The sequence below is a fragment of the Oryctolagus cuniculus genome, chromosome 1 (genome assembly GCF_964237555.1).
Source record: "Oryctolagus cuniculus chromosome 1, mOryCun1.1, whole genome shotgun sequence".
In the NCBI taxonomy this organism is placed as follows: domain Eukaryota; kingdom Metazoa; phylum Chordata; class Mammalia; order Lagomorpha; family Leporidae; genus Oryctolagus; species Oryctolagus cuniculus.
Genome location: NC_091432.1, coordinates 73869036 through 73990931, shown reverse-complemented (window position 1 = coordinate 73990931; position 121896 = coordinate 73869036). Strand labels below are relative to the sequence as shown.

General features: G+C 41.0%; 2 protein-coding genes and 1 long non-coding RNA gene across 5 annotated transcripts in view; 1 reads left to right on the top strand and 2 right to left on the bottom strand.

The window, feature by feature from the left end:
* Positions 1-8656: 8656 nt before the first annotated feature.
* DDIAS (DNA damage induced apoptosis suppressor) lies at positions 8657-36500 on the bottom strand. Of its 2 annotated transcripts, none has more exons than XM_008263336.4 (5): positions 36026-36500; positions 22215-22343; positions 14654-14815; positions 13335-13452; positions 8657-11463 (listed from the first exon to the last, which is right to left on the bottom strand). In XM_008263336.4, exons 2-5 carry the CDS (start codon positions 22325-22327, stop codon positions 8893-8895), a joined length of 2964 nt encoding a protein of 987 aa, XP_008261558.3. In that variant the 5' UTR covers positions 22328-22343; positions 36026-36500; the 3' UTR covers positions 8657-8892. The 2 variants fall into 2 exon arrangements, with proteins under 2 accessions (XP_008261558.3, XP_002708521.3); XM_002708475.5 differs by having other exon boundaries at positions 35865-36129.
* A 55-nt stretch (positions 36501-36555) lies between these two features.
* On the top strand, positions 36556-111513 carry PRCP (prolylcarboxypeptidase). 2 transcript variants are annotated; one of them, XM_017344368.3, is made up of 9 exons: positions 36556-36884; positions 80132-80272; positions 83291-83392; positions 88652-88833; positions 89021-89178; positions 89874-90043; positions 100569-100733; positions 101802-101989; positions 110799-111513. In XM_017344368.3, the coding sequence occupies exons 1-9, from the start codon at positions 36864-36866 to the stop codon at positions 111013-111015; spliced, it is 1344 nt and encodes a 447-aa protein (XP_017199857.1). In that variant the 5' UTR covers positions 36556-36863; the 3' UTR covers positions 111016-111513. The 2 variants fall into 2 exon arrangements, with proteins under 2 accessions (XP_017199857.1, XP_008261572.2); XM_008263350.4 differs by lacking the exon at positions 36556-36884 and adding an exon at positions 36995-37522.
* Positions 111514-120824: 9311 nt separating this feature from the next.
* LOC127492097 (uncharacterized) overlaps positions 120825-121896 on the bottom strand; it is an 11612-nt gene continuing 10540 nt past the window's right edge. Inside the window, exon 2 of the long non-coding RNA XR_007921134.2 lies at positions 120825-121896. This exon is cut by the window's right edge and continues 6628 nt beyond it. This is a non-coding gene — a long non-coding RNA (uncharacterized lncRNA).

Sequence of the window (121896 nt, the reverse complement as noted above, 5' to 3'; positions counted from 1 at the left end):
ACATACAACAAACTGTTTTCTCTGAGGTTTTTTTTTTTTTTTTTTTTTTTTTTTTTTTTTTTGACAGGCAAAGTGGACAGTGAGAGAGAGAGACAGAGAGAAAGGTCTTCCTTTGCCGTTGGTTCACCCTCCAATGGCCGCCGCGGCCGGTGCGCTGCGGCCGGCGCACCGCGCTGATCCGATGGCAGGAGCCAAGAGCCAGGTGCTTTTCCTGGTCTCCCATGGGGTGCAGGGTCCAAGCACCTGGGCCATCCTCCACTGCACTCCCTGGCCACAGCAGAGGGCTGGCCTGGAAGAGGGGCAACCGGGACAGAATCCGGCGCCCCAACCGGGACTAGAACCCGGTGTGCCGGCGCCGCTAGGCGGAGGATTAGCCTAGTGAGCCACAGCGCCGGCCGGTTTTTTTTTTTTTTCACTTAGCTGTTATACTTATCAATGGGTCATAAAATATAGAATTCCTTGGCTCTAGAAAATTGTGCAAGGCAAAATGTGGGTGGAATCCTGATGTATGTGGCATAACAGTTACAATTATTTGGACATATACCATATATGAATTTTTTAATGATTTATTTATTTGAAAGTCAGAGTTAGAGAGAGGCAGAGGCAGAGACAGAGAGAGGTCTTCCATCTGTTGATTCACTCCCCAAATGGCCACAATGGCCGGAGCTGTGCCCATCCAAAGCCAGGAGCCAGGAGCTTCCTCCGGGTCTCCCATATGGGTGCAGAGGCCCAAACACTTGGTCCATCTTCTACTGCTTTCCCATGCCATAGCAGAGAGCTGGATAAGAAGTGGAGCATCTGGGTCCTGAACCAGCGTCCTTATGGGATGCTGGCACTGCAGACGGCAGCTTTATCCACAACACCACAGTGCCAGCCCCACCGTATATGATTTTTTTTTTTTTTTTTGGACAGGCAGAGTGGACAGTGAGAGAGAGAGACAGAGAGAAAGGTCTTCCTTTGCCGTTGGTTCACCCTCCAATGGCCGTCTTGGCTGGTGCACTGTGGCTGGTGTACCGCGCTGATCCAAAGCCAGGAGCCAGGTGCTTCTCCTGGTCTCCCATGGGGTGCAGGGCCCAAGCACCTGGGCCATCCTCCACTGCACTCCCTGGCCACAGCAGAGAGCTGGCCTGGAAGAGGGGCAACCGGGACAGAATCTGGTGCCCCGACCGGGACTAGAACCCGGTGTGCCGGTGCCGCAAGCGGAGGATTAGCCTAGTGAGCCGCGGTGCTGGCCGTATATGATTTTAAGTTCCTTTTTCACATGTGAGGTGTAGAAGTTGGTAGCCTGGGGCTGGTCCTGCAGTTTCATGGGCTCTCATTTAGGTCTTTGTTTTTAAGATCATTTTAGGGTCCAAATGGCAGCTAGAGCTCTAGTCATCACGTCCCAGAGATAGCAGCAAGGAGGAAAGTCTTACTTCCTTCATTCTAAGGAGAATTCTTAGTAGTTCTGTGAAACATTTCCACTTATATTTCTCTGACCAGAACTTGGTCTGCAAGGATCTTTCAGCAAGGAGGGTTGCCACTCTGAATAATCAGGTTTTTTTTACAAAGAAGGAAGAGTGGATATTAGCAATCTCTGTATTGACACTGGTGGGAAGAGCTTGATTTTACAGACAACAGGCTATTTGAACTCTAGACAGCCATATACTAATTGTGACCCTGAGTAAGTTATTTTATTTCTGTGCCTCAGTTTGTCTCTAAAATTGTTAGGTCTACCTATGCAGTGTCATTCTGAGGATTCAATGCAATACAGGTAAAGCACCTTAGTGTTTGCCATAAAGTATGCACACAATAAATATTAATACTTCATTTATGAAATAAAATGTCAGTCATCTGAGGCTATTAAGATAGTGTTTGATTAATCAATCTATTAGATACTCAGAGATGTATGTTTAATATCAGAGTCATCATATCTACTTACCCTGTATTATATAAGGAAAAAATGCTCCAAGATCAAGGAGAGTTATAACATAGTGTCAATGACATTTATTCACACCAGTTAACTTAATAATGTTCATTTAGCTTGTTCAAATTAATATTTGTTCAAGTGTTTTCAGTCAATCTGTTGTCATCTGTTACCAGCCAATCTGAAAGCCCTGAGATAAGTAATTTGTTTAAGGCTTGATGAAATAGAACTGTTCTGCCAAACATACATACCTTAAGTTTAAATCATCAGACTGGTTACATGCTTCCCTAACTACTGCTGGATTTGAGGGCTGTTTAAACCATCTTGAATAATACCCACTTTCATCATGCTTTGGGTTGGTTGATTTTTCAATTTCTGAGATTATAGCCAATATATACAGAACCCAGATCTGATTACAAGTGCTAGTATATCTACCAACCCAGTGCTTAATTAACCCTTGCAGTTACTTAACACAAAATGGAGGCTGCTAGTAAGCCCTAGGTTTTGCCATGTTCTGACTTATCATTTCCTACGCAAGACAGGCAAAGGATAGACAAACACCAGACTCTTGGCAGAGCTGATGTCTCTAGTCAGCAGAAAATGCTTAAGCCTGTGTGAAGGAGCTGTGAAGATTGATAGGCCAGGTGGGCATGCCCATCATGACTTTAACTTGGCACCCAAAAAGAACTGAGGAAACAGACTGGATCTTATTAGATGAAAAAGGTAAGAATTTTACTGGTGAATTAATTTCTTCCCCTTTGGAAAATCTCTACTCACATCACAAATTACTCTCAGCTGAAAAACAAGTGATGGCTTAGAGAAAAGAACTCTACAATACCTAACCTTTACTTGACCTTAAGTTATTTAAGTATCTGAAGCCATTGGTCAACAAGAAGGAAAAAGATGTTTCAGAGAAAATGTCTAGCCTGAGAGATGGGGGCTCATGTAGCATTTCCCCTTAACCGCATGAGAGGCAATCAGTATACTGGATGTGACCCTGGACTTGAGTTACTAGACCTTTGTAAACTCACTATACATTTTACAGGAAAGATATTGTCCTTAATCCTCATATGTTATTCTAAGGAATAAATGACAAAGTAAAACACCTAAGAAATGGCTCAGAGATGTTCCACATGCCACTGCTTTTTGCTCCCCTCATTACAAGCCATCCTCAATCTTACATTGATACATGAATTTTAACTAAAATTGTTTATATATACAAGGGCCCTGTAAAAATACGAAGCCTTGACTAAGAAACAGAAACCAAGAGAATACAGAATGCATGGAAGTGGTATCTTAGAATTAAAAGAAGTTCAAAGAGATCAAATAAGAGGTAACAAATCCACAGGGTTTGAGTGAAAATCACTGATACCATAGCCACTAGGGTGGAGAGGAGCAACAGATTTTTTAAAAAGATTTATTTATTTATATTAATTCATTTTATTTATTTGAAAGACAGAGTTACAGAGAGAAGTACAGATAGAGAGAGGTCTTCCATCCTCTGGTTCACTCCCCACCTGACTGCAATAGTCAAAACTGGGCCTATCTGAAGCCAGGAGCCAGGAGCCAGGAGCTTCTTCCGGGTCTCCTACATGGGTGCAGGGGCCCAAGGACTTAGACCATCTTCTATGCTTTCCCAGGCCATAGTAGAGAGCTGGATCAGAAGTGGAGCAACCAGGTCTCGAACAGTGCCTATATGGGATGCTGGCACTGCAGGCAGCGGCTTTACCCGCTGTGACACAGCGCCGGCCTACAACAGATTTTAACAGGTTGAAAAATAGTATGAAAGTTGACTACTATTATTTATTTATTTATTTAAAAGGCAGACTTACAGAGCAAGGAGACAGAGATCTTCCATTCACTGGTCCACTCCCCAGATGGCTGCAACAGCCAGGATTGGGTCAGGCTGAAGCCAGGATCCAGGAGCTTCTTCCGGAGCCAGGAGCTTCATGTGGGTGCAGGGTCCCAAGCACTTGGGCCATCCTCCTCTGCTTGCCCAGGCACAGTAGCAATCTGAATCAGAGGTGGTGCAGCTGGGATTCAAACCAGTGGCCCTATGGGATGCTGGTGCGGCAGTCTGTGGCTTTAACCTGCTGAGCCACAGCGCTGTCCCCAATTTTTCAAAGGAGGTTGGCTATGCATAAGAAGTCAACTAACTGAGTAGTAAGAAGGAGTATTACATGGAGTACCAAAAGGAAAGAAAGGTACAAATGACTACAAATCATTTAAAAAGTAAAAATTGAATCCATAGTGACTTAAGTGGCAAGTGATTATAATTTTTTTAAAAATTGAGAGGTAGAAATAAAGAATTGCCATCTGTTGATTCACTTCCTAAATGCCTACAAAAGAGGCTGAAGCTGGGAGCTGGAAACTCAACCCAGGACTTTTATGTGGGTAGTTGGAATCCAACAACTTGAACCATCACCACTGCTTTCCTAGGGTTTGCATTAGCTGGAAGCTAGAATCAGGATCCAGAGCCAGGTACAAACCCAGTTACCCTGATATGGGATGCAAGCATCCTAACTGGTGGTTTTAATTGCTAGGGCACATACTTAGCACTTTTTACTGTTCAAAAGGAAAGAAAAGGGGCTGGCATTGTGGTGAGTGGGTAAAGCTACTGCCTGCAATGTTGGCATCCCATATGGACACAGGTTCAATTCCTGGCTGCTCTACTGCTCATCTAGCTCCCTGCTAAAATGCCTGGGAAAGCAATGGAAGATGGCCCAGGTGTTTAGGCTCTTGCACCCACATTGGAGATTCACAAGAAGCTGGCTTAGCCCAGACCTGGCTGTTGTGGACATTTGGGGAGTGTACCAGCACAAGAAAGGTCTGTCTCTTCCTTTCTCTCTATAACTTGTACTTTCAAATAAGTTAAAAAAAAATTAAAAAGTAATTGTACATGGGGCCAACGTTGTGGCACAATGGGTTAACGCCCTGGCCAGAAGCACCAGCACCTCATATGGGCGCCAGTTCGAGACCCAGCTGCTCCACTTCTGATCCAGCTATCTGCTATGGCCTGGGAAAGCAGTAGAAGATGGCCCAAGTCCTTGGGCCTCTGCACCTGCATGAGAGACCTGGAAGAAGCTCCTGGCTTCTGGCTTTGGATTGGAACAGCTATGGCCATTATGGGGCCATCTGGGGAGTGAACCAGCAGATAGAAGACCTCCCTCTCTCTTTGCCTCTCCTCTGTGTAACTTTTTTTTTTTAAAAGATTTATTTATTTATTTGAAATAGTTACACAGAGAAAGAGGAGAGGCAGAGAGAGAGAGAGAGAGAGAGAGAGAGAGAGAGAGATTTTCCATCCAATGGTTCACTCCCCAATTGGCTGTAATGACTGGAGCTGCGCCAATCTGAAGCCAGGAGCCAGGAGCTTCCTCTGGGTCTCCCACGCAGGTGCAGGGGCCCAAGCACTTGGGCCATCTTCCACTGCTTTCCCAGGCCATAGCAGAGAGCTGGATCGGAAGAGGAGCAGCCGGGACTAGAACTGGCGCCCATATGGGATGCCGGCACTTCAGGTCAGGGCGTTAACCCGCTGTACCACAGCGCCAGCCCCTCCTCTGTGTAACTTTTTCAAATAAATAATCTTAAAAAAAAAAAAAGTAAATGTACAATGGAAACGTGGTACATAACATGTTAGCCAAACAATCTAATCTAGTTTACAAACAGCAGGACAAATTGATATTTTGTCTCTAGTTTAATACATATGAAATATTACGGACAAAGGAACAAAATCCCGATATTTTAAGGCAACAAACATCAGAATGCAGCACTCTAGAAAATGGTTTGATTTTTTTCCACGAAATCAATGTTATGGAAAATAAGAGGTAAAGTTTTTGAAAGAAACAGAGGCAACAACCAACCACTTAGGATAAACCTTGATTAAGTCCTGGTTAAATAACAAATAATTATAACTTGAGGACAAATAGAAAAATTTAAATATGAACTGAATATTAAATGGCATTTCAGGGGCCAGCACTGTGATATAGAAGGCTAAGGCTCTGCCTGTGGTGCCAGCATCCTATATGGGTGCTGGTTCATGTCCCAACTGCTCCTCTTCTGATCTAGCTCTCTGCTTATGGCCTGGGAAAGCAGTGGAAGATGGCCATATTGCTTGTGCCCCTGCACTCGGGTGGGAGTCCCAGAAGTTCCTAGCTTTGGATCAGCCCAACTCCAGCTGTTGTGGCCATTTTGGAATGAACCAGCAGGTGGAAGTCTTTTCTCTCTCTCCCTGCCTGTAACTCTACCTCTCAAATAAATAAATAAAATCTTTAAAAAAAAATAGTATTTTTCTTTTTTTAAAAATACGGCTGGCTAATTCCTTTTTTTTTTTCCCTAAAGATTCATTTATTTACTTGAAAGGCAGAGTTACAGAGAGGCAGAGGCAGAGAGAGAGAACGAGGAGAGAGAGAGAGAGAGAGAGAGAGAGAGAGAGAGAGAGATTGAGAGTGTCTTCCATCCATTGGTTCTTTCCAGATGGCCACAATGGCTGAAGCTGTGCCAATCCGAAGCCAAGAGCCAGGAGCTTCTTCTTAGTCTCACACGTGGGTACAGGGGTGTGGTGGAATGAGAAGGCCGTGCCAAGACGGCGGCTGGCAAGCGAGAGTCAGTTACTCAGGAATGGCTTTGAAACCCACCTGGCAAACGGAGCCTGCCTGGCAATAGGCTGTGATTGGATGGCTTTGGAAACCGCCTGGCAACAGGCTGTGATTGGATGGCTTTGAATCCCACCTGGCAATGGAGCCTGCCTGACAACAGGCTGTGATTGGATGGCTTTGGAAACTGCCCAGCAACAGGCTGTGATTGGTTGGGGCATAGACTGCTCCTTGATTGGATTGGCTGGTCTTGGCTATATAAGCTGTTGTACTAACTGAAATAAACGAGTCTGCTAGCTGCTTGCCTCAAGCCCGCTTTCATCCGACTCCCAGGGTCTATGTGGTGACTCTGCGCCTCTTGCCCCCACCATGCTCCTCCTCTCAGAAATGAATCCACTGCAACATTGTTGAGAAATCAACTGCAACACAGGGGTCCAAGGACTTGGGCCATCTTCTACAGCTTCCCAGGTCATTGCAGAGAGCTGGATCGTAAGTGCAGCAGCCGGGACTCAAACCAGCACCCATATGGGATGCTGGCACTGCAGGCAGCATTGGCCCCCAAAATGAAATTTTAATACTGTTATTTTTCTTCAGTGTGCTAATGATATTGTGCCTATGCAGAAAATTCTTCTATGAAGATTCATATTGAAGTATTTAGGAGTGAAATGTTCTATCTGCAGCAACCTTTCAATGCTTCATGAGAAAGCAAAAATGTTTATATAGAAACAGAAAACAAGCATGTAGACAAAAGGTAAAATGTTGAGAATGAATGAATCTAATAGAATGTTCTATCGCTGTACCATTCTTTCAACCTTTGAGCATTTTGCAAATTCTCAAAATGTTAGGGAAGGGGAAAGATCCAGTAGAGCAGGAAGATGATGAGGAATATTGTTTATAATACCCCAAAGGTGGTGTATAATAGGTCAAAAAACAAAATAGAAGGACTAATGCTAAGGTGTGCATCATTTTCTGAGACCAGAGGAAAGAAACTGTGAGCCCAGTTACAGGAAAGGAAGTAGGTGTGGATGTGGGAAATTGAGGGGGAATACCGATGATTTCAATCAAACTCCATCAAGTAGAAGGCAAAGTGCAGCAGTGGGCTTGGTGGCATCAACAGAGTGAAGATCTGGAATAGCTGCTATGGGGAATAGCAAAGGAAGCTGATAAGGGATACATACAATATTTTACATGGTGCAGTTGTGACTTGATGTTTGAAAACTGCTCTGCATTTTTGCTCCTATCAACACTCCAAACTTAACTTTTTATAAACTTTAGCAGATTCACATTATCTGATTACCCAACTGAGTCTGGGGGAAGGGGATCTTAACTTTTGTCTTTGACTTTCCAGTACCAAGCATAATGCCTGGCACAGTAAGTAGTCAATGAATACTTTGACTTCTAAACAGTAACAGTGCTGGGTTAACTGCATCTGTTTCCATAGCAACACATGTGCCATATATATTATACACCTATACTGTTACATTTCTGCATATTTTTTTAAAAAAGATTTACTTATTTGAAAGACAGAGTGGCAGAGACAGACTCAGATATATCTTACACTGCTTTTCTAGGCAGGGAGCTGGATAGAAGTGCAGCAGCTGACTCAAACTGGTGCTGATATGGGATGCTGGTGTCACAAGTAGTGACTTAATCTGCTATGCTACAAACTGGACCCCTTTTGCATTGTCTTAAAATTGTTTATATCTGTTTTACCTGGCAGACTAAAATTTGAGATCAGCTTTGATTAAAAACTCAGTATAGGCCAGCGCTGTGGCTCACTCGCCTAGTCCTCTGCCTGTGGTGCCAGCACCCCGGGTTCTAGTCCCGGTTGCTCCTCTTCCAGTCCAGCTCTCTGCTGTGGGCTGGGAGGGCAGTGGAGGATGGCCCAAGTGCTTGGGTCCCTGCACCCGCATGGGAGACCGGGAGGAAACACCCGGCTCCTGGCTTTGGATCAGCACAGTGCCGGCAATGGCAGCCATTGCGGGAGTGAACCAACGGAATGAAGCCCTTTCTCTCTCTCTCCTTCACTGTCTATAACTCTCTCTCTAACTCTTCTTGTCAAAAAACAAACAAAACAACAACAAAAAAACAAAAAACTCAGTATAGTTGGCCTAATATACGGCAGGTATTTTCTGTTCTGAACTGATTAAGACTTCAATTTTGGTTTTCAAATGCTTTATTTCTAGATGTACATGTGATTTTAACAAATATGCTTATAAAGCAAAATTAACAATATTACTAAAGTACACTCAACAATATAAAATAAAGTGCTCAATCTCTAAATCATAGTGTTCTGGGGGAAAGAATGGCTTTACATTTTCAAAGACACCGGAGGAAAGTTTCCAGAAGATTTATGTTCATAAAAAAGTTCAGATATTGGGTTCAGGTGACCTTTTATGAAAATAATTCAGGTGACCAAGCACTTTTGGTTTCAGGTGCTGCAGAGGGGCAATTTTCTGAAAATGCAAAGTAATGTTTGACTTCTGAAAAAGAATCAAGTCCAAGATTTGACTCTCTGGAAATCCAGGCTGAACTTTTACAGCTACATTTAGGAGTTTTCTGTTTTGTAACTATTGCTGTAAGAGTATTCTTTAAATTGAACTTCTTCTTAATTAAACAGTCATCAGTTCTTTGTTTGGCATGTTTCGGTTTCTTCCTTGGTAATTCTTTTTGATCTGGGGAATTATGTGCAGCAAAGCATTTCCTTAGACTCATGACTTGGAATCCAAGCATATCAGAAACAAATACTTTTTTTGTGGTAGGGGGGACCCAATCATCACTATCAGTTTCAAGGCCCTCAGCAATATGACTGTGTTTGAAAACTTCTGGTTGTAAAATACTAGTTATAATAGGGCTTCTGGGTTTCTGGTTGGGTGTTTTTATATTTTCTGGACAGTTTGGGGTGGCTCCCAGTTTGTCATTTTTAGGAGAAATCCTTGTTTTTCTATTGTTAGCATCAACGTCTGAATAAGCTGTAATTTTTTGGAAAAGTTTGTTTATGCCATAAATTCTTGTTTTCTGGAACCCTGCAACTGGAGTTGACTGTGAACATGGAACAAAGTCTTGGCTATCTTCAAAGTCATCTTCTGAATCTGATTGAAAAAGAGGTGGAGGGGAGCATGCTCTTGGATGCGTACAGGCAGATATGTTTTGCATGGATAATTTCTGTGAAGGCTGACTGGAGTTTTCAGAAAGTGATTTCAATGAAAAATCAGCCTCTGCATGATGACTTTCTGCCAGAGATGTTCCCAAATGCAACAAAATATTCTGTGATTTTTTGGTAATTTCTGTTGCAACACCTGTTTCTTTACACACATCATCAAAGAGATCAGCAGAAGCATTGTAGCTACCTTCAAGGCCAGCAGAACAGCTCTGTGTTAACTTATCATTGATATGTCCATAAGGGATATCTTTCAGTGTATTTATACTTGTATTTGGACTACTACAAGAAATTTCTAAAGAGTATGTAAGTTTCCTACATATTGTAAAACCATCACCTTTGTTTTTTGGCCACCTGTAAGATTGTTTTTTTAATTTGCAAAGATCAGAAACATCATCATACTTCCTAGAACACAATGCTGTCAACTTCTCATTCATTTCTGAAAATGATTTTCCTCCACATTCATTAAAATATTTGATACTCAGACAAGAATGGTCACTCTCTGAAGTAATGGGCCTACATAAACTTTCATCCCCACAAGGTACATCTCTGATAGTCTTAAGTGTTGTTTCTGAATCTTTTGAAGAAGGAAAGGCAGCTGACAGAATAGTATTGTGTAGAAAAAATTGTGAAATATTTCTTCCAAGACTAGTTGTGCTATCTGGTTGTGACTCCTTTTGAACACTAGAACTTGAATTTGTTTCACAGTTGGAGAGGAAATTATCTTTGCTAGAGTCTGTGGCAACTGTTGCTTGTGATGATCTTAAAGCTACAGGTGGTGTGTGCAAGGCTTCAGCACTCGGAGGCATCGTTGACAACCTGCTATGGTCTGCATGGAATTCACTGCTGTTACCTGCATCATGTTTCCTGTGAGAGGCATCTCTCTGGGTTACAGCAATCTCACTTTCAACAACTGCCAGAAATTTATTCAGGCTTTCAGAAAATGGCAGATCATCCCAAATCTTGGAGTCACAATCCTGGGAACCACTAGTTATCTCTTCAAGTTTGAGGGGTGAAGGTGAATAATACAGAGATTTCTCTTGAAGGTGAGTGGGGGAATCTGCGTCCTGATGCTGGTTACATGGTAGCTCACATTGGGTATACCTATTTTTAATTTCCATTACATTGTGGAAGGATTTTGTGTTATTTGAGTCAAGAGGCTCTCGCTTGCTCAAAAGGAACAAATTAGAGTCAGTAAGTCCAACATCATGATAACTGCTGGGTAGTGTACTCAGCTGATTAGTTTGCAAGCCAATTTCTACATCCAATTTTTCTGCTGTACTGTTTTTATCCATATATGAAACAAGGCTCCATGAACCCTGAATGGGATCATGGCAGCTATTGGAGTCTGTGGCCTCTGCAAAGGAGAAATACTTTCTGTTCTGGTGAAAAGTACCAATAACCTTGTTTTGTTCTAAAGCTGAAAAATCATCATTATCTGTGTGTTGTGAACCAATGGAAGTGAGTTCAAGTGATGGCTGCCAGAATCTTGAAACTTTCTCTCTGTAACAGGACTCAAAAAAATAAGAAGTGCTGTCAGAGCCATATGTGCTGCTGAGATCACTATTTGAGTGATCTGAAGTAAGTAAGTGGCTATTAGGTGACTGGGAGGCACAGTGAGGTTTCCTGAAGTTGGCAGTCTGCAATAGCTGATGAAAGTAGTCAATGACAGTGAAGCCTGCAACACTTGGGTCTGGCAGAATAATTTGGCAAGCTACTAGTGCTTTGACTTCTCTTTTGTGATCGTAGCACTGCTGTAAGAAGTTACTGGAATCTGAACTTTGTCCACGTTGGGTTTCAAAATTCTGTGAAAGAAGTAAATGAAGTCAAGAAAGAATAAAACTTTTTCCTTGACTCATCTGAAACAGGGATTTAAAAGGTCAAAGCTGATATAATTACAAACCTCATATCCTCTAATTTCAATTCCTTTAGTGTTATAGGCAGAATAGCATACATAAGTGACCATAAACTTTGCAATCAAGAAACCTGTCTTTAAATCCTAGTTCCAGAATTTAGTAGTATTGCTGTGCTTTGGACACGTTATTTAATATCACTGAACTTAAAAAAAAATAAAAAGATTATATATATTTATTTGAAAGGCAGAGTGATAGAGAGAAAAGGAGAGGGAGAGGGAGTGTTCACCCACTGTTCACTCCCCAAGTGGCTGAAATAGCCAGGTCTGGACCAAGAGGAAGCCAGGAGTCAGGAACCACAGGCTGGTTTCCCACATGGGTTACAGGGGCCCAAGCACTTGTTGGCAGCCTCCTCTGCTTTCCTAGGTGTATTTGCAGTAAGCTAGAAGGGAAGCAGGGCAACCAGGGCCCAATCAGCATTCAGATATGGTATGCTCGTGTCACAGTGGCTTAATCTGTTGTGCCACAATGCCAGTCGCCTCTGAGCTTAGTATTTTATTTTATTTTTTATTTATTTATTTTTTTTACAGGCAGAGTGGACAGTGAGAGTGAGAGTGAGAGAGAGAGAGAGAGAGAGAGAGAGAGAGAGAAAGGTCTTCCTTTTGCCGTTGGTTCACCCTCCAATGGCCGCTGCGGCCAGCGCACTGCGCTGATCCGAAGGCAGGAGCCAGGTGCTTCTCCTGGTCTCCCATGGCGTGCAGGGCCCAAGCACTTGGGCCATCCTCCACTGCACTCCTGGGCCACAGCAGAGAGCTGGCCTGGAAGAGGGGCAACCGGGACAGAATCCGGCGCCCCGACCGGGACTAGAACCCGGTGTGCCAGTGCAGCAAGGCGGATGATTAGCCTAGTGAGCCGCGGCGCCGGCTCTGAGCTTAGTTTTATCATTTATAAAATAAGGATAAGAGTGTAAGATTATTGTTTAGCAGTAATATGGAAAACAGCAAAATACTCAGCAAATAGTAGTTGCTCAATAAATGGTAGCTACCACTGTAGTTTTCATTAGCTTCCATAAACTTTTGAGAGTTTAAAGAAATGTCTCCATTTGTTAAGGGAAGAGAGGCAGAAAGAGCAAGAGAGTAAGAGTGTGTGTGTGTGTGTGTGTGTGTGAGAGAGAGAGAGAGAGAGAGAGACAGAGACAGAGAAAGAAACTCTGTAGCTCTTGGTTTCATTTTCATTTTTGGTTTTTCTTACTTTTTAGTTGTGGAGTACTCTATTCCTCTTTTTTGAAACCCTGATTCCAATGTGGAAAAACTTCCATTTTTTTTTTCTTTAGTATAGATGAAACAGAAAAATTATTACAGCTTTAGAGTCAGTATATTCTTTTTATTTCCTCTACAGTCACTTTTATAATTATTTAAGACCATCTTTCTTAATCTATTCTTAATGTTCTTAACACTCAGATACTTTGTTTTCAATCTAGTTCCTTACATTTCCTTTTATAGATGACAGAAATGAACAAAATTTGGAAGGCTACATAAACACCAAATATCGAAATCAACTATCTAACACTTCTGAACTTAAAAGAAATTTACATTTTCAAAGCTCTAAAAGCATCCGAACTGGGCTACTTTGACTTTTGAAAGAGGAAGTTGCCACACATGGTGTTTTAACAGATTTCCTACGTGCTATTTTTACAATTTAAAGATGTAAGATTCTATAGATCTTCATGTTTATACAACTCCTGAAAATTATCTGGAAAATTAAAATCATTTTATTTACAATAGAAATAACAGAATACTAAAAAGAAAACTAGTCTCAATTACCGTGACTCCAAAAATAAAGCTTTGTCCAACAAAGCAAGTTTCAACTGCTTTAGTTAACAGGCCCTGAGTTGTATCGCTGTCCAGTATATCCAAAATTTTACAAGGATCCTGAATATACCTTTATTGGAAAGAAGATAAAAAATGTGAAGAGATAAAGTTTGAAATTTTACTTTGCCATGAAGCCAGAACATACAATTAGTTTGAATCTTTTGAGTTACATAAAGGGAGGGGGGAAAAATAACTTTATGAGTTACACAGTTTGTTCTCTCCAGTTTTCCAGAGCACAAGAAAAATCAAACAAACCAACCTGCCCCTGCCAACAAAAAAACAGAGGATCAGTGTAAATAAATTAGATGCCTGTCTAATCAACAGGTCCAGCAATCAAAAAAAAAAAAAAAAAAAAAAAAAAAAAGTGGCAGTGAAAGCAATGGTAGAAACTTTAGCCCTTCACCTCACTGAAGAGGGAAGTCTTTTTTCTTCCCTGGCAAGCTGGCTGCAGTCTCTTTTCTGTCTCTTCAAACCAGTTTGCTCTCAACTGTAAGGGCATGGACAAAAGACTTCTGCCAAGTGAGTAAGGGGTGGATTGAGAGGCGAAGAAAAGGTTCAATTGCTTACATAGATTCATAGATTCTGAAGGAAATCTGAACAGGTCACAAGATGCTGATGAAGTTGCAACACAAATGAAAAATGACAAAATTTCAACTTTTGATATGCAAACATTCCCTCAAATAGTTTATCCTGCTGGAGGGAAATTTAGCCACTTGAATGCTAACCTTAATTTAGATCATCCTTCAGTATGAAATGATTTTATTTTATTAGTTTAAATTTCTCTAATTGGATTAGAGTTTTGTGATTCAATATTCTAATTAGTTTAGTTGTCCTAAAAAAAAAAGAAAAAAAAAAGAGCCTTACATCATCACAATATGCATTCATGAAAAAGCATGTTTCTTATTAATGATCTTTCAAAAAATGTTTGTTTTATTTATTGGAGAGGAAGAGAGACAAAGTCAGTGAGCAAGCAAGTGGGTGGCAGAGACCCAACTACTTGAGTCATCATCTGCTGCCTACCAGGGTGCAAGTTAGTAGGAAGCTGGAATTGGGAGCAGAGCAGGCACTCTGTTATGGAAGGTATCCTAAGCAGCATCTCAACTGCTAGGACAAAGGCTGGCTGGTTCTTTGATTCCCTTTTAGACGAAACAATGACCTAAGGTCAATGATTCTTTTTACTAAATGCACATTATCATAAAAAACATGTATCTTCAAATGCTACTGGCATATTAAAGAAGCAGCCAAGGAAAATATGCTTTAAATATTCTTACCTGTGCAAACCAGTGGCAGTAAGTCCAAAAAATGTATCTAAGCAGCTTCCAAATACAGTAATGACAAACAATTTGTTTGATTCTGCAACTTTTAAGGAAAGTTTATATCTGTAGCTAGCATTTTCAGCTTCATCAGTAGAACCACATTTTGGACAACTGGACCTGGAAAAGTAGGGAAAAAAAAGTGTGGAGATATACATTAAAACTTTTTTTTCGGCCGGCGCCGCGGCTCACTAGGCTAATCCTCCGCCTAGCGGCGCTGGCACACCGGGTTCTAGTCCCGGTTGGGGCGCCGGATTCTGTCCCGGTTGCCCCTCTTCCAGGCCAGCTCTCTGCTGTGGCCAGGGAGTGCAGTGGAGGATGGCCCAGGTGCTTGGGCCCTGCACCCCATGGGAGACCAGGAGAAGCACCTGGCTCCTGGCTCCTGCCATCGGATCAGCGCGGTGCGCCGGCTGTGGCGGCCATTGGAGGGTGAACCAACGGCAAAGGAAGACCTTTCTCTCTGTCTCTCTCTCTCACTGTCCACTCTGCCTGTCAAAAAAAAAAAAAAAAAATAATAATAAAAAAAAAACAAAACTTTTTTTTCACATAAAACAAATCTATAAAAGTGGCCGGCGCTGCGGCTCAATAGGCTCTTCCTCCGCCTGCAGCACTGGGACCCCGGGTTCTAGTCCCAGTCGGGGCGCCGGATTCTGTCCCGGTTGCCCCTCTTCCAGGCCAGCTCTCTGCTGTGGCCCGGGAGTGCAGTGGAGGATGGCTCAAGTTCTTGGGCCCTGCACCCGCATGGGAGACCAGGAGAAGCACCTGGCTCCTGGCTTTGGCTCAGGGTGGTGCGCTGGCCTCAGCGCGCCAGCCACGGCGGCCATTGGAGGGTGAATCAATGGCAAAGGAAGACCTTTCTCTCTGTCTCTCTCTCTGTCCACTCTGCCTGTCAAAAAAAAAAAAAAAAAAATCTACAAAAGTAAAAAATGAAAATATTTTGTGTAAACTTCACAAAATATATGTTTCTTACACTATTTCATACTAGCTTTTTGATTTTTTCATTCATAACAAATGGTTTTACCAACTTAAATTAGGCAGCACTAAATTGATAGAAAAGCATACTACAGTCAGAAGACTACTGAACAGAAATTCTCTCTGGGTAAGAGAGAGAGAGAAGAAGGAGAGGCAACAAAGAGTCTTAGAATATATAATAAATATCTATATACAAAGCACTTAACTAATGGCATTTTCTGACTACTATAAAGATTACTTTAATTCACTGAAATATAGTGAGAATTTATCAAATTACAAAAGTGAGATATGAAAACCATGCAATCTGTCTTGTATTATAGCAATATCTGATGTGTTCAAAGGAGTTCTAAACAAAAAGTACACATTAGAAGAAGTCTATTGCGATATACTAGTTGTCTAGTCTTGGGATAGTTTCTGGATTCCTTGTCTATAATGTCAGGGCTGAAGAGGATAAAATGAGACAAAATAAAGAGTATAGTACATATCTTACCAACTTAACATGTTCTTCTTCTTCTCTCTCATAATTATATATTGTGAGTACTCTCCCTTCTACTCAATAATCCCTTTCTTTCTAGTTGTAATAATGCTTTATAACTCTTATTTCCATTTTTCTTAATTTAGCAAATTAACCTCTTAAAACATTTTATGACAATGGGTAATACAAAGACTTTGATTTTCTTCATGTTGCTAAAGTTTGATTTGCAAAATGCAAATAAAAAATAATGTTAAATGCAAATAGAAAGTAATGTTAAAGATAGGTGAGGGGTGGACATTTGGCATAATTGTTAAAATGCTGCTTAGGATACCTGCATCATGTATCAGAATGCTAGGGTTCAAGTACTGGCTCTGCTCCTGATTCCAGCTTCCTGCTAATGTGCACTCTTGGAGGCAGCAGGTGATGGCTCCACTCACGAGGGAGACTTGGATTGAATTCCTGGTTCCCAGTTTTGGCATGGCCCTGCCCTGGTTAATATAGCATCTGGGGAATAAACCAGTGGATAATAATTTCTACATCCCTAGGATTTAAAAAAAAAAAAAAAAAAAAAAAAAAAGAGGGATTGAGATAGCCACTAGGGGGAGTCTAAAATCCTGAGTCTGTAAAGTGAGTTTTTCCAACAAAGGTTATTCTTTCATTTAATCCACTATTATTAGATCTGTCCTAAATTTTTTTTTTCATACTGAGAATAAATCTGTATCAACCATTCACATAAACTTACTTAAATCTGCTGGAGTTTGTGCTGCAGTTTGGGTGTGAATCACCAGGGAACAAAACTTATATAGTGAAATGAACGAAGTATTCTCAGTATGCATTACTTTTTTTGGAGGTTATACATTAACAGTGCATTCAGGGCCGGTGCTGTGGCGTAGTGGGTAAGGCTACCTGCAGGACGTGCAGTGTTGGCATCCCAAAAGGGCATCGGTTCAAGTCCTGGCTGCTCTCCTTCTGATCCAGCTGTCCACTGTGGACTGGGAAAGCAGTTAAGGGTGGTCTGGGTCCTTGGTCCCTGCACCCACATGGGAGACCCAGAGGAAGCTCCTGGCTCCTGGCTTAGGATTGGTGTAGCTCTGGTCATCTGGGAAGTAAACCAATGGATGGAAGACCTTTCTCTCTCTCTCCGCCTTTGCTTCTCTGTAACTCTAACTTTCAAATAAATAAATAAATCTTAAAAACAAACAAAAATAAAACCAAAAACAAACAAAGAAAAAACCCCCAAAACAATGCATTCAGGTCTAGTGTAAAATTCCTAGCAGCAAATCTTAGAAAAAAAGAAGGAATCTATCTACAAAGGGGAAAATTAGTTTTATTTTTGCCTAAGACTATAAAGTTAGTGAATTTATGACCCAAACATCTTAGCCTGAAATTCTTTCCTATATGATATCTTTTGCTAACTATAGGAAAGATGTGGTTAATAATGAACTATTTTGCAAATGCAACATCAATGAGTGCTGGGGCTGGTGTGGCTGGTAAAGCTGCCACCTGTAATGCCGGCCTCTCAAATGAGTGTTGGTTAGTGTCCTGGCTGTTCCATTTCTGAACCAGCTCCTTGCTAATGGCCTGGGAAAAGCTGTGGAACTTGAGCCCCTGCCACCCATGTGGGAAACCTGTGGAAAGTTCCTGGCTCCTGCCAGGTCCAGTGCTGGCCATTGTGGCCATCTGGAGCGTGAACCAGCGGATAGAAGATCTCTGTCTCTCCCTCTCTCTGTAATTCTTTAAAATAATAAATCTTTTTATGTACTTTATATTTATTTATTTATTTGAAAGGCAGAGACACAAAAAGAGGGAGAGACAGAGAGAAAGGTCTTCCATCCACTGGTTCACTGCCCAGATGGCTGAAATGGCCAGAACTGAGCCGATCCGAAGCCAGGAGCTTCTTCTGGGTTTCCCTCATGGGTGCAGGGGCCCAAGTATCTGAGCCATCTTCCGCTGCTTTCCCAGGCACATTAGCAGGGAGCTGGATTGGAAGTGGAGCAGCCAGGACTTGAACCGGCACCCCTGTGGGATGCTGGCACTGCAGGCAGAGGTTTAACCCTCTATGCCACAGCGCTGGTCCCATAAATCTTTTTTGCCAAGGAAGAAAAGTGTTAGCATGTTGAAAAACTGATAAGAATTTCTCAAATTTTATTATCATAAAATACTTGAATTCATTAAAGTTAAAATTCTGATTCAGTAAATCTGGGACAAGGCTCAAGAATCCTTATTTCTAATAAGCTCTCAGATCATGCTGACGTAGATAGTTCCTTTGACTACACTTTTGAGAAACAAGAGTAAAGAAAACATATTCAAATCACAATCTTCTGATGTAACTTCTAGAGGAACTTATATTTCTAACATATCATTTATTTAGAATAACAGTTTTCCTATTATTTGGTCACAGAATTTTTATACTCCTAAAAAAGAGTATTGAGAATACCTAAGAACTTTTGTTTATGTAGATAATTTATATCTATATTTCCTTTTTTAATTTAGAAAATATTTAATTGAGGGGCCAGTGCTGTGGTACAGCAGGTTAAATCCCTGGCCTGCAGTGCCACATGGGTGCTGGTTCGAGTTCTGGCTGCTCCATTTTGGATCCAGCTCCCTGCTAATGTGCCTGGGAAAGCAGCAGAGGATGGCCCAAGTCCTTGGGCCCCTACACCCACATGGGAGACTTGGAAGAAGCTACAGGATCTTGATCAGTACCTCCGGTCATTGTAGCCATTTGGGGAGTGAATCAGCGAATGGAAGACTACTCTTTCTCTATTTCTACCACTCTCTGTAACTCTTTCAAATAAATAAAATAAATCTTTAAAAAGAAAATATTTAATTGATAAATGTATTTAAGTTATAGAACATTAACTGAAATACATATACATCTGTCATTACTCATATTGTGCTTAGACTCTGAGAACTTAATCATCTTAAACTTACATTTCTAATTAAAATAACAAATAGATAAAATAAGAAATTAGATAATTAGAAATTAAAATTGAGAATCTAAAAAGTATTTAATTCACTAAAAATAATAGATTCATTGTATTGTTGACATATTGAACATGTTTTTTATGAAAAATAACTGTGTTCTTAAGTAAAATTAATTAGAAGAGGTGGAAGTGTTTTACATTTTGAAAATCTCTTTAATGTTTGGCTTAAAAAAAAGAAAGGTGGTCTGGCCAATTCCAGCGGATGGAAGACCTCTTTTATCTCTCTCTCTGTGTAACTCTGACTTTCAAATAAATAAGTACATCTTTAATAAAAATTCCTATAAAAGATTAAAAAAATAAAGCTGGATTCTTGTATCTACATCATTGTTCAATCTGTTGAGATATCACTTGTAATGTAGCCTTTGGGAAACTCCACTGTGTACTCACGAGAGTCACAGTGGAAAATGTAAATAACAACTTAGATTTAATGCAAATACAGGTGTAAGCTCAAGCAGCCTCTAAAAGGATCTACATTCAGTAGCTTTAATTTGCTACCATTTTTGTTTGATTCCAGTTAAAACATCATGTTATATTTGCTTATAATTTTAGTGTATTTATATTTGACCCCAGAAGAAGAAATTGATGAATTAAAAATCATTAGTGGTTTTCTAGTTTTGAAATCTTTTGAAAATCAGATGAAAGCAATAGATTTACTCTTTCCTCTAAAAAAATTTACACATGACCATATCACACAATATTTGACATATTTGGGGACTAGGAGATTCATACATAACTATACCCTATAAATGGATTCCAACAAAAGAATACTCAGAATTCATGATTATATTAAATCCCTTCAAAATTTATAAAGCTGGATTAAACTGAATGTATACAAAGTAAAAAAAAATATGAAAAGAAAAAAAAGTACTTCTAAGGCTTCCATGGTATTTCTCCTCAAAAAGAAGAAAATAATGATCTATGTGGATAAAATTAAATTTGACTTGAGTTATGTAAGTTTATAATCTTTTTGGGTGGATGGGCATGGGGACAGGATAGCTTTGAGGAATGAACTAGTGTATAGAAGATCTTTTTCTGTCTCTCCTCCTTTCTCTGAACTCTGCCTTTCAAACTAAAAACAACAACAACAACAACAAAACCCTAACTGGAACCCTAGTATAAAGATGAAATGAAATGCTGAAAATAAGAGCCCTACTTAAAGCTAAGCACTATGACACACAGCCATAGGCTCTGTAGAATATAGTTAAAAAACCTCCACTGCTCTAATCTTGGAAGTTAAGAAAAAGTTTATTCCATAAAACACAAAACACCTATCATATCTACTGTCACTAAAGGTTTGGGGTTTAAAGAAAATCTTCTGGGAACAGTTTTGGCTTTTCAGGATTTCTAAGATCTTCTGAAAAGGTTATAGTGTGGAACTCTGAGCTATAGCAGTAGGGAAATGAAAGTGAGGAGTTTACATTTCCTATGTTGGCTGATTGCAAGTAAGCAAAGGAAAAGGAAAGCAAAAGCCTTAGTATTTTTTGTCAATGTGATACATACATGCATGCAGAGAACACGTTATTTTTTTCATGGATTGTGTTTCCTCAGGCTGTGGATTTTACTTACTTAAGTGGTCCAAATAGAGCTCTTTTCCCAGGGAACATTAAACTCTGGGAAAGAGACAGGGAGTGTTGTTTTGAATATAAATCCTCCTAATTTGAAGGCAACATAATGATGACTGTAGACAGCAGGCATATTATTTAGGCTTAAATATGTTTCTGCTGCTAACTAGCTGGCTTTGTGATTTGGGGCAAGTTACATAACTTTTCTAAGCTTTGGTTGTCTCCTTGGAAGGTTGGCATTAACAACAGTACCCACTTCACAGGGCTATTGTATTAAAGAGATATAACATCTACAAAGCTCCTGGCATAGTGCCCAGCACATAGTAAATATTTATTCACCTTATCTTATTAGCATTACCAGTCTAAAGAGCTATCAATGGCATTATTGTTCAACCTAAATTTTTGATGCAGATTACCTTTAAACGAAAACTCGGAAGAAAACTGTTTTAAAAAATATCATATAACCACTTAACTATAGACATTATTGAGATGCGTATCAGACAAATGTTCTCTCTCTCTCTCTATACATATATATAATGCATATTAACTTATTCAAGGACTTCTAAATACCCTATGTGGCCAATATTATCACTTGGTTTCAGGCTCAGATAATTTAATTACTTGCCCATGGCTCTACATGGTAGGGTTAGGATTTGAACCCAGGATATCTGACTCCTGAGAATTAATATTTTTAATCACCATGATATACTGAAAAAGGGTAAAGAATACTTAAAACAGTTTGTAATACTATTAGCTACGATTATTTTTTTTTTAAGATTTATTTATTTATTTGAAAGTCAGAGTTACAGAGAGAGGGAAAGACACAGAGAAGAAGAGACAGAGAGAGATCCTCCATCCACTGGTTCACTCCCCAAATGGCCACAATGGCCAGAGCTAGGCCAATCCGAAGCCCAGAGCCTGGAGCTTCTTCTGGGAATCCCACATGGGTGCAGGGACCCAAATACTTGGGTCATCTTTTGATATAGGGAGCTGGATTGGAAGTGGAGCAGCTGGCATGCTGCGCTGATCCGAAGCCAGGAGCCAGGTGCTTCCTCCTGGTCTTCCATGCAGATGCAGGGCCCAAGCACTTGGGCCATCCTCCACTGCCTTCCTGGGCCACAGCAGAGAGATGGACTGGAAGAGGAGCAACCGGGACAGAACCAGCGCCCCAACTGGGACTAGAACCCAGAGTACCAGTGCCGCAGGCACTAGTGAGTGATTAGCCTAGTGAGCCATGGCACCAGCCTGGATTATGTTTTTGTTTTTAACTTGCTGAGAAGTTATTTTTCTTCTCTGAGGCAGGTATTTAGCAGATTTGGCAGTAACTTGAAACTTTCCCCTAGTAATGGAGGATTACCAACCAGTTCCTTTTTGGGGTTTATAGAAGAATCAATCCCTGATAATTCCTGTGAGAATCCCATGCCCTGATATGGAAAATTTAGTTCCAACTTGCCTTTATGTTATAGAATTCTATAGTATATACCTGTATTTCCTTTCTCATGCTTACAGGCTCTACTTTTTACCTTTTGGAGGCCAGGATTATCCGAGAGAAGCACTTTGGACATGATGGATATATAAAACTTGAATTCTGGAGAGCAAGTACTGAGGCAAGAAGAAATTTTCTTCTTCTATTCATGCAATTACACTGTGGTCTGTAAAATAAAAACAGCCATTAGGTCAAATGATGAATCTTTAATTCTACGTGCATACTCAGTAGTTTATTTTTTATTTTTTTTGCCTTTATAAGAGGAAATTTTATTGTTAATTATTTACCTTAATAGTTTCAGAAAGAGGAACAGGTTTAGCTCAGTCCAACATGATTGGCAGTTGGCAAAATCTAGTGAAGCGGCTGGCGCCGCGGCTCACTAGGCTAATCCTCCGCCTTGCGGCGCTGGCACACCGGGTTCTAGTCCTGGTCGGGGCACCGGATTCTGTCCCAGTTGCCCCTCTTCCAGGCCAGATCTCTGCTGTGGCCAGGGAGTGCAGTGGAGGATGGCCCAAGTACTTGGGCCCTGCACCCCATGGGAGACCAGGAGAAGCACCTGGCTCCTGCCATCGGATCAGCGCGGTGCGCCGGCCGCGGCGGCCATTGGAGGGTGAACCAACAGCAAAAGGAAGACCTTTCTCTCTGTCTCTCTCTCTCACTGTCCACTCTGCCTGTCAAAAAAAAAAAAAAAAAAAAAAAAAAAAAAATCTAGTGAAGCAAGTGTTCTGATTGCTAAGGATTTAATTTGGATGCTTTTACTACTTAGCCATCTAACACTTCAAACATAATCCAGAGTAAATGCAGCATCTCCTTCCTTTCACTTTAATACAGCACCTACCTCATTTCAGTATGGAAATATCTTCATTAAATATGATACCCAGAGGAACAAGTTCCCTGGACAGTATGGCCATGAGGACAGTGCACAAAAAGAAAAGCTCAAAATAAAACTCTGTATGATAATTTACTAATCTAAGGAAACAAAACCTTCCAATATATTAAGAAATAAATCCAGTTACAAATGCACTAATAGGTCTATGTGAAGAGGTTCTGGTTTAACTGAAAATGGCTGGCTATTTACAAGATACACAAGCAGGAACGGTGCCCCTAGCCCAGCACTGGCCCTCAGAAGCCAAAATATTCTCTCCGCTGTAGGCCACATACAAGAATCTTTATAAAGATAGTGATAGATACCGAAACAGAACTAGGTAATGGAGACCTTAAAGTGATGCTTATCCTGTCCATTAATCAAAATAACATTTCTGTGGAAATAAAATCTTGCCACCTAAAATGGAAAGTTGGAAAGACGAAAGATATGCAATTTATGTAAATCAATGATTCACGTTATCAAAGAGAGCAAAAAGCTAATATTAACACTTTGTTAACCTTAAGTATACATGACTTGCAAGGTTCCACCAGAAGCAGATACATATTCCCAGACGCGTTGTCACCCTAGGTCACATGGCAATATCTAAGAATAAGGTAGAATAGGTGATACAGGATATAGAAGACTGCCTTCAGCAATAAAACCTCAAATTCCCTGCTAATGCAAGATATGATGGAATATATACCAGCAAAGACATCTTTGCTCTACATCGCCTCTAAAAATCCAGTTTGGAGAAAGTAGTATATGGTGTATACCTACTTGTGAGCTAGGGGAGATAAAATGGAGCAAAGTTCCCTCCTGAAAATACCATCTCTTACCTGCTTAAAATCCTGCTATTTAGAATCCAGCCTCAACTTCTACACCATGTCCATCTCCCTGAGATTACTTTGTGCCAATCTCTACCTTACGTATTGCACTTTGAACCATATTGGTCTTCCTTTTGCTTCTTCAATTTACTAGACTATTTCTCTTCTTAGACTTCTGTGCTTATTATTATCTTTGTCTTCAATGTTCTTCCCTTAGGGCTTTGAGTAGTTGATTCCCCTTACTCTTCAGTCTATCTCAAGTAGATATCCACAACCCCTTAGATTTTTATGACATTATCTGTTTTAACCTTCAGAGTACTGACCAGGCTCTATCATCATCTTCGATATGCATTTGCTTATTTATTTTTCTTTGTTTTATCCACTAGTCTGAAAGTTTCATGAAGACAGTACCTGGTCTTATTTTCCACTGTATCCCCAGGGCTTAGAAGAATGCTTAGTAAGCACATAGTAAGTTCATGACAAACATTTATTGGATGAAAAGTATAAATAGAATCCTGCAATCTAAAACACTTTTTTGAGAGTGGCCATATGCCATAACTCCTTCACAAATTCTCTATTATCAAAAATAGGATTGGGCTGACACGGTGGCATAGCAGGTAAAGCTGCTGCCTGCAGTGCTGGCATCCCATATGGGCGCTGGTTCAAGTCCCTGCTGCTCTACTTTCAATCCAGCTCTCTGCTATGGACAGGGAAACAGTGGAAGATGGCCCAAGTCCTTGGGCCCCTGCGCCTGTATGGGAGACCCAGAAGAAGCTCCTGGTTCCTGGCTTCTGATTGGCACAGCTCTGGCAGTTGCAGCCAACTGGGGAGTGAACCAGTGGACGGAAGATCTCTCTTTCTCTCTCTGCCTCTCTGTAACTCAGCCTTTCAAATGAATAAATAAATCTTTAAAACAAAATAGGATGGTTTTTCTTTTTTTTCAATATTGTATAGACTATACTTTTATAGTCCTACCGTTTGTTTTGTCTATTTGGTTTCATTCTCCTTAATGCTTTCTGACTCTCCTCTTTGCTTTTTATGTGCTAATAATTTATGTTAAATGGAACACAAAAAGGCACTGTGAGTTGTGTTTCTAGCCTCCCCAGTCTATTTCACATTTCTGTGCCTTTGTTTTTTCTACTTGTCCCTCTGTCTAAAACGCTCTTTCATTCTCCTCATGTTTATTTCCCTTCAAGATTCTTCTCAGTGTCTTCCCCAGGGAGCTTTCCCAGGTTAACTGACTCTACATTTTTATTTATCATTTACCACATTATAGAAAATTTATGGGGGCTGTTGCTGTGGCTCAGCAGGTTAACGCCCTGGCCTGAAGTGCCGGCATCTCATATGGGCGCCAGTTCAAGACCTGGCTGTTCCACTTCCTATCCAGCTCTCTGCTATGGCCTGGAAAAGCAGTAGAAGATGGCCCAAGTCCTTGGGCCCCTGTACCCGTGTGGGAGACCTGGATGATGCTCCTGGCTCCTGATTGTTACAGCTCCAGCCGCTGTGGTCAACTGGGTAGTGAACCATTGGACAGAAGACTCTCTCTCTCTTTCTCTGCCTCTCCTCTCTCTGTGTAGGTCTGACTTTCAAATAAATAAATAAATCATTAAAAAAAACCCAGAAAATTTATGTTTAAAATGTCTGTTTTTTAGGACCACAGTAAATTCTTAGGATCATCTCTTTATATCCATGAAGCCAAGTTCAAAAATCTTCAATCTGTATTTCAGTTATTAACTCTCTTCTTGATTTTGTAGCTTTCCTATTCCTAGCCACAATTTTGCCACATATCACTGAATATAAAACACCATTTTATCAAATCATAAAATCATTTTATATATGTATATGGAGTACACAGAGTAGTTTACTATACAGTACCTGAACTGATATTTACTCATTCACATTTTATTCTTACTTCTAACATTTTTCCTAATTGTGGTCATTCTGTGGGTAAACACTATTTTCTTTAAGGCATTAAAATAGAATTTTATATTGTATAACAAATATATGAATATCCATCAAATCATATTTTTTATACAATTGTTACCAGATGCAAACTTTAGGGAATGAATTAAACCTGTACAGGACACTGTACAAAGTATCCTGGAGAAAAAAAAAGAACTTCTTTTCCTAAAAAGTTTACTGTATAATTAGGGAGACAACATACAAACATGAAAAACCTAGCTAAGCATGAACTCTTGGGATTAATTTAAAAATCAATAGAGCAAGTACTAATTGGCTCTATTTTTAAAGGTTATAACGTCTTTATTTAAGGGCTTAATGCCCCCTAGTGGATCAAATAAGTATTACTAAAAACTATAACACTAGAGAATTTAAATGAAAAAGATCAATACAATATTTTACCATTTCTGTTTCTTCTGATGAACTCTGGCAAATGGCAAAAACAATTTCCATTTCCTGTGTGGTGGACAACAATATATGATCCTTTCAAACTGTCACTGTTAGATATCTGTTTTCATAATTCCTTCATGAACCTTGTCACCTCATTTATCTTCTGTGTACTGCCTGACTCGCTGAATGGTGAATGTATGTGTGATGGAAAATTGAGTGATACGTCAGAAATAAGTATTAAAGTTAGGAAAATATGATGATGGAGGACAAATTCATATGTCTTGCAGCTTATCAGTTTTATTGGGAAGGATAATTGCATATTATATTTCTTTTAGCTCCATCACAATCAGCAAACCATATTCCAATTTAATAAGATCAGTGTATTTACTTATCCAAGTTATTCATTGTGGAGCTGCTAAATGCCAGGTAGTGGGAATAGTGTAAATGACAAACAAACTGACAAATTCCCTTCCTCCTCCAGTCTAGTGCAAGGGATAGACCTTAAACAGATAAACATGAAAAACTAACCACAGGCCGGCGCTGCGGCTCAATAGGCTAATCCTCTGCCTTGCGGTGCCGGCACACCGGGTTCTAGTCCCGGTCGGGGCGCCGGATTCTGTCCCGGTTGCCCCTCTTCCAGGGGAGGATGGGCCCTGCACCCCATGGGAGACCAGGAGAAGCACCTGGCTCCTGGCTCCTGCCTTCGGATAGGCGCGGTGCGCCGGCCGCGGTGGCCATTGGAGGGTGAACCAACGGCAAAAAAGGAAGACCTTTCTCTCTCTTTCTCTCTCACGGTCCACTCTGCCTGCAAAAAACAAAAAAAAAACAAAAAAAAAAAACAAAAAAAACCAAAAAAAACCACAAAAAACAAAAACACACACACACACAAAAAACAACAAAAAACAACACAAAAAACTAACCACAATTGTGGTAAGTTCTATAAAGAAAACGTACATAATATCATGAGCAAATATAGCAAGGTGCCTAATCTAGTTTTTGTTTAGGGGGACAGGGAGAGAGTAAGATAGGAAAATACATTATTTTTTTAAGAAAAAGTATTTTTCCTCAGTGGTGGTATTAAAAGTTCTGTTCATTCGTTCGTTCTTTCTCTCTCCCCTCCCTCCCTCCCTCCCTCCCTCCCTTCCTTCCTTCCTTTCTTTCTTTCTTCTTTTTTTAAGATTTATCCATTTATCTTGAAAGGGCTACAGAGAGAAAAAGAGACAGAGGGATTCTCCATCTGCTGGTCACTCCCTAGATGGCCACAACAGCTAGGGCTGGGCTAGGCCGAAGCCAGGAGCCAGAATCCTTCTCTAGGTCTCCCTTGTGGGTGCAGAGGCCCAAGGACTTGAGCCATCTTCAGCTGTTTTTCCCAGGCCATTAGCAGGGAGCTGGATGGGAAGTGGAGCAGCTGGGACACAAACCGACACCCACATGGGATGCTGGCGTCGAAGGTGGTGGCTTTACCTGTTACACCAGAGTGCCAGTTCCTAAAAGTTTTTTTTATTTCTTTTAGATAATTAAAATATTTTCTAAGTATATCAGCAGGGCCGGTGCTGTAGTGCAGTGAGTTAAAGCCCTGGCCTGCAGCACCGGCATCCCATATGGGTGTCGGTTTGGGTCCTGGCTACTCCACTTATGATCCAACTCTCTGCTATGGCCTGGGAAAGCAGCAGAGGATGGCCCAAGTCCTTGGGCCCCTGCACCTGCATGGGAGACCTGGAAGAGGCTCCTGGCTTCAGATCAGCTCAGCTCTAGCCATTGCGGTCATTTGGAGAGTGAACCAGTGGATGCAAGACCTCTCTCTATCTCTCTCTGGCTCTACCTCTCTCTTTAACTCTTTCAAATAAATAAAATAAATCTTAAAAAATGTATTACCACTGTATATGGATATATGAGTACAATAAAAATATGGGTAGGGAACTTAGCGATAATACACAAAGAAAATATCAGCTCCTCTTTGTGGTGGAATGAAATGAAAAGGTCATATCAAGATGGCTGCTGAGGTGAAAAGGTCATGCCAAGATGGCCGCTGACAACAGAAACTGCCTGGCAACAGGCCGTGATTGGATGGCTTCGGAAACCACATGACAACAGAGCCTTACTGATGGAGGCCGTGATTGGATGGTTTCAGAAACTGCCTGGCAACAAGAGCCTGACTGGCAACAGGCTGTGATTGGTTGGGGCATAGACCGCCCCTTGACCAGATTGGCTGGTCTTGGCTATATAAGCTGTTGTACTAACTGAAATAAACGAGTCTGCGGGCTGCTTGCTTCAAGCCTGCTTTCACCCAACTCCCGGGGTCTGTGTGGTGACTATGCACCTCTTGCCCTCACCACACTCCTCCTCTCAGAAACCAATCCACTGCAACATTGTTGAGAAATCAACTGCAACACCTCTTAATCTCTCACACATAAAAGTAGAAATCAGGATGTCGGGGTGGAAAGAAGGAAAAAAGTCAAGTGTTAGGGAAGATCAATGGGAACTAAATAGGATTTCAGTTGGCTTTTTTTAAATAAGATTTATTTATTTATTTGAAAGAGTTACACAGAAAGAGGAGAGGCAGAGAGAGAGAGTGAGTGACAGGTCTTCCATCCACTGGTTCACTCTCCAATTGGGCAACAGCCAGAGCTACGCCAATCTGAAGCCAGGAGCCAGAAGCTTCTTCTGGGTCTCCCACACAGGTGCAAGGGCCCAAGGACTTGGGCCATCTTCCACTGTTTCCCTGTCCATAGAGAGAGCTGGATTGGAAGCAGAGCAGCCGGGTCTCGAATCGGCGCCCATGTGGGATGCCAGTGCTTCAGGCTAGGGTGTTAACCCGCTGTGCCACAGTCCGGCCCCTGACTTTTGTTTTAAAAGCTCAAGGATTGCTTACGTCAGTGTTCAGTAATAAAGGCTCTGACAGATTTGATCATTAAAATATATGCGATCAAGCTGGACATACGCCAGTACTTTTCTAACTTACCATGGAATATTCTGGAATACTTGCTTTATCCCTTTTTTAGTCAAGGCATATGGGGAATTAAATCATCCAAAGATGCTTTACTAACTTACCACAGGTAAAAAAATAAATACATGGTGCCAGCTTTGTGGTGCAATGGATAAAACTGCTGCCTGCAACACCAGCATCCTATGCATATGGGTGACATTTGAGTCTTGGCTGCTCCTTTCCAATCCAGTTCTCTGCTAATGGCCTGGGTAAAGCAGTGGAAGATGGCCCAAGTGCTTACTTAGGCCCCTGCCATCCATGTGGGAGACTCAGAAGCAGCTCCTAGCTTCGGTCTGGGTACCTCTCCCTGGCCATTGGGACTATCTGGGGAATGAACTAGTGGATGGAAGATCTTGCTTTCTTGTCTCTGTAAGTCTGTCTTTCAAATAAATCCATCTTAAAAATTAATTAATTAATTAAAATGTCACAGGAAGTTATACATAAGAAGCCCATATATAAATGTATTTTTTTTTTGTGGGAGGGCAGGAGTATAAATACATGTTGAGCCAAATTATAAACAGAAAGCTGCATGAAGAAGAGTGATTAGGTGAATCAACTATTTAATGGAATCAGGCTAATTCCCAATATATTATTTTCATTCTAGAGATTTTTTTTAAGATTTATTTTATTTATTTGAAAGACAGAGTTACAGAGAGAGGGAGAGACAGAGAGAGGTCTTCCATCCACTGGTTCACTCCCCAGATGGCCACAATGGCCAGAGCTGAGCTGATCTGAAGCCAGGAGCCAGGAGCTGCATCTGGGTCTCCCACATGGGTACAGGGGCCCAAGGACTTGGACCATCTTCTACTGCTTTCCTAGGCCCTTGCAGAGAGCTGGATCGGAAGAGGAGCAGCTGAGTCTAGAACCGGCGCCCATATGGATGTCAGTGCTTCAGGCCAGGGCTTTACCCCGCTGCGCCACAGCACTGGCCCTGAGATGGCTTTGTTAATGGGATGAGATATACAAAGCGATTTCAAAAAGTTAATGAATAAAAAGAATTAAAGGATGAGATCAGGGACCAGTGTTGTGGTATGGAGGGTTAAGCCACCATTTGGAGTGCTGGCATCCTATGGGGTTCTAATCCTGGCTGCTCCACTTCTGATCCTGCTCCCTGCTAGTGTGCCTGGGAAAGCAGCAGGCAATGGTCCAAGTGCTTGCACTCCTGTACCCATGTGGGAGACTCGGAAGAAGTTCCTGGCTTCTACCAGGCACAGCCCTGGCCGTTGTGGCCATTTAGGGAGTGAATCAGTGGATGAAGATCTCTGTCTCTCTCCGCCCTGTCTCTGTAATTCTGCCTTTCAAATCTTTTTTTTTTTTGTTTTGTTTTAAAGATGAGTTTATTTTGGTGCAAAACCTTTATGAAATCCATGACTAGTTTTTCATAATATGTGTTTTCCATGAGTTTTTTGATGACTCCTCACATATATGGATTTCAAAATTTTTCACCCAAAGAAACTTCTCTTTTAATTTCATTCTCCATGAATTTTTTGAAGTACCCTCATATATGTTGCATTCTAATTCCAAGCTAGCTAAGTAGTTGTCAGACTTGAGTGTGCATCAAAATCACACCCAATAAAATAGATGGCTGGACCTGAATTGTGGAATTTGATTCAGTAAATCTGTGATGAAGATTGGAGAATCTGCATTTCTGACAAGTTCCTAGGTAATGGCCACACACTTGAAAACCATGGGCTTAGCCACTGAGACTGTCTGATGACGAACACTTGTGACTACATGGCTATAGGTATATCCCAAAGTCCAGGATCATTTCAGTCTCTTTTAGACTACTGTGTAATTCTTTGCCCTGATTCATTCTTGCTGACCTTTCAGTTTAACTTCCTCCCATCAAGTTCTTGAAAAGCACACTAATAATCTATGAAAATCCTCTCTCATAAACATGCATGCATATCAATATACTTTATTTTCTTCTTTGGGCTAGATTAGAAAATCCAGAATAATTGTTAAGCATTAGCTCCTGGAGAAAAAAATTCAGTTAAGTATTTAGTATAAATTGGCATATGCAGATGGTAATGAAGAAAAGACAGAAAATTCTAAGATGTGAATCCTATAAAAGTTTATAATCCAGTCAAGTTCATAATTTCTTCTGATTGCTTTACAATGTCCAAAGTACTTTTACATCATTATCAGATGTGGAACTCATGTATTCTGATGAGTAGTTAACCATCCTTTCTAGTTCATTAATAGTAATGAATAGTAGCTTTACACTTGAGAATCTGGTCGTATTTGTTGAACAATTGTGCCCAAAGCATGAAATAACTCCTTTCAAAAACTAGTCCCTAGTTCTAATGACATGAGAGGGGAAAAAGGTATGACCAACTCTTTTCCCTTTCTTTTTTCTTCCCCAAACCGTTTTGGTCTTGCAAGAAAATCTTTGTCACTTTTTGCTCTCAGATTTCCATTGCATATTTTATAGGCCTAGAGGCATGGGAGGGGTGAGTATTTTGAAGTATTTCCTTAACTCTAACAGTCTCCTCCAAGGGCACATACTTTGTCTAATTATGTTTTTCAATCTGTGATTTTTAATATTCACACTACAAAACAAACAAAACATGAAACTCAGTTAGGGATCCTGTTATTGTTCTCTTATTTATTACCTGCACAGTGGCAATTTTCTTATGTGTCAATTAGATTGAAAAGGAATTTATCATCAGTCAAGAACAGGACTTTTCATCCCTATTCTCATTTCCCTAAATTCCAGTCAGCAAGCCATATAAATTGCTATAATAAATGCTTGCTTTCTTTTAATTCTCTCTATCCCTCTAAAACTAGCTACGCAGCTTTCCCCCTTAATTTTGAAATAACACATACAATTATTTGTTTCAACCTGCTTAAAAATACAGGGTTTTATTACCTATAATGAACTCAAATTTCTAGTACGCTTCCTTTCCCTCTCCAAAGACACATATTCTACCTAGAAAAACCAAGAAATTTCAGATGTTTATAAAGAAACAAACAAGTATTTAAAATTTTTAAATACATTCAATGGGTTCAACCACTTTTCCCAATTTTTACCTTTTTTTAAAAAGGTTTTTTGACAGGCAGAGTTAGTGAGAGAGAGAGACAGAGAGAAAGGTCTTCCTCTTTCTGTTGGTTCACCCCCCAAGTGGCCGCTACGGCCGGCGCGCTGTACTGATCTGAAGCCAGGAGCCATGTGCTTCCTCCAGGTCTCCCATGCGAGTGCAGGGACCCAAGCACTTGGGCCATCCTCCACCGCCCTCCCGGGCCACAGCAGAGAGCTGGACTGGAAGAGCAGCAACCGGGACTAGTACCCGGCACCCCAGCTGGGACTAGAACCTGGGTGGCGGTGCTGCAGGCGGAGGATTAGCCAAGTAAGCCACAGCGCCTGCCACAAATTTTTACCTTACTGACATTTCCTTAGTAAGATTTCATTTCAGGTAGTTATGATAACTGAGAGTTGTTCCAAATTTCTAAGTGGTCTCTGACCTTGAAAGCTCAACGAAATAACAGAGGCTTGGCAGACAGACTTCACTGTTGATGGCAATCAATAAAACTGATAGAACCCCTCAGATGAAATATTAAATTCCCATCATGTTATCTCTGGGGGCTATCCACAGCCAGTTAAGAATCTTTTGGCATGTCCTTCAGGTACCTGATATATCTGTACTCTATTTTTTTTCAATAACAGACATAACAAGCCCCTGAGAAATAATTTACTGACATTAACATGCAATTTTAGAAAAGAGAGACAGGGAGGTAGAGGACTGAAAATTAAATATGAAGATATTTCAAAAAATTCATGGAATAATGAGCTATAAGCTTATTTTGGTGCAAAGCTTTTGGTTAAATTCATGCCTAGTTTTTTCATAGTTTCCATGAATGCTAAGACTCCTTATAAGCAAGAGAGAGAAAACCTTTAGTGAAAGGAGAAATATTGGTGAACAATACTTTTAAAACATAAACCAGAAAAGTGTTATTGCATAGAACAGTTTGTCCATTGACTTCCACTATTTATGAGACATTTATGACAAGGATGGAGACAGGGACAGGGTTACAGAAACAGAAAAACAGGTTTTTGTGTTCAAAGAATTTATAATCCATTGATTCAGACAATGTATAACTATCTGTGAAGAGATACAAAGGTACAAACAACATACACAAGCTCCAGGTTTCCATATCTCAACTGCTTACCTGAGCACCAATTGTACTTGGATGTCTCATAGACATCTCAAGGTTTGACTAACAATAAAATCTGAATTCTTAGTTTCTGCTCAAACTACTTTCCCTACAACTTTCTCCATAAGTAAATGGTACTACTTTCTAACCACTCAAGCCAGATACCTAATAGTCATCTTTATCTCTTTGTCTCTTTGTCACATCACATCCATCATTAAGTACTTAATTCTCTTTCTGTATCATAAATGAATATTCCCCATATAGTCTGCCGTCACCTTAATCCAAACTCCCCTACTTCTGCTGTTGCATTGCCTCTTAACTGCATGATCTGGTTCCTGCTTGGCTCTCCAGACTCATCTCAAGACACCATCGTCTTTTGTGAATATGTTTCAAGAATGCTGGTCTTAGGTTCTTGAACACTAGGATGCCAAGCTCTTTTCTTTCCCGGGCTTTTGTATGTCCTATTCAGTATTCAGAATGTTCTTCCTTTTCCTCTTTGGCATGGCCCTATCATTCTTAAAAGACTTCTCAGGGCCGGCGCCGCGGCTCACTAGGCTAATCCTCCACCTTGCGGCGCCGGCACACCGGGTTCTAGTCCCAGTTGGGGTGCCGGATTCTGTCCTGGTTGCCCCTCTTCCAGGCCAGCTCTCTGCTGTGGCCAGGGAGTGCAGTGGAGGATGGCCCAGGTGCTTGGGCCCTGCACCCCATGGGAGACCAGGAAAAGCACCTGGCTCCTGGCTCCTGCATCGGATCAGCGCGGTGCACCGGCTGCAGCGGCCATTGGAGGGTGAACCAACGGCAAAAGGAAGACCTTTCTCTCTCTCTCACTGTCCACTCTGCCTGTCAAAAAAAAAAAAAAAAAAAAAAAAAGACTTCTCAGACCAATCTAAATCCTGTAGTGACCCTGTTATTATCCTTCTTAAATCAATCCATAAAAGGAAACTTCCATTAGGTCAGAAATCTATCTTATTCACCATTGTAATGCAATGATTTGGCATAGAGGAATATCTGCAGAATGAATAATTACTGGGTGCTCTGTTATCCAGTCTTGGGGGCAAGAAAGGCTGCCTCACTTAAAAAAGGTCATGCAAACTGAGACCTATACAGTACAGGGGAAAAATCTGGGTTGGGGATGTGGTTAGAAAAGGTTTGAGGGTGAGAGGAAAAGACATTTTTTATGGTTGAAAACTAGGGCTGAGTGGTAGAAAAACACTGGAGATGGAGAGACAGGCAAAGGCCCAATAAGGAGCCAGGTTAAGGAGTTTGTATTAACAGGAGGACAAATAGGATTGAAAAGTTTTTTTTTTTTTAAAAGATTTATTTATTTATTTATTTGAAATTCAGAGTTACACAGAGAGAGAAGGAGAGGCAGAGAGAGAGAGAGGCCTTTCATCTGCCAGTTCACTTCCAAGATGGCAACAACAGCCGGAGCTGCTTCTATCTAAAGCAGGGAGCCAGGAGCTTCTTCCAGGTCTCCCACGTGGGTGCAGGGGCCCAAGGATTTGGGCCATCTTCCACTGCTTTCCCAGGTCATAGCAGAGAGCTGGATAGAAGTGGAGCAGCTGGGTCTTGAACCAGTGCCCATATGAGATGCCCCGCTTCAGGCCAGGGCATTAACCTGCTGTGCCACAGCACCAGCCACAGGATTGAAAAGTAGGGAGAGTGGCCAGGTAAAATCTGTACTTTTGGGGCCAGCACTGTGGCAAAGCCACTGTCTGTGACACCAGCATCCCATATGCGTGCCCTTTGAATTCTGGCTGCTCCACTTCTGATCCAGCTCCCTGCTGAGTCACCTGAGAAAGCAGCTGAGGATGACCCACGTGCTTGGGCCCACTGCACCTATGTGGGAGATCTGGAGGAGGCTCCTGGCTCCCGTCTGGCCCTTGTGGCCATTTGGGGAGTGAACCAGCGGATGGAAGATCTCTCTGTCTCTACCTCTCTCTAATTCTGCCTTTCAAATAAATATATAAAATAAATCTCTAAAAAAAAAAAAAAAACAACCAAACAAAAAACCCTGCATTTTCTCAGTCTGGCAGTGTGGAGTCTGGATTGGAAAGCAGCAACACTGAAAGCAGGAAAACCAGCTGGGAGTCTCTTTCACAGTTACATAGCAGTTATAGGGTTGATCCAAAGTAATGTCAGTGAAAGCGGAGACAAATAAACGGAGCTGAGCTATTCAAGGGACTGGTATGCTTGCTTGGATGTGAGAAGAGGAAGGATCTAGGAAACTTTCCAGTTTTTAGTTTGAGCATATGGGTAGGTTAAGCATTACTATAATCCCTGTGGACCATCAAAGCAGTTTGGGAAAGACCCCTTTTCAGTACGTACTACCCTGCACAGTAGGCAGCTGAAAACGTAAGCGAGAGTCGTCCCCTTTCCTATTTCCGGTTCTAGAACCCCCCCCCCCCCCCCCCCCCGTCACTAGCTCCACGGCACAACACGGTAAATGGTTTGCAAACGTTCGCGGAGTGACCTTAAAAGCACTGAGTGTAAAATAAAATGATGGACCTTTTAACTCCTCCACACGCACGTCCGCTCCTTTACAGAGAAATGAAGTCCTGAAGCAAACAAAATGCAGGGCTCAGAGTTTCACTCACAACAACGTAGAGGGCCTCGGTAGCAATCCCTGGCCATTGTTCTCCCCAAAAACCTCCTTCCCAGCTCCTCACCTGAGGCACAGGACTGGGGGACCAGCCCAGGCAACGCTCCGCGAACTACCGGAATCCACAGCTCCCCGGGCGCCCTCCAATCAAATCTCCCGCGCTCCCTTCCGCCGGAAGTGACGTTCGGGCCGTGGTTCCTGAGAGCCAATCACGAGAGGCGCCGCAAGGAGGGGCGCTAAGCCGCCAAATTCCGCGAGCATAGTGAAATAACTTTTCGTGTGAAACTAGGGTGGAGGCATGTTTGAGGGGATTTCTTTCCCGCCTGATGGAGCAGTACTACTACGTAAAGCCGACTTGGAGGCAGAGCGGAGGCAGCTGGGCGAGGAGGTCCCGGGGAGGCGTGGCAGCGGGTGGCACTGCCTTGGGGGCTGTCCGGCGGGTTGACTGGAAGAGAATAGAGTTGGCTGAGTCGGGAGGACTGAGGGCGGCGCTGTCTGAGGCGGGTGGCAGGACGGGGGGCGGAGGGACGAAAGGAGTGGCAGTGACAGGGAGAGAGCTGGGCCCTCGAGTGAGTTAGCAGGTTCCGGGAACAGAAAGGAGGCGTCACCAGGAAGAAGAGTCGCAAACTGGGCGGGATTCGGGCCAAGTGGGCTCTGAGCGACCTTCCTAAGGGGCGGGTTGAGCGGGCAGCTGGGAGGGGTTGGTGCACCAGAACACCGGTACCACGGGAGGCGACAGAATGGAGGTTAGCTGCGAGGCGCGCGACCTTTGGAGCCGGACGGAGGGGGCTGCCAAGCCCCGCTCCCCTGTCCGCTCTCTGAGTGACCCAGTACAAGTCCCTACACCTCCCTGAGACCCAGTTTCCTTGTCTGTGAATGACAGAACGATCGTGCAGGAAGCGCAGATGGTTGAATTCGGTGACATGGTATGCGCGCTGTCATGTTTACTTTTGGACGGGCATGTAGTGAACAGTCAATGTTGTCATAGTAGCTATTATTACCATGAGGGATTTGCCGAGGGCAGGGTGGTACCGCAACGGACTTGCAGTGCCCAGGGTAGGGTTCGGGGGTGAGAGTAAAGGTAGGGGTGTAAAGTGATGTTCTGTAACTTGGGTTTTAACTTGCCCGGCGCTATAGACAAAGATGGGATACGGCCAGGGCAGACTCGGGGTGTGACCGCAATGAAGGTGCGCTCAGGTGAAGGGATGGCTCGTGAGGGAAGTGGAGTGGAAGCAGCGCCCTAGGACACAGGGGGCGGCGTGGTTGAGGGGCTGGCTGGCTTTGGGTCTGCCGGGGGAGGAGCCGGTATGCAGTAGGCGGAGCTGTGGGCTGTGCCGGGCTGGGACGGCGCGGTTCTGCGTGTCGCCCTTTCACACTGCAGCCGGCAGCCTGAGCCATGGGCCGCGGAGCCCTCTTGCTGCTGCTCTTGGCTCTTCTGGCGCCTGGAGCCGCCGTAATCCTCCGGCCAGCCCTAAGGACTCTTGGCAGCCTACATTTGCCAACCAATCCCACGTCCCGCCCTGCTCTAGCCAACAACTACTCAATTCTCTACTTCGAGCAGAAGGTAAGAGCCAGGGGAAGAGGAGGGAGGTTCGCCGTCCCAGGCCCAACCGCCAGGACTCCAGCCCCACAGAGCCCGGGCAACCCAGCCTACTCCCGTTCGGATCTTCTACTACCTAGGACCTATCCGGTCTTTGATTCACACTTTCCCAGTGGGGGCTCCATTTCCCAGTGCTATTTAAAATTTCTCCTACCATTATCAATAATTCTCTTGATTCAGGCTCATCTGTAATTGGCTACAACCATCACTTAAACAACTCCTGCTCCCATATAAATTCTCTTGGTTTTCCTCCACATTCAAATTATTGAATCACAACTCTGGCCCCTAGTCTGTGGTGACAGGCATTCTTTGCCTCACAAGCAGTCCCTAAATACACATTTTCATATCTTTACCTATTAGGTATTGTAGAATATTTATCCAGTCTAAAACACCAGTCTGTCAACTCGAGATTAGCTTAAAGTTGACTTTGTAGTGCTTTCATTAGTAATTTTTGTCAGTCCCTGTTCCCTATAAGATAACTTATATAGCCTGTGTTTTTCAAGAAAGTTGTAGAAATATGTCAGGACTTAAAATGTGTGGGGGGAATTAGTCTCTGTGTTCTGTAACTAAGTTTAAATTTTTTAAAATTTTAATTGTATTTGAAAGGTAGAGACAGAGATCTCCCCTCTGCTGGTTCACTCCCCAAATGCCTGCAACCAAGGGGTCCAGGGTAAAGCCAGGAATCAGGAACTTCATTCAGGTCTTTCAAGTGGGTACCAGGGACCCGATTACTTGAGCCATCAATCAGCTGCCTCCCAGGATACACATTAGCAAGAAGCTGGATCAAAAGTGGAATGGCTGAGATTCAGACAAGGCACTCTGATATAGGATATGGGCGTCCCAAGCTGTGACTTAATGGCTGTGCCAAATGTCTTCCCTTTTAACTTGAGTTTAGAGTTAAGAAAGTCTGGATGCCTTTTGTGCTTGGCTGTGACATGAGGCAATCTGCAAGTCTGAATGGGAAGTGCATTCTGCGTGAAATGACAAGAAACCCTTTCGGTTCTGTGTTTCTGCGGGCCTGCATAAAGATAGGCAAAAAGTTGGGAAAGGTTGAGATTAGAAAGAGTGCAAGAATTTGGATCTTGGAGTCTTGGCTTTAGGACTCAGATGATCCAGGATTCCTCCCTGCCAGCTCTGCAACCTTTGGTAAATTGTAGTACATCTCTCAGCCTTATTTCTTGATCTCCTGGCAGGAGTTGCGATGATTAAATGAGAGCTTTGTCCCTATTAGAGTACATGGCTACAATTTATTAAATGCATACACTTGTTAAATGCATGGTTACAGATATATGTGAGTTGTTAATAGGAATTTGGGATAGATGGTGTGAGCTTGTAGAATAACTTGTAACCCAGAGATTTGAATTTGAGTTTATGAGGAAAAGAAAGTGTTTTATTTTTAGCAGAAACACCAAGAAAATGGACATCTTTCTTGAACACTCTAGGGCACAGTTTTTTCATTTATAAAATTAGAGATTGGGATAAGAATTGATGTGTTTTAGACTTTACTGAGGAAAATTAAAGGCTCTTTAGAGAGCTATCTCAGATCTGGGTGAGGGCTGAAGTGGAGACCAAGTCAGGTCTTCCAACAACTTCCTGGCCTCTTTTCACTTGGAGCTCTCTACTTTTATCTGTTTTCCCATATTAGGATTTTATATATGGCAATTTTCATAATTTTATTGCCAGAGTAAAATTAGGGAAGAACTCTTGGAATAGAAGATCTCAAAAAATCCCTATAGGAATTGATGAAAAAGAACTATTAACAGAAAAAAAAGGGAGAAATGAAAGGACAGAAGGGAGTGATCTTGAAATTTATATACCTTTGTTGTATTTTAGTTGGTTGGTCACTTTGCTCTTTAGAAATATAAATTTAAGGCTGGTTCTTTTTCCATTTTTGGTGATCTGCAAAATATTTTGCTCTCCTCAGCTACCTTTTACCCATTTTTATATTTAGTTTCTATTTTAGGACACAGAGTCTATGACATATCTTTATTATCATTATAAAATTTTCCTTACATCAGCTCCAAATGAATTTTCTTTCTTCCTTTTTTTGAGAAAAACTTACACTTAATGTATTTGTTGCATAATTATAGTTAGAATAGTTGGTCACTTCTATGTAGATTTTTAATTGGAAATGACTGCAAACTCTAATTTTTTAGTTAGAGCACATGAAATACTTTTATGTCTATTAGAAATAAAATTATTATAACCAAAAGGCCCAGTTTTTAATTAATTTTTTTTTTATTTTTTTATTTTTTTTTTAATTTATTTTTATTTTTTTGACAGGCAGAGTGGACAGTGAGAGAGAGAGACAGAGACAGAGAGAAAGGTCTTCCTTTGCCGTTGGTTCACCCTCCAATGGCCGCTGCGGCCGGCGCGCTGCAGCCGGCGCACCGCGCTGATCCGATGGCAGGAGCCAGGAGACAGGTGCTTTTCCTGGTCTCCCATGCGGGTGCAGGGCCCAAGCACCTGGGCCATCCTCCGCTGCACTCCCTGGCCACAGCAGAGGGCTGGCCTGGAAGAGGGGCAACCGGGACAGAATCCGGCGCCCCGACCGGGACTAGAACCCGGTGTGCCAGCGCCGCTAGGCGGAGGATTAGCCTAGTGAGCCGCGGCGCCGGCCCTTTAATTAATTTTAATTAAAAATTTAATAATTTAATTTTTATCAAACTTTATAATGATTTATCTATCTACCCAGAAGACCAGTCTAGTTCTAGCTGTCCTTATATGTGCATAAAAGACATAGATTTATGGAGTGGTCTCACAAAAAGGATTAGCCTATGGCCTTGTCCCTTCTCTGTTTAATAAATCCTTCAGGATAAAGGCCAAACACCTTGGCATGGAATCCTTTATTCTTCCCCACATAACCCCAGATGGCTTTTCCAGCTTTGTATCCTGCCATAATGCTTTATCCCCACTCTCATATACATGCACTTTTGGACAGAATGCAGACTCAAGTGGGTTTTACTGTGTGGGAAAGTCTATCTGAAATGTCATTTCTCTGCTCTGCTGGTTAAACTTATACTTCTGCTGCAGCTGAGATGACATTTCTGTGTAAACTTCTTGACTTCTTTAGTGAAATTTAGTTGGTCTTTTTTCATCCTGCACATTTACTATTTTTTATGTGTTCCTTTGGCTAGATAGCACTCTCTAGTACCTACAAAAAGTGTAAAACACAATAAATAGTTGTTAAGGGAGTGAATGACTACCTGAAGAGAGCCTAAACAAAGCAAAGGCTACCATTATTTAACTGATTTTTTTTAATATTTCTTTTTATATCTCCTATTATTTGCCAGTTATTTTTATTCCTTTTTTCAAAGTCTTCAAATGTTGATTTAATAGGAATATTATATTTCTTTTGCCTGAAATAGCTGAATCAGACTAGAGAAAGGTGGTACCCATATCACATTAGCACATTAAGGCTGAGGGTACATGTGTGATGCCCGGGTCATAACCAGTCTCCTAAGATACATAACTTGTGATTACAAGGTTTTATTGTCTTGTCTCCCAGTCCTTTAGGCTAGAATGTGAATCTTGAGGTCATTTTACTGTGTGATGAATTAAGGAAGGAGAATGGTTTCTGTCAGGCCACCATTTTTGTTTTTAAAGATTTATTTATTTTATTTAAAGGCAGAATTACAAAGCGAGAGGGGGAGAGCGAGATCTTCCATCTGCTGATTCACTTCCCAGATGGCCACACCTGAAGCCAGGAGCCAGGAACTTCTTCCAGGTCTCCCAAGTGGGTGACAGGGGCCCAAGCACTGTGCTATCTTCTGCTGCTTTCCTGGGCCATTAGCAGGGAGCTGGATCAGAAGTGGAGAGGCTAGGACTCAAATCAGCACCCATATGAGTTGTTGGCACTGCAAACTGCAGCTTTACCTGCTATGCCACAGCGCTGGCCCCAGGCCATCATTTTTCTGAGTAGTAAACTATAGTGCGATATCTCCTATGTTAGGATTCTTTAGAGAAATAAAACCAGTAAAATTTCCCTCTCTCTCATCTTTCATCTATCTTAAAGAATTGTCTTATGTAACTATGGAAGTTTAGCAAGTCCAAGATCTACCAGGGAGGCTGGGAGGCTGGAGACCAAAGAACTTGATAGAGCTTGAATACAGTAGTAGCTAAGAGCACAACCTTGAGAGACAAAAAGGTTTGAGAATGAATTCTGTTTCTGCCTTTACTTGAGAAACTTGACAAGTTACTCTGAGGCAGGCCATATTTTCATAGTCAGCAAACTGGGGATAATTATACCATCCATCTCATAGATTTGTGTGTTAGCACAGTGTGTACTACCTAAATGATAAATGGTATTTTTATTTTACCTTGCAGTTTCTTAATGCTTTAATTTATGCCATCTCTACTCGGAATAAAATATTTAAATCATTCCTTATTGTACCTGAAATAGTTATTCTGGAAAAAATGAAAATCTTGGAACTCTTTTCTGTTACATAAATTATACACATGTGTCTTTTTATTCAGGAGATATAATTTAATAGACCTGTGGTCTGGGAGCTAACTTTTTCTTTGCCTGAAAACATTTTCTATCATATGAAACTCTGTGACACATGAAAGGAAGCATAGGAAACTACTATTTTTTTTCCTACACTATTTTGAATTTTAGTAAATGTGGAGGATAAATTGGTAATGGATGTATTCTTTTAGGTTTTTGGAAATTCCTTCTCTTCCTGATAATAACACTATCTTGCTGATAGTTGAGTATTTAATGTTTTACCAGCTAATGCTAAAATGTAATTATAATAAAAATTAACCTCAGGTTTTTTACTGATTTGTTATATCCCTTTGTCAGTGTATTGCAGGGACTTTGTGCTTTAGAGGTTTAAGACATTTAAAACATTTTCAAAGTTTAGGTTCTAGTATCAGCCCTGCCACTAACTTATGTCATGGTCTTGGGCAAGTTGCTTAACTTTTAAGGTCTTGTACTAATCTGTAAGATAAGAGGATTAGATCTACTGATCTCAGTCCTGTTGTTCACTGAGTGCTTCCTGTCTACAGAGGACTGCATTAGGTAGGAACAGTGAGGATGTGGGCACAAATTCTGTTTTTTTTGCCCTAACATTAATTACCCTGGGCTAATTGAACCTAAATATTTTTTTTCCATATTGACTATGAATAAGGTACATACCCATATCATATGAAACATTTTAAAATTGAAAGTCAATCATCTCTACTACTGAAGCAGTATTTATGATATAGATAATTTATGTTTGTGATTTTAAAGTTTGGTTGTTAGGGCAGCATTGTGGTACAGTGGGTTAAGTCACTGCCTGCTACGTGGGCATTCCACTTGAGTGCTGGTTCAAGTTTCAGCTTCTAATCCATCTGCATGCTAATGCTCCTGGGAAAGCAGCAGAAGATGGTCTAAGTACTTGGGCTCCTGTCACCTGTGTAGGAGACTTGGAGACTTGGATGGAGTTCCAAGCTCCTGCCTTAGGCCTGGTCCAGTTTCTGGCCATTGTGGCCACTAGAGGAATATACTAGCAGTTGGAAGACATCTCTTTCTCTCCCTCTGTTATGTAAGTCTGCCTTTCAAATAAATAAGTTAATCTTCCCCTTTTTTAAAAAAAATAAATAAAATTTGCTTGGTTATAGGTAGATTGTTGAAGAAAAGAGCTTGACAGTATGTCTCATCTTTATTCCTAATGTCTAATATGGTACCTTCTACATGGTCATTCTTAATGAAAGTATTTTGAATTGAAAAAATTCAAAATGGCATAGAGGTAAAGCTGCCACCTGTGACACCAGCATCCTATATGGGCGCTGGTTCGAGACCCAGCTGTCCCATTTCTAATGCACCTGGGAAAGCAATGGAAGATGACCCATGTCCTTGGGCTCCTGCACCCATATGGGAGACCTGGGAGTAACTCCAGGTCCCTGGTCATTGCGGCCATTTGGGAAGTGAACCAGCAGATGGAAGACCTCTCTCTCTGTCTCTCCCTTTATCTCTTTGTGACTCTGCCTTTCAAATAAATAAAATATAAATTGAAAAATTAATCATAAATTAAAATGAATAAGAAGAGGTGGAAGAATAAAATGAAACATGTAGCTTGTGTCTAATGCATTAGTAATGATTATGATCTGTTACCACTTAATAAAAACTGTATGTGCCATGAGTACTGTGCTAACTACTCAGTAGATATTCACTTATTTAATCCCTATACACATCCTATGAGGTAGATGCTATTATTATGCCACTTGATAGGAAAAGTTATACAGAGAAGTTACGTGTACAAACTTTAGCACTTATGAGCACCATTTTGTTTTCTGAAAATGAACTTTGATGAGTTTCTAGCTCTAAAATGAATGTCAGGGATCGACTTGTAGAGCAGCAGGTTAAACTTCTATCTGCAATAGCAACATATTGTAGTATAGATTTGAGTTCCAGTTGCTCCACTTCCAATCCAGCTTCTTGCTAATATACCTGGGAAGGCAGCAGAAGATAGTCCAAGTGCTTGTACCTCTGCCACCCATTGTAGGAGACCTAAATGGAATTCCTGGTCCTGGCTTTGTTCTGGCCTGGACCTGGCTGTTGCAGCCATTTGAGAAGTGAACCAGCAGATGGAAGATCTGTCTCTGTCTCTGTCTCTGACCCTGTCCCTGTTTCTCATTCTGTCTCTGTTGCCCTGCCTTTCAAATAAATAAATAAATCTTTAAAAACAAGATAAAATGAATTTCATCAACTTGCTTGTTGTATAAGTTTAAGTTAGGTTATGCTGCTGTAACAAAAATCTAAAATTTCAATGACTTAATCCAACAAAAATTTATGAGTCTTCTATGTTTCCAGTGGAGTGAGTAGAGGATCACAGAGATTGAGTGACTGATGGAAGCTTTCTCTTAACATAAGCCTTAAAGACCACTGTAACAATGGGAAAAGGACATGGAAGGTCTAACATGATTGCCTCAGCCTGGAACTGACACATATCACTTCCTCTCACAACTGATTAAATGATTGCATCTAACCACAGGACACGTAGACAAAAAGTATTGACTTTGGAGTGCCTAGAAGCAAAGACAGTGCTGATGACTACCATACTCAGTCAGTCATTTACCCACCCACTCAGTGCTTATCCAGTACCTTTTATATGTCAGGCTTTGGGCTGGACCCTAGAGAGGCGGAGATGACTAAGTCCTTAAGGACCTCAAATTGCACTTGTTGACTGTATCAAACTTGTATCTAAAAAACAGAAAAGCACTGAATTTTTAAAAATATTTTATAATTACAATTCACAGATTGCTTCACAAAATATCCCTTAAGTGAGGCAGTGCTGCTGAATATTTTCTTGCTTATCACATAGTAGTTCACTAACCTGAGTTAGATACATTAAAGCACATGATAATTTATTTATTCATGCCATCATTCAATAATAATTATTTTGCCTGTAACAATGAAAGCAAAATTGTATCAATATTTATATATAAAAAATCTTAAATATGTTTTGGTAAGTGTTGGGTAATTGTTCATCAAAAAGGGGAAACCAACATTGATAATTTTTATTACCTACTTAGGAAATATGTATGTGATGGGAGAATTTATAAAAATCTTTTTTCCTTTATAGTCACAGTTTAAGAAACATCCAAGTTATTATTCAATATCAGTGAATGAATAATGAACATTTATTGATTATTCTGCACCGAGTACTGTGTTTGAGTCTTTCACATATCTATTTTTAATGACTGTAATCACTTAAAATTTAAAAACTATTTGAGAAGCAGAGAGAGTTCTTTTTTTTAAAAGGTTTATTTTTTTATTTGAGAGGTAGAGTTACAGACAGAGAAAGGGAGAGACACAGAGAAAGGTCTTCCATCCACTGGTTCACTCCCCAAATGGCTGCAGACAGCCGGAGCTGAGCAGATGTGAAGCCAGGAGCCAAGAGCTCCTTCCAGGTCTCCCACATAGGTACAGGGGCCCAAGCACTTGGGCCATCTTCCACTGCTTTCCCAGGCCTTCAGTAGAGAGCTGGATTGGAAGAAAAGCAGCTGGGACATGAATCAGCGCCCACATAGGTTGTCAGTGCCTCAGAGGGAGGCTTAGCCTATTATACCACAGCACCAGCCCCAGAGAGAGGTTTTTTTTTTTTTTTTTTTTTTTTTTTTTTTTTTTTTTTTTACAGGCAGAGTGGACAGTGAGAGAGAGAGAGACAGAGAGAAAGGTCTTCCTTTGCCGTTGGTTCACCCTCCAATGGCCACCGTGGCTGGCGCACTGCGGCTGGTGCACCGCACTAATCCGAAGGCAGGAGCCAGGTGCTGACTTGGGCCATCCTCCACTGCACTTCCGGGCCACAGCAGAGAGCTGGCCTGGAAGAGGGGCAACCAGGACAGAATCCGGCGCCCCGACCGGGACTAGAACCCGGTGTGCCGGCGCTGCAAGGTGGAGGATTAGCCTAGTGAGCCGCGGCGCTGGCCGATAGAGTTCTTATCCATTGATTCACTCCTGAAATTCCACCAGCCAGGGCTTGGCTGAGGCTGAAGCCAGAAGCTGGGAATTCATGCCAGGTCGCCCACGTTGGTGGAAGGATTAATTGGGTAGTTACTTGAGCCATCAGTGCAGCCTCCTGGGGTCTGCACTTGGCAGCTTGCTGGAAGAGGAGCTAGAGCTGAGAATCAAACCCAGGCACTCTGATGTGGGGTGTGGGCAACTTAAGCATCATCTCAAATCACTAAGTTAAAAGCCTGCCCCTACAATCACTTTTTGAAATAGAAGGTTTAATTATTGTTCATACAGGTTGTCTTGATCAAGCTATTGAGGGATAATGACAGTATTGTGAGTCACATTTTAATCTATTTCAAGTTCTGTGATCTTTTGTTAACATCATGATGCTCCTGTGTTCTTCTGCAAGTAGTAATAAAACTGATGTCTTTGCATCTGTTTATATTCCACATTCATTCAGTCTTTCAAACAACCCTGTGAGGTAGATACTAATCCTAACTTTAGAGGTAAAACTACTTTAGTCAGAAAGATCAAAAGAAGGAAGCATCCAGGGCTGATATTGTGCTACAGTGGATTAAGCTTCTGCCTGTGTAATTGGCATCCCGTATCAGAACATTACTTCAAATTCTGGCTGCTCCACTGCTGATCCAGCTCCCTGCTAATGTTCCTGGGAGACAGAGAAAGATAATCAAGTACTTGGGCTCCTGCCATACTTGTGGGAGTCCCAGATAGACTTCCAGTCTCCTGGCTTCGGCCTGGCCCAGTGCAGCCCTGGCTATGTGGCCATTTGGGGAGTGAACCAGCAGATAGATCTCTCTGTCTCTCCCTCTCCCTGTCACTCTGCCTTTCAAATAAAATAGTTTTCTTTTTTTTTTAAAGGAGGCAACATCTAAAATATTTGTGAATCTCTTGGCTTTTCAACCACAGATTGTAAATAATTTGTAGTATATATCAGTAAAATAGAATATCATTAGTCCTTCAAAGTTATGGGTTTGAAATATATCTGACCTGGGGAAAATATTCTTGCATTAATTATGAATAGAAAAAAAAGCGGAAATTAGAAAACCGGATGTACAATGTTGTATTAGTCTGTTTTCCAGTGCTAAAACAGAATACCTCCCCTTGACTTGGTTGCCTGACTAGCTCAACTGGTAGAAATGAGACTCTAATCCCAGGGTTGTGGGTTCAAGCCCCACTCTTACATAAACAATCAGAAAGGGGAAATACCCCAGGACAGATTAAACAAAATACCTGCAACTGGTTACTTTATAAAGAAAATAGGTTTATTTTGTTCATAGTTTGGGAGGCTGAAAGTCCAAATAGCATGGTGCAAGTCTACTAAGGAACTTCCCTTGGCTATGTCACATCACACATGCATGCCATATTAAAGTGCTGGTTCAAGTCCTGGCTACTTTATCTTCAATCCAGCTTTCTGGTAGTGTGGTGGGGAAGGCAGTGGATGATGGCCCAAGTACTTGTATCCCTCCCACCCATGTGAAAAACCCAAATGGAGTTCCCAACTCTTGGCATTGGTCTGGCCTAGTCCTGGCTGTTGTGGGCATATGGGGAGTGAACCAGTGAATGGAAGATCTCTCTCTTTCTCTCTGTCCTTCTTCTTGTGTCACTCTGCCTTTCAAATAAATCCTTTTTTTTTTTTTAAAGGAAAGATTTCCAGAGGAATTTATGCCCTTGTGAAAGAGAAGGAAAAGAGTTAAGGTCACCTAAATAGAACCAGATGATGTGTTTTCATCACCTCTCAAAGCCTTCCTTATCAGTCTGCTTTTAATTCCTTTTGCTGCCAGCAGCAAATAGGAGATTATACACTTATTTCCATAGTTTACTGCAAGTCGCTTTGCAAATGATTCTCAAATCTATAGTTGTCAGCCTTTGTTTCAGAAAAACGTGGTGTATGAAAACTAGCCACCAAAGGTAGAAGGACTAAAAAACTGAAGAAGGAGGACAAATCTAAGACTACATAAAGTGTAATTTATTCGGTATATTTAAGGACAGATGTATTAAAGGACAATCTTAAGATAATGCATCCCTGTACTGGAGTTAGCCTGTGGCTAAGTTAAATGTCCCTGGACTTTCTCAAGGAACATTAACACTCCTGAGATAAGATAAGGGATATTCCAGAGTCTGGTTATCCTATTTTTTTTTAAGGTTTATTTATTTTACTTGAAAGGCAGAACAACAGGGAGAGAGAGACAAAGAGAGAGAAAGTAATCTATCTACTGGTTTACTCCCTAAATGACCTCAATGGCCAGGGCTGGCCTAAGCTGAAACCAGGAGCCCAGAATTCCATCTGGGTCTCCCACATAGGTGGCAGGGGCCTAAGCACTTGGATCATTCTCTATTGGGCAAAATAGCAGGGAGCTGGATCAGAAGCAGAGCATCTGGGGCTCGAACTGGCACTCCTAGCAGGTTATCTTAGTGATTTCTTTATCCCATGAGAGTTGGGATGACTATCAGGGTTATCGAAGGACAAGATGATAGGTACCTCCAGAATAGCTGCAGTCATGTTGAGGTGAATGCCTACAATCTCTCTGTTTTTTCCACTGCCCCCCTCCCAACCATTTCTGTAAGAATAATTATGGATAGTACTTATTGAGCTCTTACTATGTGCCAGGCAGTTACACATATTAGTGCATTACACATATTAGTGCAGTTACACATATTAGTGCCAGTAAGTTACACATATTAGTGCATTAGTTCTCACGGTGACCTGGCAAGGTCTTTTTACTTCTATCTCTAATTTATAGATGGGGAATGTGAGACCCAGAGTATTCCAGGTCTCCCATGTGGCTAGCAGGGGCCCAAATACTTGGACAACCTTCTGCTGCTTTTCTCAGGCCATCAGCAGGCAGCTGGGTCAGAAGTGGAGCAGCTGGGACACAACCAGTGCCCATATGGGATGCCTGCATTGTAAGCAGCAGCCTTACCCACTACACCACGACATCGGCCCCAAGATATAGAGTGGTATAATCACTACTCTAGTCTACTTCCTAATGTTTCTGTGTTGAGTTTCAGTTGGTTTGACTCAGAACTAGGCTTATCTGGTGAGATGACTTGGTCCAACTTTCTTATGGTGGCACAACTATCATTTAAAATAATATTTATTGGGGCTTTTATTGTCGCATAGTGGGTAAAACTGCCACCTGTGATGCCAGTATCCCAAAAGGTGCCAGTTTGTGTCCTGGCTGTTCCACTCCTGATCCAGCTTCCTGCTAATAGCCTAGGAAAAGCAGCAGAAGATGGACCAACTGCTTGGGTTCCTGCCACCCAAGTGGGAGACCCAGATAAAGCTCCTGGCTCCTCGCTTCTGCCTGGCCCAGCCCTGTTTATTGTGGCCATCTAGGGAGTGAACTAATACATGGAAGATTTCTCTCTCTCTGTCTCTCTGTAGCTCTGATGTTCTAACAAGTGAATAAATCTTAAAAAAAAAAATATTTATTGAGGGTCTGCATATATACCAGGCACGTTTCTGGAGAAAAAGGATGGATTGCTGATGTGGAGCTGATTTTCTAGTTGTGAAACAAAAAGACAACCAAGTAAATATCAAATAAGTAAAATTATAAATAGTAATGATTGCCTTGAAAGATATAAGCAAGGTAACATGTGAGAATATGAGGTATAGTATATGGAAAAGCCTTTATGTCAGGAAGATTTCCCTGAGGGAGGGACAATGGACATGAGAGGGAGCAGAAAGCATGAAGTCCCCAAAGCTTGGCGTGTCAGGTATTTTTGGTTCTTTCTCTGCATTCCTTGCTGTTACCTAGATGAGTTGATTCCCTCCTCAGAGTACATATGTTATTTTACTTGCAGAGCCCTCATCCTTGTAGCTCCTGTTCCTGCCTCCCCTGACTACTGGAAGCTTCCAGTCCCCCATCCACTGCAGCTCCTGTGGGACATCAGTTAATTCACCCCTACTTTCAATCCATTCTTCTACTTGTAATCTGTAAAGATTCCTTTTGTTTGCTTTATTAGGAACAAAATTCTGTAGCATTCCAAGCCTTTCACTCCATGACCCTAACCCACCTTTCTAGCTTTCTAATCTATTCTCCACACTTGGCCTTTCCCTTTCCTGTCTCTATATCTTAGTCTGCAGTGTTTCCTTTGCCTGGAATGTCTCTTTCCCATAGCCCTTCCCCTCTATCACTTCCATCCATCTTTTTTTTTTTTTTTTTTTTTTTTTTTTTTTTTTTTTTTTACAGGCAGAGTGGACAGTGAGAGAGAGAGACAGAGAGAAAGGTCTTCCTTTGCCGTTGGTTCACCCTCCAATGGCCGCCGCTGCAGCCGGCGCACCGCGCTGATCCTGGCAGGAGCCAGGAGACAAGTGCTTTTCCTGGTCTCCCATGGGGTGCAGGGCCCAAGCACCTGGGCCATCCTCCACTGCACTCCCTGGCCATAGCAGAGAGCTGGCCTGGAAGAGGGGCAACCGGGACAGAATCCGGCGCCCCAACCGGGACTAGAACCCGGTGTGCCGGCGCCGCAAGGTGGAGGATTAGCCTATTGAGCCACGGCGCCGGCTCTCACTTCCATCCATCTTTAAGACCCATCTCAGACACTGCCCCCTGTAACAGCCCCTTCCCACTCACTTTACTTCCCTTTCTTTCTTTCAAGATTTATTTATTTATCTGAAAGACAGAGTTACATAGAGAGAAAAGAAAAAACCCAGAGAGATCCTCCATCTGCTTGTTCACTCTCCAGATAGCCTCAATGGCTGGAGCTGGGCCAATCTGAAGCCAGGAATTTCTTCCAGGTCTCACATGTGGGTTCAGGGGCCAACATACCCAGGCCATCTTCCTATGCTTTCCCGTGTACATCAGCAAGGAACTGGATTGGAAGTGGGTGTTAAACTGGTACTCATTTGCTCATATGGGATGCAGGCACTACAGGCAGTGGCTTTAACTGTTATGCCACAGCACTGGCCCCCAGGAGCCATTTCTTAATCCAAAGAATGTGTGATTGATCAAAGGTTTCTTTATATTTCTTCATATCTTCTTTTAGCCTTGTGTGGTAATCTTTTGTACCCGTATTTTAGTCCTCTTTTAAAGAAGAAATGTTATCTTAAAATATCTGTACTTCTTTATAGTATAATTGTTCTACCTACTGTGTTGTCTTCACAAATCTAATGATCCCCTCCACCTTCCTGCTCCCCTACACATTGACGTAAGGAAGAAAGTCTCCTTAAAGACAATTGTGATAATTGCGTGCTACATTTATTTATTAGCTAAAGTACACTTAAGATTTTGCTTTTTATCAGCAAACATAAGGCAATTAACTATGATTATTTGTGTGGTTTTTTTTTTTTTTTTTTTTTAATTTTGTTGGGGCTGGTGTTGTGGTATAGTGGACTAAGCTGGTGCCTGCAATGCTGGCATTCCTTATTAGAGCACTGGTCTGAGTTCTGGCTGCTCTGCTTCCAACCTAGCTCCCTGATGATGTGCCTGGGAGAGCAGAGGATGGCTCAAATACTTGAGCCCCTGCCATCCACATAGGAGACTCAAATAGATCTCTGGGCTTTTGGGTTTGGCCAGGACCAGCTCTGGCCATTATGGATGTTTGAGAAGTAAACCAGTGGGTAGAAGATCTCTCTTTCTCTCAGAATTTCTGTCTCTCCCCCTATCCTTCAAATAAGTAAATAAATAATCTTACTTTTTTGTTGTTGTTGTTGTTTAAATGTGGGAGGTAGAGAGATAGAGATCTTCCATCTGCTTATTTACTCTCCAAAGGCCTACAACAGCTGGAGCTGGGTCAGTCTGAAGCCAGGACCCTGAAACTCAATGTATGTGTCCCATGTAGGTAGCATGGACTCAAATAATTGAGCTATTATCTGCTGCCCCTCAGAGTGCACATTGGCAGGAAGTGGACTGCAAGCAGGCACTCTGATATGAGATGCAGATGTCCCAAGCAGCGACTTAACCTTTATGCTAAATGCCTGCCTGTTATCTCTGTAAATCTGTACTTTCTATTGCATACACATCAGTTATTTCTCATTGCCCTGCTGTACAGGGACAGAAAGAAGCAGCTGTTCTGTATCTGTCAGGCCCATGATATTCTTGACTGCACATATTGTGTAGACTACCCACAGGGGTTACGAAAAACCAAGTTGGTTGAAGTTAGATGTTCTCAGGAGCTCTTTTTGAGCAGCCCTATAGTTTGATTATACAATCTGGGGGCAAAGGGAATATTTCTCCTTTGTCATGAAGGTTCACTCCTAGACAGATAGGAGAAAAATCCACACATTTTTTAACAGGCACAGGGAAGAATCACAGGAGTACGATTACCCATGCTTCAGATGCTTTCAGGGGAAATGGAGGACAGTGTAGGTAATTTTGAAGACACTAAGTGATTACTGGGGCAATGAATGGACCCAGAGATAAGAATTAACTTATAAAATGATTCTCTTTGAAATGTGGATGCGCTTGGAGGGGACAAACTTTTATCTTGTGAGGAATTCCACTCAAGGGTGGTTACATTCCTTAGTTTCTTTTCTTTAAGGGATAATGAGATTTCAGGGTGTTGTTGTTTTTGGGTAGCCTGGTGTTAATGCAGATAGGGAATGTTCTAGTAAAGTCTCTTCTAGCATCAACTGACCTCCAAGGGCCTTAAACTTTAAATAATAAGCATAACAGGGTGTCATTTTTGAGGGTGAAATTCCCTGGACTCCTTCAAATACAGTGAAGTAGTAGGCTATTCTAGCAAATGTAATTTGCTAGCATTTGTGTAGCAAAGTAGCACAGTTATATATTCATTCAGCAAATATTTATTGAACTTTTATGTGCTCTGTACTGTGTTACTTGCTAGGATAAGTGGAAAACCAAGATTCTGAGATGAAACTGACTACGAGCTGTTTTGGATAGCTCTATACATTCATAGAGTAAAGGATGTTAAGAGACCTCCATAGATGATCACAAAAAACGTACTTATCCAGGGGAAAAAGGAGGAAACTAATTTTTGAGGCAGGAATGAAGTCACTACTGTAGAACTTGGCTCCTTAAGCTTGGTAATCAGTACTGTTGTGCTAATTCCATTAACAAATCCTCTATTTTTTTGCCATCTCAGCTGGCTGTGTATAGAATTTGGCTTGAAATAAGAAGAGTTTGTATAAGTGTCCTTAATTTATTTGCATAGACTAGTCAGTGGAGGTCCTGGCATGTTCCCCTTTTACATTTTGCTTTTCAAAGTCCACCAGCCCCTAGATTAGATAGTCAAGCTCAGTTAACTATCTCTGGTTAATATGTATTCTTTAAAAGCCTGAAGATTAGTCTCTTGTTTAAACATGATATTTAGAGTAATAGCACTGTTCTTTTGAATAATAAAGTATTATAATGTAAAAGGATATTAGGTCTGAACATTTAAGCTTATTTCCTTAACCATTTTTTTTTTCTTTTCAAATTTATCTGAAACGCAGAAAGAGAGGGAGACAGTCACAGAGAGATCTTCTGTCCATTGATTCGCTTCCCAAAATACACCAAACAGTGGGGCTTAGTCAGGCTGAAGCCAAAAACCTGGAACTGAATCTGGTTCTCCCATGTGGATGGCAGAGACCCAAGCCCCCACTACCTGCATGCCTTGGCTGGACACTTGCACACATGTATTCCAACTTACTCATCACAAAACTCCTCTATCATCACAGGATAGGCATTGTTTTTTTTCATTTTATATATGAGAAACAAGCCCAAGGACATGGAGTAATTTGTTCAAGTTCATATAACTAGTAAGTGTCAGAGTTGGCATTAAACTTTGCTCTGTCTTCAAATTCCCTTTTCTTTCCGCTACGTCACAGAACATTTGTGTCTTCAAGAGGAGAAAAAATTTTTTGAATGATACCTTGGTACGATTAAATTAGAGTAAAGGTGTGTGTGTGTGACTCAACTGATGTTTTTTATCTATTTTCCTGATGGCTATGACCTGCATGTTTAGCCAGCATGCAGCGATTTAATGACCTAATTTAAACAAGCAACTACAACCTAAACAATGGCTCTTGATTTGACAGATAGGAAAGTAAGGAAGTACTTTGTCAGTGAATTTTTATTTTTATGCTGTTTGAACCCTGGGTCACATTGCAGGCACTGTCCTTCAAAACTGTCGGAAACCGCTGCCACTTCCTACACTGATTGCCTCTTCCTTTGAGGGAGCAGCTCACAAAATAGTTTCAAAAAGCAGTGGTGGTGACTGCCTTCTCCTTGGCATTGAATGCTTCCTTTTCTTTGAACAATTGGCTTTAAATGACAAAGACCAGTATAGCCAGTACAAACTAAAACAGCCTTTTTGCTTGCCTTTTTATGTAGTCTAACTTCTAAAAAGTGACCACTCTTAAAAGAGAAGGAAATTTGTATTTATTGGAGTACCTGTATGTGATCTCTTTTTTTTTTAATTATTTTCACTTTGCTTGAAAGACTATGATGCTCTTTCAAATAAATAAATCTCTTTTAAACTTTTTTTTTTTTTTTTTAATTTGACAGGTAGAGTTATAGACAGTGAGAGAGACAGAGAGAAAGGTCTTCCTTCCGTTGGTTCACTCCCCAAACGGCCGCTATGGCCGGTGCTGCGCCTATCTAAAGCCAGGAGCCAGGTGCTTCTTCCTGGTCTCCCATGTGGGTGCAGGGACTCAAGCACTTGGGCCATCTTCCACTGCCCTCCCAGGCCACAGCAGAGAGCTGAACTGGAAGAGGAACAGCCGGGACTAGAACCTGGCGCCTACATGGGACGCCAGCACCACAGGTGGAGGATTAACCAAGTGAGCCTGGCGCCGGCCCCCACCCCCCTTTTTTTAACTTTTTTTTTTTTTTTTTTTTAATTTGACAGGTAGAGTTATAGACAGTGAGAGAGAGAGACAGAGAGAAAGGTCTTCCTTCCGTTGGTTCATTCCCCAAATGGGTGCTACGGCTGGAATAAATCTTTTTTAAAAAAGGCAGAAAAAGAGAGAGAAATCTTCCATCTGTTGCTCAAATGCCTACAACAGCCATGGTTGGGTCAGGCTGAAATCTGGAGCCCAGAACCCAGTCCAGGTCTCCCATGTGGGTGGCAGGAACCTAAGTTCTTGAGCCATCACCTACTGCCTCCTGTAGTGTGTGTTACCAATAGCAGGAAGTTTGAATCAAAGAAGTGGAGCCAGGATTTGCATCAGGCCCTTTGGAAATAGGATGTGGGTGTCCCAGTCAGCATTTAACCACTGGGCTAAATGCTCACCCGTCTGACCTGTTTGAGGATAATAACAGCCTTGAATCTTGCACATTTGTGTATCTGAGAGGTTTGCTTCTGTACCAAGGCTTATCTTTGCTTACACATATCTAACAAGTGCAGGTAACTAGTTGATGTTATGGATGGCATGAGCTTTATTTTAAAATTTCAACTTGACTTCCCATCTAATGCATAGACTGCCCTGTCATAGCAGAAGCTGGTCATAGAGTGTAGGCCTTTTTCAGTGCTGTGGGTGAGTTCTTCAGGCCTGCAGGTCTAATAAGTGATGGGACAGTAGGGCAGGAGAGGGGTGTGTGTGTGTCGGGGGGTGGGGGAGAGTGTTCATCCCGGAAGGTGCTCCTATAGTTATTTGCCAACTGGTGTGGAAGCATTTCAGTATTTTGACAGTTGGCTGGATATCAGCTTTGGTCCTCCCAAACAGTGAATGCCTAAAGAGTGAAATACTGCTTATACTGCCTAGTGTCCTGGCTATGGATCCTCAGCACAACTCAGAGTTAATTAATGTTATAACAACTGTTGAAATCTTTATTATTATATGCTAAATTGATCTTCTGTATATAAAGATAATTAAAAATGAATCTTGATGTGAAGTGGAATGGGAGAGGGAGCAGGAGATGGGAGGGTTGCGGGTGGGAGGGAAGTTATGGGGGGGGGGGGGAAGCCACTGTAATCCAAAAGCTGTACTTTGGAAATTTATATTTATTAAATAAAAATTTTAAAAAATTAATGTTATAACATGACACTCCTTTCTAAAACTCCTCAGATTTTTTTTCCCCATTACTTTTTAAAAAAGATTTATTTATGTGGCTGGCATTGTGGTGTAGCAGGTAAAGCTGCTGCCTGGGATGCTGTCATCCCATATGGGTGCTGGTTTGAGTCCTGGCTGCTCCACTTGTGATTCCACCTCCCTGCTAATGTGCCTGGGAAAGCAGTGGAAGATGGCTCAAGTGCTTGAGTTCCTGCACCCATGTGGGAGACCCAGAAGAAGCTCCTGGCTCCTGTCTTTGGAATGGCCTAGCTCCAATCATTGCAGTCATTTGGGGAGTGAACCAGTGGGTGAAAGATCTCTTTCTGTCTCTCTTTCTCTCTCTCTGTAACTCTGCCTTTCAAATAAATAACAAATGAATCTTAAAAAAAAAAAAACCAAAAAAGATGTATTTATTTGTTTTAAAGGCAGAATTACAGACAGAGAGAGAGAGACTGATCTTCCATCCGTTGATTCACTCCCCAAATGGCTGCAATAACCAGGGCTGAGCCTGAAATCTCTGGGTTTCCCCCATGGCTGGCAGGGGCCCAAGCAGTTGGGCCATCTTCCACTGCCTTCCCAGGCACAGCAACAGAGGGCTGGATCAGAAGTAGAGCAGTGGGAACTAGTGCTTATATGGCACAGTGGGTTAAGCCTGAGATACTGGGTCCTCCTTCATGAACTCCCCATTGCTGATCATGGCATTATGCTGCATGGTCACCCAGAATAGTAACTTTGGAATCATCTGATTCCCTCACTTTCACATCCACACCCAATCAATTGTTAGGGCCTTTCCATGATTCCTTCCTCACCCCCCCACTTTTTTTTTTTAACACTCCCAGGGTGTTGAAATGTGCCAGTTTGTTCCATATAATCCCAGGCTAAACTATTACAGTAGCCTCTTTTCAGTCTATTTTTTCAGTTTCAGTCTGCACCAACTGGCAGCAGGTTTTTTTTTTTTTTTTTTCTTCCTCCCCTTTCTTCCAATCCAGGCCTTACTGTGTTCTCTGCTTAAACTCCATCTCTTCATAGAAACCTTCCCTGATTGACCCAACTCAGCATGAACTATCCTTCTCATGGCTCTCCTAGTGCTTATTGTCTATAACATTCGTTTGGTTAACTGTACTTTGTGAGACTGATTGCATTGTAATTATATCATGCGATGTGATTTAACAGCTTGTTGTCTCAAGTAGAGAGCACACATACCATCCAACTATTACATATATGAGGTATAAGGTTTAGGTCACCTAGATTTTTTTTTTTTTTTTAAGATGGATTTATTTGAAAAAGTGGCACACACACAGCTTTTCCATCTGCTGGTTCATTCCCCACATGGCCACAACGACGGGCCGGACTGGGCCAGGTCAAAGCCAGATGCTTGGAACTGCATCTAGGTCTCCCGCGTACATAGCAGAAGCCCAAGTACCTGGACCATTTTCTGCTGCTTTCCCAGGTCCATTAAGCAGGGAGCTGGATTGAAAGCAGAGCAGCTAGGGTTTGAACCAGTGCTCCGATATGGTGTGCTGATGTTTCAAGTGGAGTTTTAGTTGCTGAACAATATGCAAGTTTGTTTTTAGAAAATGCTGATTATGACCCACTATAATGCATTCATAAGTTACTAATGGATCACAGCCTCCATTTTATCAAACACTGGTATACATCATACAAGCCTTACAAAGATGAATGTTTCTCTTGTGACAATGTCTGGAAACAAAAGTCTTTACTATATGGTGAGTGTAAAGTATTGCAAGGGAAGTATACAGCGTGACAGTTCAAGGGAGGGAAAAATGCATAGTGAAAACAACCTGGGAATGTATTAGCAATGTAGCTTTTTTCCATTAATGATTCAACCATGCCTTGCCGAGAGTTTTTTTTTTTTTCTTTCCCCACAAGGGTAAGTGGGAATATGTGCTCTCATTCCCTCCTCCCTAATTTTCCTTAGGCTTTTATTTATTCACCTTCCTGTTTTCCTCTCAGTGTTTATGTGCTTGCATAATAGCAGGGCTTGTTGAGGTTTTCTGACTTGAACTGTTTTTCGAAACAGTGGCAGGAATGAAGCAGGATACTGTAAGAAGATTTATCTCTTCTTCAGCACTCATGTATTTTAGGGGTGATTATAAAAGACCCTTTTAAAAATGCAGAGCTCTAAGAGATACAAGGCTGTGAGATGAAAACACCTTCACTTGCAAGTCGTAGTAATCATCTTCTCACTGTAGGCTGCTAGGATTATAGTTTTAAAGGGCGGGAATGTCCTTTAGTAAGTGGTGATGGCAGACTGTAACTGTTGCCCCGAATCAGTTTGCCTCAGTATGTCTTGTTTTGTTTCCCTCCCTCCTTTTTTTTTTAAAGTGAAGTGAGCCTGTTTCTTGATTGTATTCTTTGTGAAGGTTCTTTTCTCTTGTAGAAGATCTTTTGTTTAAAGGCTACCTTACATTATTTTTATTGCCTTAATGAGGATAGAAATGTACCTGGGGAAAATGTATCATTAAACTGTTATGTTTTGGAATTGCATGCTAAATGGAAAATACATGTATGTTTGTAACATTTTTTGTCTTTTTTTCTAACACAATATACACATTTTGATAACTATTGATGTTTAGAGGTATTTGCTATAATTTGAAAAATTTTAAGAATGTTTGCTATGATCAGGGCACATGCACAATATTGAAGCCTTGCAACCTTAGAAGGAAGATCTTTTATTTTTATTTTTTTTTCTGGAATAGGCAACACTAATAGTTTCTATTTCTTTTATCATTTTTTTCTTTACCTAGAAACCTTTTATTTAACGTATACAAACTTCATGCATTTCATAAATACAACTTTAGGAACATAGTGATTCTTCCCACCCTACCTGCCTTTCTACCTGCACTCCCACACTTCCTCTTCCCCCCTCTCCTATTCCAATTCTCATTTTTTACTAACATCTATTTTCAATTAACTTTATACACATAAGGTTAATTCTGTACTAAGTAAAGAGTTCAGCAAATAGTATGAAAAAAAAAAAAAACCAAACCTGTTCCTCAACAGTTGAGACAAGGGCTGTTCAAAGTCATCGCATCTCAAAGTGTCAATTTCACTTCTATAGATTACCTTTTAGGTGCTATATATATATATATATACATATGGTATTTGTCTTTTTGGGACTGGCTTATTTCACTAAGTATAATGTTTTCCAGTTGCATCCATTTTGTTGCAAATGATAGGATTTCATTTTTTCTTTTACCACTGTGTTGTATTCCATGGTGTACATCCCATAATTTCTTTATCCAGTCTTTGGGTTGATTCCATATTTTAGCTATTGTGAATTGAGCTGCAAGGAAGATCTTTGTAGCCCCTTTTATACATGAAGCAACTGAAGTGCAGGGATGTGAAAAAGTTTGCTGGAAGTCAGCTGACTGACAAGTGGTAGTCTTTGATCTCAAAGCTGGGCCTTTTACACTGTGCTGAGCCAACCTTCAGGACAGTGGCAACACAGTGTGGAGGCTGCCATCCTGGAAGCTGTGATGGAATCAGAGGTGAAGGAGCACCCTCCCTTGGGCCTAGGGTTGTCCTAGAAAACTCGGTGGAAGGGACTGCATTTGAGTGAACACTTGGAGGATGAGCTAGGAGGGTTTTTTTTTATTGATGTGAAGGAGGAAGGTGTTTCAGGCAGAAGGAAATTCATTTACAGAAGCCTGGAGACCTGAGAAAGCATATTATCTTCAGGGGATTTCTGAAATATGAAGCGGGAAATGAGCAAGTGGTAGAAGATGTGACTGGAAGAGGTGGGCAGGGTCCCAAGACAGACATCAGTTCCTCTGAGTTTGCCTTCCCTGCAAACTGTATCATCAATTGCTTGGGTTGCATCTCTTCATTGCTACCATAACAAATACCTTGTACTTAGCTTAATTCACAAATGTACAATTTCTGTTTTTAAATTTTTTCATTTTTATTGATTTCCATCTATTTGAAAGGCAGAGAGAGAGAGGAAGGGGGAGGGAGGGAGAAAGAGAGAGAGAGAGAGAGAGAGAATGAGAATGAGAATCTTCCATTCTGTCCACTGGTTCATTCCCCACAACTTCCAGGGCTGGGCCAAGCCAAATCCAGGAGCCTGAAACTCCATCCGGGTTTTCCATGTGGGTGGTGGGACCCAAGCACTTGAGTCATCATTTGCTGCCTCCTAGACTGCATTAGAAGGAAGCTGGGTCAGAAGCAGACGAGCCAGGGGACTCAAACTGGCACTCTGTTATGGGATGCCAGTGTTGCAAGTAGCAGCTTAACCTGCTGTGCCACAATGCCCACCCCAAATGTGCATTTCTTGCAAGAAAAAATATATATAGTTTGCTTGCTTGTCACCTCCTTTTTGAGAGCAAAGAGAGAACCTCTTATCCTGTAGCCAGTATAGCCAGGCACACAAAGTAGACCTTCAGGAGGTGGATGTGGGTATAAAGGACTTGTCCTTGCTGAGGAGGATCAGGATCAGTCGTAGTCACCTGTTTACCACTGTTCTGCCTTGCCAAGTTTCAGTTAGATTTTAACTTGATGATTTTTAGGATCTGTTCATACTTCCTGAGCCTAACACACCTCTGATAGAAAGTTAAGTGTTGCAAGGGCCCGGATCAGAGTTAACCAATGCAACCTATGTCCAGCCTAGATCACTTAGCCTTCTGGTGTCACATCACACTTTTCACTTCTCAATTCAACTCAACATAGTCATTGATGGAGGGAGGCCCATGCACATCATGCTTTATGCTGTGGTTGTACATAGATGAGCAAAAAAGGGGAAGGCAGGATGAATCATGGGAAAGACTTAGTCTCTCCACTTCATAGAGTTTCTGTGGAGAACAAACAAGGTCAGTTATGGATGTATTGCTCTGGTGCAGTCCTCACATGATTCACAGAATAGTAAAGGGGCAGATAGAAATAATGTGTATCGCATGATCAACAAATTCTAACTTTTATTATATAGTGTTCTTTTAGTCTTGGATTTTATAATAATATAGCCAGTTTAAGACTTGTGTAAATTGGGGCCAGCATTGTGGCATAACAAGTTAAGCCACTGCCTGTAACACCAGCATCCCATATGGGCACTGGTTTGAGTTCTGGCTGCTCCACTTCCAATTCTGCTCCCTGGGAAAGCAGTGGAAGATGGCCATGGGAGGGAGATCTGGATAAAGCTCCTGGCTCCTGGCTTTGGCCTAGCCCAGCCACGGCTATTGTGGCCATTTGGGGAGTGATCCAGCGGATGGAAGATCTCTCTTTCTCTCTCCCTCTCTCTCTAACTCTGCCTTTCAAGTAAATCTTTTATAAAACAAGAAATATATTTGTATTTCAACAACTACAGTGAAAACTACATTTAAAAACCTTTAGAACAGAGCTAAAATTACCATGGAAATGCAAAGAAGGCAGGAATGCTTAATGTAGGAAGTGGCATTATATAGAAGTTCTGGGACTTTTCACACAGTTGAGACCTGTGGGGATTAAAGGCTTAACTGTCTGTTGCCTGCTCCAAGATCTCTTTTTTGACCATTCTATTAAAAATAGGCCTGCTTTGTTATTCTTTACCAGAATGAAACCTGGATAAGTACAGTCTCTAAGTACTTATATGCATGTTTGCTTGTCTGTTGTTGGTCCCTGATTATAAGCACTGTGAGGGCAGTGGCCATATCTATCTTATTCATTGCTGCATTTCTAGCACTTGTCCCATGGTAGGCACTCAGCATACTTATGGAGTGGGCATTTGGTCTACTAGTTAAGAAGCCAGTTAAGATGCCTGCATTTACATTGGAGTACCTGCCTTCAGTTTCCAGCTCTAGCTCCTGATTCCAGTTTCCTGCCAGTGCAGACCCTGGGTGGCAGTGATAATGGCTCAGGTAATTGGATTCTTGCCATCATTTAGGAGTCATGGATTGAGTTCTCCGGGCTCCCAGCTTTGGCCTGGGTCAAGTTTCAGCTACTGTGGGCATTTGGGAGCTTTGTCTATCTGCCTCTCAAGTGAATAAATACACATAATAAAAAAAAGACATAGTTGTTAAATGAATGAATGTAATCACTGAGTGTCATTTCCCTGTATATCATATTGGCTCTGAGCAGTTATGCAAGCTGGCGACATAGTGGCAAAAGCACCTGAAAGTAATCAAAGGAAGCCACTTGATTGCATTTGAACTTCTTGTTATTGTTCTGAGCTTTTGGTTTCAGCTGAGGATATCCTTTTCCCTTCCTTTATCTTTTTTTACAGCACCATTATTATTTAGACCGGATGAATACTCTAAACATTGAGTAGTTTGTAGAGTATATTTTCATGATGGTGATTAAAAAGTCCCTGGAGGGCTTTGTTTAGAGATGTCAGAACTAAAAATTTGATATCGGAGTTTCCCCAAAGGAAAAGGTGTAGCCATTGCTTTCATTAGTTGTTTCATTTTGTGGATGCTATTCATGAGGGGATTTTATAGTGTTTAATTTTCAGAATGCTTCAGAGGGGCAGGTGTTGTTGTGTAGCGGTTAAACCACTGCTTGGGATATGCCTGCATCCCATATCCAAGTGTTGGTTTTAGCCTTGGCTACTCTACTTTCCATCCAGGTTACTGCTAATGCACCCTGGGAGACAATGTATGATGCCCCAACTACTTGGGTCTCTGACACACACGGAGGAGACTCAAATGGAGTTCCAGGCTCCTGGCTTCATCCTGGCCCGGACCTGGCTATTGCCAGCATGTAGGGGGGTAAACCAGTGATGGAAGCGCACGTTCTCTCTCTCTCTCTCTTTATTTTTACATATTTATTTATTTATTTGAAAGGCAGAGTTACAGAGAGGCAGAGGCAGAGAGAGAGAGAGAGAGAGAGAAGGAGAGAGAGAGAGAAAGTCTTCCATCTGCTGTTTCACTCCTCAGATGGCTGCAACGGCCGGAGCTGTGCTGACCCAAAGCCACGAGTCAGGAGCTTCTTTCGGGTCTCCCATGCGACTGCAGGGGCCTGAGGACTTGGGCCATCTTCTATTACTTTCCCAGGCCATAACAGAGAGCTGGATCAGAAGTGGAGCAGCCAGGACTCGAACTGAATCCCATTTGGGATGCCAGCACTGCAGGTGGTGGTTTTAACCTGCTGCACCACAGCGCTGGCCCCATGGAAGCTCTCTTTTTCTCTTTTCTTTGTCATTCTTTCAAATAAATAAATTTTTAAAAAAGGAATGACTTTTAAATCATATATTTTATTGTAATAAAAATACAATAGTCCTGTTTCTATGAAGATTCGTTCCAGGTACCCCCTTTGATACCAGAATCTGAAGATGCTTCAAATGCCATATATAAAATAATATAGTTTTTGCATATAACTTATATATAGCTTTTCATACACTTTAAAAATCCTTAGAGTATTTATATTACCTAATACAATGTAAATGCTATGGAAATATTTGTACTGTATTGTATTATATTTAGGGAATAATGACAAGAAAAGGAAGCTTATCATTTTCAGGATAGATGTAATTTTTTTTTCAAATATTTTCAACACATGGTTCTTTGGATGTGTGGATGTGAAACTGGACTGTGATTCATTTTAAAGCAATCTTTATGGGAAGCGAGATACACAGCAGACTCATAGAATGGCAGATGTCCTAAATAGCACTCTGGCCTCAGAATCAGCCCTAAAGGCATTCAGATCCAGCTGAAAAGCCCATGAGAGTATTTCAGGCATGGAAAACCAAGACACTCTGGCAAAAACAAAAAAACAAAAAAACAAACACCTAAATGAAAGATCTCTGTGAGTGAGATCCCAGTGGAAAGAACAGGTCTTCAAAGAAGGAGGTACCTTTCTCTGAAGGGAGGAGAGAACTTCCACTTTGACTATGACCTTGTCTAAATAAGATAAGAGTTGGAGAACTCAAAAGGCTTCCATAGCCTTGGAAACTCATGACTGGAGCATAGGGTGATTACTGATGCCATAAACAGGAGTGTCAATTTGTAAAGTCAACAACAGGAGTCACTGTGCACTTACTCCTCATGTAGGATCTCTGTCCTTAATGTGCTGTACATTGAGATTTAATGCTATAACGAGTACTCAAGCAGTATTTTTCACTTTGTGTTTCTATGTGGGTGCAAACTGTTGACATCTTTACTTAATGTATACTAAACTGATCTTCTGTATATATAGAAAATTGAAAATGAATCTTGATATGAATGGAAGGGGAGAGAGAGCAGAAAGGGGAGGGTTGCGGGTGGGAGGGAAGTCATGGGTGGGTGGGAAGCCAATGTAGTCCATAATCTGTACTTTGGAAATCTATATTCATTAAATAAAAGTTTAAAAAAAAAGAAAAAAAATTAATTACCCTTAAAAAAAAAAACAACAACAGAATACAGGTTTTCTGTTTCAGTTTTCATAGTGTGAGTCACAGAAGATCCTCTGCAGAGGAGGAGAGGTTGTATTTTAGCATTATTAAGTAATGTTCCTATTATGTCTATATGTCTTTTTTCTTTTTTTAAAAAATAAGCAGTTTAGGGTTGGCTTTGTGTGTTACCAGGTAACCAGCACTAGCATCCTATATGGGTATCTATTTGAGCCCTGGCTGCTCCACTGCTGACCCAGCTCTCTGCCAATGTGCCTGGGAGAGCAGCAGAGAATGGCCCAAGTCCTTGGGCCCCTGCACCCATGTGGGAGACCTGGAAGAAGCTTCAGGCTCCTGGCTTTGAACTGGCCCAGCTCCAGCTGTTGGAGCCATTTGGGGAGTGAACCAGTGGGTGGAAGATCTCTCTTCTGTCTTTCCCTCTCTCTCTGTAACTCTGCCTTTCAAATAAATAAGTAAATATTTAAAAAAAAAAAACCAGTGTATTAATTTATCAGAAGTAGCTAAGTGAAGATTGTGGCTCCTGGCATGTTTTTTCTTACTGGAGTGAAACAGGGCTCAAAAAGTCTTTAGATGATTAGATCATCTTTAAATAGTTTTAAGTTTCTTTAAATAGTTTTTTTGAGAAAAAGATGGAAAAAGAACATGCTTGGTTAATTTCTACTAAATGCTAGGAGGAGCCTGATGGCTTTGAAACTCTTTCATAAATTTAGTAGGGCTATTACTATTTGGATGCCTAGAGTCAGGGCCAGTGCAATCAGTTGTACCTAGGTGATAGTGGTGACTGTGACGTTCCTTTTGTTGACTGCTTTTACATGAATACTACTGATGTCATGCACTGGGGTTCCTTTCACTATGATCTTTCTTGGGTGTTTTATGATTTGGGAAAACAAACATAGTTATATATGCAGCAATTTAAGACAGGCCTTGGTTTGAAATCTGGCTATGTCTAATAGTCATCATCCACATGGAGCTTTCAATAGCCACCTTTTACTCTTTTTTTTAAATTTGCTTGGAGGCTGGCACTGTGGTGAAGTAAGTTAGTCCTCCACCTGCGGTGCCAACATCCCATATGGGTGCCGGTTCCAGTCCAGCTCTCTGCTATGGCCTGGGAAAGCACTGGAAGATGGCCCAAGTCCTTGGGCCCCTGCACCCACATGGGAGACCAGGAAGAAGTGCCTGGCTTCTGGCTTTGGATTGGTACAGCTCCGGCCATTGCGGCCAGTTGGCGAGTGAACCATGGATAGAAGACCTCTCTCTCTCTTCCTCTCACTGTCTGTAACTCTACCTCTCAAAATAAATAAAATCTTTTTTTTAAAAAAAATTTGCCTGGCAGTGGAGGATGGCCCAAGTGCTTGGGCGCCTGCACCTCCGTGGGAGACCAGGAAGAAGCACCTGGCTCCTGGCTTCAGATTGGCGTAGCTCCAGCCATAGCAGCCATTTGGGGGGTGAACCAATGGAAGGAAGACCTTTCTCTCTGTCTCTCTCTCTCACTGTCTAACTCTATCTGCCAAATTAAAAAAATTTGCCTAGGGCTGGCACTGTGGCACAGTAGGTTAGGCCTCCATTTATGGTACCTACATCTCATTTAGGCACCGGTTCTAGTCCTGGCTACTCCTGTACCCATGTGGGAGATGTGGAGGAAGCTCCTGGCTCCTGGCTTTGGATTGGCCCAGCTCTGGTCATTGTGGCCATTTGGGGAGTAAACCAGCGGATGGAAGACCTTTCTCTCTGTCTCTCCCTCTCTGTCTGTAATTTTACCTCTCAAATAAATAAATACTAAAAAATTCCCCTCTAGGATCTTTCACTGAATAATGAAGTGATCTTTTCTTTTTTTCTTTTTTTTTGACAGGCAGAGTGGACAGTGAGAGAGAGACAGAGAGAAAGGTCTTCCTTTGCCGTTGGTTCACCCTCCAATGGCCGGCACACCGTGCTGATCCGATGGCAGGAGCCAGGTAGTTATCCTGGTCTCCCATGGGGTGCAGGGCCCAAGGACTTGGGCCATCCTCCACTGCACTCCCTGGCCACAGCAGAGAGCTGGCCTGGAAGAGGGGCAACCGGGACAGAATCCAGCGCCCCGACGGGCACTAGAACCTGGTGTGCTTGCGCCGCAAGGTGGAGGATTAGCCTAGTGAGCCGCGGCCCCTGCTGAAGTGATCTTTTATAAACAGGTCAGAGCAGTGTATTGTGGTGTGGTGGGCTAAGCTGCTTCCTGTGAACACACCGGTTCAAGTTCTGACTGCTCCACTCCTGATCCAGCTTCCCTGTAATGTGCCTGGGAAGGCAGTGCAAGATGGCCCAGTCTTTGGGCCCCTGCCACCCACATTGGAGACCAGGATGTAATGGAGTTTCGGGATCCCAGCTTTGGCCTGGCCCAACCCCAGCTGTAGCAGCCATTTAAGGAGTGAACTAGGGGATGGAAGATCGCTCTCCATTTCCCCCTCTCTTCCTCTTGCTCTCTCCCTGTGACTCTGCCTTTCAAATAAATAAACAAATCTTAAAAAAAAAAAAAAAACAGATTAGAATAAGCCTAAGAACTCTCAAAGGCTTCTCATTGCCTTTAAAATTAAAACTCCCTGCCATAAGCTACCCATCCTTGAGCTTCATTCCATATCCCTGCTTCTCCTGCTCGCACACCCTGCCATCCCATTCACCACACTCTAGACACTCTGGTTTCATTCCTGGCTTCTACAACATGCAAAGCCCTTTCTAACTTCTGAGCCTCTGTATTTTCTGTTCATTCCTCTGGAGTTCTTGATTCGCTCCTACGGCATTCAGCTCCAGTTCCCCCGCTGTAGAGAGCCCTTCTGTGCAGGTTTTTAGGGCATCTATAACAAAGTCCCACAAGTTGGAAGGCTTAGAGCAACCTAAATTCATCCTCTCAGTTTTAGAGGCCAGAGGTCAGTGGGAGTGGTTCCTCCTCAGGGGCTCGGAGGGAAGGTCCATTCCATGCTTCTCTACAGGCTTCTGGTGGTTGTTGACAAGCTTTGGTGTTCCTTGGCTTGCAGCTGCATGACTCTAGTCTTCGCTTCTATTGTCACATGGCTGTCATCCTTTTGTGTGCCTCTGTGTTATCGCATGGTTTTCTCCTTTCTGTGCCTGTTGCTGTCACTTCTTAAAAAACAATAGTTGCATTGGATTAAGGGCCCACCCTACTTCAGCATGACCTCATCTTACCTAATTTTTTCCTATAAAATGTTGGGGAAAATGTATTTCATACATTGATCAACATTTTGTAATACATTGGGTTTACATTGTTATGTTGCTGAAAGAGCCATTATGATATACATTATACAGGAAGCTGTTATTCAGGTAAAATTACCATACCCTCGCTGTGAACCATAGCTTTTTTTTTTTTTTTTAAGATTTCATTTTTTTATTTGAGATGTAGAATTAAAGACAGAGAGAAAGAGAGACAGAGAGAGGTCTTCCATCTGTTGCTTCACTCCCCAAATGGCCATAATGGCTGGAGCTGGGCCAATGTGAAGCCGGGAGCCAGGAGCTTCTTCTGGGTCTCCCATGTGGATGCAGGTACCCAAGCACTTGGGCCATCTTCCATTGCTTTCCCAGGAGCACCAGCAGGGAGCTGATTTGGAAGTAGAGCAGCCAGGTCTAAAACCAGTGCCAATATGGAATGTTAGTGCTGCAGGTGGTGGCTTAACTCATTGTGCTGGGCCTGAACTTTAGCTTTAAAGCCTTTTCCAGCCTTAAGAATATTTAACTGTATCCCTGACACAAGGCAGGTACATTTTAGGTAACATACTTTGGTAAAATGCTGATTAGAACTTCTCCTGCTCTCTACACCCCCACAGTTCTGAATGCTGACCTTCTTTCTTTTTTGTAGTTATTTACCTCCCTATTTTTCCCAGAGCTGAGTGCATGCAGTTCGTGCTTCCTCAGCAGCTTAGGGAGATTGAAAAATTTTGGGTTGGCCTTAAATTTTAGGCTTGGGTTTACCATCAGGCATGTGATTTGTCACAGGGCAGAAGGCATATGCAACCACAGTACTCTGCAATTCTTTCAAAGCCAGTAACAGACCCAAACAGTAAAATGAGCATGCACAAACTTGATTTTGGAAACTTGGCTCTCAGTTCTCATTTCCTTGGGTCCTGCTGTTCTCTGAATTCATATTGCGTGTATTCTTATACAAACTGCAGAGCCTGTATGCATGCATGCATTCTCTCTATATTTTTGATCTCCTATATGACAAGCATTGTACTAGTCATAGGGGACTTAGCAGTGGATAAAACAAGTCCTTGCCTCATTAGTTTACTGTTGGTTTAGGCAAACAGTCTCAGATTTCAGTTAGGTTTCTCTTTATAGGATTTTTTTTTTATCAAAATGTGATGGCAGCCCAATGAATCTATTCTCATCTCCCATCTTTGAACCTGATAAGCCGTAAAACAATAATTACTTAATTTGTGCTGATTCTGCAGTTCATCATAGCTTTTCATGTGGTCTTGTTCTGTTTGCCTGAAATGTCCTTCTGCCTCTTCTGTACCTTAAAGACTTTTTCCTATGCTTCAAGATTCAGTTGAGCTGACACCTCCTTGGTCAAGCCTTTGTGAGTCCCTCAGGCAGGTTGTAACTTTGGCTTCTGAGCTCCCACAGCACTTTTGTATAGAACTTAACCACTCCATTGTGTGATTTATCTATTACACGTTCATTGCTTTTGTCAGATTCAGAATTAAGAGACAGAATTTTGTCTTACTCAGTTCTTTCCTTAATGCCTGCCATTTAGTAAGTATTCAACAAGTTTTTTTTTTTTTTTAGATTTATTTATTTATTCAAAAGGTGGAGTTTCACAGAGAAAGGGAGAGATGGAAAGATAGATTTTCCATATGCTGGTTCACTCCCCAGATGGCTGCAACCAAAGCCAGGATCCAGGAACCAGGGGCTTCTTCCAGGTCTCCTATGTGGGTGCAAGGACCCAAGTACTTGGGCCACCCTCTGCTGCTTTGCCAGGCACATTAGCAGGGAGCTGGATCAGAAGTGGAGCAAGTGGGACATGAAACGGTACCCATATGGGATGCAGCATCACCTTACCCACTATACCACAATGCCAGCCCCTCAACAGATAATATTAAATGAAAGAAAAATCAAAATTGATGTGATGTGCTACAATATACAATTTACTTATAACTATGGTGAAATAATTATATGTAATGTCTTAAATGACATGTCAAATGTTTACAAACCTATTTGTAAATTATCTTATTATATGCATAGAAAAATGTGCCATCCTAACCCCAGAGTCCCTTTGTTTTGTTTTAGAGTCACTTCCCCCTTGCAATAATTATTATCCTGATTTCTGACAGCATAAATGTTGAATTTTAGAAGGGAGATGATTGCCATATTTCAACTATATGAAAATATATGTCTTTATTTAGAACAAATTTAAAATAACTGACATCTCAGTGTCTGAGTTTTTCCCCCAACAGCTTTGACTTGAAATGTAAGTCCCCTTCTTGTCCTACAATTCTAATTTAAAACTCCCACTTTACTACTTATGCAATAGCGCCCTCTGATGGTGTAACATTTCCTAAAATTCATGCATTTGATACTCACAGCGACACTTGGTCTCTGATTTGAAAACTTAAAGTTTGGCCAGATTTAAATTGTGGCCAGATGAGTTTCATACAAAGTACAAAGCTTCCCGAAGCCACCAGCAGTTATTTATCTTGTCGTGCTCTTACAGAGCTCTTCTGCCAACGGATGACGCAGAATCTCTTCTGATGAAGCACTTAATGGTGGTTTAACAAAACGTGTTATTTCTTGACTTACTGAAATGTTGTACGTGTTCTCCAGGAAGAATATCTCCACCTCTGTGTCAGCTGTATACAGGGAGTATTTGGAATTTAGAGTGTGGTTCCCTCTCTGGGACCCATAGTCCTTGGTCTGGAGAAAGGGAAGTTGCTGACCCTGCAGAATTTTTGTAGAGGCTGCTTGAATCCATTTTTCTCCAAACACATACAATTTTTTTCAAAAGCAATTAGGTGTTTTTGTGACATTTATTTATTACTATTATTGAATTTATAATAGCGTCTCATATTTTCCAACACTGGCTACTAAAATATAATACATCCATGATAATTTCTATTTATTTTTTTCTTTCTACGATCATTTTGACATTAACAAGGGGAGCTCATACTCTAAACACTGGGAACCATAAATTTAGAAGATCTGAACTGGGGGTTGGTACTGTGGCGTAGGGGGTTAAGCTAACGCCTGCAAATGCTAGCATCCCATATGGGCTCCAGTTTATGTCTCAGCTGCTCCACTTCTGATCCAGCTCCCTGCCAATGCACCTGGGAAAGCAGCAGAGAAGGGCCCATAGGTGCTTGGTCTCCTGCACCTACATGAGAGAACCAGAAGAAGCTCCTGGCTCCTAGTTTCAGTCTGGCCTTTGCAGCCATTTGGGCAATGAACCAATGGATGGAAGATCTCTTTATGTATCTCCTCTCTCTCTGTAACCCTGTCTTTCAAATAAATAAAAATAAATCTTGAAAAAAATCTTAAATGAATTCATTTCATATTTATAAAGTATCTGTGCTGTACAAGGTAGAGATTGTGGTAGCTATTGTTCTCGCTTTTCAGACTAACAACTTACGAGTGAGTGTAGGAAGCTGGATTGCCAAACTTTTTTCATGATGGATTCTTCCATATCACTTCTTTTCTTCCCTTCCCCCTTTACCATTTTCTCTTTCAAGAAATAATTTTTTATAAGAATCTTCTTTTTAAGATTGGGGGCATATTGCCAGAAACAGTACAAAAGGAAGGGAATGCAGCGTTCTCTTCTGGTTAATTTAGATGTTTTGAAGAACAGTGTCTTTTGTATTGAATGATGATTTTGTTGGAACAGTGCCTCTGGGGAAGCTTCTGTATTCCTTGTTAAAAATGAAACTAGACCATCTAAGGTTGGCAATGAAGATGATATCACTGTGGGAGGGAGAGACATTTCCTGTTGTCTAGACTCATTTTTCTCTTGGAGGGATTTGTAATTGTTTCCTTGCTACCATTTCCTTTGCTAGCACACCACTATTATCAAGGATAAGTGTTTCCCTTTTAATTCTTTACATCAAACTTATTCTCTGATAATAATTCCTGCTGTCCTCATTGTACAGATGAGTACAGATAGAACATTGAAGCAGGAATTTTGAAAGGCCCTTGCTTGGCACTGTGGCGCAGTGGGTTAAAGCCCCAGCCTGCAGTGCTTCATGCCATATGGGTGCAGGTTCGAGTCCCACCTGCTCCGCTTCCGATTCAGCGCTCTGCAAATGTGCCTGGGAAAGCAGTAGAAGATGGCTAAGTCCTTGGGCTCCTGCACCCACGTGGGAGACCCAGAGGAAGCTCCTGGATCCTGGCTTTGGATCAGTTCAACTTGGGCCATTGTGGCCATTTGGGGAATGAATCAGCAGATGGAAGACCGACCTCTCTCTGTTTCTACCTCTCTCTGTAACATTGCCTTTCAAATAAATAAATCTTAAAAAAAAAAAAAAAAAAAAAGACCCTGGGATAAGTAGGTGGAAATAAATAGGAGTCACCCAACAGCCAATGATCTGACTCATAAGGTGCAGCCTTGCTCTCTTATCTTGTCCTAACCCTGGGCCCCCCTTTGTGTGAGAGACAACTTAGTAGGATCGCAGTCCTAGACATCTATCCTCTAACTACAGACCGAGGGCCTGCCTAACCTCCCCCTTCCTTCCAGGTTTTGGTTCCTTCTTTGAGAACTTGTCTCCTTCCAACATGAAAGTGTCCGCCCCTTCAGAGGGTATCAGGTTTGTCCAGAAAGATTGTCAGTCTCCATTTAAAAACTAACAATATAGTAAATACCATAGGCCCCCAAATTAATATAGGACATACACACACATCAAGTAGGAGAAAGGATCTTATTTTACTTCAGCATCTCTGGATTAGAGTGGGAAAGCAGAGACCTGTTTCAAGGCACTTTGCTTTATTGGAGGCATGAGTCCTTTGTGTGTGTGTGTGTTTATTGTCTGTCTTTCAGTATGCTTTTCATAGCTTCAGTAACATTTCAGTTAGCTGTAATGTATATCTTGGTGTCTTAGTAAAACCAGCTGTATTCTGAGTCTTCTAAAACTGAAGGCTGCTGAGAACAAGTCAGTGTGACTTTGTTTTTGTCAGTGGCCTAATTAAATGAATGAAAGATAGTAGTATGGTAATGATTATTGAGTCGGGTCAGTGAGAAGGCCAAAATTCCACATATTCTATAGTGCTGCTGTTACTAAGTGACCAAGGAATGTATCTTTCATTTTACAAGTTCAGGTGGATGAGACTTGAATCCCCTGCTCAGTGATGGAAAAAAGGCATAAGCCTTAGCCATTCTTGCTCATTGCCCAAAAGATATATAAACATTGGAATGTATTCCTTACCCTTGAATCTCATTTGGGTCTCACACCCTATTGCCTTCATACCCCACCCTGCATTCTTTTCCAGGTTCCCAAGGCCCTGCCCAATTCCAGGAATTCACCTCTGCCTGCTGCCCCCTACCCCTACCCCTACCCCCATCCCTAGCCCTGCTAAAATATATAAAGGACCCTTTTTCTCTGAATAAATTCAGTCTGGCTGTAAATTGGTACACTGCCTCCTCTCCATTCTGTGCCTCTTTTTCTAACATTTATGGTGACCCATGTGAGGAGGCACCAATCTGCAACTCTTTTCCTAACACTCAGGGTTGAAGTTCATGGTCTGCCCTATTCTTAGCAACATGTTATAATGAAAAGGGCAGAAGATCAGTCTAGGTTTGTTGGAAGTAGAATTGGGTAGGTGTTAAAAACAAGTGAAAAGAATTCTATTTTACTCTACTTTTTTTTTTTTTTTTTTGAAAGAAGGAGACAGTCTTCTCTTTGCTGATTCACTTCCCCAATTCTCCCAACAGCCAAGGTGGGGGCAGACCAAAGCCAGGAGCCACAGACTCAGTCTGGGTCACTCATGTGTATGCAGGGACCCAATTACTTGAGCCATCACCTGCTGTCCCCAGGGTGCACATTGCTAGGAAACTGGATTGGAAATGGGCCTAGAACTCGAACCTAGGGTGTCTCCAGCAGCATCTTAACCATTGCACCAAATGCCTGTCCCTGTTTTCTGCTTTTAGTTAATGTTACTTTAGGCAAGTTATCCTACCTGTCAGCATCAGTCCATTTGTTGTAATATTGAAGTTATAAAATCTCCCCAGAGGGTGACTGGAGGGATGGCGAGGTGATCTGCCTAAAACAATAGCACAATGCCAAGCATATATGTATGTGCTCTGTGCTACTCCCACTGCCACTCCTAGTGCTTCCAGGTTGCCACCTGAGCTATCTGTAACAGATGCTATGTTCTTTTTTTTTTTTTCTGGAAGGAAACTTTATATTTTTGAATAGTTTTAAAGTCTAAATAATATTTTTTGCCATAATAATAAACAAACTTTATTTAGAGAATATTTTCTGTCTTCTTCTTGCTTACCCATTCTCACAGATTTATTTCTCCTCCGCATAGTGAGGTGGGACCTGAGACATCTTAAAATTTCTTGGGGCATATTCTGGAAAGAACTGCTGTGCATGACTAGAGATGAATTTCCTTTGTTGAAGTTGTGCTTGTATTGTCTTTACAGCACTATTACTTATTTTAGTTTCATTAAACCCAGTTGTGAAAATAACCATCTCTGCCTCTGAGTTGTGATGTTGGCTAAGTTATCTGACCTCTATGAGCTAGTTTCTTAAGGTAAACAACACAGATCAAATGGTCTCTCAGGCGTTTGTCACCTTTTCTCATGATTTATAAAATCTCTCTTTCTACAAGAGACCAGAGCTGGAAGTAGCATGTAGTCCCACTTCTCAACAGCAGAGGGGACACACTGCCCTTATTGTGCCTGGCCATTAGTTGAAAACTGGCTATAGTTGGGTGACAGGAAGTTGTTGATGAGAAGGCGCCAAGAAAATCGTGTGAATTCATGTTGTACAAAGGAGATTTACCTGCATGTTTTTAGCTGTTTAACATTTCAGTGAAGCACTCAGAAAACAGGAGGTTTTGACATTCTAAGGGTACTTCCTGTAATTCTTTGAAGAACTTCTGCATCTCTTTCTAAAGTTCTCCATGCTTAGGTTTGGTGTGCAAATGGAACAGGAAGGAGCACTAACATTTACTGAGCTCTTACATATCAGGAACTCAGCTTGGTACTTTGGGTACATTTTCTCTATCACTATATAATTTTTAAAAAAAGATTATTATTTATTTGGTAGGCATGGTTACACACAGAGAGAAGAAGAGACAAAAGAGAGAGAGGGGAGAGAGCTCTTCAATCTGTTGGTTCACTCCCCAAATGGCTACAATTGTTGGGGCTGGGCCAGTCTGAAACCAGGAGCCAGGGATTGCATCCTGTTCTGCCACACAGATGGCAAGGGCCCACGTACTTGGACCATCTTCCGCTGCTTTTCCATGCACATTAATGGGGAGCTGAATCAGATACTGGAGCACACAGGACTTGAACTGGCACTCATGTGGGATACTGCCATTGCAGGTGGTGGCTTAACCCTCTGTGCCACAACGCCAGCCTCATGATCCTTAAATTATATATAATTATTCTTACTTTCTATAGGAAAATGCCATAGCTCAGAGAGGTTAAATGACTTACCTGAGTAGAGATTCAAGTTCAAGTCTGTCAAATCCAGTCCCTACCTCTTTTCCTATCATACTAAACTTCATTGTCTTTTTTCCAATTATAATAAATAAGATTGATTTCAAGGAGCTTGAGACTTTGGATGTGGTCCCACAAGTTTAATTTGACTTCCTGTCATTTTGAAGTTGTTGCAACCCTTGTGAACTTTGGTGGAAGTTTTTGCTCTGGCAAGAACTTTTCACCATTTAACATTTAAATGGCATTTATAAACACACATTCGTATTTTCAAGTTTGAAACTGTTAGACTGGATTATTAAAATATATTTCTTTGTGAGTTGCTTTTAAAGGCTATAACACTGTTTCATTTTTTAAAAATATTTATTTATTTGAGATATAGAGTTAAGTGAGAGGAAGAGACAGAGAGAAAGGTCTTCCATCTATCTGCTGATTCAATCCCCAAGTGGCCACAGTGGCTGGAGCTGGGCCAATCTGAAGCCAGGAGCCGGGAGCTTCCTCTGGGCCTCCCATATGGGTGAAGGATCTCAAGCACTTGAGCCATCTTCCACTGCTTTCCTAGGCCATAGAAGAGAGCTGGGTCAGAAGTGGAGCAACCAGGACTAGAACTGGCTCCCATATGGAATGTAGGTGCCACAGGCGGAGGATTAACCTGAGCCACAGCGCTGGCCCCCACTGTTTTATTTTATCAGAAAGCTAGGTTCTTATGTCCATGGATAAAGTGAAAATCATTATGGTAAAATTATTGTTGAGAATTCTGTGAAAAGAAGGCATCTTGTTAGAGAATCATGTACTCTTACTTCTTTTCTTTAAGTCCAACATAATCTTTCCTTACTTGTTGAAGCAGATCATGCAGTTGACTTGTACTTGGCGGCCATCTTGGGTGATAATTCAAACTTTTATTTATTTTTAAAGATTTTATATATTTGAGAGGTAGAGCTACTGACAAGAGGGAGAGACAGAAAGATCTTCTATCCGCTGGTTCACTCCCTAGATGGCTACAATGGCTGGAACTAGAGCCAGGCTGCCTGAAGCCAGGAACTAGGAGCTTCTTCCAGGTCTCCCATGTGTGTGCAGGGTCTCAAGGACTTGGGCCATCTTCTACTGCTTTCCCAGGCCATAGACAGAGAGCTGGATTGGAAGTAGAGCAGCCGGGTCTCAAACTGGTGTTCATATGGGATGCCAGCATCACAGTGGAGGCCTAGCCTACTCCATAGTGCCAGCCCCAAACCTTTATTTTGTTATTTTTTTTAAAAAAGATTTATTTATTTATTTAAAAGGCAGAGTTACAGAGAGAGAGGGAGAGGGAGAAGGAGAGGGAGAGAGAGAGAGAAACACATAGAGAGATGTCCTTCATACATTGGTTTAGTTTCCAAATAGCCAAGATGGCCCGAGCTGGGCTGATGTGAAGTCAGGAGCCAGGAGTTTCTTTTGGATCTCCCATGTGGGTGCAGGGGCCCAAGCACTTGGGCCATGTTCTACTGCTTTCCCAGGCACATTAGCAGGGAGCTGGATTGCAAGTGGAGCAGTCAGGACTCAAACAGGTGCCCATATGGGATACCAGTGTTGCAGTCGGTGGCTTTACCTGTGCCACAGCAGCAACCTCTCATCTCCAAACTTTTAAACACCAGAGCCTTATTCACCATGGTGGGGTGCTCACAGTGTTAGAAGTATTCTGAAACCTAGATCATCAGGAGAAGGAATGGCAGATTCATGTCTTCTTTTAGTGTTTATTCTAACTCAGTGGTTCTCAAAACTTCATATGGAGGGCTTGCTTAAGTATAGGTCCTGGATTCTGTCCCTCAGTTTTCTGATTTAGTAGATCTGGTGGGATTCAATCAGAAGGACTGCAGTTCTGACAAGTTCCCAGGTGATGCCAGTGCTACTGGACTGGGAACCTTACATGGAGAACCAAAGTACTAAGTGAAGTGAAGTGGTTTGAATCACCTTTCGGTCATACATTCAGTATCTGTTTCTCTTGCTCTCTTTAATTTTTAGGCTAGGTGGATGTAGTTGGGTTAGTTTTATGTAAATCCAAGGATTATGACTCAACCAACTCTTATATTCCATTGCTTAGCTTAGTACTTGGATCAGAACTGAAATTCCATAGATACTTGTTGGGTGAGTGATTGAGTAGAGTTACATTATAATATAAGGGGTTTATAGCATATGGGACATCATTATTACATACCTGTTCCATGTACATTGCCTGTTTTCCTGAAGAGTAGGCAGGTGGGCCGGCACCGTGGTGCACTAGGTTAATTCTATGCCTGCGGTGCCAGCATTTTATGTGGGCACCGGTTCTAGTCCCGGTTGCTCCTCTTCCAGTCCAGCTCTCTGCTGTGGCCTGGGGAAGCAGTGGAGGATGGCCCAAGTGCTTGGGCCCTGCACCCACATGGATGACCAGGAAGAAGCACCTGGCTCCTGGCTTTGGATCTGCGCAGTTCCGGTCGTTGCGCCCATTTGGGGAGTGAACCAAGGGAATGAAGATCTTTCTCTCTGCCTCTTTCTCTCACTGTCTGTAACTCTGTGAAATAAATAAAATCTTTGAAAAAAAAAAAAAGAGTAGGCAGGCTTTAGGATAACTTATTTTTGTAGGGTTACATATAGTGGTGATCATGGACATTAGGAAATAGACAGTTTGGTTCAGTATTAAGACACTTGCATTTTAGAACCTGTGGTAGGTGAAATGTAAGTGTGTGTGTGTGTGTGTGTGTGTGTGTTTGTGAATGTAGATGGAGTTGGGTGCAGGGAATCCTATCTGTTCTAAAATGGTCTAGGGAGATCTTGCAGGGTCTGGTTTAAGTGGGAACCAACCCATGCTCTAGAGAAGCTCAAGCCCTGGAAACAGCCTAAGTCTGCTTCAGACCAGGCAGAGCATTCGCCTACAGAACTGAGGAATTCAGTCCCTTTCATCCTAAAAGCTCAGTGGGGCTCAGTATAGTGGGGTGACTTTGTGAATTCAGATAGTAGATAGTTAACAGATAAATCTTACCATGATACAGTTTATGATAATTTTATTTTAATGGCAAGTTATAAAAGCTCAGTGGATAAAAAAATTTTTCTAAAAATATGTTTAAAGTTCAATTTCAGCTTAAAATTTTCTGTTTTCATTTTTTGATGTGTTTTATCTGTTTTGCAAAGTTTCCGTTTCCAGTCCTCTTGTCATGATACTGCCTTGCCATTGCCTTGTGAAATGTCTGACTTCACATTTGTCTAAGTATTTTTCTTCAGAGTGTCTTCCACTTATTTTTCCATCTTTCATATTTCCTTAAATATTGGAAATGAGATTTAAAGGCCAGATTAAGACAGAAGTAGAACGTTTTTGGCAAGAATATATCAGAGGTGATATGTGTCTTGTGTTGTTCCCTGTCTGCTCCACCAGTAACTATGCTGTCATTGATCACTTAGATTAAGGCTATGGCAGCCTGATCCATTCTTTATAAAGTTACATTTTTCATTTGTGACAAGAGAGTCTTCTTGATGTTATGACTTTAAGACTATATGAATGTTCATTTTTCTATTACCCATTCTCTTAATGCTTTTAACACTTTGCAAAACTATAATTTTTTAAATTCTGTCATTCCTGCTGTATTAGCTGACAACTAAGCAGAGCTCTTCATCATCTACAACTGGTCACCACCATGTAATACAAATTCTATTAGAAAGGTCAGTTAACTGTAATTCTTTACTTTTTAACTTCCATTTCCAAGTAAGGAGTGGTTTTAATGGACACCTTAATGGTGACAAATGAATTTTTCCTTTTTTTATGTCTTTAATGGTTTAATGGATTTCATTAAATGAGCATTTTAATCAATTACAACCATTATTCTTTTTGTGTCCAGTTTATTAAAATATTAGTCAGTGGTAGTCCCTTGTTGCTTCTTTGTGTACTACATTAATTTGAGTGTTTCCTTGTTTTTTTCCACTGCAAGATAGGTAGGCATCTCTTGTAGCTTCCTTGTCCCAAATGTCAATCAGTTACTTCAGTAGCAGTCCTTTTTTTTTTTTTTTTGTGAGCAGAATTATTGTTTATTTCCTCCACTATAAAAAGGCACATTGTCAAGTTTCACTTTCTTTGCATTATTTTTTTTAACTTTTATGTAATGAATATAAATTTCCAAAGTACAGCTTATGGATTACAATGGCTCCCCCCCCCCCATAACTTCCCTCCCAACCGCAACCCTCCCCTTTCCTGCTCCCTCTCCCCTTCCATTCACATCAAGATTCATTTTCAATTCTCTTTATATACAGAAGATCAGTTTAGTATATATTAAGTAAAGCTTTCAACAGTTTGCACCCGCATAGAAACACAAAGTGAAAAATACTGTTTAAGTACTAGTTATAGCATTAAATCACAATGTACAGCACATTAAGGACAGAGATCCTACATGAGGAGTAAGTGCGCAGTGACTCCTGTTGTTGACTTAACAATTTGACACTCTTGTTTATGGCATCAGTAATCACCCTAGGCTCTTGTCATGAGTTGCCAAGGCTATGGAAGCCTTTTCAGTTCACCGACTCCAGTAGCAGTCCTTGACTCTTTTAGTGGGAACTGTATTAGACAGCAAAATCCTAGTACTTAGAATGCTGTTTTCTTGAGGATAACAATGTTTATAGACCTTTTCTGTGGTCTGTTTAGTTCTTGGATTTTGATATTGGAAGTTTGTATAAGGAAAATTCAGACAGTAAGGGATATCTGTATTTTGGAAAATGATAGATCTTACTATCTACTTAAAATTGCTAAGAGTAGATTTTAAGTGTTCTAATAATATGATACGTATGTGAAGTAATGCTTACATTAGCTCAGTTTAACCATTTACAACATAGATTTCAAAGCATTGTGTTTTGTACTATAAATATATACAATTTGGGGCAATTAAAAATTAATTTAAAAAGCCGTGAGAACAAAATAATGAGTTCATATTTCTTTTTAAATTTCTATTTTAGTTTTAATATTTTTGTGTTTTTTTAAGTGGCTACTTGTATCTTTTCTTTTATTCTGAAAATCTTGACCACAAGTAAAAAACAATGCTTTATAAAATGATTTCAAAATAATGATATCAATATCAATATTAATAATACAACAAAAATGAAATTTAATTTCCTTTTGATGATTTTTGTTGTATAGCTTTATTTTAGTGGGATAATTAATTTAATTACCTTTATGTTGATCTCATTGAATTTTCTTTTGAAATGTGTCTTATTTGTTGTGTTTTATTTAGGTTGATCATTTTGGATTTACTCTCATGAAAACTTTTAAACAGCGATACTTGATATCTGATAAACACTGGAGGAAAGATGGTGGATCAATACTTTTCTACACTGGTAATGAAGGAGACATTGTCTGGTTTTGCAATAATACGGTATGTGCAGATTTGTGAAATTCCAGTGCCCAAACAATTTGCCTTTTATTATAATAAACTGTAATAAAATGTTCTGCATATATGAACAGTCATTTCTATTTTTAATTGTAAGGTTCTTTTAAAAGTACTGAAAAAATAAACTTACCAATAGTAGAAAAATAGCAAAAATACATGAATGGACAGTTCACAAGAGAATGAATAGAGATAACAAACTTGCATATTCAGCTTAAAGAATTACAAATGAAAGAATGAAATAAAATTTTGGGAAATTCAATTAAAATGTTTTAATCTCAGAATATTTCTAGCGTGAACAAGGATTTCAGAACAATGGTTATAAGAATGATACGGTATATAGTTTGTTTTGATTAATGATACTTAGAAGCACAGGGGGAGGAATTTTTATATTTGTTCAGTATTGTATTCTTAGAGTGCAAGGCATTATGTAGGTGTTCAATAAATACTCATTAAATGAATGAATAAAAAAATCCTAAACAAAACTAATTGAAATAATAAAAAAAATACACAGATTTGACTCTCAATTAGGAATTTACCTTTGTAAAGTTGTATCTGTGTTTTGGTTTGTTTTTCCTGTATTTGTGAAGCTTGGCCCTGACTGTATTTTCTGTTCCCTTTTATAATAATACTTAAATCCATTTACAAAACTTAATTTAGAAGGACATATGAAAGGAAGTGTTCTTTCAAGTTGTCAACACTATAACTAAAAAGTGTCAACCATGAATTACCTCAGAGTGCCGACTACATCATATTATCTCCAAAGCTAACATCTTGTTTAGTAGTGCCTTGTGTTCAGGAGGTCTCAGTCAATGTTTGCTGAACTGTACTGATTGGGAAGTAAAGATATGAATGCAATTCTGCTGTTTTTGCATTCATCATTTCTGATAATTTCCTTTTGGAATATTAAAAGTGCCTATCTTCCTTGAAGAGAAAATAATTCCCTGAGAAATGAGATCCTAGAGATTAGTGACATATGAAATCAGGACTTCCTTTCCATCGATTGCTGTGCTGTTATTCTGTGAAATTTCAGAGGCTGCCTTGTCACTTTTCTCTTCCCTATGTGACTAACCTTTTGTGACAAAGTCAGGGGCAACTTCTATAAGGTGATTTTCCCGGTTCCTGCTCTCCTTTATTATAGGCAGGAAAAAGTTTCTGTGTCCACCTGGTCCCATTGTTCTCACAGGCACCGTGGTAGGACTTAAGGCTTGCCAGGAAGGCCCTGTCCTGAGAAGTGGTAAAAAGGAGGAGAAGCTCAGTGTAAGCACAGCTGCCTAGAACTGGCTGCAGGCAGTTGCAACCATTTGGGGAGTAAACCAATGGAAGAAAGACGTTTCTCTCTGTTTCTCCCTCTCACTGTCTATAACTCTACCTCTCAAATAAATAAAATCTTTTTTTTTTTTTTTTGACATGCAGAGTTAGACAGTGAGAGAGAGAGACAGAGTTATAGACAGTGAGAGACAGAGAGAAACGTCTTCCTTCTGTTGATTCACTCCCCTAATGGCCGCTACAGCCGGTGCTGTGCTGATCCGAAGCCAGGAGCCGGGTGAGGAGCAACCAGGACTAGAACCCGGCGACCATATGGGATGCTGGTGCTGCAAGTGGAGGATTAACCAAGTGAGCCACGGCACTGGCCTCTCTCTCTCTCTCTTTTTTTTTTTTTTTTTTTTTTTTAAAGATTTATATGTTTTGTTTGAAAGAGTGACAGTGAAAGAGTGACTTTCTTTTTTTCTTATAGTTATTTTTATTTATTTGAAAGAGTCACAGAGACAGGCAGAGACAGAGAGAGAGGTCCTCCATCTGCCTGTTCACTCCCCAGATGGCTGCAACGGCTGGAGCTGCGTTGATCCGAAGCCAGGAGCCAGGAGCTTCTTCCGGGTCTCCCATGTGGGTGCAGGGGCCCAAGGACCTGGGCCATGTTCTACTGCTTACCCAAGCCACAGCAGAGAGCTGGATTGGAAGAGGAGCAGCTGGGCCTAGAACTGGCGCCCATATGGGATGCTGGCGCTTCAGGCTAGAGCCTTAACCCTCTGCGCCACAGTGCTGGCCCCTGGTTTAAGCTCTTGTGCCTCAGTATCCTTGTCTGTAAATGGGGATAGTATAGGTGCCTATCTCTTTGTTTTTTGTCTTAATTGATTGAATTAATGCATATGTTGTATTTAAAAATAGTGCTTGATACAGTCTAAGCTCCCTGTTAACATTAGCTATTGTTACCTACTATTTATTTATAAAAAAGACATCTAAAATCCTGGGAAGTTTATTTAGTGTATTTATTTGTACTATTTTTTCTTTTATGCTGTAAATGCCTCTGAGTACACAGTTAAGTTAGACATCTTTAGCTCTTTGTTATAATATTTGGCTCACCACGAATTTTGACTATTTTTTCAAAATATTTATTCATTTACTTGAAAGACAGTTACAGAAAGAGAGGGAGAGAAAGAGAGACATTTTCCATCTACTGATTCACTCCCCATATGGCTGTACTAGTTGGGGCTGCACTAGGCCAAAGCCAGGAGCCTGGAATTCCACCTGGGTCTCCTGTGTGGGTGGCAGGGGTCCAAGCATTTGGGCCACCTTCTGCTTCTTTCAGGCATATTAGCAGGGAGCTGGATTGGAAGCAGAGCAGCCAGGACTCCAACCCATGCACATATGAGATGCTGGCATCACAGTTGGCAGCTTTTACTGAAAACTATTATAGAGATCCTATTGACTTTAAGACAAGAGTGTGAGGATAAGAAGCATTGAGATGACTGCATGAACAACTTGGACTTAGTTTTAAGTGTTTCACTCTGATTTTAAGTGTTTCACTCTGATACAGAGTAAGATTAAAATTCAGCAGTGAAGCAGTAGTTATGTCATTTATCTGCAGAACAAACATAGAATGTGCAGTTTCAGACAGCTCTTTTTGCTTAGGTTTAACTTCTGTTTCATGTGGTTTGCTAAAAGGTCCAGTGACTTTTTTTTCGAATCCTGATTTTATCCTGTGAATCTGTTAACTCTTCCTAGGGGTTCATGTGGGATGTGGCTGAGGAACTCAAAGCAATGTTGGTGTTTGCTGAACATCGGTACTATGGGGAATCACTACCCTTTGGTGCCAGCTCATTCAAGGTAAGTATGTTTTTAATTTTTGGCGTAATCCCAGAGGGTTTTTTTTTTCCCTCAAGATAGAACATTTTCTAATTATATGCCCACTGAGAGATAGTTTTAACTTGCTTGAAATTTGAGTAATTTGTACATAATCTTTCCTTTTTATGTGTAGTTTGAACAGATTGAGATGTTTTAAAAAGATTTATTTATTTGAAAGGCAAAGTGGCAGAAGAGGAGAGAGGGAGGGAGGGAGAGAGAGAGAGAGAGAGAGAGAGACAGAGAATGAAAGAAAGAAGAAAGGAAGGAAGGAAGGAAGAAAAAGGTATCTTTTATCCATTGGATCATTCCCCAAATAGCTATAATGGCCAGGACAGGACCAGACTGGAGCTAAGAGCCTGGAACTCCATCTGGGTCTCTCATGTGGCTGGCAGGGGCACAATCACTTGGACCATCTTTACCTGCTTTTCCAGGTGCATTAGCAGGAAGACAGATAAGAAGTGGAGCATCTAGGAATCAAACCTGTGCTCTGATATGGGATAATTGTACTGCAAGCAGAGATTTAATGTGCTGTGCCACAACACCAGCTCTGAATGAGGCTTTTTAAGGCATGTTGTTATCATTTCCAGCAGTGAACAGTTTTTTTTTTTTTAAAGATTTTTTTTATTTGAGAGGCAGAGGCAGAGGCAGAAAGAAAGAGGTCTTCCATCCACTGGTTCACTCCTCAGATGGCCGCAACGACTGGAGCTGTGTCGATCTGAAGCCAGGAGCCAGAGGCCTCCTTCGGATCTCTCACATGGGTACAGGGGCTCAAGGACTTAGGCCATCCTCCACTGCTTTCTCAGGCCATAGCAGAGAGCTGGATCAGAAGCCGAGCAGCCAGAACTCGAACTGGAGCCCATATGGGATGCCGGCACTGCAGGCTGTGGCCTTACCCGCTATGCTACAGCGCTGGCCCCAAATAAGCAGTTTTTAACTCCTTGTACCATTACATCTTACATTATGTATGGCTGCAGAGGCCATGCATGGAGCTGATTAGTATTTCAAAAATGTCATTAAAACTCTGCTTTGTAGATTATCCACTTAAATTATTAGGGCTGCCATTGGAAAAAAATATAATGAGTATGTAAATGTTTGTCCATAAAATGTTTTCCAGAAAAATATAATCAGTAAACTGAGGATGAGTAAGCCACTTTGATTCCTTTTCCTTTTCTCTCAAGAAGCTTTGGCCTTGGACACAAATTCTTTTTTTTTAACTTTTATTTAATAAATATAAATTTCCAAAGTACAACTTCTGGATTATAGAGGCTTTTTCCCCCATAGCCTCCCTCCCACCCACAACCATCCCACCTCCCACTCTCTCTCCCATCCCATTCACATCAAGATTCATTTTCAATTATCTTTATATACAGAAGATCAATTTAGTATATACTAAGTAAAGATTTCAACAGTTTGCACCCACACAGAAACACAAAGTATAAAGTACTGTTTGAGTTCTAGTTATGCCATTAATTCACATAGTACAACACATTAAGGACAGAGATCCTACATGGGGAGTAAGTGCACAGTGACTCCTGTTGTTGATTTAACAATTAACACTCTTATTTATGATGTCAGCAATCACCCGAGGCTCTTGTCATGAGCTGCCAAGGCTATGGAAGCCTCTTGAGTTCGCCAACTCCAATCTTATTTAGACAAGGTCATAGTCAAAGTGGAAGTTGTCTCCTCCCTTCAGAGGAAGGTACCTCCTTCTTTGATGGCCCATACTTTCCATTGGGATGTCATTCACAGAGATCTTTCATTTAGGTCATTTTTTTTTTTTCCAGAGTTTCTTGGCTTTCCATGTCTGAAATACTCTCATGGGCTTTTTAGCCAGATACAAATGCCTTAGGGGCTGATTCTGAGGCCAGAGTGCTGTTTAGGACATCTGCCATTCTATGAGTCTGCTGTGTATCCTGCTTCCCATATTGGATCGTTCTCTCCTTTTTATTCTGTCAGTTAGTATTAGCAGACACTAGTCTTGTATATGTGGACACAGATTCTTTACCAAGATGCTTCTGCTTCCACTGACTCATTCATGTATTCCCCTAATGATTCTGGCTATATTAATTTGCCACCTGTGCTATTTGTATTTTTCTTTAAGCAACTTACTTTTTTTTTCAACTTTTTAAATTTTGTATTACTTTAACCAAGAGCTTTCTGTACTATTTTCTTTTCCCAACTGTATTAAAATACATTAAGAGTGTTTGTTTACTGGGGCCAGCATTGTGGTACAGTGGGTTAAAGTCACTGCCTGTGTCATCAGCATCCTATATGAACACCAGTTCAAGCTCAGGCTGCTCTGCTTCTGATCCAGTTCCCTGCTAATGTGCCTAGGAAGGCAACTGAAGATGGCCCTAGTGATTAGGACATGTCACCCATGTGGGAGACTTGGATGGAGTTCCAGGCTCCTGATTTTGGCCTGTCCCAGCCCTGGCCATTGCCGTCATTTGGGGAGTTAACCAGCAGATGGGAGATCTCTCTGTGTGTCTCTAATTCTTCTTCTTCTTCTTTTTTTTTTTTTTTTTTGGACAGGCAGAGTGGATAGTGAGAGACAGAGACAGAGAGAAAGGTCTTCCTTTGTCGTTGGTTCACCCTCCAATGGCTGCCACGGCTGGCGCACTGCAGCCGGCACACCGTGCTGATCCGATGGCAGGAGCCAGGTAGTTATCCTGGTCTCCCATGGGGTGCAGGGCCCAAGGACTTGGGCCATCCTCCACTGTACTCCCTGGCCACAGCAGAGAGCTGGCCTGCAAGAGGGGCAACTGGGACAGAATCCGGTGCCCCGACCGGGACTAGAACCCGGTGTGCCGGCGCCGCTAGGTGGAGGATTAGCCTATTGAGCCGCGGCGCCGGCTCTAATTATTCTAATGAACAATTAGAAGATTTCTCTGTAACTTGACCTTTCAAATAAATAAATATATCTAAAAAAAGATGTGTACTACCTAAGATCATCCTACACACCACCAGTATGCACATACCATGCTTTTGGAGAACTTTCAGCCAGAAGGACTCACATTTGATAATTTTCTAAGCTACTGTTTTGAAGGATGTTTTAATTTTTATTCTGATGGTTCATATTATAAATAAAAAATAAATATAAGTAAATAATATCCTTGCATTGTAAATAGAAAACAGAACAATTTGCTGATATTTGTTAGGCTGTATGGGGAAGTGCTATTCTTTTGCTTAGAGTTTTGTGTACATATCTAATCCTGGGATTTGATATGTACTGAAAACACTGGGAAGCAACCAGCTTGTTGCACTTAGGAACAAAGCCCCTTCTCCAAAGTCCCAATCATTGATATTCTGTTAGCAATGTAGAGCTGAGGGTTCTTTCTGGTGTGTTCTTTCCCTTCATTTGCTTACAGAATTGTCAGTAGCATGACGGATGTCACAGATATGCAAGGATTAGGAAAAAATTGCCCTGAACAATACTTAGTGCCATAAAAATTAAAAGTAAAGAATACCGGCAGACAGTAAGAAAGGAGGTAAGAAAATGTGTGTTTTGGAAGAGGAGGTGACATCCATTTGAAAGAGGGAAGAGGGGAATCATGTCATTCAGTTATGTGGCAGAAGGAGTCAGAGTGGTGAGAAGAAAGCACGAGATTCATGAAGGATAGCCAGATAGAGGTGTGTAGCTGTATTAGTTACCCATTTCTGTGTAACAAATGATTTCAAAACTGTAGCAGCTTAAAACAGCAGTAAACCTTTATTTAATCAGGTTGTTTTTGTTTTTGTTTTTGTAAGAACCTAAGCATGGTGTGGCTGAGTGCTTCTGCTGTCAGTGGATCTTGTGAGGTTATCAGTTGGCACTGCACTCATCTGAAGGCTTGATTGGGGTTGAAAATCCTTTCCACTCATGTGCAGGATCCCTCGCATGAGTGATGATAAGGTGGTGCTGGGTGCTGGTGAAGAGGCTTCAGTTAGTCTTCTCCTGGGCTTATCTAAGGACCTACTTGAGTGTTTCACGACATGGCTGTTAACTTTTCTTAAGGCAGCCTGTCCTAGGGAGCAAGGCAGAAGCTGCTGAGCTTCTTTATGACCTAACCTTGGTTACATGTCGTTGCTTCTGCCACATTCTGTGCATTAGAACCAAGTCACTGAATGCAGCCCAAGCTGAAAGGGGGTGGGATTAGCTTTCACCTTTTTTAAAATTTTATTTATTTTATTTTATTTTATTTATTTTTTGTTTAAAGGAAAGGCAGCATTACAGAGAAAGACACACACACACACACACACACAGAGGAGGAAGAGAGAGAGAGATGTTCCATCCCAGGGCTGGGCTCAGCCAAATCCAGGAGCCAGGAGCTTCTTCTGGGTCTCCCACGTGGATGCAGGGGCCCAAGGACATCCTTTGCTGCTTTCCCAGGCACATTAACAGGGGGCTGGATCAGAAGTAGAACAGCTGGAGCACTAACCGGCAGGCAGCCATATGGGATGCTGGCACTGCAGATAGTGGCTTAACCCCCTGCACCACAGAACCGGCCCCAGCTTTCACGCTTTAAAGGAAGGAGTGTTGTATTTTAGCAATATCTGGTTATCCTTTTCAGTTGAGCAATACTCTGAGCTTTGCCTTCTTACACGGAGTAGGAACTGTTCCTGTGCAAAGAATTAGACCGTCATGGAACTTACCGTGTGGGTTTTCTTTCTCAGGGATCAGTGTCTTCTTTGCTTGTTTTCCATACAATCCCTGAAAGTATTTTCCCCCTCCCAATTTTATGGTTGTGTACCATAGGCATCCTCATTTGTTCCAGTTGTTGAAAAGACCAACACAATATATAGTCTTTGTGATGAGGAAGGACATATTTTATTTTTCTGATGATCTTCATTTGTTCAGAGAATTTAATTTATCTTTGCCTATGTGGTAGACATTTTAAATGTGTCGATTTGAAATATAAGTTATGATAAAAGTTATTAAGCTTTACTTTATATTCCATCACATTTTTCTTAAAGTTTGTTTATATTATTTCTACAAGCTCAACAAGGTCTTTGGTAAATAACATTTAAAAGAAATCGCATTTGAGTGCAGAATACATAATGTTCTTCCACAAACTTAAAATCATTTTTCATAAGTGACTTGTACCAGCATGGCTGTTATTCTGGGCATTTTATTTTAGCTCAATTGTCAGAAGTTCTATTTGGAGAAGAGCTTATCTGCTTCTGGCTCTTTTCTGGATCTATGCTATGCCTAAGTGCTATTTTGTACACATTTACATACGGTTTCTTTGTTATTTTCTTTAGGATTCCAGACACTTGAATTTTCTGACATCAGAACAAGCTCTGGCTGATTTTGCAGAGTTAATCAAACACTTGAAAAGGACAATCCCAGGAGCTGAAAATCAGCCTGTTATTGCCCTAGGGGGCTCTTATGGTGGTATGCTTGCAGCCTGGTTCCGGATGAAATATCCTCATGTGGTAGTAGGGTAAGTGCATTTATGTTGGATATAAATGCATCTTAATGACTATCAAGGCAAACTTAGAGATTTGTTTTACTCCATTCTATTGTACTGAAGTTTTTAGTTTCTATTCCATTAGCAGCTATGTTAAAACTGGAATTAGATGAGTTACATGTATTTTTTTCTTTTCTTTCTTATTTTCCATACTGTTTAGAGCTCTTGCAGCTTCTGCCCCTATCTGGCAGTTTGAGGATTTGGTACCTTGTGAGGCATTTATGAAGATTGTAACTACAGATTTTTGGAAAAGTAGTCCAGGTTGTCCAGAGAGCATCCGCAGGTCCTGGGGTGCCATTAATCGACTCTCAACCGCAAGTAAGCTTTAGCTAAGAGAATGGAATTGTGTGTGTGTTTTAACCTTTCATTTTAAATGTTAAAATTGTTAAACTTAACATGTCGCACTCTTTAAGTAAACATTGTATTTTATGGAACATGTTATGCAGAAAAGTGCATAAATCAAAATGCATAGCTTGTGAGTGCAAAGGGAGATCCAAAACAAGTACATCATCAGCATCTGAAAAATCCCCTCTTGTCACTACCTCCACACCTACCCAGCCAGTCACTATCCTCGCTTCTAGAACCGTAAATTCATTTTGCTTGTTTTGAATGTTTTGGTAACTAAACTTGCATAAACTATGTTTTCTGTGTGTTGGCTGTCTTTTGCTTAACTCTATATTTGTTGTATACATCTGTTTGTTTTATTTAGTTGTAGTTTATACATTCTCATCCTTCTGTAGTATTTCTACCTATTTATTTTAATAATATTTAAAAGGGAGGAATAGTTCAGAGTGCTAATTCTGATATGCTCAATGAAGAAAGGGAACTTGTCTTGTCTATCATGGGATTATACAGTTGCTCTAAAAATATGTTATTGAATGTCGAAAATGCATTCTTGGAGGAGCGGTATGGAAAATTGAGTCTTCTGTAATACTAAATAAATAACAAATGATCTGTGAAGACTTCTTTTGACTAGTACTTTTTAGATTCCGACAATGTGATTCTGTTCGCAGAAGGTGGTTTACAGTGGCTTACTGAAACCCTTCGCTTATGTGACCCATTAACTTCTTCTGACATCCGACGTTTGAAAGACTGGATCTCTGAAACCTGGGTGAATCTAGCAATGGTAGATTATCCTTATGCATCCGATTTTTTACAGCCTTTACCTGCATGGCCTATCCAGGTAACAGGAAAATGTCCTCTCATCATTTTTAATAACACACTTCTCATTTTCATTTTCATATGCAACCTCTGATTTTCAGCATCAAGAGAAGATCCTAGGTATACAGGGGATCTATTGAGTTATTCAAGTCTATATCAGAATCTTGGGTTTGTCACTTTTCTGGTTATGTGACTTTGGACATGTTACCTAACTTGATATATGTGTGTGTATAAATCTTTGCTATACACCATTGATACTTTAAAAAATAGCAGCTGTTATCCTAGTCCTATGATGCAGTGAGCTGCTAAGGCATTCTAAGTGCTGCATAAATCTTGAAGGGATGCTCCCCATGCACCATGGCAGACTGGAAAGAACACTGACTCATATGCTGAAGGTGAAGGTTTGGTTTAGAGCTGCTTACTAGCTGTGTAGTTTGGAGCAAGGTGCTTTTCTTCCCTGAGCTTCCATGTCTTCTGCTGTAGAACAGGGTTAGTAATACTTATATACCAGATGGGTTTGTGCTGAGGAGCAGATAAAATACTGGGTGTGAAAACACTCTGGAAAATGTAAAGATAAATTACACTACACCACGAATTTTAAGGTTCTTTTTCACGTCAAAATTCTTTGTTGTGTATGCTCCTTTTAAGCATTCCTTTGTAAAGAACTTTCCTGTTAATTTTAAAAACAAAAGTTGTCCAACTTGATGGTTAGGTTCAGAGACTACAATGGATTCTCAAGCAAGAATGGGTACTGGAAATAAAAGAATTGGTGATATGAGACCCAGGTTTTGTTTATTTATTTGTTTATTTTTAAAGACTTATTTATTTATTTGAAAGTCAGAGTTACACAGAGAGAGGAGAGGCAGAGAGAGAGAGGGAGGGAGGGAGGGAGGGAGGGAGAGAGAGAGAGAGAGAGAGAGAGAGGTCTTCCATCCGTTGGTTCACTCCCCAATTGGCCTCAATGGCCGAAGCTGCACTGAGCTGAAGCTAGGAGCCAGGAGCTTCTTCTGGGTCTCCCTCGCGGGTGCAGGGGCCCAAGGACTTGGTCCATACTCTACTGCCTTCCCAGGCCATAGCAGAGAGTTGGGTTGGAAGTGGAACAGCCGGTTCTTGAACTGGTGGCCATATGGGATGCCAGCGCTTCCAGCCAGGGGGTTAACCTGCTGTGCCACAATGCTGGCCCCAAGACCCAGGTTTAAAAGGATTTTTAATTTAGCTATCTCTTGGAATAATTAAATATACACCTTGCTTAAACTGCTACTTTGAATGATTAAATGCACATATTTTTTTTTAAATAAGAATTTTTTTTAAAGATGTATTTGTTTAATTGAGAGGCAGAGCTACAGAGAGGCAGAGAGACAAAGAGGTCTTTCATCACTGGTTCACTCCCCAGATAGCTGCAACTGCTGGAGCTAAGCCGACCTGAAGCCAGGAGCAGGGTATCCTACATGGGTACAGGGGCCCAAGGACTTGGGCCATCTTCTACTGCTTTTCCAGGCCATGGCAGAGAGCTGGGTTGGAAGTAGAGCAGCTGGGACTCGAACTGGAGCCTATATGGAATGCTGGCACTGTAAGCGGCGGCTTTACCCGCTATGCCACATTGTTGGCCCCCATGTTATTATCCTTAAACAATATGGCATAACAGCTGTTTACATAGGATGTGCATTGTATTAGGTGTTATAAGTAATCTAGAAACTATTTAAAGTATGAGGTGAATGTGCATAGGTTTTATACAAATGATACATTATTTTATATAAGATACTTGTGTATATCCATGGAGGGGCCGGGAACCAATTCCTTTCTGATCCTGAGGGACAAGTATAATGAGGAAATACTAAATCTGAAGTCTCCATAAACGTCTGTGTGCTAATACTGCCTTATTCTTCTGTTCTGCTGTACTATTTATAAAGCACTCGCACATATGTGATCTCATTTGATCCTCAGAATGGTACTTTGGGAAAAAGCAGTATAATGCCAGATTTATTAAGGAGAAATTAAAGCTCAGCTAAGAGGTGGCAGAGGTGGGGTTTGAACATGGGTCTGTCCTTCAGAACCTCTGATCTACCACATTGCATTGGATTAGGAGGACAGTTTGAAGGTTTGGATGGATCACTGCTCAGTGCGATAACTATCAGATTCAACTCTGTACTCTGTATACAAAATGAGAATTGCATTTGCATCTTTATTCCCACTTGAAGAACAGATGAGTTGTCAGATGATAAAAACATATGTGGAATTCCCTTATTTAGAACAGAGATTGGCAAACTTTTAGAGAAAGAGCTGTATTTTAGATTTTGCAGGCCATATGGTCTTTGTCACAATTACTTGACTGTGCAGCTGTAGCATGAAAGTAACCATAGATAATCCATAAACAAATGAGTATGGTTGTGTTCAATAATACTTTATTTATAAAAATAAATGGGCAGTGGGCTTCATTTGGCCTGGGGGCTATAGTTTGATAATGGATCTAGAAAAACAGCCAGAGAAATTCAGCTTTTTGGTGTTGATTTCCTGTGATTTGGAGCAGTGAAAAGGACAGCTGATTTTGGTTTTCTCTCCACTTCTTTAATGTTCTTTTTGAAATATTTTGCTGTTGGGTCTTCAGTGTAAATTTTTTCTTCTTTGCTTTCCTAAATAATCATTTGAAATTAAGGGAGTACACTTTAGATATTTTGTTCTCTGTTTTTGAATCAGTACAACCCTTTTATCTTTTTATATATATTATATATGTGATAGAAGTTTATTTTTATGGGAAGATAGCTGCATCTTCTTCTATGATAACCTTTTCCATCTTTTGTCCTGTATCAGTTGTTTTTGTTCTTTTTTCAGTTATTTCTTACTAAAGTTCTCCTTTCTCTTGTTAAGAGCATACTATAGAATTCTCAATTATATATCATGTTATTTGTGATTCTGTTTGCTACCTACACTTAATCAAAAGTTATTTTCTCTCTTGTCTCTTCAGTGAAAAACTCCCATTGCCTGTGTTTCCAATTTCATCCCATCTGATTTTCAGAATTTTTCCACTACATGTTTCCCTCCCAAACTTTTAGCTTTGGATCACTTTCTTTCACTCTTCTTTCTTTTTCTTTCTCCTTTCTTGACCCCCCTCTCTGTTCTCCCAACCCCCTAATCCCTGGAACACTACCCAGTTGGGGACCGCTCTTTCACTTGGATAGTTCCATTTAACCAGGACTCCTCCTCCCTCTGATACACTTCCTCCTTTTTAAAGGGCTGACAAACAGCCGTCCTTTTCTGAGTCTGTAACTCAGGCTTAGGATGGTGAGATAATATGTAACAGTTGGGTTATGAAAAAAAAAAGGCAGGTGATTTCCAATTCTGCTTGGATCTTGTACAGTTCTGAAGGATCCATCGGCAGCGACTAAATGCCATTTTCCGTGTCAATTCAAGTATCGTTCTTCTTAATTTGTCTTTGGGCTTTGCACACTCAGACTCCATTTGCTTTTGTTTACTGTTAACAGAAGCTGCAACATTCATGCAGAAATAATCATGGACTTGGCTGGTAGAACACAAGGAAGACAAGAAAAGAGAAAGCAAACCCCTAGTCATTTGACTGTTCTGCCGGCAAAAAAAACTACTATCTCTCTTCTCAGCTGAAAGAACAGTTGTAAAGGATACTAAAGTTTATCAATTTTGGAATCATTTTTTTAGTTGACAACCCATCAAATATTTTAGCTGAGCCTTCTGAGCGTGCAGATAGTTAGAGTGAAATAGTAAGACATAAGTTGGAAAATCTCTTCCGTTTGTCTTGGTGTTTGATAATGTATGCGACCTCTCTGGGTGGTTTAAGCGGTTTAGGTGCATTCTATGAAAAGGGAGCTTTTAATGACAAAACTAATGTGATTATCTGAGTGAGTGTGAGAGGGGTATTGAAGTCTTAGAGAAAGAAAATCTGTTAGAAAAGCTGAATGTATCTGCTTAATCCTTTCTCTAATGTGGATGGACCACGCTCTCTGAGAGGAGATTGGCCTTTTTTTTTTTTTTTTAAACCTATCTTCTTTTAAAAATTTTTTTCCTTGCTCCACACTTTTCTTTCTTTTATTCAGATGCATATCCTCATAGGTATGGACACTGAAATGATTATCTCTACTTTTTCTCTATATGTTAGGCTCAAAGGACAGAGCCTAAATATTTGAGGCAGATCTGATCAGCTTGGTACTAAAGTTGCCTGAATGTTGTAACTCCTCCACTGTTTCCATACTCTTTAAAACCAGAATTACTAAAGTGTACTTCTGATGCTCTTTTAAAGTGTTTCCTGAATGTTCATCTTCATGGGAAGAAATAGAAAGTGAATCATGTCTGTCTATTTCAAGTGTTGATACTTGGGTTTCATTTACTCTTACTGTTTTACAGTTTTCCTTTTACTATTGCCTGTGGAGGAAAGAAGTTGGTGGACTCCAAACACAAAGAAAAGATAAGGAAATGGAAAGGCTGATGGCCTATATATGTGTTGAAATATTGCACTGTGTCCCATAAAAATGTACAAGTATTACTTGTTAGTCAAACATTTAAAATAGAATTTAAAAAATGTTTTGTGATTTTATATTGCTACAGAATAATGTCTCAGTTTTTACCTAACACAAATAAACTTAGAAAAAGATGAAGATAATCTAAGAATAATGTAAGATAATCTAAATATCAAAACATTTGTTTAAAATTTAGGCAGTTTTTATTATTTTTCTCTTCTACTTTAGTTTTCAAAGGTGAATATATATATATATAGTATATTTGTTATAAATGGAAGCTGCATTTAAATCTCAGCTTTGCCACTTCCTTGCTGTGTAGCTTTGGAAAAGTTTCTTAATCTCTCTGTGCTTGAGTTTCCTCATTTGCAAATGGGGATAATAATTATAATGCTTATTAGGGTTGTTATTAATATTTCATAGTATCTTGTTTATAGTTAGCACTAAATTGATGCTAGTTATATAACAGTATAATAGTAATAGAAGGCAAATTTTTATGCCAGGACTTCATGATCAAAGTCTGAGTTTAGAATCTCTATTCACAGTTTTTAAATTGTGGTAACTATAGCCAGAGCTCTCTGAGCTTGCTTTCTCCTCTGTGAAATGGAAATGGTCCTCTGTGTTGCTCCCTGGGTCCTCATGGGGCAAGTACCTAGCCTTGAGCGATTTCAATTGTGTTGGCCATTGCAACCTCAGTGGCTCCCATTTCAGTGAATTTAGGGCATAAATACGAATGATATTTCTTATGTAGAAAGTGTTTAGAAGAAGCTGTTTGCTAGTGACCACAAAATAAATAGAAACTGTACTACAGGACTTCCTGGGTATTGAGTATTTTGAAGATTTATTTATTTATTTGAAAGGCAGAGTGATAGAGAGGGAGAGACAAGGAGCAAGATTGCCCATCTGCTGGTTCACTCTCCAAATAGTTGCAACAGGTACGGTTGGGCAGGAACTCTACTCAGGTCTCCCACATGGGTGACTGACAGGGGCCCATGTACTTGGACCATTCCTTGGTGTGGAGTATGTTGAACAGAGGTGGTTGTCAGGGACTCTTCTCTATATCTAATTAAATCACAGTCCCTGGGTAAAAATAACCAACAAGCCAGGGTTTGCCCTCATCTGCAGCTTATCAGGTTTGAAGCATTACATGAGGTGAAACAAAAATTGCCAATATCTGATTATGTTTAACTTATAAATGTGGTAATTTCATGACAGTTTACCTTAATTTTTACATGTTTTTGCATCCATCACATATTTAATAAACATACATGAATATATCTCCTTTTGAATTTTTGTAGTCTTTGAATAAGCATGGCAGTAGAGCTGAAGTCTTGTCAGTTTTTTTTTTTTTTTTTTTTTTTTTTGACAGGCAGAGTGGACAGTGAGAGAGAGAGACAGAGAGAAAGGTCTTCCTTTGCCGTTGGTTCACCCTCCAATGGCCGCCGCGGCCGGCGTGCTGCGGCTGGCGCACCGCACTGATCCGATGGCAGGAGCCAGGTACTTATCCTGGTCTCCCATGGGGTGCAGAGCCCAAGGACTTGGGCCATCCTCCACTGCACTCCCTGGCCACAGCAGAGAGCTGGCCTGGAAGAGGGGCAGCTGGGACAGAATCCGGTGCCCTGACCGGGACTAGAACCCGGTGTGCCGGTGCCGCAAGGCGGAGGATTAGCCTAGTGAGCCGTGGGGCCGGCCAGTCTTGTCAGTTTTACTTCAGTAATTTTTTGAAGTAAGAACTGCTACCAAAACTTTTAGGGAATGCATACAGATATGCAGAGATTGTGTTTTTTATGCTTTAAGATAGTGCTTGAACTCACAGAATTTTTGATTCAGAAAGGAATGTTAAAACCACTGAGATAAAAATTACCATTATAAATTTGCAAAAAAATTAAGTGATATTTTTCAGGCCTCCTGTGTAAGCATATTGTTAGAATTTTAATCTGGCACTTCCTTTCTGTAAGGCAATTTGATGTTATGTTCTAAAGGCCTTAACAAGTGTTTATTTCTTTTGAACCAGGGGTCTCTATAAATTTATCCCAAGAAAACAATCAAGGACATACAAAATATATTTTTTAAAGATTTTATTTATTTATTTGAGAGGCAAAGCCACAAACAGAGAGAGGGAGAGACTTTTAGTTCTACTTTTGCACAAACTTTTTGAAGTACCCATGTTTGTAAATATCTAGCCTTAGGAATAGTCTTTGTGGCCTTATTTGTAATAATGAAAGGTTGGGAATGATGCGGATGACCAATTTAAGGTTGCCTCAGTTGTTCTTCAACTTCCAATCTCCCCGTCCTGATTCCCCATTTTGGATTTTCTTACATGTATCAGCATCCTTAAGGTGTGGTGCTCGGAACTGAACCCAGGACTCCATGGGTGATCTGACCTCACAGAAGACAGTGAGGATGTCTTTAATCTGGACATGGAATTTCTATCTACATAGGCCAAGTGTCTGGCCACGGTGTTCTCTTTGTGTAACTGTGGCTGCCGAAATCCAAGTACTGTCAGCTGGTGCCGGTCTCCAGCCACGCTTGTGTCTTTTAAGGAGTGACAGTAACTGCTCTTTGCAGAGATGGCTATTCATGGGGACTCCTTTTCTTTGCCTGACAGAGGCCCAGTGTTCTAGCTCTAAGAGGGGATCTGATGCCAGTGTGAGTCACACTCACTTGCTAGTGTTCTTTTCCAGAGTTTTAGGCCACCTGTTGCACATCAGTACCTCCTTTCCCTTTGCCCAGCTTGCATTGTCACCCTGCCTCATCCACTCATCTACTAGACGGTGCTTGAACATAATGCTCCTCTCTGCCTTCCATGTGTCTACTCTAGTTTTGTGCTGCCTTTTGAAAGAACTGAGTCCACTGCTGGTGTCTGGCAATAGTTTAATAAATACCATGATTGTTTTTTGACATCTATATTGCCTTGAGAATTTCTGAATAGCATATTTCTTATGAACATTTTGGGAGAAAAGCTCAATGCCAATGTTAGTTTTTTTTTGTAAATTGTTTTTTTTACTTACCATGAATGATCAAGAATAACTCAAAGTAGTAAAACACTGCACTGTATGACTTTTAAGTTTTCTTCAATTTGCATTTCCTTATTGCTTTAGGCATCATAGATTTGTAAAGCTCCTGTTTCTTCAATTATATCATAAACCCGTTAGACTTTATTCTTATGACCTCATAGTTACTTTTTAAAGGTATACCCAGTTATTCAGACATCTTAATTTCTGATTTTTCTCAAACTCAGCATTTCTAAAAACATACTGGGAATGATGCACACTCTATCTTCCTTTTGGAAAGTCACATTTGCAGGTGACCATGTTAAAGACTGAGAAATCCTGCCAACAAGAAAACTGTCACATTTGCTAACATAATGCTTCTTAAAATTATTTGACAAAGAAATTTTTTCCTCACAAAATATCAGTTAACATTCCATAAAAATATTGTCCTGCAGAATATATTTGGGGAGAGGCATAGAATTTTTACTATAAATCATTTCTTCTGCCTTTTCAAGTTTCTGGTTTTTCTTCCCCAGGGGGTGTTGCTGAGAGCTTGTCGTAGGCGGAACTGTGGTGGGGGCTGGGTTTGCTTGTGGCATCTTGCCTGTTTTCTCTGTGCCCTCCTGTCCTGACTGGGAGCATGTCCTGGGTACAGGCTTCGTTGTTACCCTTGCTGCTTAGAAATCCTTTAGAACTGGAGGAATTGGGCCCCTCTTTCCTGGCCTCTTCTCTAAACTTATCTCTCTCATTTTGGCCAGACTTATGTATCATCTTTATATATATATATATATATATATATATATATATATATATGAAATAGAAGGGAACAGATCATTAGATTCATGTCAATGCTTTGATAAAGGATGCAATCTTAATGTATTTTCCTTGCCACTAGGACTCTTCGCAGCTTTATATGGGGCCAGCTCCCAAACCATGTAGCATAATGGATAAGATGTGTCTTTCATAGTCAGAGATACCTGTGGACAAATATAGGTTCTATCATTTACTAGCTAGATAGCCTTGAATAAAATGGTTTAACCTAAGAACTAGTTTCTATATGTGATATAGTGGACAACAATCTGTCTGAGATTAATAATAATATTTTTGAATTTTTGAAACAGGAATTTTGTAAACCCAGTGCTTAATAATTGATAGTTATTATTGTTGTTATTATCAGTTTTGATTCCCCTGCCTGTGATTTTTCCCCAGCATTGTATTATCAAAAATTACAAACATACAGAAAAGTTAAAATAAACAGTGAACACCCATAAACCTTCTACTTACCTTCTGTAAATATTTTGCTATATTCCATTTATTACATTGATATTCATCTATCAATCCTTTTATTCATCCTTGAATCCATTTTAGATTTTTAATACATTTTAAAGTAAGTTGCAGACATCTACTCAAATATTTGCTTTGATATAATTAATTAGAGTTCCATATTTGTTTATTATTCTTTTGGGGAGAAGGGTAAAATCTACATACAGTGAAATGCATACATTATACCAGTTGTTGTATAATATAGACCCTTATGAACACACATGATATTTCTGTTTCTCATGAAGTGTCATGCTCTTGCTTAGTTAGTCTTAGCTTTCACTCATAATTGTAAGTGTTGCGGGTGATTTTTAGAGCTAGACTTTCAACCAGCTGGGTATAGGCTAGTGATAGAAATATTTGGGATCTGGGGAGTTGCAGGATGTTCTTCTTATCACACCACAGACCTTAGAGTTTGTGGGTTTCCACAGATTTGCAAATTTTGCAACTGCATAAAATTATGTTAATTCACCCAGCAAACAGTTCCCAGATACCTTGCTAAGTGCCAAGAGAGGCGTTCTGGAGGCAAATGATTGCAGCAGAGCATCACAGGGGCTCTGATAGAGAAATGGATACCGAGCATAATGGAGGCACCTTGGTGGGAGTGGTTTGGTTCTTCTGACTTGGGAACACTGGCAAGGATGGCCTCAGAGAGGAGGTGATAATTTGAGCTGAGAATTGTAGATGAGCTTAGGTAATTTTTTTGTTCGTTTGTCTTTGAGATTTTATTTATTTATTTGAGAGGCAGAGTTACAGAGAGAGAAAGGGAGAGAGATGGAGAGAAAGGTCTTTCATCTGCTAATTCACTCCCCAAATGGCTGCAATGGCTGGAGCTGGGCTGATTGGAAGACAGGAGCCAAGAGCTTCTTCCAGGTCTCCCATGCAGGTGCAGGATCCCAAGCACTCGGCCATCTTCTACTGCTTTCCCAGGCCCTAAGTAGAGAACTGGATAGGAAGAAGAGCAGCCGGGACATGAACTGGTGCCCATGTGGGATGCTGGTGCCACAGGCCAAGGCTTAGCCTACTACACCATGGCAATTGCATGATGTTTAGTTTGTAGCAGGTATTGGTGGCGTAGGAGAGTAGGGAAAGGACATTCCAGGGTTAGCAGGGGCAAAGAGGAAGGGCAGTGCTTGGTGTGGTGGGGAATGGTTTTACCAGGCTGGGGCCGGTGCCCCGTGGTACAGTGGGTTAACCCCAGCCTGCAGTGCCGGCATCCCATATGGGGGCTGGTTCGAGTCCCTGCTGCTCCACTTCCAATCCAGCTCTCTGCTATGGCCTGGGAATGCAGTGGAAGATGGCCCAACTCCTTGGGCCCCTGCACCTGCATGGGAGACCCAGAAGAAGCTCCTGGCTTTGGATTAACTTAGCTCTGGCCGTTGAGGTCATTTGAGGAGTGAACCAGCGGAATGGAAAACCTCTCTCTCTCTCTCTCTCTCTGGCTCTACCTCTCTCTGTAACTCTGTCTTTCAAATAAATAAAATATCAAAAAAATAAAAAATAAAGATAAAACTGGCATGGTAGGTGGAAAGGCCTTTGCATTCCACGCGAATGACTTTGGCTTATTTCTGTAAGCTGAGGAGTAATTTAAGAGATTTATTAATTTATAAAGGGGATTATAATCAAGACATAAAAATTTTCAAGCAATGCACTTAGAGGCTTGAAAGCTTCATGATAAATAAAAGTCATTTATTCTTTGTGTTTTTAACCAGTACTTTTATATCTCCATTTGTTTATCTCTCTAAAATGACAGGTAGTTTGCCAGTATTTGAAAGATCCCAATGTATCTGATTCACTGCTGCTGCAGAATATTTTCCAAGCTCTGAATGTATATTACAATTATTCAGGCCAGGCAAAATGCCTGAACATTTCAGAGACTACAACTAGCAATCTGGGATCCCTGGGCTGGAGCTATCAGGTAAGTGTGAACCCATAATTTCTCTAAGTGAAATATCCTTTCACTGATGCAGTTGTGTAATAGAGAGTACACAAGATTTTATACACCTAACTGAATGTAATTCAGGGCTCTGTTATCTTACACTGTGAGATATCAGATAAGTTTCTTCACATATTCATTCATATATTTAATCAACCCCAAATATTGTTTAATTTCATTTTCCCACAAACTTTTTGACATTCTCTCATATGTTTTTTTAAGGATTTATTTATTCATTTGAAAGTCAGAGTTACACAGAGAGAGAAGGAAAGGCAAAGAGAGAGAGAGAAAGTAGAGAGATCTTCCATCCACTGGTTCACTCCCCAACTGGCTGTAATAGCCGGAGCTGTGCCGATCTGAAACCAGGAGCCAGGAGTTTCTTCCAGGTTTCCCACACAGGTGCAGGGGCCCAAGGAGCTGGATCAGAAGTAGAGCAACTGGGTCTTGAACCGGTGCCCATATGGGATGCCAGAACTGCAGGCTGCTTACCCCACTATGCCACAGCTCTGGCCCCCTCTCTCATATATGTTGAGTACCCATTATGTGGCAGACCCTCTTTTAGGCTTCAAAGATACAATGATAAATAAAATGTGATCTTACTATCAAATACAGACTAGTGAGAAAGATAACTAGTTAAGTAGATATTAAATTAGATCTTAATAAGTCTTATAAGGAAGCATTTTTGTGGAAACATATAAGAAGGGGTGTTTAACTTGACTCTTTGAGCCTCTATTCCTTTATCTGTACAATGAGACAATAATAATAATAATAATACGTTCCTTCTAGAGTAGTTTTATGGGTGAAATGTGGTGATAGATATAAAAGAAAGGAGTTTATGAAGAAGGACCAGATAGTTCTAACTTCTGTGATTTCTCAGCCAAACCTTTCTGTGGGTAACAAGAGGTTACGTGGCACTACAGTGGTTCTGAAGCTGGCTTGCCTGATTCAAACCCTGGTTTTGCTACTTGCCAGCTGTTTGACCTTGAACAAATTATTTAATATCTTTGTGACTCATTTTCTCTTTGGGTCCTTTCTTGGTTTTCTTTTTAGGCTTGCACAGAAATAGTCATGCCCTTTTGTACTAATGGTATCGATGACATGTTTGAACCTCACCTGTGGAACTTGAAAGAATTTTCTGATGACTGTTTTAAACAGTGGGGTGTGAGACCAAGACCCTCCTGGATCACTACCATGTATGGTGGGAAAAACATCAGTTCACACTCTAACATCGTTTTTAGGTGAGTTTTTGCTGGTGCAAAGATGAACTGCAGAAGGGAGATGTTTGTACAATAGCTGAGAAAATAGAACCAGAAAAATGCTGGACAGTAAAACAGTATAAAATGCAATAGTAGTGGTTGGTTTACTAGTTTAGATGCTGCTTGAAATACCTGCATCCCATATGGGAGTACCTGAGTTCAAGTACCAACACTGCTTCCAATTTCAGCTTCCGGCTAATGGGAGGCAGTGGTGATGGCCCTGCAACCCACATGGGAGACTTGGATTGAGTTCCAGTCTTCTAGCTTCAGCCTGGCCCAGCCCTATCTGGTGCAAGCATTTTGGGAGTGAACCAACACTATCTGCCTCTCAAAAAACTAAGCAAAAAACAAACAAACAAACAAAAATATATAACATTAATATCCATCACATTTTCCCATTTCTTGAAAGACAAAGGATGCTGAAAAGATAAATTTTTATATGTTCTATTACCCTTGTACTTAAAGGCTTAAAACCAACAATAGCAACAAAATTAAAATATTTTTTAAAAAAAACCTTACCAGCACAAAAATGAAGCATCATCTTTTTGTCCATTTGTATTATTATTGTTACCATTGTTATTAATGATAGTTAAACATTTTCACTGTTTAAACAGCAAACACTTTTGAAGTGTGCACTCTGTTCTGTTCTAAGTACTATGTGACACACTGTAAATAAATTACCTAGTTGAGTCCTAACAACAGCCATGTGAAGTAGTGGGTATAGTCCCTTTATTCTGAGGAGGAAACTGCAGGTCTCTGTATCCAATCACTTGCCAAAGCCTATTCAGCGTCGTTTTAGCAATAAAACCAGATTTCTGCGTTGGCCTGTCTGACTACAAAACCCATGTTTGTTCTTCTACATTATACTACTTCTTAGGAGATTGCGGATTTGATACTTGTTCACATCAGAGTTCATTGAGTAGACTTTTAGAGTATCTGACTATGAAATTTCCAAGTTTTGGCTCGAACATTAGGTTGTCAGCTAGTCAGAAAGCAACCAATTAATAAAAGATTTCCCCAAATCTATATAAATCTATAGTAATTAGAGTAGCATGGTATCGTAAAACACACAGACAGAAACACACTCTACCCAGATACTCAGACCAACAGAACAGAATGAAGATCCTAGAAGTAAACCTACATATCTGTAGCCAACTGTTCTTTGACAAAGTTCCTGAGAACATGCATAAAAGGTGCTGAAAAAATTGGATATCCACATACTGAAGATGAAAATATACCCCTATCTCTCACAACTCAAAATGGTTTATGGACCTAAATGCAAGACCAGCCCATCTAGTACTTTGAAACTACTAGAAGAAAACATAGGGGAAATGTTTTAGGACACTGGAATGGGCAAGAATGATTTGAATAACTCTAATAAAAGCATAAGAATCTCTGATAAGAGATTAATAACCGGAATATATAAGGAACTCAAACAACTCAATAGTAAAAAACCAGTACTGATCATCAGTGAAATGGAAATTAAAATCGCAATGAGATACCCAAATAAAAAGTGACTTTAATAAACAAATTTAAGGTTTTTTTGGTTTATTTTCCTTAATTGTGTTGTCTTTAAGAATATTCTTCAAAGCTGTACTTTTCAGATCATTCTGGTAAAGTGATAGTTGAGCAAATTAACCTATTTAGGGTTGTTGGAAACTATACTAAATTTGGGCTGTTTGAAATCAGGAAAAGACTGAGAGGATTAAAAAAGGATTAAGTTTAAGCTTTTGTATCTGTCTTAGGCTGTTAGTTCTGCTATAACAAAATATCCAAGACTGGGTAATTTATAAACAGCAAAAATTTGTCACTCATAGTTGCTGAGGCTGAGAAGTCCAAATTCAAGGCACCAGCAGGTTCAGTGTTTAGTGAAGGCCTGATCTCTGCTTCCAGGATGGTGCCTTGAAGACTGCATCTACTTGTGGTGGAAGCAAGAAGAACAAAAAAGGGCCTAAGCTAATTCCTTCCAGCCCTTTTATAAGGCACTACTACTCCATTCATAAGGGTGGAACCCTCATAACTTCACCACTTCCCAGAAACCCTACCTCTTAATACCACCACAATGGGGGATTAAGTCTCAATGCATGCATTCTGGGAGATGTTCAGATCATACCAATGTCCAAACTCATCTTTGTTCCATCAGAAGAGGAAGTACTTTGTCAGTTTGCTCTTTTACTTTAGGAGTTTATCTAAACTGTAGTATTCTGAACTTTGAGGTCATCCATCCTTTTCTTTGACCCTACAAAGTTGAAGTTCAAGCTGAATTGTTAAGTGGAGCCTTTACTCTATCTTTTAATTGGGTTCAACTATTACAGATAAGTATTTTAGTTATCCACTTGCTCTTTTATATAATTTTTTTCAGGCTATCAAAATCCTCCTCCCATTCCTCCTCCTCATCACCAGAAGAGGGGGTAGATTTTGTGAGAAAATTTTCAAGAGTGGAACAGAGATTGTAGGTGGAAATTACAGCTCAGTGTAAGAAACTTTTAGCTTGTGTAAAAAGGATTTTTTAAAAGAGCTGTGTGGAAGAATAATGAGCTGTTTTAAATATTACTTAAGTTCTTTGATTCTCAGTTTCATCTTCTGTAAAATGAGTTTACCGCATAGAGTTCTTGTGATGCTTAAGAGAGTTAACCTGGCACAGTCCTTGTCCCAGACTTGGCAAATACTCATATATATGCTTAAACATTGTTGAATGAATACATGATTAAATATACTCTCCAACTTACACTTTATCTTCTGGCCACAGGGAATTGTATGTTTGTCCCTGAATATTCTTTTCCTTGTCCTTTTTCCCCTTTTCTTAAGATTCAGACCTCCTCCAAGAAATCTTCCCTGAAGATTAGTTTCCCCAGTACCTGTGCAGACCAGTTATTGCCTATATGAAAATCATCTGTTGGTTCTATCTACCCCGTGAGATTGTCAACTTTTCAATGTCAGAGATTTCATCTTAAGCATCTCTGTGTCTTTTGCACCTGTCATAGTGACTAGCATCTAATGGGTGCCCATAAGTATGCGTGTTGATAAGGATGAGGAATGAAATACACAGCTTAGGAAAGCTTCAGATGTATGAAGATGCTGGTTTACCTTTCTGTAGTAGCAGATCTACTCTCAAAAATAAATCTTTTTCTGCAGATTGCTAGGGATAAAAAATCCAATGTAACTTTTTAAAAACTTATTAAACAATTTAAAATTATCCTCCTCTTCTGAAGAAAGCACATTCCCAAAGTAAAGGAGCAGCCCTAGGTGTCTTTGTTTTGTGTGTTTAGTGGCTACCAGCTATAAAATGTTTCTGGTTGGTGAACCAGAAAATGTCCTGGAAGCCAGATGGAAAGCATCTTTGTGTTCAGGCTTCTCTCCTTAGGTTACCTCACAAAAATCTGCTTTTTTTTTAGTAGGAAAGTTCACTCTATAGTTGTTGGAGATTTGCCAGTAAGCAGCTTGAGCTTTGAAGTCAGGTAAACCTTGGTGCTGTTCTACTTCTTCATCGAATTAGCTGGGTGGCCTTTGTTAAATTGCTGTGGCCCGGGAATGCAGTGGAGGATGGTCCAAGTGCTTGGGCCCTGTACCCGCATGGGAGACCAGGAGAAGCACCTGGCTCCTGGCTTCGGATCAGCACAGTGTGCTGGCTGCAGCGCACTGGGCGCAGTGGCCATTGAGGGGTGAACCAATGGAAAAAGGAAGACCTTTCTCTCTCTCTCTCTCTCTCTCTCACTGTCCACTCTGCCTGCCAAAATTAAAATAAATTAAAAAAATTGCCAATTTATATAGCTGGAAGTAGTGACCAAGAGGGTTATTTCAAGGAGCAAATTATCAAGGAAGTTAGCATCATGAAAGCAGAGATTTTTGTTTTGATCTTGTTCACTGCTGAATCCCGTGGACCCCATCAATACCTAATACATAGTAGGTGCTTAGCAAACATTTGATGAATGAGTGAGACCTTAATAAATAGTAGGTGTTAAAAGTCCCATTTCTCTCCTTTTAAAAAAATACCACCATGTTTTGTTAGTTCTCCTCCTGTCCTCCATGTATAGACATTATTTTGCCAACAGATATTCTCAGTTATTTAGATATAAATCCAGAAAGGGCTCCTTGTGGAGCTGATTAGTTTGACATAATTTCTCAGGAGTATTAAATGTTGCCAGTGAATAAGTGAGGCTGGATAGTGAGAATTTTACTCAAGCATCAAAAACCTCTTATGAAAGCCAGCTTTTTTTTTTTTTTTTTTTTTTTTTTTGGTAGATTTCCCAATGATTAGTTTAGTTTTCACATGTCCAAGACCAAAAAACTCAAGGCAATGTGCATCCTAGGTCTCTCAGCAACTCCAAACACTGTTGCTAAGCCATTAGGCAGTTTCAGATGACCTTTTAAATCAAATGCAGTTTGCTTATTATGTGGCTGTTGGGATAGCTTTTTTGTTTTGCAAATAATGGAGAGTTTCCTATCTGGGTTGGGCTTGTTGAATTGGAGCAATGATAAAGGCTAAAGAATCTAGCCCCTGTATGGTTTAGTCTAACAATTTATCTAAGACATGTTTTGCATGGGAGTTTTCCACTTTGTTCTTACTTACAACAAAGAAAGTACATCTTCGAGTGTTTTTAAAGAATGATGTTATTCAGTTGCAGTTGAATTTTTTTTTTTTTTTTTTTTTTTTTTTTTTTTAAAGAGAAGTGTGTTGATAATGGAATGGGAATTTAAAAATGTATTTCTTGGTGGCCAGCATTGTGGCGCAGCAGGTTAAGCTGAAGAATTACAAAGAGAAGGGTGGGGGGAGACAGAAAGAGATCTTCCGTCTACTGTTTCACTCCCCAAATGGCTGCAATGGCCAGGCTGAAGCCAGGAGCCAAGATCCTCATTGAGGTCTCCCACATGGATGCAGGGGTTCAGGCATTTGGGCAGTCTTTTGTTAGCAGGGAGCTGGATCAGAAGTGGAGCAGCCAGGAATCGAACCAGTGCCTATATGGGATACCCGTGTTGCACCCAATGATTTAACTTGCTGTGCCACAATTTCGGTTTCCTAAAATTGTAAAAATTGTGTTTCAAACATGCATACTTAATATATCTAAATGTTTAATATCGAATATAATTTATACATTTATCTAGAAAATGTCGATAAAATTAGTGTTCCCCCAAAATTAAAAAAAGATTTATTTATTTATTTGAAAGGCAGAGTTACAGAGCGGCAGAGGCAGAGAGAAAGAGAGAGAGGGAGAGAGAGAGAGAGATCTTCCATCTGCTGCTTCACTCATCAAATGGCTGCAATGGGCGGAGCTAAGCCGATCCAAAGCCAAGAGCCAGGAGCTTCTTCCAAGTCTTCCACACGGGTGCAGGAGCCCAAGGAAGGGACTGGAACCAGCACCCATATGGGATGCCAGCACTGCAGGTGGTGGCTTTACCTGCTATGCCATAGTGCTGGCCCCACTAACCAAGCTTTTATGAGAAATGCTTTCACATCTATTTTCACACTTCATTTACCTCTAGGAGGTATTAACACTTCTCATGCTCACAGAATAATAATTGTATTTCTTTATATTTGTGTAGTCTTTTGTTGTTTATACCTTATTTCCATGTATATTATTTAATTTGGCTCTGACAATATCACTGAAGGGGCATTATTTTTCTTTGAAAATTTTTTTCTATAATACACCTGGTAGTTAGGGTTCATAGAGGTTTTACCAACTTGTGCAGCTAGTAAGGATATAAAACTTACAGATGCTGACCTAGTTCATTGTTCTTCCACTACTACACACAGCTGAAGGTCATTGTAAGTGTTTATAGTCATCATATCAACTCTGTAAAAAGTACTGAAGAGATTTACAACATGTTTGTAAACTTGGATACGTGTATTTATAGATCTCTATGTAGGGTATTATATTTTGTATTCTTTCAATAAATGTTTGATTGGCTCCTACTATAAGCCAGACCTGGTTCTAAGAACTGGGGATATAGTGAGAGATAAAAACAGAAATCCCTGCCCACATGGAGTCCTGGTTTGAGAACAAGGTAATAGTACCTCTAAACATGTTAGATGTATACAACTGTTAAGGAGAAAGAAAGAAACTGGGGAAGGGGGCTGGGAAATGTTAGGTAAGGGAAAAGGGTTCTAAGTTTGGATTGGAGTGATCAAGGAAGACCCTGCCAAGGTCTTCTGAAAAGTGATCAGGAAGAAGTAAAGGAGCTAGCCAGCCATGAGGTTGGGAGGGTAGGAGTACTCCATACAGCAGGGTAGGCAGGGGAGAAACTTTGAGAGGTTAAGTGTCCCCAGAATGTGCTCCTTCAGGTAGAGTAGAGAGGTCAGTGTGCTGGAGTACAGTTGACTGAGGGAGGGAGTCTCAGGAGGTAAAAGCACAGAGGCAGCCGAAGGCCGAGATCATGCAGAGACTGTGGTTTCTAGTTAGGATTTTGGTTTTTACTCTGAATGAGATGGGAAACCGTGTAGTGTTTTGAGCAGAGGAGTTACATCTCATCGAGATTTTAACAGGGTCAAGTTGGCTGTGCTGTTGATGTTAGATCGTAGTGGGACTAGAGTAGAACCAGAGAGATCAGTTACAAGGGTCTTGCTGTCCTTCAGGCTAGAGATCATGGTGACTTGGATCAGGGTGATGGCAGTAGATGTGCTGAGAACAGTCTGATTCTGGGTATATTTGAAGATAAAACTGACAGGAGTTGTTGTCAGAAGTTGTGTTAAACAAAGAGAAGATTAAGGAGCGAAACAGACTGTGGTTTGAGCAACTAAAAGGATAAAGTTGCCATTAACAGAAATTAAGAAGATGATGGGAGGGCTGGTTGGGAGCTGGGCAACATCAGGAGTTCAGTTTTGGATCTTCTAAGTTTGAGATGTCTCATTAGACTTCCATGTAAAAATGTTCACTAAAGAGTTGAATTTTGGTTCTGAAGTTCAAGGGAAAGGTCTTGGCTAAAGATAATATTTCATGGTTGTCTGTCTATAGATTTTATGTATAGCTGAGAGTTTATCCTGATTATGTAGATGATGGGAATAATTTCATGTATCTTATCTGTTAATGTGACCTAGAAGATTTTTTTTATTTCAGGCTTTGTAAATAATAATAGAAAAATTGAGTGTGTATTTTTCCCCCCAAAACCTTTTATTTAAGGAATACAAACTTCAGACATTTCATAATTTCAACTTTAGTAACATGGTAATTCTTCCCACCGTACCTGCCCTCCCACCCACTCTCCCACCCCTCTTCCTCCTCTCTCTCCTATTCCCATTCTTATTTTTTTTTACTAAGATCTATTTTTAATTAACTTTATTGAAGTGTGTATTAAACTTATGTCAGGGCACATATGAAAATGCTCTGTAAATGATTTCAAGTGGTATATGGATATCTGCTAAGAGATGCCACACATCTACAAAGGGAAAGTGATCTAATACTGCCATGGGCCAGGTACTTAGATCCAGGTATTTGGATGCCAGTTTTATCCTGAGGAATCTGAGTTTTCATGGGATTACGTAGACCTGGGATTGGAAGCCAGCTGTATCTGATCTCAAAGCTCATGCTCTTCTTACTCTAACCACATGCATTAAGGGTGTGTGTGCTATGATTTCCAACAGCAATCACGTACGCAGGAAATGCAGCATAGTACAAGAAAATAAGGCCTGAGTTTGAATATCAGATGTGTCCCACTGAATGAAAAGCCAGTAAGCCTGTTTTGATGACTGATCCTGTTTATATTATTTTTTTAAAGATTTTATTTTATTTATTTGAGAGGTCGAGTTACAGACAGTGAGAGGGAGAGACAGAGAGAGAGGTCTTCCTTCCATTGGTTCACTCCCCAGATAGTTGCAACAGCCGGAGCTGCGCCGACCTGAAGCCAGGAGCCAGGAGCTTCTTCTGGGTCTCCCAGAAGAAGGGAGGCTCAAGGACTTGGGCCATCTTCTGCTTTCCCAGGCTACAGCAGAGAGCTGGATTTGAAGAGGAGCAGCCGGGACTAGAACCGGTGTCCATATGTGATGCCAGTGCTGCAGGCAGAGGATTAATCTACTGCCCCAGGCCCCAGTCCTATTTATATTATTTTGAAATGTGTTGTGTGAATCAGTCAAAACTAATAACCTTAACTTTAAGGCTAATGTAAAATGAGTATCTGAGTAATATCCACATTTTCTGATTCCAGATCCTGAGGACAGTTTTTTAGTTCCACCACACTGTTTCCCAGAGTACTGTACTATATTGAATAGCAACAACAAAAATGCAAATTTCCTTCCTTTTTTCTTTTTAAAAAAGAGTTAAGAGATAATTAACATTTTAAAATGTGGACTTTTTTTTTTCTTTTACTACCTTGGTAGTTGGGTCCTAGGAAAGAAGGAAACCAGCATTAATGAGGGACTTCCATGTGTCTGACACTTGTGCTTATGATATACTTCCATAGACACCCATCTGGCATAATATTTACAACAATGTGGTGAAGTAGGCTTTGCTATCTCATTTTACAGATAGGGAAACTGAGTTAGGTAACTTGCATCACATGGCTTTTGGATGATAAATCTGGGGTGGTGTTTCAGGCTTCTAAATTCCAAGTCCAAGAATAGTCTAGGTTAATTCATGAGGGCACCAACTTCAGTCTTCTTTGCATGTATTTTTTTTACTTGCAGAAATACAGTAAAACTCTTGTTTGAAGCTCCTCTCTATATGACAAATCCTCAGATCAGATTCCCCAGTTATAAGTTTACAAGTTAAGGTGTTATACTTAGACTGGATTTCTCTTGTCTTATTTGAGTATAGACATAAAAACAAACAACCTTAATTTTTCTTCTTTTGCTTACTTGCAGCAATGGTGAACTAGACCCTTGGTCAGGAGGTGGAGTAACCAAAGACATCACAGACACCCTGGTTGCGATCACCATCTCAGAAGGGGCCCATCATTTAGATCTTCGAGCCAACAATGAGTATGATCCTGCATCTGTACTGTTAGCTCGCACCTTGGAAGTCAGATACATGAAGCGATGGATCAGAGATTTCTATGACAGTTTGCAAAGGCGGCACTAAGCAACATCTGATCATTTTCAGTTTCTCTTTTTACGTTCATGTCTATCCATATTCCTGTTCATTTTGGTTTTCTATGTTTAATTGCTGTCCTTCCTTTATCATTAGATTTAATGGGTTGAGATAGAAGAAACTGATTTCTCAGGCCCTCTCTGTCTTTGCACCACCTCCAAGGAGGGATCTCTTCATGACAGCTCTCCCACACCATCTGTGACATTCACAACTGGAACAGAATTCCTGACTGCCTTTCATAAGGGAGAGTCGCCCCCTGTTTTTCCCTGCAAGCAGGGATTTCTTGATTTTGAGGTTGAAGTCTCTTTCCCCCATTTGTTAAATTCCCAACCCATGCCCTATGAAGAAGCAGATGATAGATAAAGATGATGTAATCGCAGCTGGTAGGAAGGATGTCTGATGTCAGTCCAGGAAATGAGAGCCATTTCTTTTTCACTTGATTTAATGATTTTGAATTGTGCTATAAATAAAGAACAAGGCTGGACCTTATACCTGTGTGTTGCTTATGAAGCTTACCCCAGCAGTTGGGAATGCTGTCTGCACTGGGCTTGGCTGTTTTTAGAAAGTCTTTTAATTTTTTCTCTTCCACTTGGCAGCTTTTCGTACTCTGGGATATTTGCCACTGTGGCACTGCCAGTAAGAAATCTGGCCTTCTTCTGCTCCATTTCTCTTTGTTTCCAAGGTGAGTTTTGTGGTAATTTGGTTAAATTCTGCCAATTTAGGAAAATGACTCTGTTTTGCCTTTTATTTCTGAGCAAGCTTTAAGCTGCGGTCACTGATGAGACCTCAGTAAGAATTCTCTAAAAATTCAGGGATCAGCTATTCAGAAAGTTGAAAGTATTTATGTTCAGCTGTAAAAAATTTGTTTTTAATTTTTTTTTCTGGTGGTTACTACTGCTGTCTTAGAGTTGGGACTCTAAGAGGCAGGTGCATGAAAACCTTTCTGTATGGCTTCCAGAAGGCAAGCTGACTGATTCTCGCAGGCTGCATATTTGACATTAATAAATAGCCGAGCTGTCCTTATTTCCAAGGGTTTGGCTGCTTTCAAGCAGAGCTTACACTGAGACCTTTCTTCAGAAGAACTTTTCTAGGATAACAAATAGAGCAGGATCAAAACCTTTCAGGGACACACACACGCACATGCACATGCACACATACACACAGAGAAGGACTCACAGTTTCTATTCTGTTGAAAGATTTCTCCTTCATTGTTTCTTTTTCTTTTCTCTCAATAATTTTTTTTCTTCACCCTGCCTTGGGAACATTTCTGCTTCAGAAAAACTGCGTTGAGCTCAATCATTTCTAAAGCACTCATTTTTTTAAAGTGCATATCTAGAATTCCTTCTTGGTTGGGAGACCAAAATCCTTCCCTGACTTTGCCTGGCATCTGAGAGATACAAGAAAATCTTTGTCATGTGTTGGAAGCCTTAAGTCCTTATTGTAATGAGTTGTGCATCAAAACATTTGTTCACTTTTTTAACCTCAGCATCAGAAAACATTCTAGTGGAGTGTGAATTTAAAGACCAAAACAGTACTAGTTTTTATTTTTTGTCAATTAAGAAATTACAATACAGGGTTTATGGACTTTTTTTTAGCCAAAGATTTATTTATTTGAAAAGGAGAGTTACAGAGAGACAGAGGCAGAGAGAGAGAGAGGGAGAGAGAGAGAGAGAGAGAGAAAGAGAAACTTCCATCTGCTGATTCACTCTTCAAATGGCTACAATGGCCAGGGTTGGGCCAGGCCAAAGCCAGGAGCCAGGAGCTTCCTCTGAGTCTCCCACATGGGTGCAGGGGCCCAAACACTTGGGCTATCCTCTGCTGCTTTCTCAGAGGCATTAGTAGGGAGCTGGATCGGAATAGGAGCAGCCAGGACTCCAACCCGCACCAACATAGGATGCTGGCACTGCAGGTGGCAGCTACCTTTGGCAGCTTTGCCAAAGTACCAGCTCCTGTTTGTGAACATAATAGAATGTATTCTTACTGTTTGTTTCAGGATGTTTTCCTTGAAGCTATCTTTCTTGTTTAGAATCTTTAAAATACTTTGTCATATCATTAATATTGATTATTTGGATGAGTTGCATTTTTTTCTGAAGAAACCATTTAACCATTTGGGCAAAAAAAAAAAAAAAAGAGAGAGGGAGAGAAAGGACTATTTTTTAGCAAGTACAATTTCATACTATTCCTATATAAATTTTGTATAGAGAGCAACCTTAACTGAAGTTAGCATAATTATGATATGCTAACATTTAATTTTTAACTAAAAACAAATTAGAATATCAAATGAGCCTTATTACTTAAAGTGTCCATCTAACCTATAGAGTGTGCTTTTCACTGGGAAAAAGAGAGAGAATTGGACTGTTTTTCATTTTCTGATTTTTGTTACTTCACTGCCTTGAGTCAATGGGTAGAACTAAGGAAACATAGGGGACTTTCTTAGAGGACTTATATAGCCAAGAAATTATCCAGGGGCTGGTGCTATGGTGTAGCAGGTAAAGCCACTGCTTGCAATGCCAACCTCCCATATGGGTACCAGTTTGAACCCTGGCTGCTCCACTTCTGATTCAGTTCCCTGCTAATGTGCCTGGGAAAGCAGCAAAGAATGGACCAAGTACTTGGACCCTTGTACCCACTCGGGAGACCTGGAAGAAGCTCCTGGCTCCTGGCTTTGGATTGGCCAAACTCTAGCCATTGTAGCCATCAGGGGAGAGAGCCAGTGGATGGAAAATCTCTTTCTCTCCTTCTCTCTCTTTGTAACTCTTTCAAGTAAATAAAAATCTTAAAAAAAAATGTTATCCTGAGGAACCAGTGTCTGAACCAGCATATTAGAGGGTGAAGCCTCAGAAATCCAGCCTGATCCTATCCTTTTGTGGGGGGATGAAATACAGAATAGATAGAAGGAACTAGTTGAGATCTCAGACATTATTTTTGGTAGAACTGGGGCTTGAATCCAGAATTTTTCTTTCTTTGCTTCCTTTTATAAGCACTTTGGTTGTAGCTTCCTCTTTGTTTGGATTCAAGAAACAAACCTCCTTAAACCAGCTTTAACAAAAGGGAATTTATTGAAGCCATGCAAGAAGAGCAGGAGAACTTGGGTAACTAAGAATCACAAGGGAATGAAACCAGGATCTGGAACACCATCAGAAAGTCAAATCTGCTAAATTCAGTAGGTGAGATTTTGCTCCTCAGGTGTTGTAGTTTGGCTAGCAGGCTACAATGAATTACCCAAACAAAGGGCTTGGGAAAGTGATGACTGCTGAGCCCTGGAGTTTCTAATAAGTCACAGGGTAGATCTTGGGAAGTTGCATTTCAAACAAAAGTTCCACTTGATGTTGGAGAATCACACTTTTAGAACCACTGGTCGAAAGAGTTCTCAACTTAAATTTCTTCATACAGGACCTACCCCTTCAGTTCACCATATACTTGTACTGTGTAACCCATCTGAGTATGGCAGCCTAAGGCTTTGTTTCCCATAATGCTTCATCCACTAGCTGCAAACCAGCTTCCTCTTCTCTACTCTTCTTACAGGGCCCATGACTTTCCAGAATGGTGTCCTCAACCCCCTAAGGCCACACTACCTTATATGACCTCACCTGTCAAATGATTAGAGAAGGGCAGGACTATAAAGACATGATTGCAGAGAAATGGTTCTTAGCATGGAGGGCAAGAAATTCAGGTAACTCAGTCACACAATATCTGTTACACAGTATTTCTTGGGACATAGATGTCCAACAAAATGCTAACAACTATGTAGTAGAAAGTTCACATAGTTGGGCAAGTTTGAAAAGTTATAGGATAAAATTAAATAATTGTTTTTGATGTTGTCTATCAATATGCATTTTCTCTGTTCAAAATGAAAATGGAGAATGTAACTTTTCTTAACAATGCATCTATTGGCATAAGGTATTTTTCTAGAACCTAAAAAATACAATTATGATAAGGTTTAGATTCTAGTGGAAGAAAGACATGAAATGTCAAGATATGCAGTGGACTGTTATAATTATAAGGACTATGAGGACTAGGGACTATTAGGTTAAGACATTTAGCAAGGAAACAGAGCTAGTCTGGGGGAATAAATAATGCTCTTTTAAAAAATATTTATTTTTATTCATTTGAGAGGTAGTATTGCAGAGAGGGTGAGACACATAGATAGAGAGAGATTTTCCATTGGCTGATTCACTCCCCAAATGGCCACAATGGCTGGGGCTATGTTAGGCTGAAGCCAGGAGCCAGAGCTTCTTCTACATCTCCTAGTTGGGTACTTGGGCCCAGGCACTTGAACCATTATGTACTGCTTTCTCAGATGCATTAGCAGGGAGCTAGATTGAAAGTGGAGCAGCCATGTTTCAAATCTGTGCCACAATGCTTGCCCCCTAGAATGCTGTTTTTATTTTATTTTATTATAAATATTTTATTTATTTATTTGAGAGGTAGAGTTACAGATAGTAAGGGAGAGACAGAGAGAAAGGTCTTCCTTCTGTTGGTTCACTCCCCAAATGGCTGCAATGGCTGGAGCTATGCTGATCTGAAGCCAGGAACCAGGTGCTTCATCCTGGTCTCCCATGTGGGTGCAGGGGCCAAAGCACTTGGGCCATCTTCTACTGCATTCCCAGGCCACAGCAGAGAGCTGAATTGGAAGAGGAGCAGCCAGGACTAGAACCAGCACCCATATGGGATGCGAGCACCACAGGCGGAGGATTAACCTCCTGCACCACAGCACTGGCCCCTAGAATGCTGTTTTTAGATGTGACATTTTAGCTATGATGGTTGAATGGGACCTATTCTAGGAAGAAGAGTGGAGAAAATGACATGCAAAAGCCTTGAGTGTAGCTTATTCAAAGAACTGAAGAAGATCACATTACTGATATTGAAGCAGAGAACCACAGAAAAAGTGACATAAGATAAATTTGTAGATATGAGCAGTAGGAATGATAAAGAATCATTGTAGGGAATGGGAAACCATTGATGGGCCTTATTTGGGGAGTGACATGAACAGATTTTCATTTAAAAGGATCTCTGTGGCAACAGTATAGTATGCATTGCAGCAGCAAGCAAATAATGTTAAAAGACTGCTATTGCTATCTTATCAATAAGACAAGCTTTGACTACAGTGGTTGAGATGGAGAAGTGGATGAGTTTGAGAGAGATGTAGTAAGGAAAGACTGGGATTCGGTGATGAGTTCCGAATGAGACATGAGCTGGACAGGTGTCAAGGATGGTGATTTCTGGTTTGTGCACTTGGGTAGTGGGTAGATGGTGGTGTCATTCACAGGAGAGGGAACAGGTTTGGCAGGAATATTAGTACTTTAGTTCTGCTTTGTCATGATGAGTTTATGTGTTTTTGAATAATGAAGTGGAGCTGTCAAATAGTGCTATTGGATGTAAAGGTCTGTAACTTAGTTTGGGCTGCAAAGTCATGCTGAGTAATAATGAAAGCATGGCTCAGGGAGAGAGAGAGAAGGAGAGGCAGAGAGAGAGAGAGAAAGAGAGAGAGAGGGTCTTTCATCTGCTGGTTCACTCCCCAATTGGCCACATGGCTGGAGCTAGGCCATTCTAAAGCCAGAAGCCAGGAGCTTCTTCTGGGTCTCCCACTCAGGGTGCAGGGGACCCAAGGACGTGGGCCATCTTTTACTGCTTTCCTAGGCCATAGCAGAGAGCTGGATGGGAAGTGGAGCAGCCGGGACTCGAACCGGCACCCATATGGGATGCTGGCATTGCAAGCGGTGGCTTTACTTGCTATGCCACAGTGCCTGGCCCCAGCAATATTTTTTCAGTTGAAAATTTCTTTGCATCTTTTAAAGCTGACATCAATTTGCTAACTCCCTCTATGAAGTCTTCCCCGGTTTTCCTAAAGGAAGTCTGCTCTCTTAGAACCAGGTTAGCTAGGATGTCATGGGAGTTATCTGTCTTTTCCAGCACCTTAAGTAGTTCCTGACCACTTCTGATTCAGTACTTATACTCTAGGCTGTGGTATTTTTCTGAGTGTTCTCACCTTTTAAGGAAAACCAGCCTGTTGGAGGTAAGGACTGTGCCTCATTCTTTCTAGTAACAAGTGCCTAGCGTGGGTCCTGGCAGCCAGGCCTCACTAGGCCCTCTGTACATTTCATGGTGGAAAGACCAAGATTTTTACCCATCTTTTTGCATAGCCAAGCACCATTCGCAGCTCTGGTGTGCTCATGCAATCTCCAGCCATCAGCTTCTTTAGTGCGGAGAGGGGATCTGTTAGCACTCAGAACCTCTGGAGCTTTGCTTTATATTCACTTCAACTGCAAGTGCACCTGGCTGTCTTCCACTTGATTTGCTTGGTACTCTTTATCATGAGAGCTGAAACAACACTGACTAAAAACAGAACCCTTCAATGGGTCAAGGTAGGGGCTAGTTACAATAGATTTTGTTACCTTTGATAATGGAAGGATAGGGGCTGGCACTGTGGCATAGTGGGTTAAGCTGCTGCTTACAGAGCCAGCATCCTATATGGGTGTCAGTTCAATTCCTGGCTGCTCCACTTCTGATCCACCTCCCTGCTAATGCACCTGAGAAAATAGTGGAAGATGGCCCAAATGCTTGGGCCCCTGTAACCACATGGGAGACATACATGAAGCTTCTGGCTCCTGGCTCACTGGCCCAGCCCTGGCTGTTAAGGCCATTTGGGGGAGTGAATCAGTTGGATGTAAGATCTCTCTCTAACTCTGCCTTTCAAATAAAATAAATAAATCTTAAAAAAAAAAATAAAAAACTGAAGGATAAAAGTTGATAGTAGCAGAGCTGGAAAGCAATCTTGGGATGATCTGGCTCAGTGGGTGTTTTAATATGGCTAACATCTTGGGGGCTGATGCTGTGGCATAGCAGGTGAAGCCGCTGCCTGTGGTGCCGACATCCCATATGGATGCTGGTTCAAGTCCTGACTGCTCCGCTTCCAACCCAGCTTCCTGCTGGTGGCCTGGAAAAGCAGCAGAAGATGGCCTATGTACTTGGGCCTCTGCACCCATGTGAGAGACCCAGAAGGAGCTGCTGTCTCCTGGCTTTGGGTTGGCCCAGCCCTGACCATTGTGGCCATTTGGAGAGTGAACCAGCGGATGGAGGATTTCTCTGTCTTTCTGCCTCTGTCTCTCCTTCTCTGTAACTTTGCTTTTCCAATAAATAAATAAATAAATAATTTTTAAAAGATTAGATAAATAAATCTTTAAAAGAATGGCTAACATCAGCCGGCGCCGCAGCTCACTAGGCTAATCCTCCGCCTTGCGGCGCCGGCACACCAGGTTCTAGTCCCGGTCAGGGCGCCGGATTCTGTCCCGGTTGCCCCTCTTCCAGGCCAGCTCTCTGCTGTGGCCAGGGAGTGCAGTGGAGGATGGCCCAAGTGCTTGGGCCCTGCACCCCATGGGAGACCAGGAGAAGCACCTGGCTCCTGCCATTGGATCAATACAAATTCAAAATGTTTGAATATGATTAAAACAATTTTAAACATGTTATCTTTACTACAAAATCCTTCAAACTTTAAAAATAAGTGCATTATGAATTAGCAAGACTGCAACATTTGGGGCTGGGGTTGTGGTACAGCAGATTAAGCTGCCGCTTGCGATGCCAGCATCCCACATCAGAGTGCCAGTTCAAGTGCTGGCTGCTCTACTTCTGATGTAGCTGCTTGCTCATGCACCTGGGAAGCAGCAGGTGGTGGCCTAACTATCTGGACCCCTGTCACCCATGTGGGAGACCCAAATGGCTCCTGGCTTCAGTCTGGCTCAGCCCTGGCTGTTTCGATCATTTGGGGAAAGAACTCATAGATGGAATATCTCTTTTCCCATCTTTCCCTTTCTCTGCCACTCTGCCTTTGAAATAAATAAAATAAATTTCAAAAAAATTTGCAGTATTTCCCAAATTTATTTTATCTGGCCCTCTTTTTTTCCCAACATTTTATTTACTAGTGCTTTGCCAAACAATTCCTAGGAAATGCTGCCATGGAATTCTATATATTTCCTGGAGATGAGGCCAAAAAAATTTGGCTTTTAGTTTTCTGGCACAAAACAGTGAGTGAAACAGTTCACACTGTACATATGATAAAAAAAGACCAATCCATCTGGAGAATCCCACACGAGAATTTCCAAGATGAGTCCTAGAAAGGGGGAAAGTGATGGGATAAATGAGATCTTCAGTTTTTCAACATGTATTGCAAAGTTTCACTGAATTCATCCTTATATTCTCCTTGATATAGATGAATGTCATAACACCAGAGATAAATTAGTCTTTAATAAACTGAGGAAATATACTACAGTAATACTTTTTTTTTTTTTTTCTGATCTGGCTTAATCTAGAATTAGACTATGTGGGGAGCAACTCGGACTAGACTAAGTTACTGGAATTAAGACTTATTCTATGCATCTGCTCTCCCACAATATGGTGCTGGGAGAGGACTAAACAACTTCTACACAGCTGCCTCCAGTTCGACCAATAACCTGCAGGAGCTGATCCTGTTCCTGACTGGAGGAGAGCAGCGTACTCGGCGTGTGGGTAGCAGAGTTGGGATTGGTGGAAGAGGACTATAAAGGAGGAGAGAGACAACATGCACCAGGAACATCTAAGGGGAACATCCGGATAACATCTGAGCAGCCCCCGAGAGAGCCGGCCGGCGGTGTGCCGCTCCCCTGCGGAAGTGGGGAAAGTGGCAGGGGGAGCTGCCCTTCCACGGAGGTGGAAGGATCGGCAGCCAACCCGGGAAGAACCAGCAGCAAACCCGGGAAGGGCCGAGCAGACAAAAGAACAGCGCAGGGTCTAGTGTCGTTCCTCCGTGAAGAGGGGGAGCGACAGACTATACTGTATAGGAACATTCTCAGGTAACAATGCAAGTAACTTTTTAAAAAAATTTTTTAAGCTTTTATTTAATGAATATAAATTTCCAAAGTACAGCTTATGAATTACAATGGCTTTTCCCCCCCCATAACTTCCCTCCCACCCGCAACCCTCCCCTTTCCCGCTCCCTCTCCCCTTCCATTCACATCAAGATTCATTTTTAATTCTCTTTATATATAGAAGATCAATTTGGTATATATTAAGTAAAGATTTCAACAGTTTGCACCCACACAGAAACACAAAGTGAAAAATACTGTTTGAGTACTAGTTATAGCATTACTTCACATTGGACAACACATTAAGGACAGAGATCCTTCATGAGGAGTGAGTGCACAGTGACTCCTGTTGTTGACTTAACAAATTGACACTCTTGTTTATGGCGTCAGTAATCACCCTAGGCTCTTATCATGAGTTGCCAAGGCTATGGAAGCCTTTTGAGTTCGCCAACTCTGATCATATTTAGACAAGGTCATAGTCAAAGTGGAAGTTCTCTCCTCTCTTCAGAGAAAGGTACCTCCATCTTTGATGGCCTGTTCTTTCTGCTGGGATCTCACTCGCAGAAATCTTTCATTTAGTTTTGGTGGTGGTTTTTTTTTTTTTTTTTGCCAGAGTGTCTTGGCTTTCCATGCCTGAAATACTCCCATGGGCTTTTCAGCCAGATCCAAATGCCTTAAGCGCTGATTCTGAGGCCAGAGTGCAAAGCAAGTAACTTTAAACAAACAAACAAACAAAAAGCGCAGACACCTGAGTATACCATCACCCTACTTGGGTAGGTGAGCTTGGGGGCCAATGATAACTCATAAGTCCTGCAGAAGCAGAGCCAAGAAAAGGAACCAAGAGCTTCTCCCACCGCAGAGATGTAGGCATCTGTTGCCAAACTTCCTTTGTTGTTTTGGGGAATAGTTTTAACTGTTTTTCTTTATTCTGAAACTCCTGAAATGTAGACGTTTGTAGCCAAAGGTTTACAGAAGACTATTTAACAATACTACCAGTTAGGTATGCTGTGATCTGGAGGGTGTACAGTAACTGTCCTTGAACAAATTCACTGAAGTGGAAGAAGACAAATGATTCAAAAAGTTTATTAACAATAACAATATTTATGTGCTATAGTGTGACATTTCAACATGTGTATACAATGTATACTGATCAAATCAGGGTAATTATTTCCCCTTCTGCAACATTTCTTTATAAATATAGCCTTGGAATTCTTTTCTTTTATTTGCTCATAAAAGATATAATAGATTATTGTGACCTATCATCACCCCACTGGGCTGCGTAACACAAGAACTAGTTCTCTTCATCTAACTCTGATTTAGTACTTATTATCCAAACTTCTTCTATTCCTGCTACCTCTGCCAGCCTTTAGTAATCACTATTCTGTGATCAGATTGAGTATTTTTTTTTTAAGCCTCCACATTCAAGAGACAACATGTAGTATTTGTCTTTCTGTGTTTGGAAAAGCCAACTGATTTGATAAATAACTTCCTTCTCTCTTGGTCAAAATGCTATCTGAAATGGGATTATTCCCATTTCAGAATATCACTTACAGCTGACATTTCCTGTTACCATGGTGTCAACTTGTTTGGTTAATCTACCTGCCTTTGTAATGGTGTGTGATGGAATATAAACAGTAAAATATTCACCTGCTTATCTTTAACAAAAGTGTGGTCAGAATTTTACCATTTCTTTTTTTAAAATTTTTAAAGATTTTTTTTTTTTATTTGAAAGGCAGAGTTACAGAGAGGCAGAGGCAGAGAGAGAAAGAGAGAGAGAGAGAGAGTCTTCCATCTGCTGGTTCACTCCCCAAATGGTCACAATGGCTGGAGATGGGCTGATCCGAAGCCAAGAGCCAGGAGCTTCTTCTGAGTCTCCCATGTGCGTGCAAGGGCCCAAGCCCATGGGCCATCTTCCGGGGCTTTCTCAGGCCATTGCAGAGAGCTGGATTGGAAGTGGAGCAGCCGGGACTCCAATGGAATGCTGGCACTGCAGGTGGTGGCTTTACCTGCCACAGTGCCAGCCGCCAGATTCTAC

What these genes read in the sequence shown, in the direction of transcription:
- DDIAS (XM_008263336.4), bottom strand. Translation starts at nt 22,327, where the DNA reads ATGAATAGAAGAAGAAAATTTCTTCTTGCCTCAGTACTTGCTCTCCAG. An exon ending in ATAATCCTGGCCTCCAAAAG is followed by an intron (nt 14,816 to 22,214) that starts GTAAAAAGTAGA and finishes CTACTTTTCCAG; the next exon opens with GTCCAGTTGTCCAAAATGTG. An exon ending in GCTTTATTTTTGGAGTCACG is followed by an intron (nt 11,464 to 13,334) that starts GTAATTGAGACT and finishes CTTCTTTCACAG; the next exon opens with AATTTTGAAACCCAACGTGG.
- PRCP (XM_008263350.4), top strand. Translation starts at nt 37,355, where the DNA reads ATGGGCCGCGGAGCCCTCTTGCTGCTGCTCTTGGCTCTTCTGGCGCCT. An exon ending in TTGGTGCCAGCTCATTCAAG is followed by an intron (nt 83,393 to 88,651) that starts GTAAGTATGTTT and finishes TATTTTCTTTAG; the next exon opens with GATTCCAGACACTTGAATTT. An exon ending in TAATCGACTCTCAACCGCAA is followed by an intron (nt 89,179 to 89,873) that starts GTAAGCTTTAGC and finishes TTCTGTTCGCAG; the next exon opens with AAGGTGGTTTACAGTGGCTT.